This window comes from Diadema antillarum, unplaced genomic scaffold (genome assembly GCF_040938485.1).
Source record: "Diadema antillarum isolate AM-2024a unplaced genomic scaffold, OU_Dant_1.0 scf00000163, whole genome shotgun sequence".
Taxonomy (NCBI): domain Eukaryota; kingdom Metazoa; phylum Echinodermata; class Echinoidea; order Diadematoida; family Diadematidae; genus Diadema; species Diadema antillarum.
The window spans coordinates 827,440-935,412 of record NW_027271052.1 but is presented as its reverse complement, the minus strand read 5'-3'; the positions used below and the strand labels follow the sequence as shown (position 1 = coordinate 935,412).

At 38.4% G+C, this 107,973-nt stretch overlaps 4 protein-coding genes across 4 annotated transcripts; 3 read left to right on the top strand and 1 right to left on the bottom strand.

The window, feature by feature from the left end:
* The first annotated feature begins 7,459 nt into the window (after positions 1-7,459).
* LOC139722295 (uncharacterized) lies at positions 7,460-18,254 on the top strand. Its single transcript, XM_071633604.1, has 6 exons — positions 7,460-7,632; positions 12,646-13,008; positions 14,287-14,643; positions 15,597-15,695; positions 16,274-16,446; positions 17,177-18,254. The coding sequence occupies exons 1-6, from the start codon at positions 7,554-7,556 to the stop codon at positions 17,759-17,761; spliced, it is 1,656 nt and encodes a 551-aa protein (XP_071489705.1). The 5' UTR covers positions 7,460-7,553; the 3' UTR covers positions 17,762-18,254.
* An 8,924-nt stretch (positions 18,255-27,178) lies between these two features.
* LOC139722341 (epithelial sodium channel subunit alpha-like) lies at positions 27,179-58,477 on the top strand. Its single transcript, XM_071633650.1, has 11 exons — positions 27,179-27,186; positions 28,603-29,117; positions 29,208-29,808; positions 30,723-30,829; positions 42,855-43,018; positions 44,801-44,999; positions 46,449-46,521; positions 47,035-47,092; positions 56,054-56,127; positions 57,326-57,401; positions 58,313-58,477. The coding sequence occupies exons 1-11, from the start codon at positions 27,179-27,181 to the stop codon at positions 58,475-58,477; spliced, it is 2,040 nt and encodes a 679-aa protein (XP_071489751.1).
* Positions 58,478-65,785: 7,308 nt separating this feature from the next.
* On the top strand, positions 65,786-85,513 carry LOC139722340 (epithelial sodium channel subunit gamma-like). Its single transcript, XM_071633649.1, has 12 exons — positions 65,786-66,251; positions 69,026-69,270; positions 70,936-71,129; positions 71,652-71,755; positions 73,131-73,294; positions 73,721-73,831; positions 75,532-75,655; positions 78,196-78,271; positions 79,355-79,412; positions 82,454-82,536; positions 84,145-84,220; positions 85,259-85,513. Exons 1-12 carry the CDS (start codon positions 65,786-65,788, stop codon positions 85,511-85,513), a joined length of 1,956 nt encoding a protein of 651 aa, XP_071489750.1.
* An 8,700-nt stretch (positions 85,514-94,213) lies between these two features.
* On the bottom strand, positions 94,214-102,749 carry LOC139722339 (putative ammonium transporter 3). The gene is made up of 6 exons (XM_071633648.1): positions 102,049-102,749; positions 100,606-100,677; positions 99,814-99,873; positions 98,669-98,745; positions 95,205-95,417; positions 94,214-94,737 (listed from the first exon to the last, which is right to left on the bottom strand). The coding sequence occupies exons 1-6, from the start codon at positions 102,747-102,749 to the stop codon at positions 94,214-94,216; spliced, it is 1,647 nt and encodes a 548-aa protein (XP_071489749.1).
* Positions 102,750-107,973: the final 5,224 nt, after the last annotated feature.

Here is a 107,973-nt window from a genome sequence, read left to right as displayed (position 1 = left end):
AAACACACCACTTCTGTAAATGATATTTCACATGATATCTGCGACATACGCACACACATGCGAGCGAGCACCTACACTCATACACACGCCCGGACACGATACACTGGAGTAATGTGAAAGAGGGGAAGGTACAGGCGGATGTTAAAAATAGGTTATTTGTGACTAGCATACAGACACTTAGCACTAACAGTTCAGAGGTTCATCGTATAGGCGGGGCCTGAGAGTCCATTCTCCAGTGAGTTGTTTCCAGTGCAATGTGTAATTTCAGTGACAATTACACATGATATACACAATGAAGCTTTAGAATTTTGTCGTAGGCATGGTAGAAGAGGTTAAGTATCCTCTAAAACTGTGATATTCAGAGCGTTAAAGTGTTAACTTGTTAAATAAATTTATGGATATTAAAGTGTCAAAGTGCATCCAACAGCGATTGAAACATGCAATGCACAAAGCATGCAATGAGTAAAGTGATTGTTATGCGCATCCATGCATTAGTGATTACACTGTGCTGAAGGGGAAAGATGTAATAAATTGTATCAAATCAAATCAAATTGAACAAAATAAGATAGAAAAGAACAAACCAATAAAGCCATGAGATGTTTATGATGTAAGAGAATCTTGAGCGACATCACAAGAAAACCCCCGAATATACAACAATGAAAAACTTCAAAACAAATCCTAACTAATGATAAAACAACCACAACAATTTCTAACCAGTCTTGGATACTCAAGAGGCATCTTTGCTTGCGTGGCACACTTTAGATTTTGGTTTCAGTTGTATATTATCTCACAATTCAAAGATTTCCCACGAACACAGGAATACGAGTACATAAGCAAACGCCCAGATCGAGCTCTTATAGAAAGCATAGCGTATTCACTACTATATGGATTGCTTTTGATCTTGATCTTTGTTAGTTATTAGATTTTATACATGCAGGAATATAAGAAATTACCAGAAGCTTAACTACCACAGTTACTACTTCTACAACTGTTACAGCTACCAGTAGTATTATTATCAACAGATTACCCGTACTACAGTGCTAATTTTACCATTACTACTGCTACTATGACTTCTACTGCTACTACTCCTCCTACTCCTACAACAACAACAACAACAACAACAACAACAACAACAACAACAACAACAACTATACCACCATCACCACAATAACTACTACTACTACTACAAAATATTAGAACAATATTATTACTCCTACTCTTTCTACGACGCCCACTACTACTGCTACTATTGCTTTCACTACTGTTACTGAACGACAACAACTGCCGCTGGTAATAATAATGATAATAATAATGATAGTTATTATTAAGACAGAAACTGAAAGGCTCCAATGTGTACATCCACGAGGATCTCACGCAAGAGAGGAGCAACCTTGTCTACATGGCGAGGAAGCATGAGAAGGTGAAGAGAGTGTGGACTACCGATGGACGAATCTCAGTACTGACAAGGGATGACAAGAAGGTAAAAATCAGATCGATCAAAGATCTAGAAAAGCTCTAGAACTGGTGACAGAAAAATAGCATCTTATCACATGCATGATTTTTTCCAACGGGCCGGATATTTCCATGCATTTCATGTAATAGATCTGTAAAGTATGATCAAAATGCTCTTCAGTGTGTTAGATGTAACGAATGGATTCATTTGATGTGTTCGTCTGTAACTTACAACTTTTTTCAGTCAAATTCTGATTATATGTGTACTAAATGTTTAATGTTTGAACTTCCTTATAATGTTCCGGATGTAGATTTTGAACACAATGTTCTAGATGACAGTCATACAGAAATAGAAATAAGTGATCATGAACAGATTGTTAATGAGTTCAAAATAATTGGTGGAATAAGTATTGCACACTTGAATATTTGCTCTCTTCTGAAAAATATGGATGAAATTCGATTACTTCTGATTAAACTAGTATTGATATAATAACCTTTTGTGAAACTCGTCTTGATGAGTCAGTATCTGACTATGAAATATGTATTGATGGGTACAAGACAGTTCGTAATGACCGAAATCGAAATGGTGGGGGCGTTATTATCTACGTGCGCAGTTCTTTAGATTACGTGGCCCTTGAAGAGTATCATAATCGAGGCTTAGAGTTAGCGTGTATACAGGTAACTCTTAATAAACAAAAGCCTTTTATCCTAATGTCGTGGTATAGACCGCCAGATTCGTCTATCAATATATTTCATGGTCTTGAAAATATACTTCAGAGTGTTGAAGCTCGTTATTGTGATTATGTTCTGGTAGGAGATGTGAATTGTGATCTGTTAAACAAGAAACCCTCGTATCATACTTCTCGTATGCAAAGTATAGCAGAAGAATACTCATTAACTCAATGTGTTTCCATGGCAACGAGAGTAACAAAGCACTCTAAAACACTCATTGATCATGTTTATACATCAAAGAGTGAAAATATTTCACAATGCAAAGTCTTGCCTTTCAACCTAAGTGACCATGAAATGGTTCTTTTCTCATGGCGTAAGTGTAAACCGAAATCAGGTGGTAACCACTGTTATATTTCATCACGCAACATGAGAAAGCTTGATATTGAAAAATTTGTAAATGAATTAAATGACTCTTCAGTGGATGAAATATTACAAGAAACATCAACAGAGAAAGCATATCACATCTGGGTTCATAAACTAAGATCTCTGTTGGATAGGCATGCCCCAGTCAAAAAGAAAAGGCTTCGACAAAAGAGGTCACCTTGGATGACTAGTGGTGTCATGGCTTTGATAAGAGAAAGAGATAAGGCAAAACAGGCCGCTAAACGCATGAATAATGATTATGAGTGGCAGAAATATGGAAGTCTACGTAATTTGGTAACCTCATCTGTTAGAAAAGCTAAAAGGAAATATGTTATTGATAATATTAGGGAAAATGTGGGAAACTCCACCCTCATGTGGAAAGTCTTAAGAGAGCTTATACCGAGCGCTAAATCCTCTACGAAAGTTCATAAAATTACATATGATGGAAACGAGTATACAGGGTACAAAGATGTTGCAAATGCACTGAACAACCACTTTTCTAATTTGGTTTTGCGAAACAGAGAAAATGTACATTTTAAAAATGATCCTATGCAATATGTACCGAGAGCACGTACAACTTTTGAATTCACTTCGGTGTCAGCTGATGAGGTAAAGAAGTGTATTGATAAAACGCCCCGAAATAAGGCTACTGGGCTTGACACCATACCAGCTTGTATCCTACGGGACACTGTGTCAGTTATCCTTAAATCTTTTACCCACATAGTAAATTTGTCATTGAAAGATGGTGTTATCCCGAACGAGTGGAAGTGTGCTAAAATAACACCTCTATTCAAGGGTGGTGATACAACTGATCCCTCAAATTATAGGCCAATATCTGTTTTGCCTGTAGCTTCAAAGATTTTAGAAAAGTTGGTGTTTAAACAAGTATATGCTTATCTTAATGAAAATGATTTATTGACAAAAAAACAATATGGCTTTCGCCCAAAATTTTCTTCAGAAATGGCATTATTAAACCTCACTGAAAATGTAAATAAAGTTATAGATGTTGGACAAGTTGTTGTTGTGGTTACCCTCGATCTTTTAAAGGCTTTTGATATGGTATCCTTTGATATTTTGATTGAAAAATTACGATTTTTCGGATTTTGTGAGGATACTATACGCTGGTTTGTAAATTATTTCAGCCAAAGAAAACAACAAACTGTAATCAATGGTAATGTTTCAAAGGAGGGTGAGGTGCTCTGTGGGGTCCCTCAGGGAAGTATTTTGGGACCTTTGTTGTTCATCATGTATATGAATGATTTGCCTCGGGTAGTTAGAAATTGTCAAGTGTCGCTTTATGCGGATGATACCTGTATTTATTATGCATCCACTGATCCTATTGAACTTGAAAGAATTGTTAATGATGATTTACGTACCGTGCATGAATGGTTACTTCATAATAAGCTTATGTTGAATGTTAAAAAATGTAAATGTATGTTTATAGGTACTAAGCGTAATCGTAAAAAAATTGAAAATGTTAGTATAAGAATTAATGGTACTCAGTTAGAAAAGGTAAAAAGTTGTAAATATCTAGGTGTTATCATTGACTCAGAATTCTCTTGGAAACCACAGGTTGACAGCGTAAAAAGTAAAGTGTTACGTAATTTGTACGCTTTAAGAAGGGCAAGACCATACATTGACCAAGACACCGCATTAACCCTGTATAATACAATGATTCGTCCTCACTTTGAGTACTGTAACACCATCTGGATGAAACCAAATTCTGGTCACATAAAAAGACTGCAAATACTTCAGAACAGAGCCTTGCGAACTGTTCTGAAAGTGGATCATCGTCACAATAGACGAGATTTGTATGGGAGGCTGCCTATTGACTGCCTCAGTGCAAAAGTGAAAAAAGATCTTGTTGTTTTTATTTACAAGGTTTTGAATAACCTCTTGCCTGATTTTCTGACTTATCAAGTGAACGTAAAAGTATCTAATTACAATCTGAGGAACTCGGCATTTAAAGTATTGTTACCAAAACCAAAGACCAATTTCTGCAAAAGTAGTACTGTTTACATAGCAGCTCAATTATTCAATCAATTACCGGAAGCCACGAGAACATGTACAAGGTTAGCACAATTTCTGAAGGATATCGATTCTGTTTTCTTACTTGATTTATGAGTTTTTCTATTTCTGAGTAATATCTTCTTTTTTTTTAATCACTTCCTTTCCGAGATTTTTTTCTTCTTCTTACTGCATTCTACTGTCTGACTGTTTTGTAAAGAGTGTTGTGTATATATGTATTTTTTTTCATCTTTTTGTTTCGTTATACCGATTATTGTCTATGTATTATTCTATACGTTGATTGTACCACATTATGTTTTTTGTACAGTGTATATCATACGGACTTGCTGAAAAACAGCCTAACGGCTGAGTGCAAGTATGTTTTACCCGTGTTTAAAACAAACAAACAAACAAAACAAACAAGTTATCACACGGTTCACACGGGTAACAATAAAGTAACCTTATCTATCCCTGATAACCTCTTAGCTTAAGCACAATTACTTTCAGAGGGAAGTGATATTGCTGGAATTTAAAATTCAGCAGTAGAGAGGCTTTTCTGCCTTATAGTTAGCTAACTTCCAAAATATTTGTAAGTCGAGGAGATGCAACATGTGAGTTAACAATGGTTAAAGCAAAATCAGAAACCCCACGTGACCCGTGTTTATCTTTCAGTCTTACATCTCTCAACATAAAATGGTTCATTTTGATTTGCCAATGACGTTACAGGTACTAATAATACCTGTGAATAATGGACGAATCCTTAATATTTGTTTTGATTCAATCAAGTTCTTGAAGCAAAATCTCAAAGCCAATTTCTTATACTATTGTATTATGTTTAAAGGGGATGGCTACTAACTGAACAGTGGGAATCAGTGGGAATGCTAGGGGATGATTGTTCCAATTCTTATGGGATTCATTTAAGAGTACATTATATATCTATTGTTGTGTGAAAATCATTTGCTTCAGAACAGTCTCATATTCAAGTAATGTGCAGTTTAATGCCCCGTCACTGTACAGGCATGCTAACCTGGAAACATTAAACTGCACATTACTTGAATATGAGACCATTATGAAGTAAAAAGATTTCACCCAACAATAGATATATAATGTACTTTTAGATGAATCCCACAAGGATTGGAACAATCATCCCACTGCCTGGAAACATCGTTCGATCGGCGATCGTTAACGGGCCGTTAACGATCGCCCCGTCACTGTACAGGTATGCTAACCTGGAAACATTGAACTGCACATTACTTGAATATGAGACCATTCTGAAGCAAATAATTTTCACACAACATAGCTACATATATAATGTACTCTTAAATGAATCCCACAAGGATTTGAACAATCATCCCCCAGCATTCCCACTGATTCCCACTGATCAGCTACTAAGGAGCCAATATTACTGAACCAGTTTCTACATATTAGTATGTTCCTCATATTACACGTTGTTTATACTTGCTTACCGGTATGTATTTGTTTCATTCCATCTCAGATTGATTATTTTGTGTTGTTATTTCTGTCTTGAAATCAAAAGAAATGTAAAATTGTACAAATTGTGGAATATGAAACAATAAAAATAAGTATGTGTATACCTGCACTTAAGTTTCTTGTTAATTTTCTGGCAATGAATGAGTATGGTCAATATGGTCTTCGGTAGTGTGTGTGTGTGTTAGAATAAGTAGTATGTGTGTATGCTTGCTTTTGTGCGTACTCGTACAAATACATCTGGGAAACATTCGATATTAAAGGTGTCTGTAAGAGTACATACATCTGCAACGAAAACGTTTTCCCCTGGGAATTTCGAACCATTTTACAGGAAACTGAAAAAAGTAATAACCTACTTGATAAATATGTTCATCAAAAAAAAATATGTATGTATGCATACGTAGTATTTACATTTCACAACCCCAGCAGGGACGGGATAGATCGCTTCACTTTCACTGTCTCAGGCTGCTACAAAACCGAAAGGGGCAAAGCGATTCATATAACGATTCAATCAGCTTTCCTCGTTAATTTGAATGTAATGAAAACAGAACATCCACTCCCATCAAAGTGAAACTAATTGTAGCTTCCAAAACATGAAGCTCATAAAAAACGGTACATTGTGCATTCCACTCTGAAGCCGATTCAATGTGAGGATACTAAACATCACTTCGTTGCTTGGATAAACGAGTCAAGACTCCTAAACCCTCTTCGTTTCAATGTGAGACTTCACTTCGTGAAGGGTTTCCCACATGGTAAAGCAGGGGCAAGCACGTGACCTCGGCTTATGACGTGTCAAATTTAAGTTCACATCACCTACTAATTAAGGAGGGTAATTTTGAGGGGAAAATTTATTTCAGATAAGTGCGATTAATTAGGTACAAAAGCTGTTTGGAAGTCAAAATGAAAGTCGGTAAAAAACAATGATGGGCTCAAGTTCAGCAGACAGGATAAAGGCATACTTTGAACCTGAGATGATCAGACTATTATTCTCCAACATTAGATATAGCTTTTTATTTGAGTCTTGCTTTCTTTAACAATGGCCAACATCCCCCGGTCCGAGACCGCAGTAAAAAGAAAAATGTGAAAGCTACCCGCAGTGAAACCGCGAGACTTGAACAAAAAATCCCGAAGACGCCCACGCAAGCAAAGAATCTAGAAACCATATTCACTTTCTCAAATAAGGCAACACCAGATGACAGCAAAGTCAGAACAGCGCATGCGCAGGGTCTGTAAGTTGTTCGATATAAGAACCAACTTTCGCCAAACACATAGCAATCAAACAGTGACCGTGGTGGTGAGCTCTCAAATAAGGCAACGCCAGATGACAGCAAAGTCAGAACAGCGCATGCGCAGGGTCTGTAAGTTGTTCGATATAAGGACCAACTTTCGCCAAACACGTAGCAATCAAACAGTGACCGTGGTGGTGAGCTGACCAATGAAATATCTTTCGCGCCTGACGGAATTATGTGAGATGCATGGAACATAACTCACTCATCCCAACATGACATAACATGGCTTGGAGTGTTATCAATCCACTGGTGTTTATCTTCTTCTGCTTTCTCCCGTTCTTCTCCCGTGCCATCATATTCAGTGAGTATTTATGGAAAGGCGAAAGCCGGAAGTTTCAGTCTGTTTAGAGTTTTGAGAGAGAAAAAACAATACGCGCGTGGCAAACTGTTAAGTAAGTTGTCATTGAGAGACAGGTAGTGGCTGGCGCAAAGTCTAGATTGGGACACAGAGGTTACATAGTTTGGCCAATTTGTGCTTCGGCACCAGCCACAACTGAACTGAGCTGAACTGAACGTCATGTTCAACTTGATTTTGAGTTAACTAAAGTATAACTAAAGTTTCATTAAAATGAAAAGAATAGATAGTTGAAATCAAAGTATGGAGAATTATAGTTTAACAGGATTTCATTCGTGCCTAATCTTATATGATATAATAACAGATTGCTAATAGAGTTTTCAATCTATTCTTAGCTATAGGCGAAAACTTGTCTCGACAAACAGAGAGCATGAGCAGAAAAGTGTTGCCTGACAGAACAACAACAAAAACAAATTGTAAACCATCGTAAACGAGATTTAGCGTTCTGAAAGGTGGCAGGATCAGTGTAACTTAACGGATTCATGATGAATGTCTTCAAAGGAAAGGATATATCAAATTACCATTCATCATTAAACCGGTGCTCCGGTGCACCGCGGTGGGGTGGTGATATGGCTCTGTTGGTAGCGAGTCTGTCCCCAGATCCAAGGGTGCCAGGTCGCCCCCTCGTGGTTCGCCCCACAGGTGACTAGCAGTAGTCAGCAAACGGCATCCTCCAGGAATGTAGTACATTATGCTTGAATGAATGAATCAATAGATGATTGCTCTGTCGTGAAGGGAAAAATCCATGAATTTTACATTGATGAATAATTAAGCAATTACCGCAAGCCCATCGTGATCGTAAAACTTAAAGTCAACAGGACTGGTGCACTAGGCTCCAATCATTAATCACGAAGCGAAAACCCGGTTAACTCAATTTGTCTGCGAGCACGATACCAATCTGTTCTTTATTTTGTGTGTGTGAGTGTGTGTGCGTGTTGTGTCTGTGTCTGTGTCTGTGATTATCTTTATAGGATTGCAGTCCACAGGGGCCACGGAATGTTAGAGCTACAGACCACATGAGGTCGCCGGAGCCTACACCAGGTCGAGCTTGAACGGTTTAGACACAAGTGATAATGATCAGAAAGTTCCTAATGAGCGGATATGAATTTGACTCATATTTCATGCAAATAATGTCTGTTGACTGTAGGAATGTCGAGCATTGTATTTTCCCCTTCCTTGCTTTCGATGTTTGTGTCTATGAAGGGTTATGGAAACTGTCCAGCTAGAACATGCGAGAGATACCCAAGTGAAATTTTATACCATGTCCAGCGCAACCAACGACTATCGTAAAGACCGCTATCGATGTTACCTTCCCTTTGTAATAATGGGAAGACGATATATTGGCCATCCCTGCCGCTGTCAAAGGCCACTCTGAAACCGAAAGACGCGTCGCACTTATATCAAAAGAGTGACAGCTTGAGAACATTGTCATGTGTCGATCTCGAGTGTTGGACTTAATGATCCCTTGTAAGCTTTCGAAGCCATCACCCGTCATTATACCGAAGATTAATGTTTACAAAGATGTGACAGTTAATGAGGCAGGAGCCGCATAACAGTTGTTATTGGTTTTCTTCTTGATGATGGTGGTGGTGGTGGTGGTGGTGGTGGTGTACGTGTGTGTGTGTGTGGGGGGGGGGATTACGCTTAGTGTAAAGTTATGCAGTATTTAAAGTCCTGAGGGGTGGTATTCTGAGGTCGTAATTAAGTCTGTAATTAACTTCGTGATTAAGTCGTGAAGTTAATAGGCCCTTAATCATGGGCAAAATCGGTATTCTGAGGACGTAATTAAGGTATGATTAAAGTGTCCCCTGTAATTATCTTAGGTCCCTCCCATCTAATTGTTATTCCATCCAATCAGACGCGTTGTTAGAAGCCAAAACGATGATTACACGCGCAAATATGCCCTCAATGCGCGCTCCTGCACGCCCCCTGTAATTACAACCCAAGAGATCCGTGCGCACACTCCGGTATTTGATTACAACCCCTCACCTACGCACACGAAGACCTCAACCTCTTTGCTTACATAAAATGACAAAATTCCTCGAAGATCGACTATATTTCTTTTTTTCTCTGAATTCTACGGATACCATGATAACAAGATTCAACCGCTCCTCGGTTACCGAAGACGGTAAGCATCGTTGTGGCCGAGAAAACACGATGTAATGCGTGATATCGGAGTAGTTAATGACACTCTTTGGTATCATTAAGTTTTCCATTAACTTTCATACTTAATTACACCCTCAGAATACCGATTCGTAATTAACTCTGTGATTAAGTCCTCTCAGAGGTGCACGCGCATTGATACGCGCAAACGCGTAGGTCCTTCCCGCCAAAACGCTTGTTGCTATGGTAGTTAATATACCCCCTACTTAATCATGCTCTCAGAATACCAATTCGGTAATTAAGTGCTAATCAGACACTTAATTAGCTCTCACAATACGGCCTGGGCAATGTCGTTCATATGTTCGCTTGTTTGTTAGTTGTTTTTGTTTTTGTGTTTTTGTATATGTATATATAAATCATAAATATACAGTATATATATGTATTTTTTTGGAGGGGGGGGAGGGGGTGCGGAGGACTGGGTTGTCAGCAATACTGCCAAATTCCAGATCATCTTCAAATCTATCTTCAATCCTGTGGTATAGTGGATAAGACTCTCGACTTCCAATCGGAGGACCCGAGTTCGATTCCGGCCCAGTACGTACTTCCGTAGCTTCTACCCACAATGTCCCTCTCAACCCAGGTGTATAAATGTGCATCTTGCAACGGTTATGTAATAGTAATGGCAGGGCCCTCTTGTAGAGCAGAGGCAACGTTGAAGAGGTTACCCTGGGTAAAGAGGACCTTATCATTATCCTACTTAGTCATGTCAGTAGTTTTATTATCAGTCTGGAAGTTCAAAGGCCTTCGTCAAAATAATGAATAGGTTGTAAATATAGTGTCATGGTCATATATTTTGTTCTTCTATCGTTTATTTACGTATAATACACAAAACTCTTCGAACAATTGTAATTATGGAGAAATAGAAAGCGAAACACATTCTGATATCCTGAGAAACTCAAATTTTCTTTTATTTATCTGTCATATGTCTAACGAAGTTTCTGATGTTGTAGCTCGTTAAGGTTTAAACAAATTTTCAGTTTTCGTTTTATGACATATTCGAGAAATTATCATCTTCGCGTTCGTCTCCTTAAAATAAGCTGCTTGGTTGTGGATAAAATGATTGCCATAATCAATTTGTGTGTAAAATATGTTACAATGCTGTTCGTAGTAAACATTAAAACCTTGTCACACATTATGTCGCCATCATGTTTTGACACTTATGGTTAATAGCCTAAGTTTATGTATTTTCACATTAGAGTTCGCCATGAATTTACATTAGTGATTGTTTCTAACATGGTCCCTCCTCTCGCTTTCAGTCACATGGTGCTGTGTGAGGCTAAGCTCTTTCTGTCCTTTACCAGGTTGTTTACAATGTCTTTTACAATCTTTTCTAACCCAAAGAATGATCAAATGAGGAAACAACTGGATTATTGTAGCCAAATCTTTTGCTGTCTTTATGGGAATACTTTTCAAAGGTTGTTACTTAAAACATGATGTGTTTTCAGTTGTTAGAGTGCCAATTTCCCACGAGTATGCCTGGTTTGTTTGAATACGTTAGGATAGATAAAACGGGCTCCAACAATATGTTTATGAACAGGCAAGCTAGTAATATTCGATCTTGAGGGACTGCTACTTACAAATAAGGCCATAAGCAGATGGGGGAGGGGGCATAAGGAGAAATCAACTCCGAAAGTTTTAGAGTGCGACTCTGTGTTATAGGAAAATACTGCACATGCACTTCTAGAAATACATACATATTTTATCTTTAAACGAGTAAAAAAAAACACGTCCTAAAGAAAGAAGTTGGGGTAGGTGGGGGATTTTTAGGTTAGGGGCAGGGAAATCACTTTCACAACCTAAAAGAAGAAGAATAAAAAAAAAAATCCTGCGCGGCCTTGCAACCACAGTGGTATCAGTAAGGTGTACAGTATTATTCGCCATGTCCACCAACATTATATACAGCAATTGCATGCCGATTGCATAAAAAAGTGAACATGAACATACCAATTTTTGACATCAGGTCCCTTTTATATCGTTCATATGATCATTGGTTGTGTGCCACCCGATTAACTCACAAGATATGAGTAAGACTGACCCAATGAGTTCTACTGTACTCACTGGAACCTTTGAAGTAATCTCATGTGCAATCTTTATTGCTCTTATTTCTTTTTATTGCTCCGACTTTCTTTCCCTCCTCTCCCTTTATGTATCTCTTTTTTCCTCTCTCTTTACACCTTCTTTTCCAAGTGTTTTTCTATTTCATTTCCCCTGTCTTCTCTCTAGATATCTTCTTCTATCAAAGTATATCTCTTTCTTTCTTCTTTTTTCCCTCTGTTTCATTCTCTCTCCTCTTTACATCCCTATGGGGTTTTTTTCTCCTTAAATCTCTTAGGTGCTATTTTGAATGTATTTTTGGTGTGAGTTTTAACTGTATGTATATTTTTTTTACATGATTTTCAACTTTGCATGGCTGTTATGGATACACTCTTTGAATATATATATCTATATATTATACTCTATATATAACGTCACATGCAAACTCCCATTGTAAATCTTCGGACTGTGTAATGAGTAAGACTTAATAAACCGAGTTGAGTTCGAATTTGAATTATTAACATGTAATATTTTGTGATCTCTACGGTGATATGTTCTTACTCATCCTTCTTGCTTATTGTTGTAGAAAAGTTGAACAAAGTCTAGGTCTAAAGTCCGAACACAATGAGGAGCCATAAAATATAACCATTATGGATGGTCGTTTGTCTATCTCAGCTAGACTAACTCAATTAGGTGTCGATTTCTGTTTTTCTTCATAAAAACAAGCTGTCACCTATAATCCTCCATTGTTTTTACACGCAGATCATGAGTTCCTTCCGGAATATAACAGAACGACGGTTTTTTATGACGACAGCTCGGAGACCTCCCGGCCCCATATCGTCTGCTGGACCTTCAATACATCTTGCGACACGAGAGTACGCATTTCCCTCTCAGCTCGGCCGAGTGTTCCCCCGACGGTTCGGGTGTACATCGGCGACGGCATACCTCCAGTTCCCGGCAAGGACCCGAGGGATTATTTCAAACCTTTGGTGAAGCTCCGAGCCTTTGGATCTACCGCCGCAGCAACCTCAGTCAGCAATGCTGCTTGGGTAGTCAGTGTGAACGAGTTGCCCGATCAATATCCAGCAGCTTTCACCATGCTCGTTGCCTCTGTCTCTCCGCCAGGTAGACGTCAAGATAAATCATGACCCCAGTCCCATGACCAAAATTCCATCACAAGATGATAAAGATGATGATAATTCTGATAACAATGATGATGTGATGGTAATAGTCCTTACGAAAAAAAAAACATACTGACAGCTCAAATGATATAAGAGAAGTATTATTATAACAACAACTAAAACCACGATGATAATGATAATGACTATTATAGCAATAACAGTGGCGATACTGCTAACATTAATGATAACTCACCATGCAATAATTTATGCTCTATTCTTCTGACAGCACAACTTTGATAAGTCTCAGTGATTTCATGACACTTACTGCCTCATTATTCGATGTATAATGAATAGCTGTGAAACAGTTCTACACACTATTTGGCGTCTGTATACCCCATAATATTCATAATCCTCCTCGTTACCGATAAGAATGATGATGATAAGGGCGGAACGCTCTCACGCGATGAGCACAGCTCTGATTAACCCACTCACAGAAGGTCTCTTCTCGCTCGAGCTTAATATCGCAGTTACCACGTGATGACACCATAATTCATAGTAAGAGAACGTCTTAAATGAAAGCATGGGATTATTAAGCAGAGGAGTAAAGATATCAGGTGTGAGATTTCTTCAATTTGTGTGCCCTCTGTACAACTTAAATTTGTAAGATCCCAACTGCTGTTCTACATTTCAATAAACATGTCAGAAGAGGGGAACCAGCGGGGATCGAACCTGTCATCTACTGCTTTCCGAGCAGCGACACTACCACCAGGATACCCTTTGTTACTGGCAGTTACACAATGAACTTGGAACAATTATACCCAAGCTCCGAAATTCCGACATCGATATGTCAAATAGTCCAACGCCAAGGCGGACAAGGCATTATTCAAAGAAAGCAAGAGATCATTCCTGGTTCCTTTTCGATATTTTTGTTGGAAAAATGAAGATCAGCAGTTGTGACAAACTGAAGAAAACTCATATCTCAAGAGAACATCTTGATGGAAAATTAATCGCGATAATCGCATATATATCTAATACAGTGAGATCGTTGCTTAGTTGCAAAGATCACGGACACAGAATCCTGAGGTCACGGGTTCGAGTCCACTGGTGGCAGCGGCGGTACCTGCGGGCAAGGCGCTTTTATACTCAGTGTTCATTTTGTTTGAGGTGACTTTTACCCGTTGGGCCACATGATTGTAGGTTCGTTCATGTCAAATAAATCTCACCTAATACTCAAATGTCAAATCACGAGTCTAAAACTGCATTGCTGCGTTGTATCTTTCAGAGCCTATATTGTTACTCCCCGGTATGTCGCACAACATCAGCTCCCCGAATTACGGGGAGACATACCCCGATAACTTCTACGGTCTGTGGACGCTCCAAGCCCCGCCAAACTCTGCCATCGCGATGAACGTCCTGGCGTTTCAGACGGAAAAGTGCTGCGATGACGTATTTATCTTGTTTAGTTCTGATTCCACCAGTAGCCACGAGAATATCCATTTGTCCGGTTCTGTGGTCACTCCTGATACCATATTCCCCAGCGTGGCGTTCAACACTTCCTTTCTCTCGGTCGTGTTCACCAGTAACAACAAGATTGCGATGGGTGGATTCTTGCTTGCATTTAAGGCAGTAATCATTTACGGTGAGTGGAAAAAATGTCATTCTCTACTTCTTGTGCTGTAGTACATGATGCAATACAACGGGGTGAATAAAGGGTTATAGTCTTATACTGTTTTTCTAGGATGAAATTATATACATTGAAGACGCCAATCTCTTTTCTTGACTGCTATGGCTCATACAAATCACTTGATCTAGGTATTACTATTGCATTAAACGTTAATTCGATTACTTTATTCCCATAAAATAGAAAGAAATACATACAAAGTGTGTAAATAAAGAAGTTGAGAAGTACTAGTTATAAAGTATAATACAAAATACATCATGCAAATGAATGTATAGTATACACCTGAAATGATACATACTTTGGAAGCATGACATTAAGAAGTAATTAAAGCGATTTGAGTTGGATCTTGTTGAAACAAATTAATAACAACACATCACTGCAAAGTCCATCCCAACTTCAAAGTGGCATTGCTGCAGACATGACAAAGGCAAACATTAAAAAGCCGAATTCATCTTCATATCACCGATATTTCTACCTCATGATAACGTATGAAACGTGCAATTTCATTCCTTTCAAGAACTTTTCCTGACATTTATCCGAGACAGCATTAGAGCAAACTTAAGCCAAGCTTGCACCCCCACGAAATTTAACAAGGTTCACGTACGCTCATACGCTAAAGAGTTTGTCTGATGATGTACCGATTACTTCGTTGTCACATGCTTAAAATTTGGAACTTGTTTCAAATTGTTTGGAGCCCACCTTGCCATGGTCTGCGAAACTAAACTAACCATAATGGAATAGAACACAATATCGAACGAGTCACACACGTCAACGTACACCTTAAATTGCCAAAAACGTCACGCACAGGGCTCTAAGTAAAGTGTGATAGTGCCTTTGAGCTTGCAGATTGGGTATAGTAACTTATTTCATTTTGATATTCTACACGAACGTGAATGTCATATCTGTTGCAGAACTCAATGCAAACAAAGATGTAATCACCACTGAATCCCCCTGGCTTTACACCAATGTGTCCTCCACAACAGTTACCTCGAGGGCGCCATCTACGTCAGGTATTCATCTCTTGCCGATACTTTTATGTTCTTCGGTTAAAGATGAACTAGAACCTTTTGGTTCTCCAGTTTGTCATTAAAAATATATATATATATGAAGAAAATTTTTAAACAATAAGACGTGGTCACTCTTAGCATCGTTCCATTATGTCTACAATACCCAATAATAAATAATTTGCAATAATGTTTCCGAGCCACGACATCAAACTGATTTGTGCAAACAATATTGCTTATAACGTTGAGTGAGGTCAGGTTTGCGTGATTCGCATGTGTAATTATGTATGTATTATGATAATGATTCCATATTTCTTTTTTACTGTTCAAATTAGTTTTTATCAAAAAATCATTCATCAAAAGACTGAATATCATATAAAAGAAAAAAACACAGAAAAATATAAGTTTGTGCAAGATAACTCCCGTGCCCCTTCATTCAAAAATAATCGTCGACATGAAAACAAGTACAAGTGTACTAGATGCATGCATGACGGGAATTCTATTCTACACTCTTCTTTGACCTCGTGTATGCAACATTTTTTCTCTGATGTCACCCTTTAATCTTTCTTGTACGAATCTTGTAGGTGAAACGTTTGCAACAACTGTTACGCCTAGTTTGCCTGAAAACATGGCTATGGTGACGATCCTAACGGCTATTCTGTCTGTGACATACTTTACCATATTGATAATCTTGGTGTGTTTGCTGTTGCGGACTTGTCGGAGGAAAAGAGCACGACTTAAGTCAAACCCACCCCAGGTACGTTGGATTTTTTTTGTACAAAATTATTTCTTATGAACTACGTCATATTCATGTCGGTTTATTTTCTGCAGAATGTCTATATTTTTCTGTTGGAAATGAAAAAAAAAATAAATGAATGACCGAATGAATTTTGAATACTATATATCATCAATCAAGTAACACATCAGTATTTTCATTGAAGTTTCTGATTTTAAACAACTTGCCTATTACTCATAGTTCACATTTTGAGTAAATGTTTTGCATTAATGCATTGTCTATTAAAAATTTGTTTTGAATCTTTTTCAATCTAAATTTATAATGAAGGTTAATTCGACTTAATAAATCCTCCTACATTTTCTTTACAACAATCTTTACGATATTGCAAAGATAATGTGCATTTAATAGTAATCAGCCTGTGCTTTCCGTTGTAATGCAATGTAATGCCTGAGTGACATCTTCACGGGAAGCAAACATTGTATGCTGCGATTCAATAACCATCTTTTGGTTTATACACTTCACCACTATTCTGAGACGTTTGAAATTGACGTTCTACATTCAAATTGAAAATAAAAACATTTTGTCTCATTTCCTGATATTTTGGAGCAAAATAGATTATGGGCACCTGAGGTAAGAAGAAATGTTTATAAAGAGCAACAATATTGCTGATCACCTGATAGAGTGAACGCAGTGTCTGCATGACGTGACTAAAAACCTTTTCTTCATTTGATTTGGTCCCTGGTCAAATCAGTTGATGACTTCCCGGTTCATGGACGATCCCCAAGTGTACTGCGAGTTCTCTCCTAAGACGACGTCGGACCCCGATCTGCGGTTGTTGGGTGCGTCCGGTTACGTGAATAGTTGCTCTGCGATGATGCCAGGGTGTAAAGCGGAAAAGGAAAAGACGAAGAATGACGAGGAGGCATACGCTGCGATACCGGGTGCGGAAACAGCCCTGTATCAGGAGCCCATGACTGCCGGGGGCGACACAAAAGGTGAGCCCTGGGCTGGTAGCCCGGGGCGCGACCCGTTGGTTTCTCCCACCTCGATCATTGATGCAATGACAGGTATCCCACCATCATCCCCTCCTCCATTGCCAGATTACGACTTTTCTCTGTTTGGCACCGACCTTAACGACCCGGAAGCGAATAAACCTGTTCCGGGTCCCAACACAGGCTCGCCCATCTATGCTAATGAGCAGGCCTGCGCGAGACCAAAAGTCCTGAGTATGTACGCCAAGAAGAGCCGGGAGCGACATCGGTTACCTGGGGGTTCCATTTCAGAAGAGGGGGAGGGGGAAGGTACCTTAAAGAGTGACTCTAAACCATGTCCATGATCATTTTACGAAAGGAAATACAATGAGACGCGCAGACCAAGAAATATAAAACGTTCATCAAACTCCAAGATAGAACATGGAATGTTCAAGTTTACCATAACCCCACATCACATTGAGAAAAACGATGACGTCAAAAGTTTTGATCCATTAAAGTGATATGTATACAATGGTGTTAATACGATCATTATGGAAGTCTAAGGTTTAGCAACTGTAACCGTGACAACGCACTCCAACACAGAAATATTATCGTTTACATGGTTGATAGGTTATTTCCCGGTTACAATAATTTCAATCAATTTGCGTTTGAATTCAATTTACATTTATTTCAACTTTTCACGTATAATATTGACGCGAACATCTTATTGAAGTTCAGTAACTGGCAATGGATAGCATACAGTAATGCCGTTGTAAACAAGTAGAACAAGTAAGGTACAGGTATACAAACTACAAGTTACACGACGTTTAGTATGACAATAACAATGAACGTGGAACAAAATCATAAGGGATTGGGTATTTGTATAGTATATAAAATTTGACAGAACTTACATTTTATCTTTGAGGAAGGAATCAACTGAAAAGCTCGTAAGATTGTCTAGGATAGGCTAAATCGGGAGAAAGGGAAATAAAAGACGGACCTAAAGAAACATGGAAAAGTGAAGCATTGAAACGTAATAAGCTCACGTACATACGTGTACATGCACGAACATCACGCACATGAGTCATTGACAATACGGTACATAACATTATTCAACTGAACTCTGATTCACGCAAAGGGACAACTACAACAACATCGACAAGAAACACAAATCTATGTTTTATAATATCCAGCCTTTTCTTGTTTAATGTCTCATGAGATACATAATATTCATGCTTTGCTCATATTATACTATCGGGATGCGAAGAATGACAAAGAAAAGGAATCCTAAGTAAACCAACTAATAGAGCGCGGTCAGAATGGCAAAAGATCGAGACGTTTGGAGAGGCGGTAGAGAGGGAAATTCCCCTAAATGGAGTGGAAAGTTTCGCGAGAAGTTTCATGGAAAGTTTTGCAGGAAGTTTGCTGTCACACTGGCAAAACTTCGAGATCTTAAAAATCGTGATCTCAAACTTCTCGATCTTTTGTCAGTATGACCGCGCCTAGTAAGGTGTGTCAAACGAAATACCTGGAGGTAACTGTGATGTGATCGAAATTTGCATGACTTTCGTATTTGGAAAAAAAAAAATCAGAATAGACTCGTATCCAGTCCAAAGGAATACTCGTTTCGTGTTGACGTCTATTTGAGTAATGATTGTGATTGAACAACACTGGTTGGAGAAAACACTGGGCAATATCAAATTCACTTAACTCACTTGTTTTAATCTCGTTTTTTTTAAAATAAAAAATTCAATTGTTCTGTGTCTAATTATAGGTCTAGTGATTGGAGCCAATTTGAATATAGAACGGAAACGTACTTTAATCTGTTCATGTATTGAATGTAACCTCTTACTGTCTCCTTCAAATTCACGTGACAAAACTAATTGCTTGCTTCACGGTAAACCGATACCACAATGTATACTTGAGATGCACAGTATAATCTATTTGATCGTGACAGGTTTGTCAGCGTGGGTCTTCATTGTGGAATAGTAAGTGATAGCATTGGCTGACTAGAGCTAGTCAGTTAGTGGTATGCAAAGAGTTAAACATTCCCCACTCGGTTCTTCAATGATGTGTAAAACAGACCACTGCACTGGGAACATATAAAATCTCATTACTTATATCCGTTGGACAGTGCATGCATGTGTTTTTCTTCTGTGCGTATCAAGGATACATACTCATTCACATCGTAATATTTCAGCTTATCTCACTGGGGCTCGAACCCTTGATCTATTGATGTTCTGTGTATATTTCCATAAACTCACTCCATACCACACTCATTGAAAACTTCGCACAAAAAGCAGAAACAGTAGTTGTTGTTGGACTCCAGTATATTCGAAAAGAAATAATGTATTTGATAAATGCACTAAAAGGCACACCAAAGAATGTGCTATAATTATATTGAGGGAGAGAGAAAGAGAGAAAGAGAGAGAGAGAGAGAGAGAGAGAGAGAGAAGGGAGAGAGAGACAGGGAGAGACAGAAGGGGAGGGCACCCACGAGTCATACAACCTACGAGTTTTTTTTTTTGTCTGGTGTCGTACTCATGGGCTGACTTGCATGACTTGTGGGTCGTATAACTCGTGGGCTGTATGACTCATGGACTTATTTTCAATGTTGGGCTCCTGGGCCGTATGACTCGTGGGTGTCGGTCTCGTGGGATGACCCCTATTTATCTTGAATATGCATTTCTGAGATTAAAACAAATCCCTCCATTCGTGCATTGTTGTATTCATTTACATTATTTGCGTAGACGAGTGATATGTCCTGTAACTTTTCTTATCAAAGGTCTACAATTTTGCTGTTTTATGCTGTATAAATCCCACCCTATTTTGATATATTTGTATCGTCACCTTTATAATAATATGTCACTACAACTATGAAGTTTTCATCTTCACACACACACAAATACCAATTATCCGTTTTGATGTCTATCATATGTGTACAAACAAGGTAAACCACAATTGCGTATTGATTTTACCATCAAAGAAACGCGAGTGGCCGAGAGCACACGCCTTATACAATATTCATCCTATGATTCTAGCACCAACATTTTTTTCATTTGTTTCCTAGGCAACTGATTTTTATCTTTGACTGTCAAACAGCTTCGACATTGTGATGAGATAAAATTCAATTTTTGTCACATAGCGGTAGAAGGAAACATTTATCTGCTGGTCTTCGTTTATGTATACGAGAATATTCCGTTACTGCTTTCACGTCTCGCACTTGAAAGACAGCAAACAGTTTAAAATTATATTGGTAATCTCGAGCTTTGATACGACATAATAATATAATATCAGTGTATATAAAGATATACAGTTACACGTATACCGATAAATGAAAATCATTGGGCACTTTTTACGATGCTATGCAAATAACCAACAGCATTAGATGATTTACCATTTTTCTTCCTGTCTCTATTGGAACAATGTATATCTTGTTTTATCATGTTTGATGTTATAATCAAGTATTTCCGATAGCAATTCGTTGTAAACTCAAGACACATCAAAAGGAAATTCGAACAAGATTAATCTGACAAACGAATCTGAGTGGAGTAACTCTTATAATTGTTATATCATGATGTCGTTGTAAAAATATTAGGTGATAATAGAAATTAACATGTGATGGGAAAGATAAATGCATTCAATATTCTGTTCCAAATCTGTTGCTTTAAAAGGTTATGGTGCTCTTGATGTAGTGCTTGTCGTTTAAATTAGGATCCGTGTCATTTTTCACATTCTCGAACTTGCCCTTAAATGTTAAGAAGTAATATTTATGCAAGAATTCTCGGATAAGCAAAAACTTCTGATTATTTTCGCCTCTCGTATCATGATTTAGATATTAAAATACGAAATGTAACTTAAACTTGCTTGATGTGAACAAATTCCTGCTGACAGCATAAGTGAAGTATGCAAATCAGTTCCAAGTATCTGAGTTTCTGTTTCGTCCTGGGAAGAAACATCATAAATCCATAATTGCTTCTACACATGATTCAAGATAATTATATTGATCTGCGAGTTATGTGCATCTTGGTACAAGTAAGTTTGCATGCATGTATTTTGAAATATTCCTACGATATCTTTATGATATCTTTGATTCTATTTCTCTGTATATTTGTATATTTCTAATTATAAACAATTAGATAAAAATATAAAAGTCAAATTATTTTGGGTTGTTTTTATTTGTGAATGGCAGTCACGACAGCAATATTTGCAATGTAAATATGCAACCACAAGTCGTAGTTGTCTTGAGAATGCAGAATGTTATGTGGATATCAATGGTAGTTATAACCACGTGGATAAGCCTACGACATTGCCTTTAAACACGTGACTCATGGGCGCATCGAATTTTGAAATGATGGACTTTGGAACAGATTAAGAGTGAGGATGAAGAAAGTAGGAAGGAAGACATAAATCAGAGCGAGAAATGATCGTCAGCTGAGATAACTTGTGCTGTTTTTGTTTGTTTGTTTTAGAGCGTATGTTTGGACTGAGCTGGCGTGTCTCATAATTCGTTACTTTCCTAATTAATGAAGTTGCTCTCAGTCAATATACGTTTCTGATCTAATAAAAGATACACAAACAACGGAAACTTTGTTTTTCTCCTTCATTTCTTTCTTGAAGTAGGAAAACCACATCAAAAGACCAGAAATATAAATGTCACTGTTTTATATATATATATATATATATATATATATATATATATATATATATATATAAAATGTATATACATAGTATATATGATATAGTATACAGCACCACGTATAGGGTAAGGAATAAGTGGTACATATAGGTACCCACAAAGGGACAACCCTCTCCGATTATCATCTTTAATTTGAGTATTTGTCAATAGATGGTTTGTTTCCCCTGTTTGACTGTCATGTTGCGGTGGATGCACCTACATACCTCTCTCTCTCTCTCTTCCCCTTTCTCTCTGTGTATACACAAAATCTTTTATCGCAAACTAATAACGCCACCAATGTTGACGTCGCGTCCATGACAACCGCCTCGAGTCCAAGTCAAACTCACAATATTTTCTTATTTCCAACGTTGATTGGACACAAATCCAATCAATATTATTAATGTTGACATTACATTACATGCATATTTATCTCAGACAGAAGTATACTTCCGAGACAGTACAAAACATCTAAACTTTAAAAAGGCAAATGCATGTACACAAATTAATCTAAGGAAAAAAAAACCCAACACATTACATATCATTCACTTGTGCTTAACAGAAACCCTACTCACTGAAGAGCTTGTGTGTTTCAAGCCCCGCTGTCTGCAAGGAGAATTTTGTAACTTGTTGTCATCCAAATTGTAATAAAAACAAAAACACGCTAAGTCTAAGAATAAAATATACATATGCATGAAACAAACTAAAAGGTTTGAGTTTTCCAGAACGCATTTCTGCAGCGCTACAAGAAGAAACAGTAGCTATGGAAAAGAAAAGATCCCTTGAAGTAAATGACAAAGAAGAAGAAGACGAAGAAGACAACGACGAAGACGACGACGGCAAAGATGATGATAATGAATACGAAGAAGAAAAAGAAGAAGATGATGATGATGATGAAAACGAAGAAGAAGAATAATGTAAGAGTGCTACATGTTGTACTGCCTGGACGTTTTCTGTGCCAGCCAAAGGAAACAGTCTTGGGGTAGTTGTTACACATTGCAAAGCGAAGACAGAAGCTCGTCCTTCGAAATGTTGCTATAATTCTCTCAGGTGAGCAATTTTATGGCCCAATCAATAATCCCCATCGAGAGGTACCAAACCGCCCTTTTTCCGAATTATGAGATTTCCATTATTCTTTTTGCTTTAACAAATGAATTGTCTGAATATATACTCTCACTCAGTGCAGTTTACTTTCTTTGGCTCACAACAGCAATACCTCATGTCCTTCAACGTAGACAAAAAAAAAAGGGGGTCAGAAATTGACAATGATTTTTTTTTTTCCGGATAACGCAAGGGGAAAAAATGATCCTGAGCTCTATGAAACAATTAAATACAATATATTTTCCATTGTCTACTAACACTCATAGTAGGAATTCAATCTTCCTCAGAATTAGGAAAGTACTCTCATTACCTCAACATGATAGGAATAAGAAACGTGCATAGATTATGACGATTTTATCATCTGCAAACGAAAGTGGGATTAATTAAGTAGGGGTAATTTACCTTGATTATCTATTGACCATCAATCATCACAAAGCCTAAAAAAAGTGCTGTTTGGGTGCATTTTTTTCACATTTGCACAATGGCAACCGAATTGAAAAAAGAACAAACAAAAACAATGCAATCGCCAGTTCCAATGCTGTTCAATTGATTCTGATTACTATAACCATGAAGGTTGCCTTCTTGGAATGGGACATTTTTTTTTTTTTTTAATCACGACGTCATTCATTATTGCAGTCATTGAAATCCATATTGTTCCTCCAAAAAGAAGAACTGTCCACAACTGACATTGACGTGATGTTGATAGGGTAATTTGTTTGACTTTGCTATGGTTACAAATGAGTCCGGCGCGTACGTAGGCGTTCGGGTCTGTCCGACCGAACGAGCGGCAGCGTTTAGCGCGGCTGTCGATACTGGTAGATGCATTCACGCCTTGCCTTGTCGAATTAGTTGTGTGTGCTTCAAAGGAGTTAATCATAATCGTTTTGTGTTATTTCTTATGCCGTAAAGAAAAGCACAATGCGCCACTCCATTTCATAATAATTATACAAATGCGATTTTATGAGATTGTAAAGTTAGCTTATAGTAGCACAACGACTCCTCACTGAAAATGATTGATATAAAGATAAAAACAAATTATATACGTGCAATTATCATTAGTTTACTGACCATTCATATCAAACAATAAAAAGCTAATTACAAGAAACATAGAGGACATAACTGACAGACTGAAGAAACAGTAAACGCTTGAAATTGATATGATTATGAAAATGATTACATAATATACATAAAAACAATAGAGGGACACTGCATATACAAATGAATATGATTAGAGGGCAAAATTGTCTCCATTCAAAACTTGGCAAAAATATGAAATATGGTTGTGATAGCCAACGGCCAAACATATTGTGTAAATGATTATTAAAAAAAGAAAGAAAATCAGTAAAATAATGTAACACCACCTACATGCGTAATCAGTGATCATGTTCGAGGCCCCACTGGCGAAGCTACAATATAATCATGATAATGATTCATGAAAAAAACAAGAAGCACAGCATGAGACTAACTGCGTGGCAGTGTAACGAAGTATATGGACAGAGTGAAATGTAATAATCCCCGCCAAAGCCTCAATTAGTTCCTCCTACAGTAAAGCAAATTCTGTGGGTAATTGGCGATCGCGGACGAAAATTAAAAGCCCCCTTTAATGCGAGTGTATTAGCCAGGTATCATGCAGGGTTCAGCAATCAAAAATGCATCGTGGTGTGTGGAATTCGTGCGTCTCTTTAATCTTTGCTCGTGTTAGCACAACTAATGGATCACCAATCGGAAACCTTAGTTAACACACCCATGAATAAAAACTGAAGGGGATCAATAAAAAAAAAGCAAAGCTCCGAAAGAGACTGTGTCACCAAGAGTGACTTCCTAATATGGACGAAATACCCTTTTCTACGCAATCGTGTATTACACAGGATAAGCTTGTGATGTAGTAATGTTATGACACAAGGTACCAGGGACATCTCTGATGCATGCATAATGACTGATGTAGGGACTGATTAATTTCTCAATAATCATTATTTCTGTGTGTCGCTTGTTTCCGATTGAACGCCATGGCATGCAATGTATCACTAAAAACTAATATATAGCTTTCCTCAAAACGCCATCTGCATAAAGCAAAAAACAAAACAAAACAGACAAACATCGGAATGTATTCCAAGATTTTCTCTCTTCCTTGACACATCGTTCTTCTTTATTTGTTTCCAACTATTAAAATCAAGGACAAGAGCAGGGCCCCACGATTGGTAAAGGTGATACAAATGATGCTACATATCTCATTGCCGAACTTTGGGATACTTCGGGATACTTCGGGATCATAGTCTCCGTTCAGGACTGATGCCATTTAATTTCAATTTTCACCTTTTAATGCTGATGAGTTTGTAGAACTAATTCTTGCTATTCGTTTACACATTGATGTATTTTGTTGATAACATGATATATATAATCTGTCCTGTGCACTTAAATGGATGGTTCGATATTCTTTCAGAGTTGGATTTCTCTTAATTGACTTGTTGCTTGAAATATGATTAATAGGGCCTGTTTCACAAAGATTGAGCGTTAGTTTTATCATCGCAAATTGGGTTGCACAAACAACTTTGCGATTGATTGCAAGTGTTGCTCAATCTACTGAAAGTTACGCTTGATTATCATTTCTTAATCAAGCATAAGTGTCTTCATGAAACAGGACTTACGTTCAATATCAAACTTGCGCTCGAGTAACCGAGTTACGCTCAATAAATCGAGAGCAAGATCAATCGCAACTCTTTTTGAAACAGGCCCCTAGTCTAATATCTATCATTTCTAACGTGTCTAAAAAAAGCCGTTAGAGGGTTATAGAATGTCCTTAGTAATTGTAAATGATTAGACAATGGGAAAGAGTATCATATTTTGTTTTCCATTTCGCTTTCTTTGCCGTGATCAGATAAAGAAACTCTTCAAAGCTGTTTCTGTCTTCGCAAGATGATGATAAGCATTTCAGGTACTGAATGCTGCTGGATGATTGTGGCATATAATTGAGCCTTTTATACATTGTTTTTCTTCGTATCGTCGAGTTTCCCCCATCACATGAAACATACCTGTGTGTCGAGATGGCTATCATGCATAGAAGCAGAGTGCTCCTCATGCGTGTCATGTGAAATGAATTAGAATCGAGGTTTCGCGCTTTTACAGCAGTGTAGTTTTAGGAGCACTCTTTAAAATAATCGACGTACTTTCTAAATAATTGAGTTTCCATATGAGCTACAACATTGTTCCACTGATGGTTGTTTTCGCCGTCAAACCCCAATAAAGCAAGCTTGCTGGCGATGAAAGGATTCGTGGATTATTTCATTCAAGCTGCTTTAGAAAAGTCCATCTTATTAGGGCCTATAACATGCTTCAAAATATCATTATATCATATCATGACATCAAATAGACATCAGTGTTCAAACTCTCATTCAATATAAAAGAAAGAAAAAAATGTTTGTTGTTTTTGTTGTTTTTGTATTTGAGGCGCGTCATTCAGATATGAATATTTGCGCGATCCCGTCGTAGTCTCATATTCAGACGTTATGAACGAGAGTGTTTGTCGTTGCTTTCTTTAAGTGAAACAGTCGTTTCGTATATTAAGGTATTTGATTATAGGAAACCAACAACCAAAAATCAGTAGGGAGACCATTTGGGAACGAAATTAATTTCCGAATGAATTTGACCATCTCATTATGAGAGATTTTCAAGACCGATAGAACTCGGTGCTTGATTGGTTAGAATGTAAATAGTACTTTGGATAACGGGATTGATCGCATCGAGATCAGTGGAGATATAGGTCGTATCAGGCTTGGTGGTACACGAGGTGAAATCTGATGGCGCTTTCGCGCACGTAAAGCACGGAGAGGGTCAAATCAAATCGTCCGATGCCAGACCTGACAAGTAAATTATTAGAGGTGTGTGGAGGATGCGTCGCTTTCGGGTCTTAAGTGATGTGAAACCGCTCTTTGATTCTGTAAAGCGACTTCATTAACCTCTGAAGTGCTCGTGTCAGTATACTTTTCAACCGTCTTCAGTGAAGTAGACAATGGAGAAGTAAGTACCCACTTATCTTTCAGAACATTTTCTCACTCACATTGTGTCTCATCTTTGTCTAAGAGTGTTTTTTTTAACCCTAATCAAGTACTGTATTCATCGGTTTACTGTCTATATCATCTATCATCATGGTATTAGGTTTTGACAGTGTATTGACACAAACCTCTCAAATGTTAGTTGTCATTTGCTATAGACAAGGGAATATACTGCGCTAGGTAGTTCCTTGTTTCGAAAGTCATTTTGTCATCTAAAAAAGTCATGTTCATCGCTACAGTCTTTATCAGTACTAATCAAGAATATCATTATGATTGCATAAATCTGATTATTGATGTCATCCTAATATTACTGGCATAGATTAGCTGTTACTGTTGTCAAAGTACATTGTGCTTAGAAATTATCATTATCTAATTAATTTCTGATACTGTCATCCTGACATAGTTATTATCAATGATCTGCATAGTAAGGCCGCCATTTTTCTCGTTGCTTCACGATCTTTTTTTCGACTTCAGTTACAACCGCACCACGATTGTGCTGCCTACCGTAAAAAACCACAGTCACTACTACCAACGACTAAAGACTATTATCACTTAAATGACTACATAATGGCATAATCATGATAATGTAATGATAATGATAATGATAATATAAGAATTCTTGAAGCAACATGATGTCTTCGTAAATAATGTTGATATGATGAAATGAAATTGTGCATTAGCAATTCTTGATCAAACAACAAACTTTACCCGGAACGGTAGGAAAATATTCATAGCATCTATTCAGTGAGCAAAAACTAATAACAATTCAGCAAAACATTTGCATGGATCTCGCCAGAGGCAGGTATTCCGATTTGTGGACGTTATGATACGGATGTCACTACTGAGAGTCATGGACACATGTTGAACGTCATATCATTAAAAAAAAGAGAAAATACATCATGTGACATGATATTCAAATAATACTTAAATTACGACATGGTTAAAGCAATCAAGATTTGCAAAATATATGAAAGACCACTCAGGAAATACGACACTTTAAGGAGCTAAGGAACAGACTTCCTATACCAAGTACAAACCGAAAACAATCAGCCATTCTATTGGGTCAACTTTAGCAGGGAAACTTCAATCGTCCGTCATGATGATACGTCAGAAATGCTGCGTGTTAGAGTAATTTCCCCTTCGTGAAAAATAAATTGATATCTGCAAGCTAGATGTTGATTGTTTACCGTTCGTTTTACACGTCCAGCCGTCTCTCCAAAAACACGTTGAGAGCACTTCTATTTTTCTTCCATTTTAAGATTGATTCAATCTGATCTAGACATGTGATCAGACATTTGTCAGATTAGACAAGGATCTGTCGTATACCACCATTGTGTTCCTAATCAGTTTTTACTCTTTGTTATCTACATATACAATCTAGGCAGAAAGCACAGGAATTGTGGGCCCAGTCTTACCGGGACTCGCTGTCTCATCCAGGAATAGCCAGCTCTCAGCTTGAAGCAAAGGACCTGGAATCCCTCAATGCCCTCCTGCTGGAATTCAGTAACGTGACCACCGCCCACGGTGTTCCTCGAATCATCACGGGGAAGTCGACCCTGTCCAAACTATTGTGGAGTACGCTGACCCTTGCTGCCCTGGGGGCATTCCTTTGGCAAGGTAGCCTTCTGTTCATTGACTTTTCCCATCATCCTTACACCACCCAGATCGATCTCATCACCAAGACGGAACTCGATTTTCCCGCCGTCACCGTCTGCAACATGAATCGCATGCGGAGATCTGCTTTGGTCGGCACCCGGTTTGAAAGCCTCATCGAAGTCGATGGCGGAGTGACGGGAGGTGATGATGATTACTCGTGGTGGTTTGAATGGGAGTCGGAATGGTGGAGGAAGTACGACTCCTCCTCGGAAGCTCTAGGACGGCAGCAGGCAGGGTCTGGTGTCACCGAATCTTCTCAGACAGCTTCGGGGGAGGGTGAGGATAACGTCAACTCACATCCTACAAGTGATTACGAAGGCCCATCCCCAGCAAGCCTGCAGGAGTCACAAGACGGTGATCCATCCCTTCCTCCCGATATGGAAGTCGCCGAGGCGACAACCGACTCCGCCTCGGATGCTACCAGCCAAGACATTCCACCAGAGACTGGGACTGATTTGTACGTAACCAGCATATCTGAGATCGTAGAGTCGGATGAACCAAGTGACGCCGGTGCAGCCAGGTCAGAAGTCCCCGGTTCCTCGGAAGCCTCTGAGAGCCCACCTTCATCCCCCGAAACTGCCAAACGCAGAAGGCGTCGATCTGACCACCATGTCATTCCAGACCCTGTAACTGGACATCTCAATATGAAAGGCGGTACTCGCAAGAAGAGGCAAGTCAGTTCCAACTTCCGAGAGGAGTTCGAGTGGTGGGAATCAGACTGGGAAGACGATGAATTCGAGTACGAGTCCAACGACTGGGACGTCGATAGCGAGAATGACTGGGAAGGTTTCTACGAAAGGTCCAGAGCAGACGACTTCAGTGACCTCCTGGACGTCGTCAATCCTACAAGACAGGAGCTGGAGGACTATGGTCACCAGGCGAAGGATTTCATCCTTCAATGTACCTTCGATAGGCGGGATTGCAACTACACGTAAGTTTCTTTTATTAAAGCTACATACATGCATTTCGGTCAATAGAGTTAAACGAAAACCAGAAATCTCGCTTCTAGCAGGTTTGGGAGAGAAGAATTCGAACAATAGAAGGAATAAAATCTGTTTTCCCCAGTACCTAGTTAGGGTTAGGGTTAGAGTTAGAGTTAGCTGTGTTGTCTGGTGCATAACGGATAGCAACAACATTAACAAAATTAGTGTTGCCATAGGCAATTCTTAACTTGCTTTGAATAGTGTAAAATAATATCCAGTAAATACAAAGCAGGAAAATCATGAGTAATGACATCAACAATTTTGTAATCATTATCATCATCTTTCAAATACACCACAATTACTGAACATCAACTGAAGTCATCGATTTTACCTATAATGAACAAAATTTAACATCTTGCCTACAACTGACAAGTGCGCAACGTACCAAAATATGATGATTATGACATTCATATTCTATCTTTCTAACATTAGTATGTTGTATGGGTAATTGGCTAATCAGACAAATTTACATGACATGTAAGTACAATTGTCAGAAAATGATTATGTTGGCGTGAGAAATCCAGTAGAAGAACTGCATTTGTATTTACGTGGATTACTCAGAAATAAAATAAATGTATATTGTAAAACAATTGAAAAACCCCAATCATTTAGCTGCGTAAAATCACACAGACACAGACATAGACACACAAACAGACACACACTTACACACACACACACACACACACAAACACACGCATGCGCACACCAAGGGGAATTGATCAAAAATGTAAATGTAAAACAAAAGAGCGAAAGGAGGGGAGGTAAAGTTCATGTAAGTTCGACAGTCAGTGCGTTAAGTAAGAAATTATTGTTCAAAACTAGATAAACAAAACATGACTGAGTTGTTTTCATCTCTTTTCAGGGACTTCACTCAGTTTCAGAACCGTTACTATGGTAACTGCTTCACCTTCAACCAAGTACGTGGTAACTCCATTAGTGTGAAAACAGGGAAGACTGGTGCACAGTATGGTAAGAAAATCTCCTCAAGAAGATTCCTGTGACAATAAGTATTCATTCATGAATAGGACAAGACCAAAACTGAATGATAAGATTGGTGCAATGGTTTCGCTGGGTGCAGAGAGAATATTATTCAATGTACTTTTTCAATTATTGGGATTGTAAAGATATTCAGTAATATCCATTGCGACCGTCGTATGAATTAATTAACTACTGCCCAATTAATCGAGCTGTTATTGTTACTGTTGGTTGTGATGTCATCTGTATTGTTACTTTTGTAGCTGCTTTTGGTGTTCATTATTATCCGCAATAGGATTACAGAAGTAGTTCGCGCACAGCATGCCAACTGCAAATTTTCTCTTTACATCCCTATTGCAAACCATGAAAGTGTTTTCATATATTTTCCTATCATATCTATTGGACCTCTTTGTATGTTTCTTTTCCTCTGTTTGCTGGCCAAATTTGTTTTTAACCCGAGCATTTTTGCTTATTTGTGTTAATCCCCCTGCATTGAATGCTGCCCTAGTGGAACTAAGATCTGATGTATAAAATCTCTGCAAAATTGAACCCTTCACCAATTAAACTTTCATTAAATCAAATGTCCTCTGCCCGTGCAAGTTGATAGTGCATTGAGTTGGTTCATCTGAGATAAGCGAATGAATTAATGAGTGGATCATAAAAGAATAACTCATCAGAAAGACAAAATGGATTACGTCTCTGCAGTATGAGCTTCATTCGGCCGGCTTAGGGTGGGATTTCACGGGGCACGCGAACGATTTGCGAAGGACGCGAATGGCAAAATCCAGCATTCGTATTTTAGTCTGCAAAAGTTCGCCAAACGAACGTGAGGGTTCGGAAGCGTCGTCAATTGTTCGCGAATGTCGTTTTTACTTCGGCGAGAATTTCAAAAAAGTTTGAAATTTTTGGCGAACCTTTTCCGCACTCTTGGTCGTGATTTGCTCGTGAATTGTTCTCGAAAGTGTCTTTAAAGCCTCGTCATATGCGCAAGACCTTCGCAAGACACGCGCGATGTTCGCAAAATGTTTGTGAAACCCCAAACAGACTCCGAAACTTTGGAGAATGTCTCGCGTATGTTACGCGAAATCTGCGAAGTTTTTCCGATCATTTTACGACGTAATCGCAAACTGTTCGCGTACCTTTTGAGACATTCTCGCGAACGTTTAGCGCACGTTTGGGGGATGTATGACCTGTACGTTTTCTACAAATAAAAATCGTAGCATACATCTAAACATCAAACAATTATTAACAACTATACTAACAAAAGAAATTAAAGACTAGCAAAGAAAAAGAAATGTTTGATATACAAAAAAAAAATCGCAGAAAATACTTAAAATTAATCTAAAGTATGTAAAATTTCATTTGAACTATAGAGATTATGTGTTGGAGGAACTGCAAAAAAAAAATCAAATGCTCTACTAGTGGAGATACGTCCTAGGAAAAAAAAATGTAGGCAAGCACACGATAGAGAAATGAGAGAAAAAGAAAGGAGAAATAGAGGAAAGAAAAAAAAAAATCAACTCAAGACAGCTTCCACCTCTCCTTGGGTACATTTTCTCCTATGATTATTGAACATTTTTCGTTGTTCGCATTTCCGTCGCGTGTTCTTCGTGTACGTAACATGCTGTACTTTAGCAATGATACACACGACATTCGCACATACGTCGTGGAAACTTCGCACAAATTGCGCAAGAATAGTTTTCGGCTTCATTGTCGGAACACATTCGGAGAAAAACTTTTCCGAATGTTGGATTTTGTCATTCGCGTCCTTCGCAAATCGTTCGCGTGCTCCGTGAAATCCCACCCTAATGGTCTGCTATTCAATCCTTTCATAATCATGATCACAGAGATTCTATACTGCTACCTGCTAATTAAGGTGAAATTATGATTGCTAAAACTTCAGCCGGAAAGACGTCGATACAACCTAATGACATTCGTGATTTAATTGAATATAATTTCTTTCTCTATCGCGCTTCATAGCTAGTGAATCTTCTTTGTTAGATTTGGAATGAAATATTTCACATTAAATTTGAAATGCATTCCTTTTTTGTAGCCTCTACTGTTCCATTATGCTGTGTAATAGTAGTGACATTCAACACATTCAAAGCTAGATGTTTGACTGTCATTTCAAATCAATGACAACATTTTTACCTATTCAAATTGATGAAGCTCTTGCGTAGAGTTTTTTTTTATTACAGCCGAGTGAAAATTGCCTCACATCGACATTAATAAGCACTGACGTGATCAGTGTGTGTTCTTTTCTTTCTCTTTTTTGAATCGATGTAAGGCAATTCGTCAATCAGTTGCGATTTATTACCTTGATAGGTGTCTGTTACAATGACTGTGTGTCCAAGGTCAGGAAAGTTTCATGTTTTGGATGAGATGTGAAAACTGTAAATACAATGTGCAACCATCTTGAAGGAACCCACCCATAGACATTTCTGGAATAGTGACTTGAAATTTCTCGATTTCATAGTTTGAACAGCCCGTGCCATATAGACAGTCGTTTCCTTCACACCTGATTAAAAGATCCGTGTGGACAGAAGGCATTTACCTACAACATTTATGGTAACATTGCGTACCTGCAAATAAGCGAAACTTGGTTTACACTACGTAAAATGACAAAGGTGTCGGCATAATCCTTATGAAAGCTTCACAAAATTCTGTAGACAGCGGTTCATATAGGGCCTGCCAATGCCGGTAAAAGAGTGTCGCCACGTTATTTCGAAATTGTGTAATACACTGTCATACTAGATGACACGAAAATGTCACATGTATTGAAGAATTGAAAAGACACAATGACTTTCATTACTGAAGTTCAAATTCAAGCCAACATAGCTTTCTTGTTCAGTTGGTACGGCCAGTTTGAGTATGCTCGTCAACGCGGTGCCCAGACTTGTAATGTATATCCGTTCGCTATTAACACTAATCGGCATGGGCGGTCGTACAAACGCAAATAGACGCTCCTTATAACGTATGCATTTTATTCCTCCGAATTAAACCATGTAGAAGAAGGGCTTCAACAATAGACTGTCTCTTTTTTTTCTCTATCTCCCTTTCTCTCTCTATCCATTTATCTGTCTCTCCTCATGACACTATAGTATGCAGTCGTATTCAAATTATAAAGCAAGACTTTTACCCCTGTTAGCCCCTCTTCTGTACATTACCGCCACAACTTTTTTTTTGTATGTGCGTATGTATGTATGTGTGTGTGTGTGTGTGTGTGTGTGTGTGTGTGTGTGTGTGTGTGTGTGTGTTTATTGACCTTGCGTGCTGGCTTGAAATTAACAAAATAACTCGTGCGGCATGTACACTTTGATTTGGGCTCTATTACTTGGTGGAATGATCCTCTGCATATTTCTGACTGCGTGCATGCTCCCTTTTCCGAAGCATCATAATCATTATGTGCTATTGTGAATTTGGAAAAGAAAAAAAAAGCAACAACGACAAACACCCACTCACAAAATAAAGAGTCCCCACCCCCCCCCCCCCCAAGAAAAAAGAAAAAAAGGGCACACATTGAAATTTAATGACAGAAAGTCTGAATCTATTTTAATAGGCTTCACACAAATGCTGTCCAAAGTTAAATCTGATACATGTCATGTTAGAAGTGGTAGCAGTAGCATTATATGCTTTGGAACAAAGTACGAGATCTTGGTGGTGTCTTTGATGCAAATCTATCATTTAAAGACCATAATATTTCATATGCTTATGGCAAGAACATGAGCAAAGGCCGAATGTTGCAGTAGAGACACGACCCATACCTCAGCCTGCAGTGAAAGAAACTAAAGAGAGCCCTGAAGAAATGAAGCATGGTACCCCTCGGGCAAGCCAACCCGTGAGTCATACCCCACATTCAGCTGAAGTGAACAACCCCCCATCAAAAGCTACACGGTCCTTTTCGTTGATTCCCAACCAAGGCAAAAACCAAGCTCAGCCCCAGCAAAACATGCAAAAGCTACCCCAAGAAAGAGAGGGACCTGCCAAAAACAGGTTAGGTGTAAACTTTGTAGCTCAGGCTACAGACAATGAGCTCATCAACTTCATTGTTATTTTGATCATGAATCTCATGAAAGACAAATCAGAGGATGAAATTCGCCTCCTGATAAATGCAGCAGCCGGTAAACTTCTTGGACAAGACAGCTGATGTTGGGGAAACTTGTTAATTTTATGTCGGTCTTCCTCGTTCTCCAATGGAATGCTCAGGGAATGAGTGGACACGGACAAGAATTGATACAATTTTTAAGTACAAATAAATCTGATATTGTACATTTGATATGTGTACAGGAGACTTGGTTTGACAGTGATAATGTTTTGCAGATTCCAAATTATACTTGTTTGTTTAAAAATAGAACAACACAAAGTAGAGGAGGGTGTTGTTTCTATGTACATGACTCTGTATATTACGATTATAAAGGCGGCGAGTCTGAAGTTGAATTGCAAGTGATTGATATTTTTTGGGGTAAGTTTTTCCTCACAGTAGTTAATTATTATAACCCTTGCAGAGAGATACGCTGTGAGGCTGTAGATTTATTTATAAGTAAAGCTAAAGATCCTGCAAAATTATTGATTGTAGGTGATTTTAATTCTCATAACCCCCTTTGGGGTAGTGATAAACTGGATAGAAATGGTAAATTGATTGAGGAATTTGTTTTACAAAATGATCTAGTCATATTAAATGACGGATCTGGCACGAGACTTGACCCCCATTCAGGAAAAATATCTTGTTTGGATCTGTCTCTGATTTCATCTCAGTTAGCAAGTAAGTGCACTTGGAATGTTAAGCCAGACAAACTAGGCAGCGATCATTTTCCTGTTTGTATTGAGTTGTGTGTGGGAGGAAAGTCTCTCCTCCGAGAAATGAGTAATGAAAGCAATGGTTGGAATCTAAAAAATATGGATTGGCAAAAATTTGCTCAATTGTGTGAGAATGTTATGAATATAGATAATATTAACGTGGATACTAAAATGTTTTATGAGATGTTTATGTCACACATTACAGAGGTACCTGAAGATACAGTTGGAGTTAAAAGAAGAAAAAATAGATACCAAAAGTCACAGCCTTGGTGGACAAAAGAATGTTCTTTGAAAATTAAAGAAAGGAATAGATTGAAAAATAGACTCTCTAGGTGTTGGTCTGAGGAAAATTTGTACAGGTACAAAAAGAAGAAAGCAGAAACGCAGCGAACGATACGGCAGGCAAGAACCAGATTTTGGCAAGCATTTTGTGCAAGTCTGAATCGATCCACGTCTGTTTCGGCGTTGTGGAAATTCATTAAGAGTATGAACGGTATTCCTCGGAATAAAACCCATAGCATGTCTGTGTTATATGTAGGTGAACGTATTATTGTTGATGATAAAGACAAAGCAAATGAATTTGTAAGATATTTGAAGCATACAGGGAAAGGGAATACAGAAAGTAAAATTTATAAAGAGATAGAGGAAGAATTTGATGTGATCCAGGTTCAGGAGAAGGAAGGCTTGCAACTGGCCTTAAACGAGCCTTTTGTGATGAGTGAATTGGAAAGAGTTCTGCAAGATAAAAAGGCTTCAGCACCGGGAGAAGATAAGATAGGATATGAAGTGTATAAACATTTACCAGAGTCAAAAAAGGAGATATTACTGAAATTGTACAACCAAATATGGGATACTGGAGATATTCCAGAAGCATGCAAACACTCGATTTTGATTCCTCTCCTCAAGCAGGGTAAGGACCCACACCATTTGTGCTCTTACCGCCCAATAGCGTTGACGTCATGTTTCATGAAAATAATGGAAACGCTGGTGAAAAACAGATTGCAATATTTTATAGAAAAACACGATCTGCTCGCAAATTTTCAACATGGCTTTAGAAAAGGCCGTTGCACTCTTGATAATATCGTACATTTGGAAAATGAAATAATGAAGAATTTAGAAACTGGTGTGAAGTCTCTAGCAGTGTTCATTGACCTGGAGAAGGCGTATGATACGCTCTGGACAAAAGGACTCATAGTAAAACTCAGTCATTTGGGTTTAGGAGGAAATATTTTACAGTTTATAAAGAACTTTCTATTATATCGCACTTGCCAGGTCAAAATAGGAAACGAGAAATCTGTTATTTTTCATATGGAAAACGGTCTCCCGCAGGGCAGTATTTTGAGCCCTATATTGTTTAATCTAATGATTTCTGATGTACCTGTAAGCAGAACGAATAATGTTTATAATTTGTTATATGCAGATGATTGCGTTATCTGGACATCAGGAAATGATATTAGAGAAATGACTGTTCAAATTCAAACATACTTAGACGTTTTGAATGAATGGTTCACTTCACGGGGACTGAAATTATCACCGTTGAAGACCACTTCTGTTCTTTTCTCTCGTGGAAACAAAGATGAGCGCGTTCATCTATTGTTGGAGAAAAATGAGCTGAAATTTGCTCCTCAGTATAGATATTTAGGAGTGATATTTGATAGGAGGATGACTTGGAGACCACACTTGCAAGACGTAGTTCTGCGATGTAAGAAAAGGTTGAATATACTGAAAGTTTTAGCTCATACAAATTTTTGTCAAAGCATACAAGAATTGTTAGGCGTATACAGATCTTTAATACGCTCCATAATAGATTATGCTTGTGAGGCTTATGATTCTGCTACTATGAGTGTCAAGAATGTTTTAAACTCCATACAATATCAGGCTTTAACTATTTGTGCAAACGCAAAAAAAGGGACAGCCCTAAGAACCCTCCAAGTGGAATTCGGAGAAATGCCCCTAGAGTTACGTCGAGAGATGCTCTCGGCTAGACTGAAAGCACGTATTGAGAGTACTCCCAATCATCCTATGAAAGAAGGGCTTAAGAATTGTTGGCAATTTGAATTTTGTAAAAACACTGCTTCAAAAGAACCTTTCGGACAAAGGACTCTAAACTCATTTGAATTTTTAGATCCATTTCATGTTGAATTGTGTGTAAAACCTCCCAACGTGCCTTTCTGGATGTGGAAGCCTCCGTGTGTATCGACACAATTAAAAGAGTGTGTGTCAAAGACTGACAACACAGCCTTCCAAAAACAGGCCTCCTTAGAAGTGATGTATAACAAATGGCAAAACTATTTACATGTATATACAGATGGCTCCAAATCACTTGAAGGCAAGGTAGCCTCTTCATTTTATGTGCCAGTGTATAAATGTGTTCAGAGTAAAAGAATGCAGAACCAAACATCTGTTTATAGAGCCGAATTGGCGGCTATCACGTTAGCTTTGTATTGGATTGATCAACTACCACCACTTCAAACAGGAGTAGTTATTTTTAGTGACTCACTCAGTGCCCTTGAAGCCATTCGATCTCAAAGAGAAGAAACTTTTGTTACAGAAATTCTAAGTTTCTGTACAAATCTATACTTTAAGGGAATATTAGTGAGTTTGGAATGGATTCCTGGACACTGTGGATTAACAGGAAATGAAGTGGCAGATAAAGCAGCAAAAAAGGCTTTACAAAATGTTTCCATACAAGTGAATAACAAGTTGAATAAATATGAATTTAATAAAAAACTGAAAAGGTGTTATATGACAAAATGGCAAATTAAATGGGAGGAGACAAACTCCCCCCTGAAATATGTTCAACGAAATGTTTCTCAGACCTATTTATGCACCTTGAATGACAGAAGAGCTGAGACAATCCTACATCGCCTTAGGATGGGGAACTTAGGTTTAAATGACAATTCGTTTCATATAAACCAACATGTGTCGGGTATGTGTGAATATTGTAACGTCCCAGAAACAGTTGATCATTTTCTTATGTTCTGCCCCAGATATATTATACCCAGAGCTATGATGTTAGTTGAAACAAAAATTCATGAGAACAGCATTCAAAGCTTACTAATTTCAACTAACCCAGTATACCAAAAAGCTCTCGTGTTATATGTTAAAAGATCACAACGATTTTTCTGATAGATAAACTTTCATACATGTTATGAATGTACATAGTTTGCACTAACTCTGCCTCGAGGTACCCTGAAGAGGCTTTTCATGCGCACCACAGCCCAGAGATTGCTTACTTTATTAAAGAATGTATATGTGATTATTATATATATTTGTAATTTATTAATATTGCTTGTTTGTTTTGTTTGGCTCTGTATCGGACCAATTGAGGTTCCTGTGCTGGTAAGCATCGGACTCTACTGCCTGCATATCGGAGGGGCCTAGGCCGTTTTAACGGCTGAGAAGTCTGCTCGAGACAATGAGCCGGATTGGCCAGAAGATATGATATTTTAAGCAGGCAAATAGACGTACCGACAGCTGACCAAGGATACTCATTACAATATTCTTTTTGGAAAAAAAAATGATAAAAGGAAAAGAAATTTATAGATAAGTGTTTGGCGTAAATATTCTAAAGAGAATGGAAAACGCCACTAAACACAAAACAACAACAACAACAACAACAACTTATCCCAATCTTTAAGATTTCTTTTGCGTAACCTGGGCTCACTTCGAAAATAGCTAAGAAGATCAGCTGCAGAAAATTGGTACACGCTTTCATTTCGTCTCGTCTGGATTTCAGCCATTTTTTTTTGTTTTGTTTTATAACTTTTTACAAAAAGAAATATGCAAATAACAAGGTTTCTAGAATTGCACTGGTAGATTACCTGTATACGTAGGGAAAGCCTGCCACTACAAAAACCAACAAGCTTATTACCTTTAGTATTCTTCTCTTTGTCTACCGTACGTTACACGGACTTGCCCTGCTTGTATCTTGAAATACCTTTCATTTTTACCAACCATCACAAACTTAACGCATATCTAGGATCTCATATATGGGAGATCGTGTTTTCGCATACATTGGCCCAAAGCTATGGAATAATCTTCCCATCATAACTCTACGACAAACACATTCTATCGCGATGTTCTCAAACTGAACCTTAAAACATACCTCATTAATCTACATTGAGAGTTATTCATACATGTGTTTTGTTTGTTTGTCTATTGTTTGTTTATTCTTATGTTCTATTTTCTTTGCTCCTCTCTCTCCTGAACTCTCCTTTGTTTTCGTCTCTTTCGTTCCAAACTACGGCGCTGCACTTGTGTAGTAATTATATGGATATCCTTGATTTATCATGTCTGTTTTTGTCTAGATGTGTACAGAAGTTTCATCACCATGTTTGTCTGTTTTCTTTGTTTTGTTTTGTTTTTATGTATGGGTTTTGTTTTCATTTTGATACATTAATGTTGTATTTTATCCGCACGGAAGAACAGTCTCCAGACGTATGCGCCGTGCTTAAAAAAGGAATGAAATGAAATGAATTTTCCTATTGTCACCCATTTTCGTTGAGATATTTGATGTAACATTATGTATATAGCATTACATGTTTTTCATTGCTTTCATGATTATTGTACAAATCTATGTAAAGGATGTCTCGCTAACACTATTGCAAATTACTAGTTTAGCTAGTCCAATCCCAATTGCTTTACATACAGCGGAGTTCTCTCTTTGTTCATCTTGCTTTGTTCTTCTGACCTTCACAAGTCTATTCTATGCTCTCACCACTTTAACCTTGCTCTTACTTCAGTACTTTCACTTTGTCCCCTCTCACTTTGACTTTGCTTTTTTTCAGAATTCTTGCCTTGCTCTCCTAAGTTCAACTTTGTCTTGACTTTCAGAGTCCTTGCCCTTACCCTTCGCCCTTGCCTCTCACTGCCCTTCAGCCTTTCAGCTTGCTCCCTACGTCCTTGACTCTCACTGTCCTTCAGCCCTCTGTGCTTGCTCCCTTTGCCCTTGACTCTCACTGTCCTTCAGCCCTTTCTGCTTGCTTCTTATCTTGACTTTCTCCTGTCCTTGTATCCTCACCTTGCCTATGACTTTGAGCTCCTCATCTATGTGCTCAAAGACGTCCTTCTCCTTAATACTCCGCAGCGCGGTTAACGTCATTCTCGTGACCTTCATGACTGGTCCTCTCTATCTCTCGAGGAGCTTGTTTGAAAGGGGTATATAAGCCAGACTTTGTGCTTATCTTAAAAAGAATTGACCTAGCGGAGATGGAGTGAAGAGTTTGTCATCTAAGAGTAAAACCCGTGTTTGAACAGCGAGAGAGTAACCAACGAAAGAGACAAAGAGTCAGCCAGTCCAGAAGCTGTCTCCAGTCACGTTAGCTTATTGCATTGGTTAGTTACAAATCCTTCACCGCATCGCACCTCTCATGCCGGGCGAGACATTCTCAAAATCCATCCCTGTATAAATGTGTTCGAGTGATTCTCCATAATAAACTTCATTAACCATGATTTCTGCTTGATTACTGTAATTTCTCTCTGACCCTCGGCATCCTTCGGCAATGAACTTTAACATAATTATAGCGGGACTTTATTTTGGGACTTACACAGTATAGGAATTATATTCTGCCCGTCTTCGACAAATACACGTATAAGTCGCCGTTGCACTATTCATTTTCTATTTCCATCTGTTTCTGCGCCATGATTATCTTTCTAGGCAGAATGAGAACTTTATAAACCTCCACTGTTATTATTATCGATATTATTATCAACTGGTTCAACAAAGGAGACACGGTGTACGCCTACATGTAGAGCGTTCATATTCTGGAAGCGCTGTTTGTTTTTCTCGGAGGGAGTACCATAAATATAGTCCATGTGATTGGAATGTATTACCTTGTATATCTATATATATGAGTTCATTAACTGTGCATGTTTAGTGTAATGCCAACGCTCTTGATTTCAAGTGGGTGATTGGCACCGGAAAATTCCTACCAGCGAGAGCCCAGTCCCATTCCGACACATCTTGATTAAGCGGCGGCGGGGGCACCGTATTCAGACATTAATACATTAATTGCATATTCATCTCGATGGCAGTTTGCGCCACCAATCAATTCTTTGGCTAGCTTATTTAAAGCATTCAGCTCACTGTGCCATTAGCTGATTAGGGTTAAGTCGTCAGCATGCTTCCTCGTGTCATACTACCTATGATGGATCACTAAATCATTAATCCACGTGGCTTTTACTTGAGGAACGTGTAAATCCGATGGCTTGGCATTCCATCAGTTCAGATCGAGATGGTGACATAACATTTGCTCCAGCAACAATGGCCCCAGTCTTATTTTCTCCAAGGACTTAGGCTTAGGGGAAGGGTTGCGATAGGATTTGAGGTTTAGTTTGATGTGAGGGTAAGGATTAGGGTTAGGGTTATAATTGTGAGTAGGTTTTATGTCTGGCTTAGCGTGCAGATATTTCATGGGAGCAATTGTCGCAGGAGCATATGTCATGGAACCGATCGAGATGCGCCCCATGAACATGATACAGGCAATCAATGGTTTTTTAATTTAACAGAGTTCAGCTTGAGAATGATTTAGTAATTGTGACCATGCACGTTGATTATCATTAGTATTTTTTTAAACAATAAATTGGGCTTTACAATGTTTGCGATCTGATTGGTCAGTTATCATGCATTGATATTTCTGATCCACACTGAGCCATGCGTCCGTTAACATCCGCATGCATGGCTCAGGCCTTGTTGTAGGTGTACCGGACACATGATGGGGAAAAAAGGTTGAATTTCATGAATTGACAGGCCCCTTTTTGATAACACAAATGATGCTCAGGCCTGTTTCGTGGATCAATGAGAATAGGATGCTCTCGTTTACCTCGCGCTCACTTCCCACCGATCCACTATGTCCTGTGCATCATTTTGTATACTAATTCATGGTTATCACCATTAATTTGATCAGAATATCAGAACTATGTAACGTAGTGGTATGTCGTATGCAGCATTATCAGTTTTGTTTCAATTACATGTACATTGTATCACCATTATTGTCACGCAACATTCCAATCATTGCTATCATTAGGCCTACTTTTGTATGATTGTTATTACTACATATTCTTCTCCTACCACCGCCACCACCACCACAACAACAACAATTACTACTACTACTACTACTACTACTACTACTACTACTACTACTACTACTATTACTACTACTACTACTACTACTACTATACAACTACTTCTATTTCTACTTTATCTTCTACTTTGGACTAGGTTTGCACCTAACGTTGTTTACCGAGCAGCCGGAGTACGTGGGACTCTTCGCCCAAGAATCTGGAGTAAGGGTGTCGATACATCCTCCGACAGTTTTCCCTTTTCCCGAGGACGACGGGGTAGTGGCCTCCACGGGACAGGCCACCAACGTCGGCTTGCATCAGGTTACGTTTTTGTTTTTAATTTATTACATTTACGGTTCGAAAGTCTCCCCTACATTCGCGCTAAACTATTCTCACATCCATGACTGACCGGAATGAATTTAAAAAGGGAAACCAGTGGATCACACCAACAAATTAAACGATGAAAATTTGAAATCGGGCATGAAGAACGAATTATAAGACTTTTCAAGGTTTCACCATGGCAACAGTAATATCCGTTCAGATTACGCGGTTTTAGAGGAAAAACACACAGAAAGTGAAGACGCATATGATTACTTTTTGAAGATAGAATGACGATCTCGGAAATACAGACATTCAAAGATTGTAAGACACATGAGATAAACACACAAACAAGCAAACTCACTTTTACTACGTTTGATAATTGATGGTATATAGGAAGGTATGTTTGCATTCACACAGCAGAAGCATATGTTATGTGCATGTATAATAGCAATCCCCATTGGGATTTTACCATTCAAAAACAGTTCATATTTTCAATTCAATTAAATTAAAGTAGTTTTTTAGTATTAAGCAACGCAATTATTAAAATAGGACAGAAATTCTAATAATCTGCAAAAAGCAAAATAACAGTACGTTCATGTCTGTAATCGACTAAAAAGCATTAAAAACATATTTGTAATTTTCATCCCCAAAAAAATAATCATCAAAGTTTAATATCCTTCTTACGAGCTTTCATCTCCTCCAATTGTCATGGAAGTAGCACATCTATTATTGAAGCTCCGCCATTTGCAATCGTGGAAATGGTATAATCTGATAATGTAACTCCGTTCAAGCAATTCTGACGCCTTCAATGGAGATGACGCTTGCGTTGACCTGGTAAACCATTATACCAGCCAAAGATCATGATGATTGCTTATTGTCATCGCAAATTAAACTAATTTCAGCAATTTTCATCCTGTTTACAAAGAATGTGAAATTGAATGAGACATTTTGCAAAGGATGAATATCGTTGACTCCAATCTCTATTATCTGTACGTTGACAGAAGGCTTCATAATACAGGTCATAGCACTAAACATTGCTTCCATGAAGTGGGAGGCACGCCACGCTATGATCTCTCGGTAATCTTTTGCAACTGAAAAGGTGACATCAGAATTATTACGGTTTCAAGTTTCTTTATTTCACCAAAGCAAGGAACATATTAAAAACAAATACATACATCAATATTCAGATATGATTACAAACATATCAGTAAGACAGTGAAAAGGGGAAAAATACAACAATAGATTGACAATTACACGTACATAGGTTAACAGTTATGCTATGGTAGGTAGCAGGCAGAAAGGAGATGTCCCATTTTTTTAGCTGACCTAAAATCATTAATTTAATTTCAATTATTTATGATGTGTTCAAATGAAAGTAAAACGTAAGAACACGACCAGACAAGACAAAACAAAACACACAATGACAACAACAAAATACAGGATGTCTCGAAACATAAGAAATAAAAGATTATATTCTTGACCTCAATGAATTCGTATGATCGTATGAATTTCGTTTCAATCATTTGTTCCTTATATTTTTGGAAGGCATCGGCAGTCTCACAGCCAATGAAATGTACACTGCCCCTATCTTCTTAATGCAACGATGCTATGCGGATGGAATGAGCTATAATACTTATCGTGTCTTAATGTCACCTAAATAAGTCATAAAATAATCATACCACCATCACCACATACTATATACATACTCCCAAAACAACTGCTATCATCGTAACTGTCGTTTTTTCAAACATCATTACTGTGTTACTTTTTTTTTTCTAACAGTCGTACATACAGAGGCTGGGTAAACCTCATGGAAACTGCACGGACGGTAGCAAAACAAACTTCACGTCAACAGAATACAGCTACTCCTCTCGCGCATGCGTGAAGTCATGTATCCAACAGCACCTCTTCCAGAGGTGTGGCTGTGTGACTGATATTATGATGAACGACACCATCTGTAGTCCGCTCAACAGAACGCAGCGTAAGAGAAATCACTTTAATAACATTAGCTACTCCAGATTCTAGACAGAATATATTGACTATAAACATACATGCACCTATGCTGTCTGTGAGAGAATGTGCGTTTGCTTGTTGTTGTTGTTGTTGTTGTTGTTTTGTCCTATTTTTGTTTTTTATTTTATTTTTTTTTAAGTGGAGGTTACGCGACAAACAAACAGCAAGAGATATGATGGCGCTATGGACGGATTAAGAGGCAGTGGACAGATTCACGGAATCGGGTTATCTCACCGCTCGATCCATGTAGTTCATGTCGCGTTATTGACACAGACAATATTTAGGGATCCTATAATTTTGGTTGAGACCTAACGGCAGGTTGCTATCATTTTAGATGAGATAATGACAAACCTCTTGGGAAATAATATGAAAGAGCATGTAATTCCAAAAGTGATTTTACGTTTATTTGATGAAAATTGTTGTTTGAAATGGCCGAGATATCCAACACAAAGCAATCTTGATAAAGGTGGGACCCACCTTTTTGCAAGGATCGCTTTGTTTTACTTTGTTTATAGATGTTTAAACCATTCCCAAACCAATTTTCATCATATAAACTTTGAATTCCGCTTAGAATGATATGCTCTGTATTATTTCGTAAGTGGCTTCTTGCCGGTATCTCGCAGAAAGTTAAAAGCCCCATCCTCATCTCCATCAATAGGATAGGGCCTTCTATCTATTACCAGCGTATAGCAAATCACAGGGAGGCAACCCATTATGGATGGGGTAAAAGAACTTTTTTATGTTTGCAATAGACTGATTTGCTTTAAAAAAAAGGCTTGCCCGACGTACAATTACTAATGAATGCAAACGGGATCTCAACTGTCACGAGGAAATACTTATATCATGTAATACACGGTCATTTGAAGACATATTAAATGGAATAAAAATGAATTTAGGTAGTACATGTACCAAATGTAAACTGTTCCTTTCTTAAAAACAGAATATAAGACGACTGAGTACTTCACATTTTGATTCAGAATTCTGCTTTCCTGTTCATTTTGTGTGAAATTCTAATAAACTTTTCTTTACTTTTGGATTCCCATGACACCCTAGATTCAATGGGGGAATGGACGTGTTTCGCTTTATCATTTCCTATTTCAAGAAAGGAAAACTATTCATTGAAGTATGTAGACTTATGAATTGGTGACGTCATCACATGAGGAAAATTGCATATGAGCATTATAAGTGGTTGCTGTTTATATCACGGGTTCGTGACTGTATATGCTCAATTTGAAAGTGTTTTATCTCAGGACCAATTTCTGTATATATGAAACTTCTACCAATTTTGTTTGTCTGAATTTTGTTAAAATCTATTAATTTACACTCACTTGGTGTGGATTTGTTCTTTCGTATCCTTGTTTGTTACTGGGAGTATAGTCTTTGATCCATGCGTTATTATCGTGTTTCTTTGATGCAGAGATTTGCCGACAGGCCATCGAAGCGTTCTTCCTCGACGGCAAACTGGAATGTATCTGTCCCATTGCCTGCGAGTAAGAAAAATCTCTCTCTTTCTCATTTCCCTCAGAATCTCGCCCTCAACTCTTTCGCCGTCTATATTCATGAGACATCCGTACATAAACGTACTGTGTAGGTCTATACTCATTAAGCGAATACTAAGTATAGATAGTATAGAACTACCTATTCAAAATCATGTGGCTTATGATCATGTATGGAAAAGTATTTTTTATCTTCAGTTAGAAATCAAACCTCATTTTGATCATGTGGGACTGACTGAGATATAAGTATTTGATTTGAAGACAGTATTGCTAAAACATCTCCTCGAGTCCTTTATCTATACTAAATTAATTTGCGTCTTTTACAATTAATACCTGAAGTTTCAAGCAGCCACTAAAACCCTACTGATATCGACATTTTGTAAACTAGTATCAACCTTAATTCCAAGTCCTCAGTGATTATTTCGATGCGTAAGAGTGTAATCGTGTTTTCTAAATTCCTATTGTTTCAACATAATGCTTTTCAATCTCTTATCTTGACATCAATAGAGAGACGAACTACATCACTGCCGTGTCGTCTTCATTATGGCCGTCAGAGAGATACGATGTAAGTGAGCTAATCATGGCGCCAAAACAACAACAGCAACAAACAAACCAAATAAAGCACGTACAACACGTATAACACTGCCCTACTTCGTAATCCCTAAAGAGATTGCCTTGATCAGTAGAGGACATTCTGATAGGACATTCATAGGGGTCATCCCACAAGACCGATACCCACGAGTCATACAGCCCACGAGTTCGACATTGAAAACATTGCAGGGCCATGTGTCATACAGCTCACAAGTCATACAACCCATGAGGTCGACACTAGGCAAACTAGAGAGGGGCCGTCAAAGGCGCCAGACCCACGCCTTGTACAAAGTCGGGGTAAACATAATGTGCATTCGGTCATCTACCAGAATTCGGTCACTTAATTGCCAGTGTGCTTTATCACCAGCCAGTGAGTTCTACCAAAGATCGTACACTGAAGTGTACGATCTTTGGGTCTACAGTCACATCACACGCAAATCACATCATTTCACATACGGTAACACTCATTCACAGCAGGAAAGTCCTTTAATCTCCTCCAAAAATCCATCGCAAATCCCAAATACCACCGTCAAACGTGCAGAATCAGAACTTTTCCAAGCGCGCGCGAATTAAGTCCAGTTTTAAGAGTATATTGTTTACGCGACGGGTCGCCGAAAAAGCGCTAAAAATCGAGAAATACGCCGTTTTCTTGCGGGATATTTTGCTCATAGCAAGCCGAGAGTGTGATGATATCAAAGGTCGTATGAGTGTACGATCTTTGATGGTATCCACAAAAGCGCAAAAGAAAAACAAAATTTACGTACTCCCTAGGCAATTACCCCTAGGGCTTTTATGATTAGTGTCTACGGAAATTATTCAATGCAAGGGTTGAATGCAAATGTCTACTGCACCAGTATTCGGTCACCAGCGAGCGCCGCAACGTCCCCGATGCAATTTTGCACCAACAGTGTACAGCGCGATGCATTTTCAGCGGCCTTGCACACGCATTGACATTGAGCGCGCATATCGTGCAGTGTAACTGCGACCGAGCAAATGCTCCTCCAACGAAAAAAACAATCAATGTTAATTTGAAAAATCATCAAAATACGGGCCAGTTTGTGACGACGGAGAACGAACTTTCATAAATCTAGAAGGACATAGTCCCTCAAATAGGCCTAAACGTAGATTTCGGAATTCTTACGAACATTTGAGCAGCGAAGTCGGATCGTTTGGGAGTTTATGTGTTCGTATCGTAGCGGAAAATCGCAAAGTGAGAAACGGGAAATTTTCGGAGTGGTCACTATATCATGGGGTCAAAACTTCAAGGTCACACAGAATTTGCAAGGGTCAACCGATTATCACCAAAATCTAACCGATTCTTTCCTGCCATTATCCAAACATCCCCTGAACATTTCGTGCAAATCCGTTTACCCGTCCTCTTGTTATCTTGTACACAAACAAACAAACAAACAAACAAACAAACAAACATACGGAACCCTTTACATAACCCCCTGCCGATTTTCATCGGCGTGGGTAATAAAGCCCATGAGTTCGACACAATAGGTAAAAACAGATTCGACAGATACAACACGGGGCTTAATGCGTCGGTCTCGTGGACCTTGTTAGCTCAGTGTCGAACTATTGGGCTGTATGACTCATGAGCTTTATAACTCATGGGCTGTATGACTTGTGAGCTGTATGACTCGTGGGCTGTATGACTCGTCAGGGGCGTCACCAGCTTTTTTTCAAGGGGGGTGCGTTTTGACACTAAATGTTTACGAGATTTTTTGGACAGACATTTGGAATATAGGAAGCTCTCAATCCCTAGACTTTTACTGTTTTTTTGAGGGAAACCAAGCGGGGAAAGGGCACCGGCGCGCCGGTAGCTATTAGGATTTCATCTTTGGGGGGGGGGGGGGGGTAGTATGCGAGGGAGCGAGCAAGCTAGGGTGGGGGGACGGTGTGGAAGTGCCGGAGAGGGTTGTACCCCTTATGAATGGATTATTGAATGACGGTGTGAAACGACAATTACTCGCAGCGATATCAGGGGAATGGCATCACGACTACATGCGAGCGAGCGGAGCGAGCGAGCTTGAAAATTTTGACATTTGACAGTCCAAAAACTGCCGTTTGTAGCCATATTTTTTTGCTTTGTAAATTAAGGGGGGCGCACCGGGTGCAACTGCTGGCAATTACTGGCAGCATCATCAGGTGAATGGCATAATAATCAAATGCGAGCTAGCAAAGAGAGCGAGCTTGGAAATTTTGACATTTTACAGTCCAAAAACTGCCGTTTGTAGCCATATTTTTTCGCTTTGGAAATAAAGGAGGGGTGGGGCGCAACGGGCGCAACTGCCGGTAATTACTGGCAGCAACATCAGGAGAATAAATTGCATAACAATTAAATGCGAGCGAGCGAGCAAGCGAGCGAGCGAACGAGCTTGAAAATTTTGACATTTTACAGTCCCAAAACTGCCTTTTTTAGCCGTAATTTTTTTTTTTTTTTTTTTTTTGCTTTGGAAATTAAGGGGGGGGGGGCGCACCGGGCGCATCTTACTGCTGGCAATTACTGGCAGCAACATCAGGTGAATGGCATAACAATTAAATGCGAGCGAGCGAAGAGAGCGAGCTTGAAATTTTTGACATTTTACAGTCCCAAAACTGCAATTTGGAGCCATATTTTTTCGCTTTGGAAATAAAGGAGGTGGGCGGGGGGGGGGGGGGGGGGCGCACCGGGTGCAACTGCCGGCAATTACTGGCAGCAACATCAGGAGAATTGCGTATAACAATTAAATGCGAGCGAGCGAGCGAGCGAGCTTGAAAATTTTGACATTTTACAGTAAAAAACAAACAAACTGCCGTTTGTAGCTATATTTCTTCGCTTTAGAATTTAAGGGGGCGCATCGGGCACAACTGCTGGCAAATACTGGCAGCAATATCAGGAGAGCATAATGATTACATTCGAGCGAGCGGAACGAGCGAACTTGAAAATATCACATTTTACAGTCCAAAAACTGCCGTTCTTTTCTTAGCCATATGTTTTTTGCTTTGGAAATTAAGGGGGGAGGGGCACCGGGCGGAACTGCTGGCAATTACTGGCAGCAACATCAGGTGAATTGCATAACGATTAAATGCGAGCGAGCGAAGAGAGCGAGCTTGAAAATTTTTGCATTTTACAGTCCAAAAACTGCCGTTCTTAGCCATATTTTTTCGCTTTGGAAATTAAGGGGCACGCACCGGGCGCAACTGCAGGCAATTACTGGCAGCAACATCAGAAGAATGGCATAAAGATTAAATGCGAGCGAACTGAGCGAGCGAGCTTGAAAATTTTGACATTTTACAGTCCTCAAATTGCCGTTTGTAGCTTTTTTTTTTGCTTTGGAAATTAAGGGGGGGGGGGACGCATCAGGCGCAACTACCGGCAATTACTGCCAGCAACTTCAGGAGAATGGCATTACGACTAAATGCGAGCGAGAGGAGCGAGCGAGCTTGAAAATTTTGACATTTTACTGTCCAAAAACTGCCGTTTGAAGCTATATTATTTTTTTTCGCTTTGGAATTTAAAGGGGGAGGGGGGGGGGACGCCCGGTGCGCCCGGTGCGCCCATCTCCCTGGATCCGCCACTGGTAGTCAAGGGTGTGGGTTTATGTTCATGACTGGGGGAGGTATGACCAGCGAGGTGGCGTCGAAGTGACCAAGCGGGGAAAGGATGTCCAAAATCTGCACTTTAGAGCATCCCCTAAACTAATTGTGCGTGTTTGTTTGCGTGTGTGTCTTATATGTACATGGAAAAGTTAGGAATTAGCCCAGGTCAAGTCTTTTTATTGGCAATGCAAGACATTTTTACATAGACTAGTATGTAAAGCAACACTGCAAAATCAATGATCTAGCTTTGATATAACGAAGCGTAAGGTACAAAGGTGTTCTACATCACATTGCGCAACATTGTAGCGACTCTTCGTTCGGATGTGCTGAGTACACTGCGCAAATCCTGCTTATATGCAGAATGCCAACCAGGAATCACGCTGAATCACAATATTTTGTCGGGTCCGGGCTTTTTGAACAATGTTTCACACTATATATACCTATCTAATTATGGTTAAAAGAAATCATAGAAAAATGTCTTATTTCTTGATCACCCTTTCATTCGAAAGCAGTTTACTAACACTTGAGGAATACTATTTCGGTAAGTCTTTTTTTTTTTTTTTTACCAGCGGATTGGGAGGGGGGCGCACCCCCTCCCCCCCCCCCCCGCTCCGTAGTTACGCCACTGCTTTTGGGTGAAATAATTGGACAGATTTCTTGAATTCTAAAAAAAAGCAAGAAGATCTTTTCATCGCGGATATTATGATTATGTGGGATGGGGCAAACGTGTATATATACAATGGTCATGCTCCGTATCGTACGGATTTACAGTACGGTCGATAAATAGTAAACACTATACTAATAGATATGTACAAAATCAGTGCTGCCAGAAACAGGGGTGCGAATTGATTTGTGTGTGTGTGTGTGTGTGTGTGTGTGTGTGTGTGTCCCTGGTGCAAAATATAAACAAAATTAGAAAAGAGTAATTATTTAGCGTCCGCCGTTGAGGTCGCTCGCAGACTGATTTTTTTTTTTTTTTTTTTTTTTTTTTAAGGATCTGAAGGGGGTGCGTTCGCACCCAACGCACCCCCCCTGGTGACGCCCATGCTCGTGGGTGTCGGTCTCGTGGCGTGCACCCCCTTCATCAGTGTCATTGAGTCTTATAGAATAACTACAACCCTGACATCATTTTCATCCCAATGAAATCTCTTCTTCAGGTTCGTATGGTTGGTCATAGTGTGTGCATTATTTTCGACCCCCCTCATAATTTGATCAACTTTTTACAAACACGTCCCCCATTCACCCTCTTCTCAAATCAGAGAACTCTATTGCACACAGAAACAACAGCAGAGATGTGATGTATTTATCGCTCACTTACTTCAGTTTCTGCATATTCAGCATAATAGAAATAACAAAAAAAAAGAACATGTGCAGATATTAAAGTTTCATGTCATCCACATTTGTGAAATACAAAGCGAAGATGGACAAGTGGGAAGATTTTGACAAGGCGTATTCTGATCCAGACGCCATTTTGTTTTGTCGCCTTCACCGATGGCTAATAATTTATGTTACTGAGGGAGTACCACGGTAATACAAACATACGGGCTGGAGCGTGTGAAACCAATTAGTCGTAAAATATCATTTGACAAGTGAGAGCACTCTCTCGAAAGTATTTAACAACATTAATTTTAGTCAACAAGTTTGTTTGTAAGATGTCAAACTGGTCTGAAGCTGAAAATAAATGTCCTAATTAAAACATTGTAATGACACTTGAGAACTAAGAGGAACACTGCTTGCAGTTGATACTACTTGATGTTGATATGAAATTTGTCTTCTTCTTCATCCAGCGTCGGCATCAATTTAACTCTAGCAAAACGATTCTGCTGGCAAACAACATCTTACTCTGAGGAAATTTATTTGTAACATACGCTTAACTGATATAAATATAGTTAAAGGAGAAGTCCGGACGATTTTGAAAAAAATTAACCAAAATCTACATAAATAAAGGACCATAATGACTAAGTTTCATTGAAAAAGACCCTCCCAACTCGCCACAATCGATTTTTTAGCATCACTAACTTTGAATCGTAACCGTTCGATTTCTGTACGCCGGCGAGAAAGATCACGTGACAGCGTGACGTTTCATCCTCACATTGCTTTTTGCTTGGAGCGTCAGCTGGCTCGGGGGAACCCTGCTTGAGCAACGGTGATACGGGCCAAGCAAGCGGTAGTAGCGTACCGCTCAACAGTCTCTGACCACACAGCGGATGCACGCGGCATGATCTATTGCTTCATTAAAAAAATGCCGATGTGTCAAGTGTTAGGGTGTTGTCAATACTTCAACTTTACTAGTAAGTCTTCAAATTGAAGAAATATTTCGATTTTAAATTGATATCTATCCACGATACTACCTTTACATGATCCTGAATGCTACAACACGCAGCCCGATTACGCTGTGTGTATTGGGCTGCTGGTCGTAGTTACCGGCGCGGCGCGGCGGCGGTACCAAGCTGGCGCTGGCGTTTCTTCCTCGGTTCAAGTTACATGTATACTGTCGTATTTTATCACCGTCAGACACACTTTTCAACAGTCTCGGACAACAAAAGAGGCAATAATTCTTACATTGACAGACTGATTTCAGATTGTTCACACTCAGAAGTCGAAAAAACGATCGCGGATTGTGATAGCACTTGGCAGCAGCAGACGTAAATGTATGCCTGCACAGCCCGACAACAGCTAATGCATTGTAAGTGATGGGGTGGACACTAATAAGTACGGCAGTATTATAATACATACATATTTCAATTTAAACGAAAATGTTATAGCATTGCAAACTATTTTACATTAATCTTTGAAGATTTTATATAGATATATAACGAAAATTATTTGAATAAAGGAATACAGCGTTTGGCAACAGCACTCCTAAATCGGTGTACGGTCTCCTGCAGTAGCGCCGACAAGGCACACCTATGCAGGCATGCAGATACCGCCCGCAGTCAGCAGTGCAATGGGAGATCGATGCGTAGCTGGGCTTCGCTCGCGGTGCTCTCAGCTGAGGAAACTGCGCCCGATACGTCACGCGCAATGCATCCTGGGACAGATAGTACGAAGGGCAGCTCGCGACGGATTCGAACATGAAGAATTACCTTATTTAAAAAAAAAAAATCATAGTAAATGTATCTGATGGTCTTTTCTCGTCGGGAAAAGGGTAATAGGTTCATGAAATATTGTTCTTTACACACGAAACGGCTGATAATCGTCCGGACTTCCCCTTTAAGGGTTTGGGCTTGGGAGCATACTATGAAGGAGACAGAACAAGTGTGTGATTATACTTAGATTTACTTTATACCTTACACTCATGTTTATACTCATCATGTTCAATGCTTTTTTGTGATCTCGTTTGGTGGTAGTTTACCTCTGTTTGTCTTTTTTCGTCGAATATTCTTGCTTATCAGGGTATAGATAAGCACCCATTCAAAGCAAATTTGGGTATATATATGAATGTAAACTAAGCGAGAGAAATGTACAATCCAAGTTATGTTTGAAAGTCTCCCTCGTAGTCCTGTAAGTGAATGGAGGTATTATAGTGGTTGCTGTGTTTGCAAGAATGTGGCCTTTCACGCGCTGTTAATTTTTTTTTTTTTTTTGGGGGGGGGGGGGGGGGCTCGTGCTCCATAGCAACTACTGAAACTCCCAGGGGTGTGAGTATTGTTGTCAGAGCAGTTTTAACTATCAAGGGTAAACATTATCGTATAGGCTCTATTCCAGTGAAAACACTCAACATGAGTGGCGTATCATAAAACTTAGAACATCGGATGCATAATGCAGGTAGGGCAGGGATGTTCGTTGAATGAGAAGAAAACGCAACACACAGCCTGTCAATGAGGCTTGCATAGAATGCCACACAAAATAATGCAGCATGCTCGTGGTCACGGTCAAGGGGGGCGGGGAGGGAAGACTTGAGTGGTGGTGACGGTGAGGGCGTTATCAGAAAGTGAAAATCGTCCATGCCCCTCCAGGTCTCACCCCACTCAATAAATTCCATGAGAAGCATAAACTTCAAAAAGATAGACAGACAGAGGGAAAGATAGATAGATAGATAGATAGATATATACATACATACATACATAGATGGATAGATATAGATAGATAGATAAATAGATAGATAGATAGATAGATAGATAGATAGAGAGAGAGATAGAGAGATAGATAGATAGATAGATAGATAGATTGATAGATAGATAGATAGATGGATAGATAGATAGATAGATAGATGGATAGATAGATTGATAGAGAGTGACAGACGTAATTGGGCGAACAGAGACAGAAAGCGAGAATGAACAAAAAAAAATCAATCACTCTGAAGTCAATGCGTTTCATAGATTCGAAAGCCTGTACTGTTAAATTTTCATACGAGCCATATCGCTTCAACAACATCACTATCGTGATATCTAATGGGTTCGTATTAATCAAGAACACATTCTGCCATCAGCAGAACATTCTGTAATCTTCTAGCATTGAAAGCTAGCACGTGTACGGTGTAAATACAACCGAAACCAAAAAGTGCAAGGATTTTATTTATTTATGTGCTTATTTATGTATTTATGTAATTATGTAATTATGTATTTATTCATTATCATTATTATTTTCTTTCTTTTTTTATCGAAGGCAATGGAATACATTTATCTATTTTATACAACCCTAAAATCTGAACGTCCGATGATTTGCAACTAGTAAGGATATTCAAAGTTTAATGTAGGGAAAAATTAATTGTGTACTCTTTAAAGCTAACTTAGTCAAGAAAAATTGAAGATGATTACTTTTGTTAACCCGATGAAATATGCCGCCTCACATCCAACTGGACCCCAAGGAAGACCAGCTGGTGCGGCTGAATATGGGTCATCTAGAAATCTTCCCAGAAAATGAAACAAGCAAACTAGCAAACAAAATAATTACTATACAGAATATTCTTGTCGCAGGATTTAAAACGCCTTTGTCAATCTTTTGGATTAAACACTCTGTATTTTCTCTCCCACAGCAGTCGACGTCTGTATCACTTGTGTTGACACCAGGTCAATAGTTTATGGTATGAGTGTAGACAGGAATGTGTGCATTTTTTTTTTTTGCATTTTATGGCATTTAAACATGCTATAGGAGTGATTTGTATACATTATGTAACGATGACAACGTCGTTGTGTTGATTTGTCATAATGATTTAGCATGTATATGTTGAGATGCAAAGCAAATTAAAACTGAAACTGAAAGTAATCTTTATCATTTTAATCGACAGCCCCACAATTATGTTTTCTTTTCCATCACTATCAGTGTTTATAGTGTGTTAGTACTAAAACGTACTGAACTTGTTTATTGTCAGACATTTTTCCTCTTTCTTTTTTTTCTTTTTTTTAAGGAGCACCTTACTGAACGTTTGAAGTCGTACAACGAAAAGGCAGACCGCATTCTGCAAAGTGTGGAACTTACGAGGTAAAGTCAAGTGCAAAGCTGTAGCAAAAAGAAATAATTTCTTATAATTCAGAGCGGCATCATTTTACGGCAGTATATATAAACTATCTCTGACTAGTTTCTATACAAGCTTATTTGTGTCTGTTTCTTCCTTAAGAGGGTCAATGGTGTGCTTTGTGTGCTCCATTCCTCACCTCATTTTTAGTTTTTCTTGTTTTTCGTTCTTTTTCTCTCCTTGTTTCATGTGCTTCATTACTTCTTTAATTTACGTAACGTACATTGTAAATTTACTAAATGCGTATCGCAAAATATTTTGTATATTGTTTGTGTTCATAGATGCTTAAGTTATATATACTGGACGTCCCATTCGAGCATTGAATAGTTTATGACGATCCACTTTAATGTATTATGACATATGTACGTATGTAATATTTCATGGCAGGATGAATAAATCATCCGGCCGAGACCTTTAGCTTTGTTCCACGGACGCCCTTGTCACGCAATAATGTCACTGCTCACAGTGACCGCTGCAGACTTTCCAAATCATACTTCACCAGCCGCTTCATCTTTCTCTTTTATGAATGGAAGCTAATTACTGGTGGATAGGAAATCAGGGCAAGAATCTTGGATCCCACTTCAAAGTCTTGTTCTTTCTCTAGATATCACCACACTACATTCCGTCGTCTGACTCGAATGCCCTTCATTCCCAATTTAAGCGGCAGATGACATTTTCCCCATTTTAACTTATCAGTGGCTGAAGCAATTAGGATGTACAGCTCTTCATGATAATGCCTTGTTCTCTGCAATTGACTCATATATGAAAATACCCCAAAAAGCATTATTTTTTTAAACATTATTGTTTTTTTAAACATGAAGCAGTCCTATTAACGTTTGTCTAGGAGGATAGGGAACGATTAAACAATGTAGTCTATGGTTTGTGTGTCGCACATTATCACCAGGCCACTCAAGTTGTTTAGTTGTCGCCATTTCGTGTGGCATGTGGTATTTTATTTATTTACTTATTTAGAGTATTACTAGTAGTACATGGATTTCCGAGTGCTCGGAGACTGACAATTAATCTATGGTATTAGAAAATTAATCTTCCGACAGAAGCAATTTCAAATACCGTTTCTCCAGCTGCACAAGTAATCGGTGTAGAAAAGACTTTCGCCCGATTTCAATATAATTCCACAATCAACAATCTATACCCCTTTCACAGGAAGAATCTGGCCCGAGTACGAGTTTACTTCGAGGAGCTGAATTATGAGCAGATGATTCAGAATCCGAAGTACACGGTAAGTTTTTGTTCATATTAGTGCCATCCAGTCAATTATCTCGAACCTTTATCTTGAAGCCTTGTAATACAAACGCGCGAACGTTAATATTGTTAGATGATGTAAATCGTTCAGATCATACACCTACATGTTCGTCAGATGAACCATTATAGTACGTGTTGTGATTACTAAGACATACACTGATCGTAAATTTCAATAAGAAATCACTGAGCGTAATGTGGATGCGCCTTTGAGAAATGAGCAATAAAAAAGATTAAAAACGATTAAGATGTAGTGCAAAAGAAATTGTGATATCTTTCTGCTTCTTTACCCTTTTTAGTTGATAGAAAGAGCCCTTTAAAATCATCGAAAAACACTTTGCTCGATCTGGAGTTTGCAAGGTAAAGATTTAGTGTTAAACAGCTGCCCAGTTTGTCTACAATACACTCCTGAAACGTAATGAAAGCGGGTGCACGTCACGTGTTCGACACCCACGAGTCACGTAGCCCCTGAGCTCGACACTAGGCAAATAAGGCCCACGAGTCCGACACTAGGAAAAAAAAAAGCCCATGAGTCCGACATTAGACAAGCAAGGCCCACGGGTTCGACACTCATTACGTCACGAGGCTTAATGTACGCCGTGTAAACATTTACTGCCTGGTGTCGAACTCTGGGGCCTTGTTTGCCTAGTGTCGTACTCATTGGCCTTTTTCCCCTATAGTGTTGGACTCATGGGCCTTATTTGCCTACTGTCAGACTCATGGGTCTTATGTGCCTGGTGTCGAGTTCACTGGCTGTATGACTCGAGGGCTGTACGACTCATAGACCTTTTTCCAATGTCGAACTCATGGGCAGTATGACTCAAGATTGTCGGTCTCATGGAATGACCGCAATGAAAGTTACTATTTGGTTCCGACCATTTGATTCCACAGGTGGAGAGCTTGTTAGGAGGTATCGGGGGTCTTCTTGGTCTCTACATCGGGCTGTCGATGTTATCCGTGTGCGAAGTCGGCATCCTCATCATCGACATCGTACGGTTCCTGGCTCGGAAGGCATACTACCGCAATAAAGTAGTCAGCCTGAAATCAGGGTTTTAGAGAGGGGGAATACTGCACAGATATCTAATGTGCGGATTGAGTGAGTGCAGCAATAGTAGAACACATCAGTGAAAGTTTTGGGGAAAATCGGCAATCCGTTCAAAAGTTCTTAAAGTTTCTGTCGGCCATCGTTTGATGAGGAGACTACCGTTCGTGACGTCACATGATTATGGAAAACGATGCAAAAAGAAATTTGCAAAATTCAATTTCTTTCTGAAGATTGCACATTCCCTCAACTTGTCACTGAACCAATTATGTTAAGGGTATTATCATTCCGCTGTGCTTTCTGCAAGAGAACGCTTTCATAATTCTAATAATGAAATATTCAACTGAATTCTCTTTATATTCGTTTTATACTGTTGTCCTGTACGACGTCAGAAATTGTTGACATTATTTCATTGTCATTGACATTGCATACACTGGACTATGCTGTTCAATGGACGTCAATTCTGTAGAACGCACAAACTTGCACATGTTGGGTGGGCAAGAAGATTTATAATATGCAAACGACAAAGCGGAACCACTATTAAAGGTCAGGCTTTGCAGAAAGTTACGGGTAGCACATGTCATATGACGTAACAATTTCCAGTTTCCTAGGACTACCGATGATCTTTCGATACCGTTGTGTAAAAATCATCACATACATTTTGGTCTGTAACTGTATTTTCATTGTGTGTAACGTCTCATATGTCAGACGATGGTGTTTTTGTCTCCTGTAAAATGATGGTAAAATGAAACCTTTTTCGATGTGTTTGGGAATATTTTTGAATAATAATAATATGAACACTTGTAATGCGCCGGTATCCATCATGAATAGATGCTCATGGCGCAAGAAAGAGAGGCAGAAAGAAAATACCAGTGAAAAAGAGGTATGAGAAAAGGAATAAAGGAAATGTTTACAAAAAAAAGTTTGTTTGAATAACCAGGTTTTAAGAGAGCTCTTAAACTCACTTAGAGAGGACAGATTACGACTGTTTTGTGGGAGTCAGCATAAAGAAATGATCGATCACCCCAAGAATTATGAGTTTGTGGTACAGCAAGTAGAGATGAGTTTGAAGACCTAAGGCACCTAGAAGGATTGTAAGGGGTAATCAAGCTACAGTTGTAGTTCGGAGCAGTTCCATGCAGTGAATGAAAAACAAATAGCCGTAACTTGAACATGATTCGATAATGAATGGGTAGCCAGTGTAGAGAGATAAGTAAGGGTGTTCCATGTTCTCTCGTAGGTGACAATAAAACTAAACGGGCAGCATTATTTTGAAGCTTTTGAAGACGGTCTGGTTGTGATTTTGATGTGTTATACAGTAGAGCATTAGAGAAATCCAAACAAGAAGTAATAAGTGCATGCACTATCTTTTCTGTACTAGACTGAGTGAGGTACTTTCTGATAAAGCCCAAGTTACGCAATTGGTATCGTACAGACTGACAGATACTAGTAACTAGAGACTTGATATGACATAGACATAGTAAATTCAAAAGTAACACCAAGATTTCTGCATTCAAGACAATTGAATTAATGAATCCCCTACTTTGATAATACGTGCTCCAGACTTTGACAGATGGGCCTTAGAACCAAACAACACAAATTCAGACTTCGCATTGTTGACTTTGAGTGAAGTGTGAGTGCATCCATGCTATAACATCCTCAATACATACTTCAAGCTTCTTTACAGCAGATGTAGTGTTTTCTTGACCAGGTGCGAAAGATCTATACAACTGCATATCATCAGCATAACAGTGGTACTTAACAGAGTTAAGTTAGTATAGTTAGAGAAGCTTAAAGGAATCGTATCGTTTTTGGTTGCGATGAGTCTTGAGGTTTCCATTTTTTTTTGTCAGCCAATGAGAAATCTCCTTTTAACTAAGAAAGAGCACACAATTCTCAAAAGAATTCAAAGTTTATTTGATGAAAATTGGTTCTGAAATGACTGAGACATCCAAAAACGAAGAGGAAGTAACGATGGGACCCACCTTTTGCTAGAACACTTTGTTACTTTGTTTTACTTTGTTGTTCTTTGATGCCTCAGAAATTTCAAAACCGATTTTTCATCAAATAAACTGTCAATTCTCTATACGCTCATACATACCTCAAATGTGATATCTTACTATCTCGCAAAACGTTAAAATCTGAATTCCTCATCTCGACCAAAAACTATACAATCCCTTGAAGTTTTATACTAGCACTATTATCAAAGTATTGTTTGCTATTGTGTTCAGAACAGCAATACCAATCTTGCGCCGTATTTGTGTTCTTGTAGACCTCCAACCTGATATTATGTGCCCAATTGTTTTTGATAATATTGAGCCGCTGTCTTTCACCTATCTTTTCGTATTTATGGTTGACGTTATTAAGAGTGTAATAAAGAATCACGCCTATCTACAGCAAATCTCTTGTCACTCGATATGTTTCCGAACCCCCCTTTTGCATATTGGTTGATTGATTACTTGTAAATAAGAGAGAGAGAGAGAGAGAGAGAGAGAGAGAGAGAGAGAGAGAGAGATGTATTGTAACAGGACCATGTGTTGGCTATATATATATATATATATTTTTTTTTTTTTTGCACAAAAGCACGCACATACACAGACAAACTTTTTGTGTGTGTGTATGTTTGACAATTAGGCGAGAAGGTATAGTATTTTCAATCCGTTTTACTGTCACAAGAATGTCGCTGCAAAAATTGAGCAGGATGTTAAAAGAGACAAAAGAAGAGATTCCAAACTAGGTATTAAATACATTAATTCTTCTTTTTCTTACACTGCTTACTGGAACCGTACCGGTTTTACACTCAATACTCGATACGACATTTATTCGCGAACATCACGCTTCATTGAAGTTATACATTTTAAAAAAGAACAATAGAAAGCAAAATACAAAACACATAGATTATAACCTGAAATGTGTCTACATCCAAGGAGGCCTACATTAAGGCTAATCTGAAGAAGATGTGAAATAAGAAAGGGACTGAAAAAGCAGAGCTTCTCTCTGTTCCAGGGAAGAAATGTGAAATGTGAAATGTGAATGCATCTTTGCAATTATCGATGGGACACAAAGTAACGACTAGGCACATATCTTGGTGATAGCTAGATTAAAATGGTGTATAACACACGCATATCTATCTATGTATCTATCTATCTATTATACTCGCTCTCTCTCCCTCTCTCTCCCTCTCTCTCTCTCTATATATATATACATATACATATATATACATATACATATATTATATACATATATATATGTATAATATGTATATATATATAATATATATATACGTATGTGTGTGTTTGTGTGTGTGTGTGTGTGTGTGTGTGTGTGTGTGTGTGTGTGTGTGTGTGTGTGTATCCGCGTGTAGGGAGAGGGAGAGAGAGAGAGAGAGGGAGAGGGAGAAAGAAAATCGACATTAATTGGTGCTCGTTTGATGACGCGAGCTAGTAGGGGCCAACAGTTTTGAGGGTAAAATAAAAACCAAACAAATACACAACAACAAGATGATGGTTACGTATCCATCCGATGAGCGGATGATGATGCTATAGAGATGACGGGTACCTAGCATGCCTTGTCTATTATAGACCAATTATGGCCAACCGTGTTTGTATTAGCGTTGATTGTGACTTTTGCTCCATCAATTGTGATTTAATTTGGATTTGTCGCGTTGGAGTAATTTGCCTTGGACTGCTGCGTTAGAGGCTTCAGCACAATACTGAGGGGTATTTTTTTTCCTATCATGCAGAGGTTGGTAGTGCCAGGCAAAACGCAGTGTGTAATGGCAAGATGATCTATAATCAAGGACGACTAAAACATTCTCACTTATCATCGATAGAAACAGAAATTATGTGACTCATCGATTAAAAAAACGCACAGAACAAAAGATTTGCATGTTAACTATATCAAGCCATGCAGATCATCATTTTCGGAAGCAACATAAACACAAGTAAATAGAGTTATCTCCATCATTACTTTCATATTAGAAGATAAGCTATTATTATACGTATACGCATACTGTACAAGATACACTGCAAAAAGTCCGGTGTTGAATAGTGAACACCGAGCTGGTGTTAAATTTTCGGTGCTCATTTATGGTGTTAAATTAACACCTCCGGGTGTCATTTCCAAATTTTAAACTGTTTTTTGAAGAGTTTCTTAGTAACTGCACTTCTTGTTGATTTTTGATTTAAACAAGACGATCAAGAATTTTACATTAAAGTACTAGATTTTTGAAAAAATGTGAAAATAAATTTACACCACAGTAACACCAGCTGGTGTGGTCTCTTGTTGAAGCTGGACGGGTGTTAAACCATTGATATTAACACCAACAAATATCAAATCAACACCATGTGGTGTCATTTCTGAATTAACACCAGTACAGTGTCAAAATAACACCAGGTACAGTGTCAAATTAACACCACAAAGTGTCAGGTGAACACTTTTCAACACCATCACAGTGCATTTTTAACACCTGTGGGTGTGGTCCTTTATTGAAGTTTGATCGGTGTTAGATTTAACACCCGTGGTTTCAAATCTAACATCGATGTTTTTACAGTGTACGCTTACAAATGACAGAATTAATGGTATGATTCATGACAGAATGAATGGTATGATTGAGCTGATACTAGGTCCTTTTTTATGGGTATTCTTCGTTCTGCTCTTGCTTATTTAGTTGAATATTTAGACTCGTGTCTAATGATATGGAGAATTCATTATTACAGGTGTATTAAACAATTTGTGCCCAAGAATTCAAACTTGGAGGAGTTAGAAACAAAAGCACTGTAAAAAAGCAATTTCTCCGCGATAAAAATGTCATATGCATAATTACACAAACACAAACACAAATCTATAAATCAAGTCAAACACCATCTGGAACAGATATCTTTTTTTCCTATTTTGTCTCCTGCAACTGCGTACAAAACCTTCATGTAAAGTCATTTCTTTTGGATGCTTGAAATATTGTTAGCGTCAACAGCTCTCTTTACTGATTTTTTTTTTTTGTCTTGACAACAAGAACATCAGCGTCTCTTTGATTAATGTCCATTATGGTAATTTTATAGTATAATGATTATTTTGTATAGAAGAGATGATTTTCATTTGGCAAAAAGTATGGTACTGCCACTTACGGGAAAGAAGAGGCATGTTTCCGATGTAAGTATGAATTTTGTTCTATCGAGTTTTAAAGAGTAAATGGTGTGAAGGTGAAACAAAATCAATCTAAATCCATTCACATACCCAAAAAAAAGTCAACTCCGTGATAATGGTCAATGTGTTGTGAGGCGTAGTCATGGAAACGGCTATAAACATAGTAACAAACTGATTTAGCCCGCTAATCAAGTGGTAGTGGGTCTGACCCAGCGATGACTTCCTTTAAAACGAGAGCAAATAAATTGATTCGACAGGGATATTTACCTTGTTCGCTCAGCTGTACATAGATGATGAGTGTCAGATTAATGGACATGTCGGAGAAAAGAAGATACTATCACTGGATGGGGGTAGTGGAAGAAAAAAAGAAAATCGATTTCACTGACAACATTTTTACGTGTTTCTTTGTGGGAAACTTTATTCCTGCCTTTTCTCACAATTTACTGCTTCCCGTCTATCTCAGTTTGTCACAATGTGATATGAACATGTATTCACTGTAATGTATGACAATGTACGAGGATTACACATTTCAAAGGTATATTTTCAGGTCTAGTTTAAATCTGGTTCCCTCCAAGTTAATTGCATTTTCCGAAAATTTGGCCGTAAAGAAAAAAATGGGTTGTTTGTTTCCGTAAAAAGATCTTTAATAGGCCTAAACAATGCTGCGTTCTTCAAACAATGTTAGAAACAAACATACTCATTTTGAAAAAGACTTACATTGAATTTTTCGCTTGTATTTTTGTGGAACTGTATAATAATTATTACATTAATTATTGGTCTCACTCTAGTGAGTCATACCCCCCCCCCCCCCTTTCATAAGCGGAATTCTGTACGTGTACTCCTAAAGCCTGAAAGTAAATAGAACTGGAATAACACCGAACCAAAGAAATAACTTTGTATCTCACGTCAATCACAACTCAGGAGGCTGAGAATTTTGCTGATTTGCTCTTTATCATCTGCAGTTGATTCTCTATATTTCTAACTAAAAAAAGAATATGTCAATCACTATTCAGTGAAACTAAAACAAAACAATGATATATATATATATATATATATATATATATATATATAGAGAGAGAGAGAGAGAGAGAGAGAGAGAGAGAGAGACAGACAGACAGACAGACAGACAGACGACAGACAGACAGACAGACAGGGACACAGAGAGGGAAGAAAGTGGAGTGAGAAAAAGATGAGAGGGGGTCGAAGATCGTTACTCAGTTGCTATGGAAAAGGGAAACAGATTTCGTGTGTCCGTGCGTGTGTGTGTGTGTGTGTGTGTGTGTCACGTGGTCTCTAAATGGGCTTTTTGTAAGCCATGTCACTCAGGTACCATCAAGAGAGACACGCTTGAAACTATTCTGTAATATTAACAAGCTGCTGTACCTAAATAAGAAACGAATCTATTCATTTGAAACGCGTCCATGAAATCATCTGAAACACAAGGAGAAACTGTCACTTAAACTCATGGAGTGTTCGCTGGAATCAATATTGACTGTCACTTCCAGCCAGACAGTGACAATAGCAGTGGGAATCGGGCAACGGAACCTGTTCTTCACTCTGACGGCGCCCTTGCATTTCCAAACGACCTTGCCATTAATCACTTACACGTTCACGTTGCAACGAATGCTGCCCAGCTCGATATGATGTCATAAACGTGAGCGATTGGACGTTTGATACCCGTACCATTGGAATATACGACTGGAGCTCAACAAAAAGTATACAGGAAGGAACACACCTCTAACTATTAAGGCCCAGATGTCCGATTCATGGCACCTTGCTTCTTTGAACCTGTTGCTCGAAGGACAATCACAATCCAAGAAGTTGGTCTGATATTCGAAGACTGATGTCTCAGGCCTCATATATCGTTTATTTACAGAAAACATTTAAAATGTCCTTGATATTACAAGAGGATTAATTGATTGTGCCTTGAAGTGAGAATCGGGACTAAGGGCTGACGTCTCGCGTTCTCTCTGACACGTGTAACTTTTGTTGGTATCTGGGACAGACGACATTTTGAATGGAGGGAACGGAAAGAGATTGAAGTGTCTCCGTCAGGCAAATTGCTACCTCGAAGTCGCCTCCCTAAAAGTGAAAATCGTGTTTGATGATGCGATCAGATTTGTGGTGTGGATCATAAATTCATCTTTAACTCGGTAGTCTGAAGTGCCTCTCTTTTCATCATGGAGGCTTGGGAGAAAAAGGCTGCAGAGGAGGAGGAGAGTTTCTTCAAGATCCTCCACTCTCGCTTGCAGAACTCGTCCGCTCACGGTCTCCCCAACATCCAACGCGCCTCCAGACCAGCGGTCAAGCTGGCTTGGCTTGCCCTCTTCCTCACCGGCATCGGAGTGATTATGTGGCAGGTGATAGCCCTCTTTCAGGAGTACTTCGAGTACAACTACGTGGTCAGCCTGGAGGTCAAGTTCAACCGCTCCCAGGAGTTTCCCGCCATCACCATCTGCAATATGAATCCTGTGATGAAGAAGAAACTTGAGGAGATGGACGATTCGTTTCGAGAGCTCTTTGACGTCAACTTTGAACCGCCCCGAGCCAACTCTGCCATGAACATGGGAAGCTCTGCGGCAGGTGGTATGTCCAACCAAAACCAAGGGGAGGGTGGAATGGCAGGTGGACAAGAACCACCATCAGGTAGCCAAATCACTTTCTAACATTCTCATCATCCTGTGTTAAGTCGAAACCTGATATAGATTCAGAATTGTCATTCACGCACTCTCTGTTTGCTGCTTCTATGATTGTAATAGTTCAGCGCCATGGCCCAATATATCAGACCAATTGTTAAAATTTGTCTATAAAAGCACCAAAGTCGCCACACATGAAGACTGATGTACTGTATTCTAAGTAGATTTGGATATTGAACCCTTCGAAATTCTGATTTCTTCTCCCGTTGCTATGGCAACGATTAAAAAAAAGGAAAACATATTTCTAATTATGTCATACTACAATTTTAGAAAGTGCTGTGTATAATGAGAAATATACATGTATATTTTCTTTAAGTAAATCGTTACCATGACAACGAGAGAAGTCGTCAGAGAATGACTAGACTTTGATTTGCACTTGAATAGGTAATTCTAAATCTCTCAATTTTATTACATTTTGGTGTTATTTAATTGGAAATATACGTATTCCAAAAAAATTGTTACCATGGCAACGCGAGAAGAAATCAAAGAGTAGCCAGGATTTCAATTGCAATTTGAAAAGTAACGAAAAGTGCGTTTGCAAATAATTTAACAAGTGTTTCTCTGTGCCAGTGGACAATAACTCAATTCTTCGGAAAACCATGCAGTAGCGGTTTTCCGTTAAATTTTGACAGTGTAATAACTGTTTAGGGCTGATGTACTAAAGTATTTTTTTATCTGCCAAATTTCTGTCGTCATTCAGTGAAGTTTTGAGTCAATTCGCTGACCTTGCAAATATGATGCCAGTTAGTGTAAAACTTACTCCAGTCGTATAATGGCGCAAGAAGTACCCCAGCTACCACGTGGATGTTTTCTGAACGTTCTTAAAACGTTCCAAATTCATTATTTGGACGTTTTGTCAAAACGTTTTCAGAACGTCTTTTTGTGGAAGGTTTTCAACGTATTCAAAATGGTCTAAATGGACGTTATAAAAACGTTTTTTTTTAACGTTTAAAAACCAATAATAAACCTTTCGGAATTTTTAAGGACCAGCAGAAAACCTTTTGGACGTTAGAGACGCCAGTAAAACCTTTTAAGAATATTCAAAACGTTCTTTGGACGTTCTGCGGACGTCCAGAAAACCTTTGAAAACCGTCTAGAACGTTCAAAAAACGTTTTAAGAACGTCTAAAAAGTCTTATAATCCGTTCCAGAACGCTTAGAGAACCTTTCATATCCGACTAGAACGTCCAGAAAACCTTTAAAGAACGTCTAATATTTATTTGTTAATGGGTATCTAAAAATATATATATATATATATATACACAGTCTGGGACTAATGTACCCTAATCCTAATTCTATATAATCCTATCCTAATCTGTTCCCAATGTCCTACCACCTATACCTGTACTACATCCTATTCCCTATTGATGAATCTGTATCACGTTCTTTTATACACCAGCAAAATGTTGTAATGCATGAAGACATGGTTACTAAAATTAGATCACACACGAATCTTTTATTTTCTTCTTTGAATATTCATAAGTAGGCATGAATATTCATGATAAAGAAACCAATGACGAACACGTAGCGGACCAAGTGAAAACGTTTTTTAAACGTTCATTCAAGACGAAGTCGACGTAGCAGACCTAACACAAACGTTTTGTGGACGTTTATAAAGACGAAGACGTAGCAGACATAATAACAACGTTTTGTAACGTCCGTTGACGTTTTTGAAACGTTTCCAAAAACCTGTGCTTTGCGGTAAATGCTAAGTCTCAACTTTGACGTTGTATGTACGTTTTAAAAAAAAACGTCTATTTTATACGAAGACGTACGGAACCTCAAAAAAAAAAGAAGAAGAAGAAGAAGAAGAAACGTTCAGGAAACGTTTTGAAGTGTTATGTGTTTGCTGGGTAAGTACAGTAGGTGAGGACTTTATAACTACAAACAAGAGAAAACAATCAGCCTCAACGAGCAATGTCTTTCTTTGCTAGGAGGTTTTTTTTTTCGTTTATATACGAAATGGTTTCCTTACACTTCGTGGTTATTATCCGTTGGGAGACGTACCTTTATTTGCGTCTGATATTTAATGTTGTCAATTCAACAAATTCCAGTCAGCTCTGAATGAAGCAAAACCTGAAACACAGGGAGTTTTGCGTTTAGGTGGGAATTTTTGCATATCAGTTCATGGGAAACGAGTTCTAAAGGAAGGTTTCAGATTTTCGTTCGTTATATTGCACCTTTGATGTATCATTCTTAGACTGTATGGTACATAATGCACTAAAATCAGACAGAAAATGTTGGCAGTACATTGTTATTTCCGTTGTATGCAAATCACTTACTACGTTGATATGCGTTATATAATTAGGGACATTCATAATAAGGACTGATAATTTCTGTATTGATTCATATATTCCGTATTCCTTGTAGACATTGTATCCATTGCCAACTGTACTTCGAGAAAAAGACCTAACATTACATTAGATAGTAAACCACCAAAACTTCACCACAGAAACAGTCTGTGAAGTTCCTTTCGACTATCTCTGTAGGCAAGGCTCGACATTTGCTGTGGCCCGGTAGCTCGGGGCCTCGAAAACTTTTTTGTCTAGACACCAAATTTTCAAAAAGGCTATCTTTGGGGGCCCAACTGATCACTTTAGAACAAAAATTATTCACCAGAGAAAAAAAGAGAAGTTGTTGTTGAGCCCTGCCATAGGTTACTTTGATAAAAATGTTCCGTGGGAAACAAAAAACTGAACAGCAATTCCACCCTAACTTGTGCCAGGAGGAATGCCTTCTTCACAATCTACCACACGACCACCAATGGAAGGGAAGAACGACCCGAGAGCCACTACTACCGGTCCTCCGGCTGGTCCCCAGCCACGCAGGACTCCGGGGTTCTCTGATCGTACGACTGACGCAGCTGGGATAGCACCCACCACGGCTTCATCAAAACTATCGAGAACTTCGTCGGGGGACACTGAGAGGACCACTGACCCCCTTGAGACGGGAAATATGAGCACTACCAGTGTACGTACACTTCATCAAAGCCCACCTATAGAGGTGGACTGAACAGGATGCAATCTTACTCCTTTGTAGGACTACCTAGTCCAACAAATTAGGCCAACTACTTCTTTCCCAATTGAAAAAAAAAATACAAAAATACAAACTCATTTCAGTATGACTATTAACTAAGATGGAACATGTCATGAGCAATGAATGTTACTCTTCTGTAATTATTGTTTTTGAGTTTGCAATTATTGTTCTTGTTTCTTCTTCTTGTGCTTGTTCTTGACACAAACTTAATGTACCACACTTTACTTTATGATAAACGATATTATGCAAGGACCTACATAGACCAGTTGTTTGGACGAGGTTTCCGTCCCAATCTGGTACTAAAAATGTAAATGAAGTGAATATACAAAAAATAAAGCTGAATAAAGAAGGAGACAGGTACACAATAATATTATGTAATCATAAAAAGGTAGAAAGTTGATGATAAAGAGCATGCTTGTACTAGTAATAGTGGTAGCAGTGGTGATGGAGTACAATAATTAGTAGGAAAAGTGATAGTAGTCGTAGTACTAGTAGTATAGTAATAGTGGATGTAGTAGTAGTAATAGTAGTATAGTAGTAGTAGTAGTAGTAGTAGTAGTAGTAGTTGTTGTTGTTGTTGTAGCCGTATAGTAGTAATATCGTAGCAGTTGTAGTAGTAGTAGTGGTAGTATAAAACCTAGTAGTGGTAGTAGTAGGATTAGTAAGAGTAGAAGTAGTAGTAGTAGTAAAGTAGTAGTAGTAGTAAGCCTAGTACACTGTAAAAACATCGGTGTTAGATTTAACACCACGGGTTTTAAATCTAACACCGATCAAACTTCAATAAAGGACCACACCCACAGGTGTTGAAAATGCACTGTGATGGTGTTGAAAAGTGTTCACCTGACACTTCGTGGTGTTAATTTGACACTGTACCTGGTGTTATTTTGACACTGTACTGGTGTTAATTAAAAAATGACACCACATGGTGTTGATTTGATATTTGTTGGTGTTAATATCAATGGTTTAACACCCGTCCAGCTTCAATAAGAGACCACACCAGCTGGTGTAACACCAGCTGGTGTTACTGTGGTGTAAATTTATTTTCACATTTTTTTCAAAAATCTAGTATTTTAATGTAAAATTCTTGATCGTCTTGTTTAGATTAAAAATCAACAAGAAGTGCAGTTACTAAGAAACTCTTCCAAAACAGTTTAAAATTTGAAAATGACACCCGGAGGTGTTAATTTAACACCATAAATGAGCACCGAAAATTTAACACCAGCTCGGTGTTCACTATTTAACACCGGGCTTTTTGCAGTGTAGTAGTGGTAGTAGTAGGAGTAGTAAGAGTAGTAGTGGTTATAGTAGTAGTAGTAGTAGTAGTAGTAGTAGTAGTAGTAGGAGTAGTAGTAGTAAAGTAGTAGTAGTAGCAGTAGTAGTAGTAAGCCTAGTAGTAGTGGTAGCAGTAGTAGTAAGAGTAGTAGGCCTAGTAGCAGTGGTAGTAGTAGTGGTAGAAGTAGTAGTAGTTGTAATGTCCATCGTTGATTTTGTCATTGCATGATAGGTTTTGGTAGTGTCTCAAAATTATTCCAATTTTGGTTGTAAAATTTGCAAACCTGTTCTGTAGCTGCTTGTACTTCGATGTATTGATATCATTCATTTCAGAGCGTGGAGTCCTGGAAGGATCGGGAAAAGGGTGACTTCTACCGTAAGCGGGGCTCCGAATATTTGCAGAGGCGCCGCCTGATGGTGAAACTGGCCAACCGAACCATGGAGGATCGCATCCAGCTCGGCCACACCCTGGAGGACATGCTCCTCTCCTGCTCCTGGAGGGGTTTCCAGTGCTCCCCAGAGTGAGTTGTTACGTAACCCCCTCCCCCCGGTCGTCTTTAGCATTCCCATCGTCAACATGCTCATATTAAGAAGATGAGCCTCTTGCATAATGTTCTAATCACTTGACATTAGCGTTATTCTCATTTGTTGCACCTAGAGAAATAACCGACCCATTACCCTCTGTGTAGTTTTTAATGCTGTTGTACATGTACGTGGTAATTGACATAGAGGAACAAACTCTTGGTTGAGGTTCAAAGAATAAAAGTCATAATTTTACCTTTTTTCATCTAAGGTTGTATGATTTCTTCATCAACACATCTAATTCTATTTCTTTATTTAATTGATTTCCTAAATATTCTAGATGTTTATACCATTTGGGAAAATTCCAACCTCACAGCAATTACAACTTGCTGTCTTGTGATGTTTGCCTAATAGACGTTACCTAAGATAAGTGATAGATAGCAATCCATTTGTTCTAAAGTGTTATAAAAACTGTTATAAGATATCTTGATGTTATTTTACCCGTTATTTGAACTATGAAGGAACTTTACGCACATCTTCGATCCTCAATTTGGCAACTGCTACACCTTTAACTCGGGCAATAACAGTGCAGTGCTAACCACCAACCGCCCTGGACCAAACTATGGTAAGAACAACATTCCGAAGTCCTTTACGCCGGAGCTGATTGAACGAATGTAAACAATGGATTATTATGAGACTAATATACCAAACATGAGTAACTGCCATCTTCATAACACAATAGGATAATAGGAATACACAGTACAGTAAAAAAAAATCACAACATACATCGACATTGCAACTCTTACCAATGCTCATGATCTGATGCACTTACGTGATATCATCGATCATGAAAGAAAAACGCATCTGCAAACATTTTAGCGTACCATCGCTCATCATTTATACAGTAGAACAGAGAATCGATGTTTTGTTGTTGAAAGGACGAAAGCTGAAAAGAAAAAGCTGTCAGGGTAATCAAAGTGATGAATTTGTAAAGATGTCCATTATCGCCAGGAAGTATGAAAGAAGACCATCTATATAGTCATGATAGTTGAGGATGGTATACAAAGCCTGACGTGTAAGAGCAATTGAATTGAAAGGCAAATGAAATCATACACAAATTCTCTCAAAACTCACGAAAGAGACAAGACCATTTCCTAACCTTTTGAATCCCCCTGAGTATACTTCACTCATTTGTCTTGAACGTGCTAACGTGATTTGATTTGATAGAACCTCTAAGGTTCTTGCTCCCCCTCCTCTTTTAAGCTAGCTCACTTTTCAATGTGTTTATCCATATTTCGTCAAAACGCATTACTTAAATTGAAAATATTCGTAAAATCAATTCAAAAAAAAAAAACAGGAATTGTTCGTACTCACTCCCCAAATTACCTATCAGCTGTTTTTGTGTATACTTCTACTGCCATCAAAACGGAAACGTGAAACAATAAAGTGTGTAAACAGTTTGCTGCCTGAACGATCAAAGATAGTTCTGGGTGATACTGATGGATGTTGATAATTGCTAATGGCTCTTCAACGACCTTTAGAGGTTCCTACCTACCATCGCTTCTCCCCTGATGCGACCAGTCTCCATCAACTTTGCTTTTATTTTATGAATTATTGCCTACCGTGTTCGTATTGTGGGCTATCTATTTAAACTCAAATTGGGCAGTGCTATCAACCGACTACACTCTACATTGATGTTTTGTGACTTTACTAGCTTGTATATTTTTGTTTTACTATTTAAGATCACAGAGCTTTAGCAACACCACTATTTACACACACACAAACACACACACACACGCACACACACACACCCACACACACGCAGGCACGCACGCACACACACACTATATATTACAGTAATTATTTCAAACATTCTGCTGACGTGAACTCAAATTGAGTTCTCACGTTTTTGGCTTTGATGACTTACAGCAGCACACGACTTTAAAGATCAATACAATTGCCTTAATGTGAAAACATGGTATTTCCTGTTGCCGATGCAGGCCTTTCCCTAGAGCTGTATACCCAGCAGATGGAGTATATGGACGAACTGACAGAGGTCGCAGGATTCCGCCTGGTCATCCACCATCCCGTCACCATGCCATTTCCAAGCGATGACGGCGTCTTTGTGTCTCCCGGCCTAGCTACCGCCATCGGTGTGCGAGTGGTGAGATTGCGCCATCTACGTTCACTCCTTGTTGCACGTTCTTTCTGTGCCAATTTTTTGTTCAACCGATTTGACGCAGAGTAAAAGTCGATCAGATTTGGAATCTTATCTGATTATGCATCATCTAATTGATCATTTTTGCTCGATGGAAAATACAAGATTGACTATGTGACTTACCCTGATAAAGAATAGAGAAATTAAAGGAAACAAAACAAATCGAAACAACTTAATAGCAACAATGGTAAATATTGTTTCCGTGACCCTATAAGAACTAGGACGCTCAGCTTTCTCGCACGCTATCTTGAATGCGTAATTTTTTTTCCATCATGCTGAAATATACACTTTGCTTCTGTTTATCTTTGTTTAGCTATTCTACTGGTTACTTTATGTGTGTGTGTGTGTGTGTGTGTCTATGTGTGCCAATAGCTGGAGCTGGACCGCCTACCACACCCGTACGGCGAATGCAAAGAGGACGTTCTGACCGGTATCGAACAGAACATCTACCACCAGCACTACGGTGTAAAATACAGCATGCAGGTGAGCGAAAATGGCGTTATAGATGGTCTCCAAACAATGGTATACAAATAGTGAATGGTCACGAGTGCAATCATATCCACTGCCCGAGTAAAAACCATACACTATTTGTTTTATACAACGGCCAAGTAGATCTTTGTTATTTGGTTGGAGGATTGTTGGGTATGTCTAAGTAGGCCTAGAAGTCTATATATGTATGAAAAATATAGCCATACTTACATGTGGATATCCTCGATATGCAAAGCAACACACAGTACACGCAGTACCGTACAATTTCTCGAACCGTGGAGTAGAACGAAAAAATCGAACCAAGTTGCACGCAAAAATAGAACCAAAATTGCACGGCGCGTTGAATGGAGTACTTATTTAATATCACGTCACCAACAATCCTCCAATCAAATTACAAGGATCTACTTGGACGTTGTGTAATACTCCCTAAATGATTAAGATGGGGTACAGCACTTGCCTTCTTTCTTACTTCTACTTCTACTTCTATGGTGTTTCTCATCAAAGCCTGTTCAGCAACTGGATGAGGGTTTGTGGTGTGGTGCTTCAGACAGTGGATGCCATTTGTGCTTTGTGCTCTTTGAAATGTATATACAGGTGCTCACTGTGCAAGTAAAAAATCTCTGCCATGCTTAATTGGCTTCTATGGCTCTCTTGAACTGCTCAACAGAGGGCAGTTCAATGATGTGTTGAGGAAACCTATCCCAGTCTCTGATTGTCCTTGGGAAAAAACTGTATTTATAGGCATCCAAGGTAGAGTAGGTTCTCATAAAACGTTGATGTTGGCTGCTTCGTGTTGTTCTTTGTCTCTGTTTGAGGTAATGTGGTATAGGTACTGCAATTTGGTTGTTTATTGCTTTGTAGAAGGTGGTGAGTCGAGCTTGTTTTCTTCTGTCTTCTTAGTTTGGCTTTAACTGCTTTCATGAAATACAGAAGTGTAGGGCCTACTATGCAGTCCAAACTCAGTTTTGTTGTTGTTGTTGTGTTTTTTTGTTTTTTTTTGTTTTTTTTTTTTTTGGGGGGGGAGGGTGTCTTAATCTATCTTCTACGTCTATCTTCTACATTATGAGGTTGTTACGAGTGAAAGAAAATGACATCCTTGTTTGTGAGGTTTAAGCGTTCACTCTTCCACGGATAATCGGCATTACAAGATATCAGTATTTCGCCACAAATCGTGCTCTTGTAAACGGTAACACAATTTATCGGGACTGCCTCACGACAACATTTCGAAGCACAATATTTTGACTGGGAGAGACATATCGTTATCAAAAATTCCTTGAAAAAAAATTATATGAAATCTGGCTATAGAATTTGGTATGATAGATGAGGTTGATGGAAATACGCTTTCAGTTTCCCCTGTGAATATCCAAAATTCCCGCTTATCAAAACTGCTCTTTATAGGAGATGATTTCTTTGATCTATTCATACCAGTAATTAGTGAAGTTATATCCATGATGTGATGTGCAGGCGCATGTTAATGATTCAATTCAAGATGCCCTTCAGTCGGGATAGTTACTTGATCGGGGCAATAGTCCCACTATTGCCGGGCCGCCCAGGTATGAAGCTACACAGATGAGTTAGTAGCCACTATTGTTGTCATAATTCGTACGAGATGCCTTTAACATGTTCAAAATTCAAGTTAGGTCACCTGTAAGTGAAGCCTGTTCTATACCTTGTGGTTGCATCCTCCTGTGTAGACATGTGAACAGAGCTGCTACCAGCGCCGAGTCATGGCGAACTGTGGCTGTGCGGACCCGACGTTCCCTCTCCCACTCGATGGCAATACCACGTACTACCCCTGCGACATCGACAATGATGAAGGTTGAATAGTTTCTTTTTAGTCAGTTGAGAGGTTGAATGTTGAATATTGCCCGTTTTCAAATTGGTCATACAGATCCATAATGATAAAAAAAAAATCAGCTACTGCTTTTGCATAGATTCTAAATAATAAATGTATTGTTAAATAAAGCGCCGGATGAATTTGGGGCAAGCTATAGGTGAAGAAATCCAAGATCTTTTAGCTAGACATGTAATCGTCGAGAATCGTTTCATTTCAGTGCTACACCACATACACGGACCATGGTATACAAATAATGAATGTTTATGAGTGCAATGGACAGAATATTTCTTCTTCTTCTTCTTCTGATTAAGTCTGCCTCCTTCAATAGACTGAAGATTCTTGCAGACTGGTGCTATTTACATTATAGTACAATTTATTTACAGATATTTACAAGCACATAGAAAATTTGACGAAAATACTAGCCACTGTGATCAACCGTTAGACGGTTTCGAAATGATCCCACAGATGGCGCTGAAACAATTTCTGACGACAGGGAATTCCAGTTCCTTACAGTTCTTGGGAAGAACGAATGGCGATGCGATTCAGTTCTCGAATATGGTACCTGATAGGAGTGTGGTTGCGAGGCTCTCTTTCACCTCATATTTCATGAGGTGAAAGATGAAATGATCCATTCAACGAGGCGCAGCCGAGTTGAATGGATCAAAAATTTCATCTTTCACCGAATGAAATATTCTGTCCATTGCACGAATGAAAAACATTTATTATTTGTTTTATATAACGCCTGGAAGAGATCCTTGTCCTTTCAGGTTTTATTGATTTAAAAACAAGAGAGAATCTGAGATTGCGAGAGTGCTCACTGGGCGCATTACGCTATGTATGTAGCGCGCTGTCGCATACATACCCTGCAAAACGCAAGCGTATATGCGTAGTATGCCGGGCTCTCAGTGAGCGTGCAATGGAGCAAATCGTATGGATCCAAAATTGCACGGTAAATGGAACCATAATTGCACGGATGATGACGTCATAGTGAAATGGGCCGAATAATCAATGTCAAACAACCAATCAAATGACAAGGATCTCTTCAGGCGTTATATTCAATTCAATTCAATTCGTTTATTTCCATTTCGATCACAATAAAAACAACATGAAGCATTCACTGTTACAGATGAACATAAAAAACCCATGACATATAAAAGAAACCACAACGACATCAGAATTACAGTCATAAATTGTTACAGATTACAGCAGGCAACAAGTAAAATGGAAAATGGTGTACACATAAAAAGCCAATGAGGCCTGTAGGCGCGCATACACCGTTGTTACAAATCATGTAGAATTGGAATCTAAGTTATTTTCAGAAATCATAAATCAGTTTTATACAGAGGATACACAAAAGAACATCAAACAAAACAAAAACAAGAACAAGAGATAAACATAAGACGGATTGCTAGATACGTCAATGTAATTTTAATAAAAAGACAAAAGATGTCTTTTATACTGCTTCTTAAATGAATTATTATGTTGCTTATTATAACTATCTGGGTTTATTGCATTCCAAAAAACTGGTCCTGTATGACGAAGAGTTTGTTTTAATTTCGTACTAGAACATTTCCATTGATGAATTTTATTGCAGCTCCGTGTGTTATGAGTGTGTATATTTGAATTTAATATGAACATGTTCATGATGTAAGGAGAGAGTGTATCTGTGTGAAAACGTTGCATCGAAGAAGTTATTTGAAGTTTATTTATATCATGCAGCTTAAGTGTATTCAATCGTTTAAATAACTGAGAGATGTGAGCTAAATATGGAGATTTTGTAACATTACGAATTGCTTTCTTTTGTAATTTAAATAACTTATCAAGTCTGGAATTAAAAGTGTTTCCCCATACAACATTACAATATAACAAATGAGGTAATACAAAAGAATAGTAAAGAGAAAATAAAACAAAAGATGGTAATTCAAACTTCAAACGATATAAAACACCTACAAACTGCGCAACTTTTCTGCATACATTTTCTATGTGTTCACGCCAGTCAATATTTTCATCCAGAATAATACCTAAAAACTGAACTGATTTACATTGAGTTATTGACTTTCCATATATTTTTATGTCATTTATGAATTGCACATTTCTCTTCTTCTTTTGAAATAACATATAATTAGTTTTATCTACATTTAATGACAGTTTATTGCACTGAAACCTAGTCACAATCTTAAAAACATTTTTATTTACAATATCATATAAAGTATCTATATTACTATGTGAAGCATATATAAAATGGAATATGACAAATAGGAATTTTGCTAACAAAACCAGTGAGAACGCATAGGCTCGGGGAAATTTTATGGCGTTTTCAGTTGTATCAATTTCGTTTCTGCCGAGCGACATTATGATACGATAATAAACCCGACACCCTTCAACTGATTGCTGATAAGTTTGTGTCCTATAGAAGCTCCGATATGATCTTTTGAAAGAAGTATGTTCTTATTCATGTAATAGGGCCTATGTTTTTTTTATATAAAGCTTTCGTATAAATCAACACATTTTCTTTCTACAGAGACTAAGTGTCTTCAACATATGGAAAGGAAGTATGAAGAAGACGAACTGGATTGTGAATGTCAAAATGCCTGCAAGTAAGATATTCGATTGGTTTCCCTTATCCTTGCTGTCAACGCTGATAGCGAGATTTAGATCTGCGAGGCGAACGTAAGACGACGGCTGCGTTGACCGTTCTCCTCTCTCTCCCTGTGTCGTGTTGCAAAGTGCAGCCTATAGAAAGTAAAATAACGCCCCTTTTTGTCGTTCGTGACGTGTGAAATTTGTCCTGATCGAAACAGCTAGCTGACGTAATAATGACATCAAGTAGCTCTCTGCGTCTTGAATTTGAGCGGACGCTAAAATGACCCAGAACCGTCGTGAAAACTCAGACAACGAGAGATCGATTTTGATAAGCGGTCTTGCGCATGCGCAGAACAAATTTTTCCCCTCTACGTCGCCCATCTTAAACTCTCATCTGTTTGTGTGCGGCGAATTTTTGTTGTTATGAGAAACAAGCAGATCATAATAATATAGCTTTTGAGTAGATGATAGTGTGAAAAAGTTATGATTCTTTGCTCCATTTGGTGACGAAGTGTTCCTAATCTATACACAATGTAGGCCTACTTCGAGGATATTTATCAGTGTGTAATATTGCGTAATATTGTGTAATATTGTTCTAGATCACCTGAATGTCACAAAAACCTTGATGAAGGACATTAAATCAAGAAAACTCAAATATTTTGGCCATATTAAAAGACATCAGAACATCCAAAAAAGCGTACTGGAAGGGATTATAGAAGGCAGGAGAGGCAGAGGACGCCAGCGCAGTGTGTGGTGTAACAACATAAAAGAGTGGACAGGAAAGAGTGTGGCCGCATGTAGTAAGGCGGCCATGAACAGAACAGAGTGGAGGTCCATATAGGCCTAGTCGCCTACCTTCGGACTGAAGACGGCACTTAAGAAGAATATTGCCTAACCTTTGTTATGCAATTTATTATTTTCTTTTAAAAAAACACCTCACTTTTGTCGGTTCTGCCTCGATGCTTAAATTACTTTATCAATACTGTATTGGTCTAGATGAAGTGGTTACGTCATTCCAACATAGATATTAACTGAAGATTCGTCCATTCATGTTTACATTTTTTTCTCTTTTTCATGTGTCCATATTTCCCATTCAGTGAGATCTCATACCTACCGACAATCAGTTCATCCATCTGGCCTTCTGATGGTTATGAGGTAACAGTCAAACGTATCTTTCTGCTTTAAATCTTCAGTTTAAATTGTTGGGGCGTACTTAGCCTTGCTTTTTGTGGATTACAAAATATTTTTAATGCATTTTTTGTTGTTGTTGTGGGTGTTTGTGTCTGGGTTGTGTTGTCTTTTCGTCATCAGATGACGTTCCTTGGTACTCAGCCTTGCTTTTTGTGGATTACAAGACATCCACGTTTCTTTTTTTTTTTTTTTTTTTTTTTTGATGAACGTGGTTGTAGGTGTTTGTGTCTGGGTTGTCATGTCTTTGTGTTAGGTTGGCTTTTCGTTGATGGTGGCGTGCATTAGTGACTATTTGTTTGGATGTTGTTCGTGGTTGTGTATGTTGTTTGTTTTTTGTGTGACAATTGTGTTTTTGCGTTTTTTGTGTGTATTTGTGACTTTGTTTGGATGTTGTTCGTGTTTGTGTATGTAGTTTGTTGTGTTTTGCGGGGATTGCAAAGCATGGATTTTTGTTGGTTTTTTGTGTTTGTGTGGGTGCTTGTGTATGTATTCAATGTGATTATGGGTGTGGGTGTGTCTGGGTTGTGTAAAGCCCGCCGCACACTACACGATCAGACTGGTCTTAAAGTCTTAAGCCAAGCTGGGTCTTAAGACCAGTCGTACGACCGGACACCGCACACTATACGACCCGACTGTAAAAGCGCGCGCAGTGCGCACTGTGTGCGCTTGCATTTTACTGCATTGTGAATGGCTGAAAGCCTACGACCAGTCGTAGAAATTCAACATGTCAAATCTCTACGACTGGCGCTAAGACCCAGTCGTACGACCAGAAACTGGCAAGACTGTGACGTCACACTTCTAGTCTTAAGGTCTTAAGACCGGTGAATCGGGGCAAAATCGTGTAGTGTGCGGCGGGCTTTAGGTTGACGTGTCGTATACAGTGGCATGGTGTTGTGTACATATAATTCTGTTGTGTGTGTGTCCTCGTTGACGCGTATAAGTCATCGTCTTGAGTGGGCAAAGCAAGGCCTTTTGTGTTCGTGTTGATGTTTGTGTATGTATATGAATGTGTAGGGGTTGTTGGGTATTGGTGTAGTGTGTTGGTGTTTGTGTAATACTATCAACGTTTGCGGGGTGTTTGGGGTTGTTGAGTAAAGGTGTAGTGTGCGGGTGTTCGTGTAAAGCGATGAGTGTGGTGTGGGTGTTGTTGTTTGGGGTTGTTGTGTATAGGTGTGGGTGTTGTGGTGTGGTTGCTTGTGTATCTGTCGTGTTTGTTTGTTCGTTGAGGGGCCTCGCCAGCGCGTCCGCTCATTGCGACTGCCAGGAAATTTCCGCCCAACCATCCGTTGGGTGCGTTTCTTTTATAGACTCCCAGATGTTCCGCATGAATGATTGTGGTGTATCTAGTCTTTTTCGTCCAGTCACTTTTGTAATATCTAAATGAGAAACCCCACAGAGACAATCCACTACTTTGAAATCTTTGAAACGCTGTCAGCGAGAGACTAGCTCCTATACGCACAAAAATGTCAACCGGCTATACGACAAAATATCAAATCTAACGTGTCTCAAGTGTCATTTACAAATAAGAATAAAAGGGGCTGAGATGGTGAGATAAGGAAAGATGTTTAATACTAGCTCAGGACCACCAACAAAGACCACTATGTATGTAATTTGGTAAACAAAAACATGTCTACAAAATAACATTTTGTGTCGCAACAACAAATTCAGTGCATGGGACTACTGTGACATAGCAAAGCTTACTACCAGCTGAAAGTGAAACTTTCCTTGATCTAGGCCCTTACAGGCTTGTCTTGAGGGCATTGTGTGCACTAAGTTAACAAATTGTAGATTTCCTTCAAAGGTACCTGCATGAAATGACAACTTTTGGTACAGGGCCTCTTTATGAGTGAAAAGAACATAACGCAGCATAAGGACTCACCTTAGGCCTTCAGGCCTTCGTCCTTCATGTTTGGACGTGATGTTGATGACAGCGATGTCCCGTCAACATTCTGAAGAATCTGAAGATTCAGTCAGAAAAGGGTCTATCAGCGTCAATCTGGCACTTCGTGAAGCACTTGAGATGATGGAGCCAAAAGGCTCAGCCGACCGTTCGTGAAATGTTTTGTTCATATTTTGGAATATTTACCCACGACGACATGACTGGAGCGAGCCGTTAGTTCGTGATGAAAACAAATCACTATTAAAACGAGGGTGTTTAGTGGAACCATGTTGCAATCTATTACGTAATCATGTACAATCAAGCCCGGGAAATTTGTCAGGTTAAAGAGCCGAATGAATAACATGTCAGATGATAGTAAGTTGGACGTATTATAGTAGAATGAGGCATCGTATAGGCCTTGATCGACGGGATCTTGCACTATCTTGTGTCGCCTTTCATTTACTGCAAACATTGACGTATCCACTACATGTATGTAAAGAATTACACGCGTGACTTGACAACGCTGAAAGCATTCTCTTCCTCAACCGGGCAAAAGCATTATACTGATGAGACATTCTATGGGGCTTCAGTAAGCATTTTGTTTTTGACTGTCAGTGCTGGGTGCATGGGCTTTTAATATCCACGTTCGACCTTTAAATGTACTAGTTCTAGGCTAAAGTAAGGAAGGCCAAGCTGGTCGTGGATCGTCAGAATAGCTTATCGTCTGAAACACTGGCATTGGTCTTGGCATTGATTAGTGCATGGGGCTACATCACACATATCTCCATGATCAGTGCATGTATAGTGCATGAAAGAAAAGCAAGTTAACCGATCACGTGCAAATCAACCTAACTCTTCGAAAGAATATGTGACATTAGTAAACGCGATGAACTGTAGAACCCTCATTGTAATCAACTTTATGCCGTACCAAGGATATGGAAATTAATCAGAAAACAATTTCATAAAAGATAGGCACCATCTTGCTGATATTTCATTTTCGTAAATGAGGAGATTTCTTTGATATTTCATACTTTTTATGACGTTAATTCAGCTATTAACGCGATTTGCATACTGTATAGTAAATTTTGGAAGTCTAACGTGGTTCTTGGTTCTGTTCGTCTTGCAGAAAAAGCTGACCAAAAGGATGATGGACTCACACGAGGAGATGAATCAACAGATGAAAGGTCCAACTCCATCGGAATGGACCAGGTATGTGACGGAATATCCGTTAAAGGAGACCTCCGGATGATATTCAGATTTTTACATTTGAACAACTATAAATTAGTTATACTGAGGACAGAGTTTCAGAATTTGTGATAGTTGGGATAAAGAATAAGAATATTTTCAAAACTTAGAACAAATTGCAATGTACAAGGATGATGACATGGCAGAGTCACCATAAGAATGCATGAGTTGGGGTTCAAGGAAGCAGAACAAAAGAAGAAGGCATGCATAGATTATACACAGGTAAACTCGCAAGCAAGCGGTATTGTAATGGAATTACACTGCTACATTTCTGAAATATGTGAACCTCCTTTGTCATCATCCTTGTTCAGTGTAATTTGTTTAAGGTTTTTCAAAGTAGACCTACATGTATTGTCTCTCTGCTCAAGAACAACAACAACAAAAATCCACAAATCTATACATGGAGTTGTCGATTTATGTACTATATGATGCGAAATTATGAAAATCGTCTGGAATGTCCCTTTAACTTCTGCCAACGTCTGTGGGTTTTTTTTCTGCGTATCGTTGATGCTGAGTATATATGGGAACCCTTCCAAGCCCACTTAGATACAAGGAAATTATGACTTCTAATAACTACAATTGTGTGAATCTCTAAAGATGTTTAACAGGGAATCTCAGCATCATCTGGCAACCAAACTCAAATATCAAATATCAAATATCAAATATAACCCATACCGATCCTCTATTCAAACGGACTGAAAATATCAAATGTAAATGATTTTCATATTTATCAATCCGCTATTTTATGTTAAAACACATTAACAATTTACTACCGTCCTTCCATGACACTTGTTCTCAAATAGCAAAGTACACTCCTATCCCACTTGTCATTGCAATGACATTCATCTAAATAATCCGAAGCCACTTGTCGCTCATAGATCTATTCGACACCACGGACCGGATATATGGAATTGGAACATAGTGGAACATTTTAAAGCATACACATCATTCTTTTTTTAAAGTAAACATGTAAAAGCACATTATATCAAATTGTGGGAATTTTTATGGGTTGACCATTGTAACCCCCCAAAAAGATTAATTCTTAATGCTTTGATACCTCCCCCACGCCCCAGTCTCCTTACATCAAACTATTCAATAAACATCCCAATGGTAGGTAGGTACATTGTAGGTAGGTATTCATTTCCGTTAAAAACATGTACAAAATATATATAAAATTTTAGTTTAAAACATGAATTAAATGAATTCATTTGAATTGAAAAATACTAAAGGTAAGTGTATATCTGGCCAGGCGGGTCATCCAGCTGTCTGGGAAAGTGGAGTAAAACTAATATCGTCGACTAGGGACATTTTCTATGACGTCAGGAACATGCCCTTCCCACTCTCTAATTTGAGATTTCACTCATCATAGCAGAAATGTATCAAAAAATAAGCAAAATGGACCAGAATTGAAAACTTCGTTTATTCTATGAATCATCGCATAACTTGATTCGAATTGAATGTCTCATTGGTTTGAACTTAATAACCATGTGATTTTTTAAACAAAAAATAATTTTATACTTATGAAATATCAAATCAACACTCATTGTGAATTGATGTCCCATTGTTTTGCAGAGGTAATATGGCGAAGGTTGAGGTTTACTTCGAAGAATTCAACTACGAGTACATCAAACAAGATCCAGCGTACACGGTGAGTCTCCGATTTGTGTTATTTCCCTTTCTTTTAAAGGAGAATGAAATTATAGTAACGTATCGATAAGGTATTTTGGCGCTATTTCGAGAACATTGGAACTATTGCGTGCTTGCCACTGGTTTTGTCGCATTTTAAGCCAAGACCTTGCGGTATAACAAGTAAAAAGAAATCACTATAGTGTAAACTTACCTTGCTGTATGACATTAAGACGACACAAAGTGTAAAGGAAACAAGACTTAGGTTGTATTGTTACCTCAAGAAGCGAGAATAATGAGAAAAAAACAACATAAAAAATAAGGTAGAGAGGACAAAAGCGGAAAGGGAATTTCGAAGACATGCAGAGAATACTTATGAAATGCGGTCTCTTGTTTTAATGCAAACTGCCTACTTTTGTCTTGGTGTCTGTCGTTATGTGTGTCTGTTTGTCTGTTTGTCTCGTTGGTTATAACTTGGTTGTTTCGTCTGTCTGTATGTGTGTGTATTTCTCTCTTCTATGATATGATTGAGCGTCCCATGCAATAGCCCGTGCGCATTTTAATGTTAACATGTTAACTTGCTCTTTAGTCTAGAGACAAGAAACATATAAAACGACACATTCCAACCATTTCCTTTTTATCACTCGATTGATTATTCCAATCGCATTGCAGTCTAATGCGGTTTGGAAAACATGCTGTACCGCCGAGTATTATTGTCTCCTTCCCTTTATTTTGGCCGCAAGTTTTATCCGTGCTTCGCATCTTTGTCTCCACACTCGATTTCTAATGGGATCTACGTTTGGCAGTTATAGGTCTCGTCGTATTTCTCTAGCATCACTTAGATTCAGATTTCGATGAATTGATCGCCATATTCTATGTTAGTGATATCATATTGTACAGCCAACCCTGTATTCATATACCATCTTAGTCTGTCACATTTGATGCCATTATTTTTATTGAAAAATACGGAAGTAAATCGAATTGAATATCGACACCTAAAATGCTCACATGAGCATTATTATTTGTATTTAGTCTTGGGATAATTTTGTTTGAAACCTAGATTCCAGATTTGCTAAGTGCCATGGGTGGTCAGCTCGGCTTGTGGCTGGGTCTCTCGGTCGTCACCATGTTCGAGATCTTCGAGGGTCTGTGGTCAATGATGGCATTTCTTCTCCGAGGACGGAACCGAACCTCGCCAGTCACGACTCTACCCGCCGGTAAAAAGCCGGCCCCAAACGATTCGACCACTATTCACTCGACGTGCACTCCGCCTCCGCCATACGTATCGAGCCTCCCCTCGACAGTGTCAACGTAAATGGATTGCATGGCGGATGTAAATAAAACTTTGGAATTATTACAATCAAAGTTATGCAATTGTTTTGCAGTAACCATCTAGTGTGAACAAGTTCTGAGAAATTCGAATGGTTTGAAATATTGCAGATAGTCCTATTCGTAAAGATAGATTTTGTTTACACACACGCGTTTGTGTTTATGTGTGTTTTTGTATATAATACAATGTACATAACAATACTAATACGAACTCGGTTAAGTGTTGCTTGAATGTTTGCATAATGAAGTAAATGAGGGATAAAGATTTGCGGTGCCCAAATCTTTCTCTCTCATCGTTACGAACATAGTATATTCATCATATATATACCTCTAAATCATGTGATAATTTCTACACAAGCATGTTGTTAGGATGCGGACATAGAAGAGAAGTGAAGAAGAGAAATCGTTCTTCAGGATGAAAAGTGCAGCAACACAAGATATATCAAAATCTTAGAGATTATGTACATGAAAAACATTGTTTATTGCACACATTATACAAGGATCAGAGTAGACATTACACAGCAAGAAATGTTAAACACATTTTTCAATATGTTTCTGTGATTGAAAATTTTTGTCACAGCTTCAATTCAACACCAAGGATGACTATCTAAAAAACAGAGAGATTGAAAATACGCAATTTGCTACCAAAACGAGTTTCAACATAAAGCTACAGCTTTATACAATAATTCTATATCTAGTAATCAAATCGACGAACATAAGGTGAGTTAAAAATCGTAATGTGATAAAGTAAATTTGACTTGAAGAACAAAACATATCAACTTCTCATTAGATTAGAAGAATTTTCTACGTCATTATTCCGCAAAAACAAACGGATGGCAACGTGTCAAAAAGACATTTTTTTTTCCAAGAAATGTTGCAATAGACGGAAAATATGTTTTTCATCGTGTAATCTTCAGAGGTTTCAACTTATACGTGTTAATCTTCTTTTCTTTTAAGGTACAGGGTCCACTATCTTCTTTTCTTTTTAGGTATACAGGGTCCAAGCTTGTTTGATATGCCGAGTTTGCATTATGATAAATATATTTTTTTTCCAGTGAAAGTTGATCGCCAGTTTGAGTACGCGCAATCAAGAATTTCGTGTGTGTTCGCCTGCTTTCAGTGTAGCCGCGAGGAAACCTAAAGTTAGCCTAACCTAAATCTAAAGCATTTAGGCCAGTAGCAATGACCACTGCGACAGTTCATTGGATGCAAGAATTCTGTCATGCAATGCTTCCAAATTTCTTGCTTATTTCTCACATGATAACATGTTTAAAAAGCAAGTTAAAGAGGTGGCTTGTGCGATCTTGTTTAGAAAACATCTATCATACATGTTTCATGTCTTAAATTCAGAAAGAAATCGATGAATATTATTGCATTTTGTACTGCTCGTACATGTATTATCTGATTATTATTAGATGTGTGAAAAGAGAAAACGGTGCATTGCTTTGAAATTATCATTCCTCTTTATAAGAGAGAGGATGAATGCCATTTGAGCACTCAGACTGAGTGGTAAATAGCATTACAAATCTCTTATGATGATGATGATGATGATGATAATAATAATAATGATGATAATGATAATAGCAATAATAATAATAATAATAATAATAATAATTGTGATAATGATAATTGTAATATAATACTAATGACAATTAAAGTAATAATTACAATAACAATGACTATTATTATCATTATCATCATTATCATTGTTATTATTATTATTATTATTTTTAACATTATTATTATTATTATTATTATTATTATTATTATTATTATTATTATTATTATTATCATAACTTCATTATCATCATGTGCGGATAAATGAGAGTCAATATGACATAATGCGTCTTGTTCACATAATGAAATGGCAAGGTAACAGTTCAAAAGGTGGTTCCTTTCTATTTTGGCGAAAGTCTACTAATCGTGTCTCCTGTAGTGCCATCGTTCTTCATAATAATGCAACTAATTGTATTAACGGAGACCTTCGGAATATTTTTAGACTTTTACATTTGAACACCTACATGTATATATAGTCATACTGAGTACAGAATTTCAGAGTTTATAGTAACTGTTATGAAGAATACTAGTAATAATGCTTTCAAAATTTGTAACAAATTGGAATGAACACGGATGATGACGTGGCAGTCTCGCCATAAGAATGCTCGAATTTGGGCTCAAGGACGCAGAACAGAAGAAGAAGGCATGCACAGATTCTACACAGGTGAACTTGTTAAGCAAGCGGCATTGTAGTGGAATTGCACTGCTACATTTCCGACATATGTAATGCTCCTATGTCATGGACAGTGTTCAATGTAATTTGTTTAAGATTTTCAGATTATTGGCTTCTCTGCTCAAGGGCCATAATAAATTCCACAAGTCTATACATGGAGCTGTCGATTAATGTAAGTACTACATGATGTGATATAAAAATCGTCTGGAATGCCCTTTTAACTCATTTGTTTAAAGGACAAGTCCACTTTCGGAGACATTTGGATTGAGCGAATGCACATCAGTGAGACTTTGAGGAACAGCGGACAATCCAATCAAAAGTTATGATTTTTTTTATAGTTTTTTGCTCAGCCACGACTGGATGAGAAGACTACCACAGCTTGTGATGTCGCATGTGTACAACGATATAAAGAAAATGCAAAGAAAATTCAACATATTATTTCCACTTTTCTGTCATAATACAAGAACACTTGACTTGTCTCTTTCAGAAGACAGGAGGAAATGATATTACCCTTAACATAGTTATGTCAGTGACAAGTCGAGAAAATGTGCATTTTTATTTTAAAACAATACATTTTGTGAAATACTCTTCACATTTCCTTATATTGTTCTACGCATATGATATCATACACTGTATAGTCTTCTCATCCAGCAGTGGCTGAGCAAAAACTTAAAACAATCATAACTTTTGAATGGATTGTCCGATTTCCTCAAAGTCTCAGCGTGTGTTCTACTTATATTGCTGCATCTACTCAATCGATTATGAAGGCGGACTTGTCCTTTAAGGGAATTGAATCTACCATGTGCAAGACATAAGTGTGCAGAGAATCACAGACTCGGAAGCAACTGTCTCACTAAAGCAGATATTACCCAGAAGCACATCACATCGTTGTAATAAATTAGTTTATTTTGTGACCTTTTACATTTTGATTAATTGACTTCTCCCAGTTTTGTGCCCGTAATTGGATGCGTCTGTGTGTGTGTGTGTGTGTGTACGTGCGTGCTTGATAGGTTGCATGTATATCGGTCTTTAATGTAATGTTATGCGTGTGGGCGAGAATGAATATTAGTGTGTGTGTGTGTGTGTGTGTGTGTCTACCTTTTTTGTTTGTCATTGTTTCTTTTTGATAAGTCTTTATCTTTCATTCAATTTCATATCATAGAAACAGAAACGTTCACAGAAACAAAACAACACATCATACATAGACAAACTGCATTAAACACAAACATTTTACACAATAACGTCAATCTTACACTATATAAGAACAAAATGCAGTAACACTAACATTGTGCAAATTAATGTCAAACTTACATTGTAACTCTTTTAACTAAGGAAACGAAATCCGTTTTTTTTAACACATGTATTCTCGCAAAAAGCCCTCAAAACGGGAACTTCATAGATAATTTGCTTAAAACACAAAACGGGGCATATTTCACTGCTTCTCTAAAGAGAAAAAAAAAACCAAAACAAAACAAACGAGGCCTTGCGAGAAAACATACACACATGCACACACACATCCCCACACAACGCCAACATGCATCGCCCCTCCCCCGTGTCTTCAGCCCTCAGGTTTCGGGTTTTATTCACACTTGAATAACTCTGACATATCAGTGACAGGAAGAGGAAACGAGTTCGGTGAAAGTGGAATCATTATAGTGGTATTGATAGGGATGTTCCTTACTGATTTATGTATGGCCATATTATGACTGGTCACGAGCGCTAGATTTTGCACTCATCAGCTTAGTGATATCTCCATGACATAAATTACATGACCATGGCAACGCTTGGTCGCCAAAGCACCATTACAAACTTAGGGGAAAACTGTTAACGGAATGAACGCGGGATTATTTCTAACATATTCCATATTGCATATGTTTAGTTTAATCACGATTAAATTATGCACAATCATTTGCTATTATAAAACGACGATACACGTGTTTCAGTAAAGTGTTTTATAAAGATACAAACACGACAAACATCCTTTGGGAAAAAAACTGTTCATTCATTTCCAGTGCATATTCATTTAACGGTGACTGATTGCAAAAATGATATAATGGAAACAAGAACTTTTTGAGATTAATATTTTCTTTATTACGATGTTGGTAAAGTAAAGGAAAGTGTGAAAAAGTGACTACCGTACATCTTCATCAAGGACCCCTTTGAAAATCAGCCCTAACTTTGGCTGAAAGGGCAATCCGTCCCATGAGTGCAGAATGAATGAAAAAAAAAACCCAAATATATATATATATATATATATATATATATATATATATATATATAATAATACAGAGAGAGAGAGAGAGAGAGAGAGAGAGAGAGAGAGAGAGAGAGAGAACAATAGCTAGTTAAGATTCATAGATCTCATCCCCAAAACATCGCCGTACGTAGGCCTGCATGTTTTCCCATTATACTTTCCGCGAAGACAGACATTCACGTTGCACATAATGTATATTTCTATGAAACCTTATCTGACAAAAAAGAAAAATACCATATTTCGGTCGAGATACTCTTTATTTTTCTCACATGCTTTTGTTCTTACAGCTTCACCCGCAGCTGATTTCAGGCCAATGTAATAGAACTCGATGATGAGGGCTTGCGATAAAACAATCAACAAGCAAACAAACAAACAAACAAAAACCTGCAAGCAGAAATTCACAGTGTACTCCAATTGCTGGTGCAATTGTGATTTGGAGATTCAGGATACTGGGGCTCAATGCAGCGTATTAAACTGTGGCTAGACGAGTATGAAATTGATTTCAGTCTCATTTCATTAACTGCGTTCGACATTTCGAGCCGTCATTAACGCCTCATTCTTCCACATGATTATTGCGTCTGTCCTTCTAAAGTTTCGGTCGCGTTCATTTAATTGGACATGGCTTGCCAACGTCTTTTTCGTGCATTTACTTCACTTTCTGCCAGTCACTATTTTGTCATAAACCTCGGGTTTTTTTTTTCATTTCTACCCCTGTATTCAACCTAACCTTGATATGGCTTGTACCCATGAAATTAAATGCATAGGTTTTTTAGCATTTCATATTCACATCAGTGCCCCTTATCTAGTCTTACTTCATTCGCAATAACCTTGCTATTTGTTAAACTCATCATATCCTCTAACTTGTTGGAAACAAAACTTTTAAACTCTCATCTCTCAATTTTCTCCATGTACCATGTGTATAATGGCATGCATTCCTATTTTATTTTTTTTTCAATTAATTTTACAATTGTCTGCAGAAAGGATCTAGTTATCTATATATAACAAGGTGAACAGCTGGAAGTTCACATTATACGAAACTCTTCATATACAAAATGGACATACAGCAGGTAATGTCAATCACAGAGGAAGATGAACATTCGGAAACGTGCAACACATGCACGTGTTTCGTGTTATATTTAGGAATAAAAATTAACCACGAAAGAAATTAGGCCTTTATATAGCACAACCATATTCACCATTAGAGGTATTCGACTTTACAGAGATACGGAAACAAAACTAAAATCACTCTTGAAACCCTCATCCCAAAGAAGTAAAAGCAACACCACCACCACCACCACCATCACTACCACAACCAACAACAACAACAGCAACACACACACAACACACACACACACACACAAATACACACACACACACACACACAAAATACACTGCATTTAAATCAATGTCATATTTGCAATTGATAGTTATATAGATATTGATATAAAGGAAATTAAGCAAATGGGAAAAGGATAGAGACAATAAGGGTGTTCATAGTTTGTTTTACCTTTGGATTTTATATATATTATATGGTTCCTAAACAGGAAAGAGCCGTAAGGTTCATCGATGGTTGTCGCACCAGTTTCACAAGGTTCTTTCGTCCTATCAGTGCCGGCAGCTTAAAGGAGCGATGCAGGCATCAGCCATGACATTGTCACATGCACCTTTTATTGAGTTTATGCAGGAATATTGTAATCTAGCTGGATCTATTCGAGATTCACTGATTTTCCGTTGTTATGCTGAAATTAATCGTTATTTATACGTGATTTAGTCTGGATTGTTTGATTATGTCAGTCATGTGGACATTGAATAATGTCATAATGTTTATGTTTGAGTTATGAATAAAAAGAAAGAACTGTATAACGAAAAAAAAATAAAGGAGCGTAAACCAGGTCAAGGAACTCCAGGGAAGCGACATGAGATAATGGTGATGATAATGATGATATCGAAAATTTTTATGAACAAAATGTTTCTATCCGCTTTACAATATACAAAAGACAAAATAATTAATAAATCAACTTCGAGTACGATCTACAATCACATAATCATTGGCTCTGTTTAGTGAGAATTAATATCCCGTCCAGTCGATTTAAATCCCTGTAGATAATAGAAGTATAGCTGTAAGTAACAGTTTTATGCGGTAAGATTTTGAAATTCATGCTGAATACAGGCTTATTCTCGCTATGTTTGTCAACAACAACAACAACAACAAAAACAACAACAACAGGCGAGATGTTCCTTAAAAGTTAATCACCACACGGCGCAACATTATATAGATGATGACTGGCTGGGGAGGGAACATACCGAATGTTCCACCCGAACGTTTGGTACATGTTCCCGACAACAAAAGTCATCATCTGTTATGTTATATGGGTTAGTCAAATACGTCAAATACGTCAACGTCAACCATCAGAACAACGCACTCGATCGCTCGCTCGCGCAGAGCCAAATTCACTGTGCACGGGTCCTTCTATCATTTGTTACGTGAAAATATTATCCCATGGGCGAACATAACCAATGTTCCTCCATCACATGACTGTGTTTAGCCAATCACTAACCGGTATTTGACTAACCCATTTGATATTTATGAATGTTACATATCAGTATTTTGTGCAACCTAACGGTCTCCCGTAATTAAGAGGTATAATGGTAATTCCAAGGTTCAAGAGTTGAAATGGCCAATGTTTGCCCCTAAAAGGCAATAAACATCCGAGAGTGGTTTATTCACATTAATATAGCTTTTCAGCCCGGTAATCAATTTCAAAAATATATCGCGTTGCAAGTAGGCAAATGCGGCTGTTCAGGCGTAGACTACTTGAGTGGTTTTCTCCAGATCCACTTGCAAAGTCACAAACGTAAATATGACATGGATCAATAGCTGGCTAATCTATGCCATTAAAAAAACAAGAATATATGTATATAGCTCAGACTAAGGTCGATATGACCTCGAGATTGACAGCCGGTATTTGAGCAGATTGCTGAGGATATACCTCAATCCTTTTGCGTCTCTTTCCAAGGGACGAACTGAATGACTGGACTCTAGGGAAGGAGATACTGTAAACATTTTTTGTTTTTTCTTTTGGGGAGAAATTGGGGAACAGGGAAAAACACTTGAACCTCTCTTACAGTTAAAAAGAAGAAGCAAAATGGAATTGGTTTATCTATTAGCATACTAGTAGATTGGGTTATCACAGGATTGTGATGTAATGACAGCCGAACTTTTGATCGTCCATACATAAGGGTAATTACTATGTAAAATCTATTTCTATGAATTTGAAGGCACCTATGCACTCGTGAAACCCTTTTCCTATATCTATAGACTATTTTGATGTTTTATACATTGTACATGTACATTGTATTTGTTCAATGAACGACTGATATATCATCAATGGTTAGGTGGAATGTTTTCAATGAAATGGAATTTTACACAGGAACAGCATCGGAGTTTTTACTTCCCAATGCTCTAATATGTTAGTAAGACAACGAAGAGCTGAAAAAGAGCATAATTATATACATGCACGTGTTATACTTTTAGGCAGATCAATGGACACAACCTCGCTATAGGATGATATTCATATAATATACGCACATAGGATATTATATATGTATCTATATATATACATTAATACAGAAAAAGCTGTAAAAGAGTATGATCATAATTTATACATAACAAGTCGTTGTGTAACTTTTGAATGCATATGCAATGAAAAAGACATGCGTGAATCTTATATCAAAAATTTGGTCTGCCGGCCACACTGAAGTGAGACCACGTGACTTGGACTGATCAATTGATGACGTGGATTATGCAACCTGGCATGCGAGTTCATATCTCAAATTTCACTCATGAAACTTGCTGAAATATAACAACCTTTAAGGTACAGCTTCGCATCTTTCTGGTATGAAGGGTACAAAATTGCACCCTTACAGATGCAAAGTTGGACCCTTTTTTCTTAAGGTGCATGACCATAAAAACAACAGCAATAAAAGTCAACCTCAGCCAACTGGAGCACTATGATTCATGTCCCTTGTCGACATGGGTCTGAGTCCAAGAGAGACCCAGACGGCTGCTACTCAAGGCTTTAGGCACGCGGAGAGTTATTCTAAGAGATCACGGTTTTCACCATGCTGCCTGCGCAGTCTGTGTTGTGACATTGAATATTTTCTGCTTTATTTTGTGTTTTTCGTTCATACCACTATACTTGTTACCTTTCGGCCCCAACGCTCCCAAGCGGTCTTCCTCCCATGGCGGCGTTCAGGAAATGAACGTGAATGGGACGTCCATTTTGGATTGTGCCGTCATCATTTTCGCTGTCCTTCGGCACATTGCGGCAAAGCTCCGATGCAGCCAAGGAGCCTCTGCGGATGTCTCCCACAGTGGTGCAGGTAGCGCGCTGCACGGAGAACACCAATCCCCCGTTCAGCCTGATAAGCCGGCGAAGCGCGTCCAGTGATCTCTCATAGCTCTCCTTCGTGGACTTGTCGATGGTGAGGATGAGGCGGTTCTCGGCGTCGCGGAGCTCGCCCGTCCTCTTGTTGTAGACGCCGTGGAGCCCGTGCTCGACGATGTCGGCCCCCATGAGCTCCTCGTGGAGAGAGACGCGAAGACCGACGGTGATCTTGAGGACGTAGAGGAAGATGAATGATGTGAGGGCCGTCCATACACAGAGACATACCACAGACAGAAGCTGGACTCCCAACAGCCAGAAACCTCCGCCCTTGATTAATCCTACGAGAAGGAAAGGAAGACAAATCATGCATAAATAATTCCACATTTGTAACTGTCTTGTAACAAAGCTAATGATAACCTTATGCTTAAAGTGACTGTAAAGTTTTGGTTGGGATAACGGAATCAGATTTTAACTTTTTGAGAGGTAATAAGAGACCGACAACTGACAAGTTAGAGACCTGAAGCCCCATCTCAACCAAAGCTATACCATTCCATTCAGTATCGCAATGGCCAAAGCAATTGACGGTTTCTTGAAAAAAAAAATAATGGGTAGTATTTAAAACCGTTATAATGAAACAGTCAACCACAAAAGCATACAAAAACGCAAATTAACAGTATTTACTTCCCTCTTTGGGCTTCACTCATGTATTTCTACGGAAAAAAAAAGGAAATCCGGAGTACTGAAAAAAGGACTAAAAAAAGTTTGTAGGAATGAGATTTCAATTTCAGTCAAGGTTGAGACTAACCGTCGTGGCGATTGAACGTGCCAAGGGTGTCTATCTCTCCAAAAATGCCTACAGCCAGTAAGCCCCAGATGGCTGGAAAGAGATGCACGGGCACGACGCTGACGGGGTCGTCGAGCTTCAGCTTGGACATCAGTGGAGTAGCGGCGCAGCCGATGACGGCGCCCACGGCACCGATGACGATGGATTGCCATGGGTGGGCCAGCGCACAGTAGGCTGTGAGAGATATTGCATTCGTTCACTCTCTTCCATGCCTTTAATGTCAATAATGAGCTTCGGACCCCTTGACGGGCCTTTGTCAGGGATTTGGGAATCAACATAACAAAACAAAAGCAACCAAATTGCAACAAAACTTGAACAAAAATAAGTAAAAACAGCGACTTGAATTGATCAGAAAAGCAATTTGATAAAAAAGAACATGCACGGAGTTGTAATAAAACAACAGTATATCATATACAACTTGTACATTCATATATATTCATAAATGTATATATATATATGCAATATATATACAAATAGATAAATAGATATGAATATATATATATATATATATATATAAATAGATAAATAGATATAAATATATATATATATAGATTGATAAATAGATATGTATATATAAATGAATAGATAAATATATATGTATACATATGTATGGGGAGAGAGAGAGAGACAGAGAAAGAGATTGAGAGAGGAAGAGAAACAGACATAGATCAGTGTTATTGTAACGCAATAGAAAGTGAGTCTGTCTTGGTGTAGATGTAGATGATGCTTGTCATAAATGAGATACTTTGAAATTGATGTTACCGTTTCAACCAAAACATTCTGCTCATCATCGGAACCCCACTCCGAAGAAAACTTCAAGTGAAAGTGAGAAAAATTGCGTCGTTGTTGCGATGGACTTGAAGCACCGAATATAGAATAACTCAAGATGGCAATGATCTCATTTTGGGCAATTTTAACAAAACCTCTTGTTAGTATGAATTTGATTTTTGAGCCGTTTGCAGGACAGTGTTAAAGGGATAGTAAAATATCGGTTTTAGGCGAGAATGCAGCTTTTAACTTTTTTTGCAAGATATCTAAAAATCACTTCATGACATTTTAAAGAGCATCCAAATTTAGGAGGAATTCAAAGTTTTCTGCACGATGATCTTTTTTTAAATGACTGAGATATCAACAAAGAAAAGTAGAACAAAGCGATCTTATTAAAAGGTGGGTCCCGCCTTTTATTAGCATCACTTTGCTTGGGATTTTTCAGCCATTTCAAAAGCCAACAAAGTTTGAATTCATCTAGAATTATACATTCTCTCATTATTACATAAAAGATTTCTTATCATTTAAAAAATCAGCATTAAAAAAGGTTAGGAAACCAGAATCCCCATCTCAACCGAAACTGCACCATCCCTTTAAAACATTCACCAACATAATATGCCAAAGTTTTACATTAGCATTCAGGTAATTCCTCCGAACTTGACCTAGTTGTAAAGGTAGCAAGCCTAGTCACGTGCGGATACCATGGTTATATACCTCGATCCTACCCATGGTACCGGAAGGCCGTGACAACATATTGGGAATTAGTGGGATTAGGTAATCTGTATAAAAGGACAATACATTAGGTTTCTCGACATGCGCCAAATGCCGAAAAAAGGGCCATTATGCATATCAAGGGTTTAGGGCGCTTCAAAAATTGACGACACGAATTCACCAATGGAGAATTTCAGTGCAATTAAGTTTAATTACAATTTCATTGTTAATTTTCAACAAAACAAAATGACACTTCGCTCCTTGTAGACTATATGCACTGTATGATAAACGGAGTCTAGGTCTTATACATTAGCAAAAAAAAAAATATGACAATGAAACATTGTAAGAATTCATCAAAGTTAGTCAAAATAAATTGAGACAATCTCTGAAGAGATAATTCTTGTTATGCGTTGGCCCCTCCGAAGAAGAAAATCAGTAAAGAAATAAGCTTGGATGCCCACTTAGGAGACACGTAGTACGACAGTATAGAGACAAGCTAAAGAACAACAAGATGAAACAAGACTGATACCACAACAAGACTTCTTGAAACAAAACTGACATGACAATGATGACAACGAGACAATAATCATGAGACAAGACTAACGTGGCAACAAGACCAGAGAACTGCAGAAAAGACGAATAAATTATTCGAAGACAGCGACCTGCAGAAATATATCGAGAAGTGATTGTACAGCATGAAAAGGAAAGGAAGTGGATGAATTGCGGATATGACTTGAAGAGAGACTATAAAGCTAGACAGAAACCGTAATATCTGCACTCGTGTACAATCGACGCAATGAAATATGCGGCAATTCATGAGGATTTTGCAAATAAGTAACAAAGTAAGCCTACAGGCCAATTTGATTCTGCATGTCATGTGGAATGACGAGATTAAAAAACAAACAAACTTCTTATTCTTTTGGCAAAAAGATATAAGATAGTGGACAGGGACATACACGGATATCATGTACGATAAGGAAGAAAGGGCTTCAGAACGCGTGCCATTTCCAGTCAGCCCGACTTTTAATACCCATGCTACATGACTTTATGGCATTCAAAACAACAAAGCGGAGCAGGTAGTTAATAAAAAATCACCCTCCATCAAGAAATATGCAATACATTATCGACAAACTGAAAAACTGGACAGGAATAATAGAGGTCGTGTTTAATGTATGGTGCTTGTCAAGGCTCAATTTTGTCCAGAAAGGCCAACATATTACGTTGACGGCCTAGTTTTGTTAATCCTGGCGTCAATGGCACATGTCGTAAATAATGTGTTTTTTCACTCTCAAGAAATGGCATTTGGGCGTTCTTATTTTCAGAACCTCTTAGATGTAGAAGCGGTAGCTCTTCTTTCTTTTAGATTCGTGTTCCTCTATCCAGCAACTAAAAAAAAAAAAAAAAAAAAAAAAAAAGGAAGCTCGAATAAAGATAGCGCTCCCTCCACAATAGAGGAAAAATTGCAAGGTCGACAGCAGCATTGCGTCTCTTCCTGAGTATCCTACATTGTTATATCATTCTTTTTTTAATGCTAAAAGGTTTGGATAGTCTATGTCATCTAACATTGAACTGTAGTGACTAGTTTTAGACAATGAAAGAAAGAAAGAAAGAAAGAGAGAGAGAGAGAGAGAGAGAGAGAGAGAATTGCTTTTCAATAGGTGAAAACAAACAAACAATTATACCGATGAGGTCACAATGGAGAAAATTTTCCAGCCTGTACATTCGTTATTGCTTATTCTGATAATAAAGTATATTTACTGTGGTAGGAACGTCCTTGCTTTGTATTGTAGAGAATTTAATCAGTTAATGCAACCTCCGAAATTTGAATTCATGCCATCAGCAAAGAATCGTATTGGAAAAAAAAAATATGCGGCATGCCATGTTGGTTGCTAATCTGGTGTGCAGACTCAAAATAATGTTTTCCGCAGTCTCCATGCAATAATTACCCGTTATAGAAACCAGCGATGCAAGGACAGAGTTGATCAACCAGCCAATGTTGAATTTCCGACCAAGGGTAAGATAACTGCACGGGTAAAGATAGAAAACAATACTCTACGCTACCAATGTGCATTATAGCCCCGGTCACACAGCACTTTACGGCTTAATCACGGCCAAAACCCGTCTAAAAGTGGTCTCCCGTGAAGCAGACGATGTTGTTCGCATCGATGTCGAGTTTAAGATGAGCTACGGTCGATTTATAGACGTGGCAAGACGCGAGGAAAAATCTGAACGGCGTCGGACGGGATAAAAAGTTTTGAAATGCTCAAAATTTTACTCCGCGGACAACCACGGGTGGCACACGTGGTAAAGACGTGTGGCACACGTGGTAAAGACGTGCAACACACGTGAAACACACATGATAATCCGTGTTCCGGCAGTACTTAAAACTTGGGGAGACGCGGTAAGACGTGAAAATTTAGCGGGCAGTGCACCGTCATCTGACGCGTGTTACGCGTTGGTATCACTGGAAATAGCGTGTGTTTAGCGGCTTATCACTGACAAGTTGATTTTTCCGGTACATACACGTGGCTGGACGTGGTTAGCCGTGCTTAGGCAGTGCTTCAGCAGTGGAACAGCCGCCAACGCCCATACCCCGTACAAAGCACGGCCAAACCAAAATTGACCAAAAAATTACCACTTACGACCACGTCCACCAGATTTTCATAACTTTTTGTACGTGATTCAGACGTGGAGTGCTGTGTGACCGGGGTATAAGATTACCTTCTTGCGTTGAAATGACAAAACAAGATGCATGGTAGCGATGCTTACAGAAGAAAACAAGCAAGCAAACAAACAAACTCGTTGCAATTCTTTATCGAAAGAAAATGATTGTACTTGTTTTTCTTTCCAGCATTTTTATTCTGACATGTTGTATCTAACAGTCAATACATTGAATTTACAGTTGTTATGTCTATAAATGTACTTCCATTAAATGTGATGTTCAACGAAAAATGCGTAGGCCTACACACAAATCATCCCGGAGAATATATCTTTTAATGTATTTTTTCCCCTGAAGATTGCAATTACAGTTTGCTGTTAACAGTTAAAACGATAGGTAAGGGCGAAAAAAAAATAGAAGAAACACAGTTACCTGAGAGCAATTCCTGTTATCCCTCCAGAAATGGATGCAAGGATAGTAGAAACCGCCGATCTGGGAATTTAAGATACGATTTAGATATGATTAAACAGTATTATACACGAGTGGTTATCACGTAACAGTGCACCATGCCCTGATTTTTGTCATTACATTTTGATCGTGGTAAAGGTAGCGAGAAAGCTCGGGTGTCTGGAATGAATTCCTCTGTCTTATGAATGCTTCGTCAGTATAAGTTTGCCCTTTGGTATTAAAGCACGCAGTCCAGTTTTGCTGTCTTATCACGCTCAAATTTGGGAAAGTAATGAAATTTCTGAAGGTATAGCATTGGAATTAATCAAATAATAATGCATTAAACTTTATAACGGAAAACTATATATATATATATATATATATATATATATATATATATATACATACTTGTATAATTATAAACATGTATAATATGCGTGAAGTGTGAATACATTATGTTATTTCTATAACTATTTGTTCGAAAGCAAGTGTAAAACTAAAGGACATAAGCTTACTGAAGTTAAATCCGTCTCCCGAAATTAAATAAAACTGAGCACTTTAGGGCAGGACAAAATGAATAATTTTGAATGCACGAATGAACAACAAACACCTACAAATGGTTGCATGTGGAATCGTCTACGGAAAGAGAAACCTCTCCCCTTGTGCTGCGCACTATCTATCAATCTACATAATGAACAACTAAAGTAATGAGCTTCATGAACGTGTCTTTGTTCCATTTGCGGCGCAAGCAAAAAATAAGCACTAAAGCATACTTACTTTATTGTTAGGATCCATTTCTGACCGGCTACGCCGTACGTGCTGCCGCAGTTGAAACCAAGCCATCCCCACCTTAGCATAAAAGTGAAATGAATTGCTAATGAAATGACGGTTTGCAGAGAGGTATCAGCTCAGTCACTGATTTGCATATCTTTCTTGTTGTTTTTGTGATTATTTGTTCAAATAATTCTTGCTGAACAGCTCCTTTGTAGTTTATCAATTTAAATCGGTCTTTAGTATCAACGAACAATACAAGTCAAAGCTGCATTTACCGAAATACTTGTATATTTAATTTACTAAAATCGCCATTCCCCAAGACCCGCTTTTAAGTTGTTTATCTATTTTTTTGGTCATCTATATCAACAAATAACAGAAATGGAGGCTGAAGTTACCAAAGCTAAGCGCAATTATTTACAAACTAAGCCTATAAATAAATCTTAGGAAATACAATTAGTGTAAGGATTTTCATGTAATCACAGAACATAGGACAGCATACCTGAAGAGCGAAAAAAAGTATGTAAATGGATTTCATTAGTCTCTTTATTACTATACAGGTATGGAAAGTAATTTTTCCTCAGAATTTGTTTTCATGGACTGACATAGATATACATATATACGATCAATCAGAAGCAAAACAGTGCCTCAAGTGATCTCATATTGCTCTGAATTCTGATAACATCAGTATTCAGCATATTCCAAATATCTTGAAATCCAGCCATTTCCCGAAACCCCAGGAACTGAGAAGAATTTATGTCGGAAATAATAACAAGGTCAGGCAAATTTCGAAATGAAAATTTTCGATTTTATGGATTTTTTTAAACAATATCAAACCATCATTTACCTTGAGGAGAGAATATATGTTGTGGCATGAAAGTAATTAAACGTCATGGGTTTGACCTACTGCATTGCATTGCTAACAAAATTCCCCTATAACGTCTTACGGGAAAAAAAAAATCAAAATTCTTAGTGATGACATAAAGCGCGTTGAAGAAAGAACCTCTCTATCTGGTTGGTATTGTGCATTATCATAAGTTTCAAGTTTTCTTTAATATTCATATCCCCTCCCGGGAAGTAACAATTGTCATCATCGTCATTATCATCATCGGCATCATTATTGTTAGTATCGTTATTATTATCATCATTACTCCTACTATAATTGATGCTGTTGTCGTTATTGCTATCATCATTGACACCAACATCATGAGTAGCAGCAACATCATTCCAACGTCACTTCGGTTACCACAATTATAATAAAAATTGCTACCGCCATTGAATGTCACACTTATCATGTGGTACTCGCATCAACTTTAAAGAACGTATTGATTCTAAGAAGGGTTAAGATATGATAAGCGGGAATTAGAAGTTAGATACTAGTCTGTAAACATTATGTAATGAAAGGCCTAAATGAATAAATTGTTTCAAAATCGTATGTTCTAAACTCACCACAACATGAAGAGACCAAGGAGTGTGTTGATAGGACTGCCTTGAACTGGCTTATCCTCCTGGGGTCCAAACCGACCGTGTCGAGGCCCCAACATGATGATAGCCACCAGACCAGTTACCCCTCCTAACAGGTGTACCGGCCCCGCCCCTGAAATATCGACCACACCCATGGTGTGTAGCCACCCATTGGGAGCCCAGATCCAATGGGCTGGGACGGCGTACACGAAGGTGTTGAGAAAGGAGAAGATGATGTAGGCTTCGAGCTTTGTCCGCTCCGCCATCGCGCCACTCACAATTGTCGTGGCCGTGGTTGCGAAGGAAGCGTGGAAGAAAAAATGAGCGAAGAGGTGACCGAGCTCGGCGTCGACTCGCATACTGTCTACAAAAAAGTCACCGATGCCAATGTATGGGTTCGAGCCTTCATTGACACCGAAGCTGAGGCCGTAGCCGAACATCCAAAACGATATGCCACCGAAGAGGACGTCGACGGCGTTCTTGACCATGATGTTGACCTCGTTTTTCAGCGTCACGCTCCCGGACTCGAGAAGGCCGAAACCGGACTGCATGGTGAAGATGAGAAAGGCGCTGGTCAAGATCCACGTAGCATCGTCCCACGTCGCCGCGCGATATGCAGTTGGACTTCTCTCCGTCGAATTCGTCACCAGTCCGGCACTAGTCGAAGGCGCTGCCATCGTAGTCATGATCGCTTATACACGAACTGTCCACTGCTCGACGTCGTTTTGACACGTTTTCCTTAAATAAAAATCTCAGCCGTCTCACTGGATATACAGTTCGAGCAAAAAATGTAGGTCGGCGAGTTACACATCCGTGATTTTCAGGGAGAAATTATTTCGCGGGTCCATATAGCGCCACAGATGCTGTGTTATTGCCATGCATCACGTATATCATAATTTAGACAGCTACACAATTGGTGTGTGAAAAGACACACCGTACCAGTGGGGAGCGGTGAGAGTATGAATTATGTTCCTTGCGTCAAACATCCTGAAAAGCAAACTACTTGATTTTTGTCTTTGATAGTCATTATCTATTACCTTAAGTCAAGGTTTTTGCGAGAACACAGTGTGTCAAACTAGCACTGTTTACGTTTTCACTTAATCACAAGAAACTGAATATACTTTCGTCCACGTGCCTTCACAGGTTTTACGTTGATTTTTTTTTTCTGTCAAGTAATGAAATGTTCACGGGTATGACGTCAACAAGATACGCGATTCCGTTCTGATATTTTTACAAGCATCCAGTTACAATTTATCGAGCCTGGGTTGATTCATACCTTTTGGTTATTGATCGTGACTGTTAAAATATACCCAATGAATGATGACCTTTTCAATATGTTCCCCAAGAATGTAAGGTTAAGTGTGATGCTATTCCTCGTTTCATCTTTTTGTGTTTGTCGGTTTTGGATGGTCATATCACGATCTGGACACCCACGAGCAAGAAAGAAAAAAAAACAACTCTTTGACTGATACAACCCCGATTCACCTTTTTTTGCCGCGTGTCTAGGTCTTGGACCGTATAGCTCGTCACTGCTCGTGAGCCTATGTCGAGCTCGTGAGCCTTGACTGTTCACTAGTGTCTATCTCCTTGGCTGTATGACTCGTGAGCGTCGAGCTCGTGATGTGTCGAGTTCGTGACGTGCTTTGGTGCTTTTTACTTTCATACTAGTCACCACTTCTCCATCCGGAGGTACGTGGTTTAGATGGCTTTGCTGAAAGCAACTGTGCTGGCCTATGGCGGCTCTCTCGACAATATGTACTCCATAAACTCATTGATTCTATCATGCTGTTCGAGCGCAGTTGGGCCAACAAAGTACCCAAAGGCTTTACACAGTCCAGTTGTTGTTGGGTTTTTTTGTGTGTGTTCGTTCGTTTGTTTGTTTGTTTGTTTGTTTGTTTGTTTGTTTGTTTGTTTGTTTTTTTTTGGGGGGGGGGTAATTTGAAAGAATTACAGGACTACTTACTAACTGCTTGTAATATTATGCATTTTGCCAGATTGTAAGAATTTTCAAGTGATGGTCCATCGACTATGTAAACGTAGATTAATGTAGCATGGTAATGATGGAATCCTATTCTACATTCAAATTTATCTCTGAAACTATTTTAAACATAATACATGGTAAAACCATTACCAGAGACCCAACTTTCAAACATCATAAAGATTAATGTTCATCATATATTGCACAAGTGTTCGATTTTAGAATTCTCATCGAACGGAAACGTACAATTTCCAGGACTGTTTTCTTTTAATCTAGTTTCGGTCAATATAATTTTGTGTCTTTGTCCGACAAAGTAGGCCTAGTGGCCTGATTCAAGCCGCCTGTGAACGCATTTCCGTAATTGCGTAGATTGCATGCAAAAAGAATATAACTGCGGTTCTGGGATCGATGGGAGGAAGATTGCCACTGCAGGGAAATGAGCTTGAAATGAAATGGACAATTTCATTTTGAATTTTGTCTCGTCGTTGGGCAGGAATGCCGTTTCATACCATCATTCTTTGTTCTGTATATTCGCCTCGTTCAACGATAAGTAGACTTCAGACAATAAGAAGGCACCGAATGAATGGAATTACATATGTATTTCGGTCTCTCCTGTTGGGGAATGATGTGTGTTAGTGGCTACATGAGGGGAGGGGATGGCAATTGACACTAATGCATTCACTTTCTCGTGAAATTCTGAATTAGTGTAGGTTTTTCTTGATCGCGTTTTCCGAAACCAAAAATACTAGCGCTATACATTTCTAAGAAATTTGAGCTGGAAATGTCAATGAAAAGAATGGCGTAACTCTAATCTCTCATCTTCTTATACGAAGGGAGTGTGTCTTTTTTCATTGACAAAGATGCGAATGAATACCCTCCACATTAACTAAATGACTCTAGCGAACCGTTTTGTGATGACGAAGTGAAATGAGTCAAAGACAATGTGAATTTTCTTGCAGTAATCTGATGTTTGTTGCGCTAACTTAATGCAGCACTTACCATTTTTGGCAAATCAAGTTTGGAAACCATTAGCGTGGTTAAAAAATTAAGAAAACAGAACCCAAACTAATCTGCAAAGTACTGCTTTAGTTTAAGTAGTGACGCATTAGGAAAATTTCACCAGAAAGGAAAAACCTACAGGGAAAAAGTTTAGATAATTGTCTCTATGAAGCATCTAACAGTGAAACCCAGAACAAATTTCGGTTGTGCCCACTTTTCATGTTCCTGGGCTTAAATGCATAATATTTTGTCTCGTCTAATCAACTTGTAGCTTGGTGTTTCCTTTGATTTTTTTCCGTCATCGAAGGATGTTTAGAATACCTACGCCATGTCATCTCAAGAAATGGAACATTAATGATGCTACAATGACTAAAACTGGAAATATAACGTCTCCGAAAACTTCTGATACTGAAACATCTGATAGTGACATTTATGTGTATACAGATTTTCCGACCCTGGATCTTTTTTTTTATAGTTACAAACGTGATTATAATATTATATCTCATGTTCATAATGTTTATGATAAAATATATCATGAATCATTAAATTTGTAAGGATTATACGAATGAAAATCGAAATGAAAAGATAAGACATTAATGAAAGCAAGGAAATAGAGTGAGACAAATAAAAAAAAAAATCAAACCTCAAGATAAGGTATTGTTCATAAAATGGAGTATGAGAGGCGTGAAGGAGATTCAAAGAAAAGGAGAAAATAAAGGATGCATGCTGCGTACACTATCAACATACTCAGACCAAACCGTCGTAAGATGGCAGGAAAAAAAAGAATACTGTAATTTTGTTTGGTTGTTGGTCCTAGTGTTTGAGTTTCTTTGTATTAGTTCGTGTATGTGTGTGTGTGTGTGTTGTGTGTGTGTGTGTGTGTGTGTGTGTGTGTGCGTGTGGGCGTGTGTGTGTGTGTGTGTGTGCGCGCGCGTGTGTGTGTATGTATGTGTGTGTGTGTGTGTGTGTGTGTGTGTGTGTGCGTGTGCGTGTGTGTTCGTGAGCGCGTGGGTTCGTGTCGATGTGTTAGATACTACATTATGCAGAATTCGCAGGCAAATTACATCTTGCACCGCATGATGTAAGGATAAACAGGAGTGTCTGCATGCTGCCGCTTTCTTATCAAAACCTTTACGCAAGGGACGTATCAGGTTAGCTGCTCTTTCATTAAGTATACTGCACGTGCGGTGTGAATATGTACATTGAACTTATTACAAACCACTGATTACTCCAAGAAATTGTACGTGATCGCAACAATGAAAACTTGATTTTGTGTGTGTATGTGTGTGTGTGTTTCTGTAACTGGAGAAAAAAGGGAGGGAAAGAAAGAATAATAAAGCGAAGGTGAAACCGATGGACGTGGTTGGGGCAAGTCTTTCATTAGAGCTTACATTTTAATCCGTGATCTAAAGACTCACCTTAAGACGAAATGTTTGCCGTGTTTCCTAACAGTTCGCACGAGCAGAGGGTAAATTGATTAATACTGAAGCTATTTTGTCCTACAAAAGACGTTCCGGACTTTGGCGTGTTTTGTCGCCACTATACACCCATGAAACGCAAAGGCTACCTGCTCTGTCAAACTGCGGTACAAATTACACCCCGTAGTCTAACCGCCCTTAACAAATATATAAATTCACCACGAGCCCTTTCAGATTTTAATCAAATAATCGTCCTTAGAACAAGAATAAAGGCGTGTTTCCCCTTTTTCCTCCTGTTGTTATCAAACACATGTAAGGAAAATACTTTTGTATATCGACATTTATGTAAATCATTCTTTCTATTATGGATAGTTGGCATAAAATAAACGTGTATAACACTCAGCCATCAGCTGAGGTTGTTCCTAATAAGAGGCGGGGTCACCTGTTCTCACCATGAGAAAAAGCACTTTGAGAAGTTAAAGTGTTTTAGAGGGTTTTTTTTTTTCAATCTATTGTTGTGTGCTTCTTCCTAACTCTACAACAGGGCGACACAGCAAACTCTCAATTCATCACCAATCCACTTTATTTTCATGACGTGAAGAAAGCTGCGGGTGTTGCCTACAGCTTGGAGATTAAACACTCTGTTCGTTCTCTTATTTCTCCACTGAAAATACTAGCATCTGGGTAACATGAGGCTAATGAGTGATAAAGTGTATATCATCATGATCATGTGTCTTGCACTTTATTTATTAGTCACCGTGAAGTTGTTTTTGTCTCTCTTTCAAGATATAATAAAAGAGTAACAAAAGCTTAAACTTTGCTTTTCTTCTTTTTTAGAAACTGAATAAAGTAAAAAAAAAAAATCAATTTGTACTAGAATTGAAAATGTCAGTCACAAAACAAACCTTGGTACTAATCAAAACAGTAAACCAATCAATTCAATTCAATTCAAACTGGGAGTGTGTACCAAACGCGAGCTACAACGATAATCGCGATGTAACACGATTATTACTGAGGATTATGCGAACGGAAACAACAGCTGGCGCCCTAACTATCAATCCATTGCTTATAATAGCTCTCGCGAGAAATGATCGCATTCAGAACTTATCGAAAAACACTCGGAGAGCTTAGTCGAGTCATCGGCCAAGCAGCTAATTTCCACCCATATTGCCATTTCTTGCAATTAGATTATAGTTCAAGATTCATGTCATCAACATTATCATATTCCTTGACAATCAAAACATTTCGGTAACATTTGGAACATGTTGATATCAATTTTAGTCAAATAGCTACTAAAAAATGATCCTATTCCCAATAGATACAGATTCCGTCAAAAGAAAGAAAGAAAAAAAAAAACAAGAGGAAAAAAAATCCTGGACCCAGACGGATCACTCAACCAAAATGCAATTATTTCTTGTTGATGTCATTACCAACATTCTCTCAAAATTTCATGCAAATCCGTTGATAATTATTGAGTTATTTTGCAATTAAACAAACAAAAAGCAAATAACAGAC

What these genes read in the sequence shown, in the direction of transcription:
- LOC139722295 (XM_071633604.1), top strand. Translation starts at nt 7,554, where the DNA reads ATGGCTTGGAGTGTTATCAATCCACTGGTGTTTATCTTCTTCTGCTTT. An exon ending in TGCCTCTGTCTCTCCGCCAG is followed by an intron (nt 13,009 to 14,286) that starts GTAGACGTCAAG and finishes TGTATCTTTCAG; the next exon opens with AGCCTATATTGTTACTCCCC. An exon ending in TAAGGCAGTAATCATTTACG is followed by an intron (nt 14,644 to 15,596) that starts GTGAGTGGAAAA and finishes TATCTGTTGCAG; the next exon opens with AACTCAATGCAAACAAAGAT.
- LOC139722341 (XM_071633650.1), top strand. An exon ending in GAAGACTGGTGCACAGTATG is followed by an intron (nt 30,830 to 42,854) that starts GTAAGAAAATCT and finishes ACTTTGGACTAG; the next exon opens with GTTTGCACCTAACGTTGTTT. An exon ending in TCCGCTCAACAGAACGCAGC is followed by an intron (nt 45,000 to 46,448) that starts GTAAGAGAAATC and finishes TCTTTGATGCAG; the next exon opens with AGATTTGCCGACAGGCCATC.
- LOC139722340 (XM_071633649.1), top strand. Translation starts at nt 65,786, where the DNA reads ATGGAGGCTTGGGAGAAAAAGGCTGCAGAGGAGGAGGAGAGTTTCTTC. An exon ending in GAAATATGAGCACTACCAGT is followed by an intron (nt 69,271 to 70,935) that starts GTACGTACACTT and finishes TGATATCATTCA; the next exon opens with TTTCAGAGCGTGGAGTCCTG. An exon ending in CGACATCGACAATGATGAAG is followed by an intron (nt 75,656 to 78,195) that starts GTTGAATAGTTT and finishes TTCTTTCTACAG; the next exon opens with AGACTAAGTGTCTTCAACAT.
- LOC139722339 (XM_071633648.1), bottom strand. Translation starts at nt 102,749, where the DNA reads ATGACTACGATGGCAGCGCCTTCGACTAGTGCCGGACTGGTGACGAAT. An exon ending in CTTGGTCTCTTCATGTTGTG is followed by an intron (nt 100,678 to 102,048) that starts GTGAGTTTAGAA and finishes TTTTATGCTAAG; the next exon opens with GTGGGGATGGCTTGGTTTCA. An exon ending in ATAACAGGAATTGCTCTCAG is followed by an intron (nt 98,746 to 99,813) that starts GTAACTGTGTTT and finishes TTACCCGTGCAG; the next exon opens with TTATCTTACCCTTGGTCGGA.